Genomic DNA, 144179 nt, shown 5'->3' with positions numbered 1-144179 from the left:
CCAAAGGAAACGAGATGTTTAGTTTTGACTTCAAACTAAGAGGTTTCAGAATGTGCAAAGTGAGCTCTGCCTTTCTTAAGTTATCCTATTTTTCATTTTCTTATTCTCACACTAACAGAGAATGCAATTACTACCACCCTTTTTTGACTAGCTAGCTGGCTCTTTCTTATGAAAATATGAACCATAAGTTGAAGAGGCTACTTGGCAGGTCTGTTTATAGTGAGCTCTTCCATGCCATAGGTCACTAAAATGTCCTTCGGAGGATCTCCTTGTAGTATTTCTATTGTATTTTTCTCAGAAGCCACAATCTATTCAATTGCTTCTACCGGACTACATAACATAATTCATTCCAGGAGATTTTCTTTTTAATAGTTTTCACTTCAACCCATCTTATTTCTACTAGTTATATTCGAATGTGTACACATTACAACTCACTGTTGATTCCCAGCAGCCAAACAGTCTCAGACGTACCACAACCAAATACATTTATCCATCCATATGTATACATACATATAGATCTGGTAAGGTTAGTGCCGTCAATCATTTGGCATCAACGCTCTCTGCTTTGAGGAATTCAGAATGATATTTGTAGAATGTATTCATAAATGCAAACAGATAACAGTTATTCTGTAGAATACAAGATATTATCTCTATATTAACTGGCAGAACAATATAGATGCTAATAAATACAGTTCACTAAAATTCAGCATTATTGGTGTTCTTTTTATTTTCTTTGTTCAGTTTCTTCCTCAAATTAAAATGCTTGCTAAATATGGTCTTGTTTATCAAATTATTTCTCAATCATTTAGAATGTGGGTGTACATATTCCTATTTCCTATGTACTGAATTCAATCACAGGTATTTAAACATGTATAGAAGCTAAGAGAAAAGATAATACCTCTTAGTATTATCTTATCTTCAAACACATTGTCCTTTTAAAACCCGTTTTATCACTAAATAATATGTAGAGCTTTGTGGGACAGAAAGCTCACTCCTCATTATAGAGAAAATTAGTCACAAAGAACTCAAGTTGATACGAAGTCACTGATTAGTTAACCAATGGAACTCAAAAGTCCTATTACTATCATGTGTTTTTTTCCATATGCAGACAGATGGAAAGCTGTAGCAAATTTGGGTCAAAAATGTCAACTCTCAGGGAGAATACAGTCGGCCCTCTGCATCCACAGTTTCCACATCCAGATTCAACCAACCAAAAATAAAAAATATTCGGGGAAAAAAACCCAGAAAGTTCCAGAAAGCAAAACTTTTGCTACACCAGCAACTATTTACATAGAATTTACATTGTATTTACAACAGTTTACATAGCACTCACACCATATTAGGTACTATAAGCAATCTAGAGATGAGTTTAAGTATACGGGAGGATGTGTGTAGGTTATATGTAAATAATATGCCATCTTTTATAAGGAACTTGAGCATCCATGGGGGCTCCTAGAACCAATCCCCCATGGCTACCAACAGACACAACTGTAATTTTTAAAATATAAAAGCCTATACCTGATATTTTCTTCAATATACTACTATGCTTAATGCTAAAAAGAAACAAAATGTTCCTTCATGTAAATATATCCCATATCATTGTAAATAATTCATGTTCCTTAACACAAGCAGGCAAAAATCTAACTTTCCTTATGAAGTACACAGTTTTCCAAAGCAAGTTGGGAACTGGCTTTGTGAAGCCATAACAGCTTCTGGAAGATTTCCTCTGTGACACCTGTATGCTATGCTTAGCCATATGGCAGTATACCATTGCCAGTGAAGATGTCTGGGTAAGTAATCCCTCCACGGGCTCACAAGCTCTGCCCTGCATAACGAACCTCTGCTGGACCACTAGTGAGAAGAGAATAGATGATGTCAGAATTCTGAAAGAAATCACAGAATCTCTAGGTTGTAAGAGACCTTAAATTTCATCCAGTCCCACCACATCGAAGTAACCTGCAAGCATCCTTGAAAAGCATTTTAAAGTAAGATAATATTACAAATTCAGGAAGGATAATGGCAGATAAACCACCATAGCAACCACAGGTAAAATGCTTTAAGAACACCAAAGAGAATGCTCTTGGAACTCAGAAAAAGCACACCAAAAAGTTCTTGTTCCTCTTTGAAAGTTGAGTGGTAACAATCCCTTCAACATTTTCCAGTATTTCTGTAATTCAAGGGCAGGTGTTACAGATTTTGAATTGCTTCTTTCTCACTCATTTATTCAATAATATTTACATAGTGCCTACCATGTGAAAGATAATCTATCAAAGTGAAGATTAACATTTACGACCACTACAAAAGTCATTTCTGTTCCCAGAAAAATCTCCACTCAAATTTTTTTTACCATGTTCCACATACATGGCCACAGATCATACACACCTCCACTTTTCTGAAGAGGAAAATATTCCATAATAACAAAGATTAAAGGAAAATCTCATGAAAATGATAAAAATTTTAGAAATCCTTACTAACTCACTAGTTACTGTTACTAGAATAAACAGGTACCAAAATCTAATAGATACCTGAACCCAGATATAAAACACCAGAGTATTGGTTAGTATGAGTAAAGAGGAGAGAATTAAGAGCATGAGGAAATGAAATCATGTCAAAATGTTAAAGTAGGTGGTGCGGAAATTTTCATTTAATGGCCTATAGGAAGATTATGAAAGGGCAAAGAGTAGAGAGAGGGAATTTTGCGAGGAGGTTTTCTCGGACAAAAGCTGAGCTGTGAGGCCCTATCACCCTCTGCTTCCCCAGATAAAGGAGTTGCTGACACTTCTCTCCAGGACTAGAGCTGGGGGCTTCAACAGGTCCTCTCAGAGATGTCAGGTCCTTGAATATAGAAGGCTTAGTAGACTGGAACCAGACTCATCTGATAAACTTCAAGCAGCCTATAGCAGCACAGAGAGGGCTACAGCTGGGATATAAATACACTACTGCCCAGCATTGGGTCAAACAACATGTCCCAGGGACCCAGTGTAGAGCCCGTGATAGGAATGCCAGACTCGGAGCATGTGAAATGGAATTCTGTCTAAGAGAGCAGACTGCCAAGGTGAAGGGAGCACAGGAGTAAGAGGCTGAGCACAGAACATGGGGGTGCGGGGTATCATGAGTGTCCTTGGCAAGTCTATGTACCCTGAGTCTTAGATCTTTAGCATTAATTCTCCATGACTCTAACTTGCAGACATTAGAGCCAAGACCATCCTGTCAGGTTGGCACCTCCACAGACTATGGGATGTAGCAGTAATAAGCAGATCACTAAGATTGTCAAGTCAATATGGCAGACTAAAGTGACGGAGAAGGACTCTCCTTTATGAAAAAATTAAACAAAAGACAAAATTTGGTTACACAGTCAAATTTCAAATTCAGAGTGTGAAATCTCTGAGCATGAAAAAAGGAGCCAAAGTCAGAGAATTGAATAGGAGCTTAAACCAAAGCAGCTCATAGTTTATACCCTTAACGGATATAGAACTTAATAGGGGCTGGGGCTTTAGAATCGTCACAAGCAGAGGGGTTCAAAATGTCATTCCATGAGTGCATAGAGAAAACATAGACGGACAGGAGATGTCTCACTGGTGACAAGAGCTGCTGGAGTGCAATGAAGTAGTAATATTTTCAAAGTGGTAAAGGAAAATTACTATCTATCAATTAAACTCTGTCAAATGAAGAGAAATAAATATAAAGACTGAAAGAGTTTATTACCCATAGAAGCTTACTGAAAAAAATTGCTAAATAACATTCAGCAAGAATAATAGTAACTCTAGAAGAAAAGAGTGGATGCAGGAAATAATGATGAGGAAAAGAAGCTGGTAAACATGTTTGTAAATCTAAATTAACTTCAGATACAAAATACAAAACAATGATAATATTAACTAACATGGTGGCTTTGATGCAAGAAAAAACTAAAATACTAGATGATAATTTGGAATATATTGTTCAAGAGGAAATAGAGTATTTGGATAAATTTACATTAGTTAAGTCAGGTATACATGTTAAGAACTTAAGGAATATTACTAAAAAGAATAAAAGCCAAATGTGTAATTACCAAATGAGTTGAGAGGAAGTAAAAGGAATAAAGATGATTTGGTCAATTAAATAAAAATTAAGAAAAGAGAAAAAACACAAAAACATAAAACCAGATAGCGCAAATAGGCACTAATACATTAATAATCACAATAGACACAAGAAGATTAAAATCATCTCAAAATGGATTTTATACAAAGATAATAACATCCAGAAAATTTTTAAGAGATATAAGCAAACTGTAATGATACAGGAAGAGATGAACAAATATTCACCAAGTAAACATTAATGAAAAGATAGCTAGTGTGAAAGAAAGACCAGAAACCATAAAACTCTTAGAAGAAAACATAGGCAGAATACTCTTTGACATAAATTGTAGCAATATTTTTTTGGATCTGTCCCCTAAGGCAGGAGTCCCTAACCCCTGGGCCGCGGACCATGGCCTGTTAGGAACCGGGCCGCACAGCAGGAGGTGAGAAGCAGGCAAGCAAGGAAGCTTCATCTGCTGCTCCCCATTGCTCATATTACCACTTGAACCATACCCCCCATCACTAGCATTACTGCCTGAATCATCACTCGCATTACTGCTTGAACCATTCCCCTCCCCCACTCCCTTTCTGTGGAAAAATTGTCTTCCACAAAACAGGTCCCTGGTGTCAAAAAGGTTGGGGACCGCTGTCCTAAGGCAAAGGAAACAAAAGCAAAAATAAACACCCAGGACTTAATCAAACTTAAAGGCTTTTGCACAGCAAAGGAAACCACAGACAAAACAAAAAGACAACCTACTGAATTGGAGAACGTATTTGCAAATGATATGATCAATAAGGGGTTAACGTTCAAAATACATAAAAAGCTCATACAATTCAACATCAAAAACAAACAAAAAGAAACCAAACAGCCTGCTTAAAAAATGGGCACTCAGAAAGAGAAAAACAAATACCGTATGCTAACACATATATATGGAATCTAAAAAAAAAGAAAAAAAGAAAAAAAAATGGTCAGAAGAACCTAGGGGCAAGACGGGAATAAAGATGCAGACTTACTAGAGAATGGACTTGAGGATACGGGGTGGAGGAAGGGTAAACTGGGACAAAGTGAGAGAGTGGCATGGACATATATACACTACCAAATGTAAAATAGATAGCTAGTGGGAAGCAGCCGCATAGCACAGGGAGATCAGCCTGGTGCTTTATGACCACCTAGAGGGGTGGAATAGGGAGGGTGGGAGGGAGGGAGATGCAAGAGGGAAGAGATATGGGGACATATGTATATGTATAACTGATTCACTTTGTTACAAAGCAGAAACTAACACACCATTGTAAAGCAATTATACTCCAATAAAGATGTTAAAGAAAAAAAAAAAAAAATGGGCAGAAGACCTGAATAGACATTTTTCCAAAAAAGACATATAGATGGCCAAGAGGCATATGAAAGGATGCTCAACAACATTAATCATCAGGGAAATGCAAATCAAAACCACAATCACCTTACACCTATCAGAATGGCTGTCATCAAAAATAACACATGTAACAAATGTTGGCAAGGATGTGGAAAAAAGGGAACCCTTGGGTACTGTTGGTAGGAATGTAAATTGGTATAGCCACTGTGGAAAACAGTATGCAGCTTCCTGAAAAAACTAAAAAAAAACTACCACATAATCCAGAATTCCACTCTGGGGTACATAGCCAAAGAAAATGAAAGCATTAATTTGAGAAGATACATGCACCCCAATGTTCATAGCAGCATTATTTACAATAGCCAAGATATGGAAGCAACCTAACTTTCCATCATCAGAAGAATGAATAAAGAAGATGTGATACACACACACACACACACACACACACACACACACACACACACACACAGTAGAATACTACTCAGCAATAAAAAAAGAATGAAATGTTACCATTTGCAACAACATGGATCAACTTGGAGGGTATTATGCTTAGTGAAATAAGTCAGACAGAGAAACACAAATACTGTATGATGTCACTTAAATGTGAAATCTAAATAATAAAACAAATGAATGAATATAACTAAACCAAAACAGACTCACAGATATAGAGAACAAACTAATGGTTTCCAGTGGGGAGAAGGACGGGGGAAGGGGCAAGATAGGGGTATGGGATTAAGAGGTACAAAATTCTGTGATTAAAATAAGTAAGCTACAAGGATATATTGTACAGTACAGAATATACCCAATATTTTATAATAAGTATAAATGGAGTATAACCTTTAAAAAAAGTATAGTTGGTGTTGCAATATTCAAATCAAACAGCATAGAGTTTTAAGCCAAGAGGCATTGATAGAAACGTAGATTCATAAGATGAAAAGAACAACTCAACAAGAAAATTAAAGTCATGAAATTGTATGCACTTAGCAACATAGCAGTGAAATACATAAAGTAAAAAAAAATGACAAAATTATAAGGAGGAATTGACAAATCTACAATCATAGTGGGAGATTTTCACATACCTCTCTCAGAAACTGATAGATCAGGCAGACAAAAAAAGTACTAAGGATTTTAAAATATCTGAACAACCCAAAGAGCTAATATAAAAGACTTAACTCTATGTAGAAACCTGCACATAGTGAATAGAAAATGGAAAATACACATTCTTTTCAAGCACAAATGGAACTATAGGAAGAACTGACCACACAGCAGGTCACAAAGGAAATTTCAAGAAATACCAAAGAACCCATACCACATCTCTGTATCATAAAATAACCTAGTAGTCAGAGAGGAAACCACATGAGAATACTATTTAAAAATTTAAACTATACAGTAATAAAAGTGCTATATGCCAAAATTGGGAGATATTTCTAAAGCAATATTTTAGCCTTAAATGAATTTACTTAAAAACACAAAAGACTGAACGTAAATGAGCTAGAGTTTCCATTGACAGTTAGGGGGTAGAAAGAATAAGCCCAAAGAAAGTAGAAGAAAGGATGCAATGAAGATAAGAGCATAAATTAATGAAATTCAAAACAAAACCAATGGAGATAGTGCGGCCATCAAAATATTCCATCTGGCTCCTAAAGAGTCCCTGAGAGTCCATGATGAAGGATGAAGCTGTCTCATTCCTCAGCTGCCTCTGGTGTGGACTATCTACCAGCACTGCTGTCAGAAATACAATGTGAGCCACATATGCAATTTAAATTTTATGGTAGCCATATTCTAAAAGTAAGGAGAAACAGATGAATTAAACAATATATTTTATTTAAGACAATATATCAAAAATATTATTCCAAAGCATAATCAATATTAAAAAATTATTGAGCTATTTTACATACTAAGTCTTTAAATCTGGTTTATATTTGTAATTGCAGCACATCTCAATTTCGAGTAACCACATTTCAATTGCTCAGTAGCCACATGCTACTGTCTACTGGGTATCAAATTGGACAGAACAAACCTGTACTCAAATAGCGTGCCCTATAATTTCAGAATTCTTCCTTCATAGGCACCGTTTTATCATATTTGTTTCTTAAGTTTTTGGACACGGTAAAGATTTGTATAAGCATCGTCATTTTGTCTGCATTCTAGGTCTTGCAAGTTGGCGGCAAAGCGTCACTTACCTTGCTGCCAATGTCTGGGTCTTTTCTGGCCAGAGGTATTGGTATCACTTTAGCAGCCAAAGTTCTGATAGCCAAGTAGCTGATGGCCTCTCAAAGAGTCACCTACTTACTTTTCATATTAGTGTTTGCACAGTAGAGAATCTCTACAGTCATCTCTATTCCCCAAGAGTTTCATGTTGAAATAACAAAATGGCCTAGAACCACCTGAAGATAAATTGCTTTAATTATTAGGCAGATTGTGAAGCTCACTGTTTCAAATATCAGGTCAGTGCAGTGCCCAGCATCAGCAATGGTTTCGCTGTGATATTTCTCCAGGTGCTACTGTTGAGCCTTAATATCAATGAAATGCCTCCCTTTAGGACAAGCTTTATCTGCGGGATTTGTTCGCTTCTTCAATAGAAAAAAAACTGATCTCAGTAATAGGGGGAGGAGACTCTTATTTTCCAATGTTGCAATATTTTCTATCTGACATTTTAGTCTAATTGTCAGCATTGTTGCTAATATCTATGGAAATCTCACAGGATAATTTTTTTTTTTTAGATCTTAGAATGAAGCTATATAGATACTTACCAACTTTTGTATTTTTAACACTTTATGTGAGGTCATAGAAGAGAATAGAGTGGTTAAGACCGACAGCCCATAGACTGAAGTTGGACTACCTGGGTTTGAATCCCATTTACTGCTTACCAATTGTGTGTCTGAATTTCAGCTTCCTCTGCTTCAAAATGGGAAAATGTTAAAGCTGCAAAGAGGATCACACAAAGCAACATATAAGGTGCTTAACACACTGCCCAGCAGAAGTACCAGAAGTATTTGATAAACATTAGCTAGCCCATTTGTAGGTTCCTAATTCAGGCAAATTTGGGAGCATTAAAAAAGTGACCATCTGAGAGCATTTCTAAAGCACTGAAGACAATTCTTTCCAAAAGAAATTCCAATTGACATGCTTCTCTCTAAATTGGAAAGTTTTCCCTAAGTGATGGACTTCCTTTCTAATTATTTATTATGCAACTATGCTAACGTTTTGGTTTGGAAACTCCCCCACTCAGATTCTATTATCAAGAACCAAGCCAGATTAAAGTTCTCTAAACATAATTGGCATCAGGTAGTGAAGTTTTGATATGTCACTTTCGCTAATTTTACGCTGAATCAGGAGAAGACATTGTAAGGCCAACGATTTTTAAATTTTCTTTTTCCTAACTCCATTATTTTTTATAACACATTTGCTCAGGGTAAGGGGAGGCCAAGTCTGAACGGAATAAATGGAATAATAGGATTCGCGTAAGCAAGGTACTCAGATGGGAGTTTCATCCCAAGGCATTTCTTCCTCTTTCCTTTACTGTGAGGATAAAGTTCACTTTTAGACACTCACCTACCTGGGTGGGCAATTCTCTCCCCTGTTTTGCTATGTACACTTATATCTCCTCTCTTTGAGGTTCATATTCATTAAAACTATAAATTTCATGCCCACACTACCCATCTGTTGAAGTTTTAGTGTTCTGGAGCTAAAATTGCACTTGCAGAGAATTTTTTATCGATTAATTGATAATGTGGTGTAAAACTAGACAAGTTTTTGCAATTTTTCCAGGAAATCTGTTTTAATGCTAAAATATTTTCTTTTGAAAATACTGGTTAATAGTTACTATAATGATTAGTGTGTGCCAGTCACCATTCTATTTTGTTTTACATGAAAAATGCTATTAATCCTCACAATAGCCCTATAAGGGAGATGTTAATTATCATTATTCCAACTTTATAGATGAGAAATGTAAGGGATAAAGAGGTGAAAAACTCTTCTAAGGTCTCATAGTCACCAAGTGGTAAAATCAGTATTTGAATGCAGCATACATTTCAGAACCTAAGCTTTTAACCATAATGACATATTCTGCCTCTCACAAAAAGTATTAGTAGCATATTAAAATGAAAAAGAAGACTTTGTGCATTAAAAAGCAAGTTTGTCTCATTTTAACATATCTTTGGAATCCAAAATCAATAACCCGTTCTTAAGTTATACATGTCTCAGAAACCATATGTCTTATAAGCCACCAGGGACACAGACAAGGATACCAAATAATTATGAAAATTAACCAAAAGGTCAGTGGAGTTTCCACCACGGTACTTTGGTGCTCTTCGTTACAAAACCGGTGCTCTTCCTCTACCCACGTTCCGAAGTTGTTAAAAGGTAGAGAAAAGACCTTGTGCTTTGGATGATGTTTACCTTTTTTTTTTTTTAAGTCCCGCAGGAAATCATTATCCAAGCCCAGACACAAATATGTGCTACAAAACAATTTATCTACCAAGAGTCCATGGGCAGCTGGATTGGGAAAAAGCAGATTAATTATCATTCAAGTGGAAATGCCCCCATAGACATAGCATTTAATTAACAGAGAGGCCAGTATTGGATGAATAATTTGAGGAAAGGCAGAAAGATGCGTGAGATAAACCCTTAGGTGACTTAAGGTTATTATCTGCGGATAAACATTTTAAAAAATACATGAAATACAGCTCTACCTTATAAATGCCTTAAAAAATAAAAAGGCACCTTAGAGAAAAGATCCTTTCAAGCCTTTTCCTTGCCTGGATTAAAAGTCATCATCTGTGAACAGGAGCAGAAAGCTAGTTGGGGTCTGCAGGAACATCAATTCCTTTAGAAGCTGGAAGATTCCACCCCCCACCCCCCCCCCGTGAATCCGAACTCTGAAAACAGGAGAGCTAAAATCACTTCGTGGAGCAGAATCCCTCTGTCTCCGAAAACCCTTGAAATCTGTAGCTCGGCCAAGATTATAAATAGAAGTGATATGGCAGCAGCGGATTGATCTTTCTGCTTAAACGTGCTCATCCCGTTTGGGATAGTTTTACGAAGCACGGCGGCAGCTGGGGCAGTGGTGGCTGCCGCCGCCGCTGCTCATGCTACAGCTGCAAAAATGCCTTTCCATTTTTTATTTCTTTACTGAGAAAAGCCAGAAGAGATTTTCCTACAGCATAAAAAAGTAAAATAAAATTAATAGCCTACAGGCTGTTTTCTGGAGCAGTCTGAGAGGCAAAGAGTCTGAAATGAAATCACACCGATTGACTCCCTGCAAATAAGCCAAAAATCAAAATTCTGGGACCCAGGTTGGCATCATTTTGTCAGTTTTGTGTTACGATTCTTGAAAATATCGCCCTTAATAAGATAAGCCAAATGCCATATCCAGCTGGGATGGAAGGTAGGTTTTCATTTCTGACCTTGGTATTTCCTTGAAACCATCTGTAAAGAGAGACAAGTTCATCTTCAATGATCTTTCTCTTTTTTGTATTCTCCCCTTGACTTCAGCTTCTCTTTTCTTTAACAGCCCCAAGGTTCTTAATTTAATTCAATTTGAGAAGTATTTATTGAGCACCTACTGAGTGCCCAGTACTGTACTAGATACTCGGAGAATAGAATGTACTTGAAAAAAAAAAAAAAAGCATCTTCATAATAAACTCCCATAGCGTTGGAATAAGAAATGGGGGTGCAGAGGAGGGTGGCGAGAAGGAGATTCATGACTCTATTTCTGCCCCCCTCCCAGGTTTTACCTTCCCTGTGGAGGCCTTGCCCTCTGGGTTTTCTCCATCTCCCCCATAGTCATCTCTGAGAGTGACCTTATTGTGAGCAAAAACTATTCCAATACCCCAGCTGAGATACTGTCAACGAAGGTTTTCAAAATTCCAAGAATTAACAAAGGAAAGAAACATTGAGAATGCAGTAATCAAAATAATCTAGACTACAAGGAAAACTGGCTTTCTCCCTTAATATTTTTTTTCTGCAGGAAAACCTGTATTTCAAACATAATCTTATACAAAGCCTTAACAGAAAAAGCAGAAAACCCCAGAGCTGCTCTAGTAAGTGCTGTGGAGGACACTCTTCCAGGCTCTTACTCACTACTTATCTGTACCCCAAGGGAGACCCAGGAGGCTCTTCTGTGGATCCCTAGGAAATCTCTGAGCATCATTCAAAAACAACCTTAAGTAGAGACCTCCATGTGGCAGATACTATCTTTAACACACTTCACACACTTCATGACCACAACACACACACATCTCTGACATCCCTCCTTTAAAGTCAAGACCAAAGCAATACTCCACTCTTCTCTCCTATACCATCAGTGCTGATCTAATACATATGTTCCCTCCCCAAGTGACAAATATTAGACTAAACCTTATTTTTCAGCTGCACTTGGGTCCCTGCTATGGGTGTGACCTGTCCTAAATATATGCCTGTCCCATAATATAACATCATCTTAATATAAAATAATAACCTAGCATTCACATCCTAATGAATTCATATAGAGGAAGCAGTTTCATCACAAACTGAAGTGGTTACCATTTCCTATAAGATAATGTTTTAGAGGAAACAAAAAATGTCTACACATGAAGCAATCTGACTTGAAACAGAAAATAAAACAAGGCAGTGTGAAAGAGATTTCTAAACTGAAAGTGAACAAATTCTTAAACGTGTTTAAGTCCTGGGGTGGTAAGAAAGGGGAGGGGTCCATGTTGGCTGGAGTGATCAGTGAATATTTGAAAGTAGTTTAGACGTAAGATCGACCCTTTAGGAGGAATAGAGAGAGGAGAGATGGAAAGAAAGGAAAGGCGTTACTGGCAAGCATCTGGCAAACTAAGGCGTATTCTCCAGGAAGTGTTTACATTCTAGGGAATGAATGCCCAAATAGAGCTAAGCTTTACTCATAAAAATAAACTTCTAAGAAGAAATTTAAGTTACACTTGATCCTTGATAGAGGAGGCATTGTCCCACTGAGGGTGTAGGTGGAGCTTCTCAAATAACTTTTGGCAACCCAGAGCTATCTCTAATTTGTGTGTGATGAGATCGCTGCTCAAGGCATTTTAGGAAGAAATATGAATAACCCAGGAGTTTGCATTTTAGTGTGTTGCTGTAATTTTGAGACACTAACCGATATATTTCTCTTCCTACTTAACCTCTGTTTGCCTCCCATCCCAGCTGTTCTAAGCTCATCTCTTGAGAAAGAGAATATGATCGCAGAAAAGTAGAAAAAAAGGAGACATTTTCTGGCTTTTGACTTTCAAAAGCCTAGATGAAAGATTCAGAAGAAAATAGGATGATTCCTAGGAAGTTGTCCTCATCCATACCTCCACCTCCCATCTCTCCATCCTCTCAAAGCTAGAAAAGAATTCCCCAGGCTTGGAGAAGGAGTGGATAACAGATGGGAGGGAAGTGATGTGAGAGAAAGGGCCTGGAAGAAGGCACTGGACCCAATAAGACCTCAAGAACAAGAGTTGACCAAGTTCAACAGCCAGCCCAGCCTTAGGACTGACCTCCTGGTCCTTCCCGGGCAACTAGTGAGACCTTCTCTTCCACAGCATTCAGCACCTTGGCCATTGACTCACTTGACCTCCATCTCGTTTTTACAAATTACATGTAGATATCTACATAGTCTAGCAGTTTTCAAACACTCATGTGCATCAGAATCACCTGGAAGCCTTGTTAAAACACAAATGGTCAGGTTCAACTCCCAGGGTTTCTGATGCAGTAGGTCTGGGGCAGGGCCTGAGAATTTTCGTTTCTGACAAGTTCTCAAGGGAGGATGCTGATGCTGCAGGTTTAGGGCTGACACATTGAGAATGACAGCCCTAGGCAAACTTGTAAGACATTCATAAGCGCACAGAAGGAAAATGGGATGCTATATATCTAGATTTTCTGTGTGTGTGTGTGTGTCTTTTTTTATACAGCAGGTTCTTATTAGTTATCTCTTTTATACACATTAATGTATATATGTCAATCCCAATCTCCCAATTCATCCCACCACCACCTCTGCTTTCGCCCCTTGGCATCCATACGTTTGTTCTCTACATTTGTGTCTCTATTTCTGCCTTGCAAACTGGTTCATCTGTACCATTTTTCTAGATTCCACATATATGCATTAATATACGATATTTGTTTTTCTCTTTCTGACTTACTTCACTCTGTATGACAGTCTCTAGGTCCATCCACATCTCTACAAATGACCCAATTTTGTTTCTTTTTATGCCTGAGTAATATTCCATTGTATATATGTACCACATCTTCTTTATCCATTCATCTGTTGATGGACATTTAGGTTGCTTCCATGACCTGGCTATTGTAAATAGTGCTGCAATGAACATTGGGGTGCATATGTCTTTTTGAAATATGGTTTTCTCTAGGTATATGCCTAGTAGTGGGATTGCTGGGTCATATGGTAATTCTGTGTTTAGTTTTTTAAGGAACCTCCATACAGTTCTCCATAGTGGCTGTATCAATTTACATTCCCACCAACAGTGCAAGAGGGTTCCCTTTCCTCCACACCCTCTCCAGCATTTGTTGTTTGCAGATTTTCTGATGATGCCCATTCTAACTGGTGTGAGGTGATACCTCATTGTAGTTTTGATTTGCATTTCTCTAAATATTAGTGATATTGAGCAGCTTTTCATGTGCCTCTTCGCCATGTGTATGTCTTCTTTGGAGAAATATCTATTTAGATCTTCTGCCAATTTTTTGATTGGGTTTTTTTTTTTTAACATTGAGCTACATGAGCTGTTTATATATTTTGGAGATTAATCCTTTGTCTGTTGCTTCATTTGCAAATATTTTCTCCCATTCTGAGGGTTGTCTTTTCGTCTTGTTTATGGTTTCCTTTGCTGTGCAAAAGCTTTTAAGTTTCATTAGGTCCCATTTGTTTATTTTTGTTTTTATTCCCATTACTCTAGGAGGTGGGTCAAAAAAGATCTTGCTGTGATTTATGTCAAAGAGTATTCTTCCTATGTTTTCCTCTAAGAGTTTTATAGTGTCCAGTCTTACATTGAGGTCTTTAATCCATTCTGAGTTTATTCTTGTGTATGGTGTTAGGGAGTGTCCTAAAATGATTCTTTTACATGTAGCTGTCCATTTTTCCCAGCACCACTTATTGAAGAGGCTATCTTTTCTCCATTGTATATCCTTGCCTCCTTTCTCATAGATTAGTTGACCATAGGTGCGTGGGTTTATCTCTGGGCTTTCTATCCTGTTTCACTGAGCTATATTTCTGTTTTTGTGCCAGTAGCATATTGTCTTGATTACTGTAGCTTTGTAGTATAGTCTGAAGTCAGGGAGTCTGATTCCTCTAGCTCTGTTTTTTTCCCTCAAGATTGCTTTAGCTATTCAGGGTCTTTTTTGTCTCCATACAAATTTTAAGATTTTTTTGTTCTAGTTCTGTAAAAAATGCCATTGGTAATTTGATAGGGATTGCATTGAATCTGTAGATTGCTTTGGGTAGTATAGTCATTTTCACAATATTGATTCTTCCAATCTAAGAATATGGTATATCTCTCCATATGTTTGTGTCACCTTTGATTTCTTTCATCAGTGTCTTATAGTTTTCTGAGTACAGGTCTTTTACCTCCTTAGGTAGGTTTATATCTAGATATTTTATTCTTTTTGTTGCAGTGGTGAATGGGATTGTTTCCTTAGTTTCTCTTTCTAATCTTTCATTGTTAGTGTATAGGAATGTAAGAGATTTCTGTGCATTAATTTTATATCCTGCAACTTTACCAGATTCATTGATTAGCTCTAATAGTTTTCTGGTGGCCTCTTTAGGATTCTCTGTGTATAGTATCATGTCATCTGCAATGACAGTTTTACTTCTTCTCCAATTTGTATTCCTTTTATTTCTTTTTATTCTCTGATTGCTGTGGCTAGGACTTCCATAACTTTGTTGAATAATAGTGGTGAGCGTGGACATCCTTGTCTTGTTCCTGATCTTAGAGGAAAGGCTTTCAGTTTTTCATCATTGAAAATGATGTTTGCTGTGGGTTTGTTGTATATGGCCTTTATTATGTTGAGGTAGGTTCCCTCTATACCCACTTTCTGAAGAGTTTTTATCATAAATGGGTGTTGAACTTTGTCAAAAGCTTTTTCTGCATCTATTGAGATGATCATAGCATTTTTATTCTTCAATTTTTTAATATGGTTGTCACATTGATTGATTTGCATATATTAAAGAATCCTTGCATCCCTGGGATAAATCCCACTTAATCATGGTGTATGATCCTTTTAATGTGTTGTTGGATTCTGTTTGCTAGTCTTTTGTTGAGGATTTTTGCATCTATATTCATCAGTGATATTGGTCTGTAATTTTCTTTTTTTGTAGTATCTTTGTCCAGGTTTTCATATCAGGGTGATGGTGGCCTCATAGAATGAGTTTGGAAGTGTTCCTTCCTCTGCAATTTTTTGGAAGAGTTTGAGGAGGATGGGCGTTAGCTCTTCTCTAAATGTTTGATAGAATTCACCTGTGAAGCCATCTGGTCCTGGACTTTTGTTTGTTGGAAGATTTTAAATCACAGTTTCAATTTCATTACTTGTGATTGGTCTGTTTATATTTTCTAATTCTTCCTGGTTCAGTCTCGGAAGGTTATTCCTTTCTGAGAATTTGTCCATTTCTTCCAGGTTGGCCATTTTATTGGCATAGTATTGCTTGTAGTAGTCTCTTATGATACTTTGTGTTTCTGCAGTTCTTTGTAACTTCTCCTTTTTTATTTCTAATTTTATTGATTTGAATCCTCTCCCTCTTTTTCTTGATGAGTCTGGCTAAAGGTTTATCAATTTTGTTTATCTTCTCAAAGAACCAGATTTATTTTTATTGATCTTTGCTATTGTTTTCTTTTTTTCTAGTTTCATTTATTTCTGCTCTGACCTTTATGATTTCTTTCCTTCTACTAACTTTTGGTTTTGTTTGTTCTTCTTTCTCTCATTCCTTTAGGTGTAAGGTTAGATTGTTTATTTGAGACTTTTCTTGTTTCTAGAGGTAGGATTGTATTGTTATAAACTTCCCTCTTAGAACTGCTTTTGCTGCATCCCATATGTTTTGGATCGTCGTGTTTTCATTGTCATTTGTCTCTAGGTATTTTTTGATTTCCTCTTTGATTTCTTCAGCGATCTCTTGGTTATTTAGTAATGTATTGTTTAGCCTCAATGTGTTTGTGTTTTTTACGTTTTTTTCCCTGTAATTGATTTCTAATCTCATAGCGTTGTGGTCAGAGAAGATGCTTGATATGATTTCAATTTTCTTAAATTTACCAAGTCTTGATTTGTGACCCAAGATGTGATGTATCCTGGAGAATGTTCTGTGTGCATTTGAGAAGAAAGTGTAATCTGCTGTTTTTGGATGGAATGTCCTATAAATATCAACTAAATCTATCTGGTCTATTGTGTCATTTAAAGCTTGTGTTTCCTTATTAATTTTCTGTCTGGATGATCTGTCCATTGGTTAAGTGAGGTGTTAAAGCCCCCCACTATTATTGTGTTACTGTTGATTCCCTCTTTTATACTGTTTGCAGTTGCCTTATGTATTGAGGTGCTCCTATGTTGGGTGCATATATATTTATAATTGTTATATCTTCTTCTTGGATTGATCCCTTGATCAGTATGTAGTGCCCTTCCTTGTCTCTTGTAAATTCTTTATTTTAAAGTCTATTTTATCTGATATGAGTATTGCTACTGCAGCTTTCTTTTGATTTCCATTTGCATGGAATATCTTTTTCCATTCCCTCACTTTCAGTCTGTATGTGTCCCTAGGTATGAAATGGGTTTCTTGTAGGCAGCCTATATATGGGTCTTGCTTTTGTATCTATTCAGTGAGCCTGTGTCTTTTGGTTGGAGCATTTAATCCATTCACATTTAAGGTGATTATCAATATGTATGTTCCTATTACCATTTTCTTAATTGTTTTGGGTTTGTTTTTGTAGGTCCTTTTCTTGTCTTGTGTTTCCCACTTAGAGAAGTTCCTTTAGCATTTGTTGTAGAGCTGGTTGGTTTGGTGGTGCTGAATTCTCTTAGCTTTTGCTTGTCTGTAAAGCTTTTAAATATTTTTGTTTATTTATTTATTTGTTTGTTTAATTTTGGCTGTGTTGGGTCTTTTTTGCGGTGCTCGGGTTTCTCATTGCAGTGGCTTCTCTTGCTGCGGAGTATGGGCCCTAGGCGTGCAGGCTTCAGTATTTGTGGCTCGCGGGCTCTAGAGCGCAGGCTTAGTAGTTGTGATGCACAGGCTTAGTTGCTCTGTGGCATGGAGGATCTTCCCAGACCAGGGATCAAACCCATGTCTCCTACATTGGCAGGGAGATTCTTAACCACTGTGCCACCAGGGAAGCCCCTGTAAAGCTTTTGATTTCTCTGTTGGATCTGAGTGAGATCCTTGCTGGGTAGAGTAACCTTGGTTTTACGTTCTTCCCTTTCATCACTTTAAATATATCGTGCCACTCCCTTCTGGCTTGTAGAGTTTCTGCTGAGAAGTCAGCTGTTAACCTTATGGGAGTTCCCTTGTATGTCATTTGTCATTTTTCCCTTGTTGCTTTTAATAATTTTTCTTTGTCTTTAATTTTTGTCAATTTGATTACTATGTCTCGGCATGTTTCTCCTTGGGTTTATCATACCTGGGATTCTCTGCACTTATTGGACTTGGGTGGCTATTTCCTTTCCCATGTTAGGGAAGTTTTTGACTATAATCTCTTCAAATATTTTCTCAGGTCCTTTCTCTCTCTCTTCTCCTTCTGGGACCCCTATAATGTGAATGTTAGTGCGTTTAATGTTGTCCCAGAGGTCTCTTAGGCTGTCTTCATTTCTTTTCATTCTTTTTTCTTTATTCTGTTCCATGGCAGTGAATTCCACCATTCTGTCTTCCAGGTCACTTATCTATTCTTCTGCCTCAGTTATTCTGCTATTGATTCCTTCTAGTGTATTTTTCATTTCAGTTATTGTACTGTTCATCTCTGTTTGTTTGTTCTTTAATTCTTCTAGGTGTTTGTTTTTTAAATCTTCTAGGTCTTTGTTAAACATTTCTTGCATCTTCTCGATCTTTGCCTCCATTCTTTTTCCGAGGTTCTGAATCATCTTCACTATCGTTATTCTGAATTCTTTTTCTGGAAGGTTGCCTATCTCCACTTCATTTAGTTGTTTTTCTGGGGTTTTATCTTGTTCCTTCATCTGGTACATAGTCCTCTGCCTTTTCATTTTGTCTATCTTTCTGTGAATGTGGTTTTCGTTCCACAGGATTGTAGTTCTTCTTGCTTCTGCTGATAAAGTATTTTATTGCTGCTGGTGTTGGAGGGTCTCCTACAGAGGTGGGGGGTAGCTGTGGCTCACCACAGGGACAAGGACACTGGCAGCAGAAGTTCTGGGAAGTACTGCTTGGCATGAGCCCTCTCAGAGTCCGCCATTAGCCCCACCAAAGAGCCCGTAACTATACATCTAGATTTTAATGACAAAGATGAAAGAGAAGTCCCTACATTTGAACTGAGAGAGGATTAAACAGAACCAGTTTGAGATGTCCTCTGGGCTTGTGAGATGGTACAAAATACTGGGAAAAAACAGTTTGAAAATGATGCTGTGTTTTATCCTTGTGTATCTAAAACTACAGTCCCAACTGGGTATCCTTGGTCTCCCTAGTTTTACTAGCAAATCTTTGCCCCAGAAATTCTTTGAATAGATCACAATGGGAAAAGTTATCTTGGGTCATTTCATTGTGCTGTTGCACCTTGGGGAAGGATTTCCACGTGGCACTTCCCCACCCAAATGACAGACATATTCACTGAGGCCTGGCTTCTTTACAACTATGTCACATTTAGCAGAAGGAAAATGCTACTGGGATCTAGGTCTCCCTTTCTCTGGCATTCTTAAATGGATACCAAATATGTCTGATTCTAACTTGAAAGCTTGATGTCTATGCTATGTCATCATCTCTGAATCAAAATACAAGGCAGCAATTGATTGCACAGGCTCTGGGGTTAGGAGAATTGACTTGAATCTCAGCAATTCTGCTTACAAGTTGTGTGAACTGAGCCACATTTCCTAACCTCTCTGTCCCTCAGTTTCCTTATGTTTAAAAAAAAAAAAAAGGGTATAGTACCTGCCTCATACAGTTCTGGTGAAGATTCAATGAAAAGTTGCTAAAGCATTTATGGCACACAAATATTGCTGGCTATTCTTTATAACAGCACTTAATATAATGCCTTTCACATAATTAAGCCTTCAATAAATGTTTTCTGGTTAGTTGAATTGTCACCAAATTTTGAAAGTCTCAAAAGTAAGTTGGATATATCTATACACTTCCATCCTCCTCTGTTTTTGTGCCCACACCTTAACGATGACAGGACCCAGAAATTTATACTGCCTAGGGCTTGAGCATGTGCCCCTCCAAATCCATGTTCCAGACCCTGCTAATGAAATTTAAAGAATGTCAGAAGGCAGGCCTCTGTTGTTGAGGAGAGGAAACCAGGAGAGGCAAGCTCCCAGAGTTGTGGTCCCAGTAGGAATTCAAAACCTCCTGTATTCTCAGCTCCCACTTATCTTGGGTTGAGCCTTAGTTAGGATTAAAAAAAAAAAAAAAAAAAACAGTGAAAACCAGCTTCTCAGTAAACTGTATAGGCACTTCCTGGTTATCCATGATATGAGAATAACATTTAAGCTATTTCCATTTCTGATCCCAGCTAGAAACAGGAAACGCATGGGGTAGAGCTTTACACAAAAACAAAAGGACCAAAAAAATAAACCAAATTGTCCCAGGGTTCAGAAGAGGTTTACGCTAATTGTTAGGAGATTCAGATTTAGTGAATCCTCCCTGGTTTGTACCATTCCAGAAATTCCTTTTGAGGGGTGGGGAAGTGAAGGGTTGTACTAAATTGCACAGCACTGCCATCTTCAGGGCTAGTGAGGAAAATTTCTCAGGGTCGGTCAGATAAATCATCTTCCTAAACACTTCATTTAAATATAATCAGATGGTTAAAAATTTGACAGCAGACAGACTGGAACAGATTTTTCTACTGTTTCCAATGTTCGAAAAGTCAGTAGACACAGCTTTCTTGTGTGATGTATGCACATTTAAAAAAATATTTGCTGATCGAAAAGCCATTTACAATAAATAGGAAAGTTTAAATAGCTCATACTGCATTGCCAAATGATGGGAGTAACACAAACATATTGTTCTGGAAAAAAAAATTCCTTAAAAAGAAAAGTATGAATCAAATGATTTCGAAGTGCTGTTTGAACAGATGGTGTGATTAACAACTAACAATGTTAGCCATCTCAGGAGCTTACAGAGAAGTAAACAAATGCAAGGGGGAAAAAATCACTTTATTCCCCCAAAAGAGTGTTTAGTTCATTTCATTAGAAAACTTTGAAAGTCTGCAATTTGAAAGTGGGATATATCTAGGGGATACGAGGAATAAGGAGTGAAGGGAGACTTTTTGGAGAAAGAACATATCAAGACAAATGCTGGTTCTCCATGCATGGCTGAAGATGAGATAGGAAGAAGTTTAGGCAGTCGCTTTCATCCAAAATGCCAGAGGCAGGTGGTGGAGTGCAGAACACACTGGCTTTGAAGTCAGAGGGCTAGGTTCTCATCCTGGCTCCAGCACCAGCTGCCGCTGGCCTCGGGGCCATCCATGATCTCTCCAGACCTCAGTTTCTTTGTTTGGAAAATAAGAATGAGAACCAGATGAGCTGTACAGCTGTGCTTGAAAACGCTAATGTGCACCTGGGGATCTCATTAAAATGCAGATTCTCACTCATAGGCCCAGGGTAGGGTCTGAGAGTCTGAATTTTTTACAGGCTCCCAGGTAATGCGGATGCTGCTGGTCCACAGACTACATGTTACTACCAGGGCTCTAAAATCCCTTCCAGTGATTATAATCTCATCTTCTGATATACTAGGTGTGGCTCAGAGCAAGATGAAAAAGACCACCTGTCTACCTTCCAGGTAGAATGACTCAGAAATATGTATGAATGAAAGTGCATAATGAACATGTCAAATGTTGAATTGATTTTAAAAGCAACTGAAGTATATATTTATATTACATAGTAAATAGTTTGAACTAACTTTTTGAGCAAGTGATGTGAGAGGAGAGTACTGGGAATTGGATGTGGAGACCAGATATATGGGGATGAGATGAGGGGGAGTTTGGGAGATTGAGTATCAACCAGCTTCCACATGGAGTATTCAAGACCGATCCTGAGACTTCATCAGATTTAAAAACTTTTGCTCTATGAAAGACACTGTTAAGAGAATGGAAAGATAATCTACAAACTGGGAGAAAGTATCCACAAATCACATATTCAACAAAGGACTTGTATCCAGAATATACAAAAGATTCTCAAAACTCAAAAGCTAGAAAACAACTCAATTTTTTAAATGGGCAAAAGACTTGAATAGATACTTGGCCAGAGAGGAGATATGGATGGCAAATAAGCAAATGAAAAGATGTCCAACATTATTAGCCACTAGGGAAATTCAAATTAAACCCATGATGAGATAGCACCATACACCTATTAAAATGGCTAAAATAAAAAATATTGACAATAACAAATGCTGACAAGGATGTGAAGAAACTGAATCACATATATATTGCTGGTATAAATATAAAAATAACACAGACACTCTGGAAAACATTTTTGGCAGTTTCTTATGAAGTTGAACATAAATTTAGCACATGATCCAGAAATCCCACTTTTACATAATTTACCCTAGAGAAATAAAAACTTATATTCGCGTAGTAACCGGCACAAAAGTGTTTACAGCAATTCTACTCATAATCACTGAAAACTAGAAATGAACCAAACGTCTTTCAATAAGTGAGTAGATAAACAAACTGTGGTACACCCATACAATGGAATATTACTCAGAAATAAAAAGGAGCAAACGGAGCAAACTGTTGATACATACAACTTGGATGAATCTCAAGGGCATTACGCAGAGTGAAAGAAGCCAGTCTCAAAATTTTCATACTGAATGATTGCATTTATATGACACTCTCAAAAAAGCAAAACTAAAGTGACAGAAAACAGATCAGTGGTGGCCAGGGGTTAGAGGTGGGAGGAGAGGTGAGCACAAAGCGTTAGCACAAGGGAGTTTCCTGGGAAATGTAACTGTTCCCCATCCTGATTGTGGTGGTAGTTACACAAATCTTCCCATGTGTTAAAATTCATGGAAAAACATGGCCAAAAAATGTCTGTATGCTAAATTAGTTTTTAACTAATCCAAAGATCATTAGTTTTTTTCTTTTTAAACTTTGAGCAAAAGTGTGCAGCCACTATGGAAAACAGTATGGAGGCTCCTTGAAAAACAAAAGAATAAAGCTGCCAAATGATCCAGCAATCCCACTCCTGGGTACATATCTGAAAAAAACAAAAACTCTAATTTGAAAAGATACATGCAGTCCAATGTTCATAACAGCACTATTTGCAATAGCCAAGACATGGAAATAACCCAAGTGCCCAGCAACAGATGACTGGTTTAAGAAGATGTTTTATATATGCATATATATATATATATATATATATATATATATATATATATATACACACACACACACAAACACACATATATATATACACATATATATGTATATATATAAAATACCATTATATATAATATATTATATAATATAATAATAATAAATATAATGGAATATTACTCAGCCATAAAAAGAAATGAAATATTGCCACTTGCAACAACGTGGATGGACCTAAAGAATATTATACTTAATGAAGTAAGTCAAACAGACAAATACTATATGATATCACATGTAGAATCTTAAAAATAATACAAATGAATCTACATGCAAAACAGAAAGACTCACAGACATAGAAAACAAACTTATGGTTACCAAAGGGGAGAAGGATGTGGGGAGAGACAAATTAGGAGTATGAGATTAACAGGTAAAAACTACTACACGTAAAATAGGTAAGGAACAAGGATTTACTATACAGCACAGGGAACTATATTCAATGTCTTATAATAACCTATAATGGAATATAATAAAAAAAACTGAATCACTCTGCTCTACACCTGAAACCAACACAATATTGTAAATCTACTATACTGCAATTTAAAAAAAAACAAAACTTTGAGTAAAAGTGAAAAGTTTTTGAAAGTCTAATTAATAAGGTAAATATTTCCCAGCCGCCACTGTGAGACTTACAGTGAGCTGCCAGTCTTCTATCTCTTCACACAGCCTTGAAAGATATTCCTGTACTCAATGTCCAACAATTTATCATTTTAAGTCTCTAGTACCCTTCCCTTTTCAGATAATTCATGTCAAACAAGCCGTTCCCTACAAATTACAGCCCAATCCTTAACATAAGTCAGCAGTGAGTCCAGAAGACCAGTTCATAACCAACAAGTCCTTGCCCTCCAAGAAACATAGTATCTCTCTAAAAATAAACTGTCAGTTGATTCTCCCATTGTTTTCACCATGTAATACCCCCTCAGAAATTTCACAGAAAGAATATATACCAACAATTTCTTGAAAAAAAAAAAGACATATAGCTATAAGAAGATAATCAACTTTATTAGTAATTTAAGAACTGCAAATTAGGGTAGGATGCCATTTTTTAATGTATTAGCTTTGTAAACGTTAAATAGAATAATGCTCTCCTACATTGAGGAAGGTGTGGGGAAATGGGGCATGGGGGTAAACTGATTCACCTTTCAAGAGGTCTATTTAGCAGTCTGTATCAAAAGGCATAAAATGTGCAACCCCTGTGGGACTGAAATTTAACTTCTAGGAATTCATCCTAAGAGATAACCAAGCAAGGATATTCTGCTTAGCATTGTTTTAATGGTAAAATATTGAATGCCAAAGTTCTAAAATCCCTTGCAGCTAATGGATTTAAATACTCTATCATTCACTGTTGGCGGGACTGTATTTAAATTAGGGCAGCCACTGTGGAAAACAGTGTGGAGGTTCTTCAAAAAATTAAAACTAGAACTACCTAATGATCCAGCAATTCCACTTCTGAGAATATATTCAAAGGAAACAAAAACACTAAACTGAAAAGAGATTTGCACCCCCATGTTCATAGCAGCATTATTTACAATAACCAAGACATGGAAACAACCTAAGTGTCCATTGATGGATGAATGGATAAAGTTGTGGTATATATACAATGGGATATTATTCAGCCATAAAAAATGAGGAAATCCAGCCATTTGCAACAGCAGAGATGGACCTTGAAGGCATTATGCTAAGTGAAATAATTCAGACAAAGACAGATAGTGTGTGATCTTGCTTATATGTGGAATCTAAAATTAAAAAAAAAAAAAGTCACATAAAGAAAGAGATCAGACTTGTGATTACAAATTTCCAGTTATAAGATAAATAATTACTAGGTCTGCAATGTATAACATGATGACTATAGCTAACACCACTATATGATATGTAGGAAAGTTAAGTAAATCCTAAGAGTTCTCATCACAAGGAAAATTTTTTTTCCTTTTCTCTTCTTTCTTTTTTTTTTTTTAATTATATCTATATGAGAAGGTAGATGTTAGCTGAACATATTGTGGTAATCATTTCACAATATATGTAAATCAAACCATCATGCTGCATGCCTTAAACTTATACAGTGGTGTATGTTTCTCAAAAAAATGGAAAAAAGATACTCTATCATCTCTGGTGTGCTAGACGCTACACAGAGCATAATATTATAGGCTGAGAATATACTATGATTCAGAAATCTGTATCGATTAATACACAAAAGAATATACTGAGAGCCAAATTTTGAACTGGTTTTTAAAAGTAAATTAAATATTTATTTAAATTATGTGACCTAACATAATCTAATTATCAAAAAGGTAGATTAGTTAAACTACCTAATATCCAAACATTAAAAATGATACGTATCTATATTTATTGACATGGATAGATTTACATTTCATGTTTCTAAGTGAAAACTACAGACTACAAAATAGTACTATCTCATTTTTATACAAAATGTACAGAAAGACAGAGAACATATATATGGGGGAAAATCTGTAAGAATATACTTTAAAATTTTTACTACGGTTATTGCTGCATAGTGGGATGATAGTTGATTTCTATTTTCTTCTTTATACTTTTCTGTTTTTCCCAGTTTTTTTTTCCAATGAGAGTATATTACTTTCATGATTGAAAAAGAATCCCATAAAACTATTTCTAGAAACATCTAGCAGATTCGTCCCAGACAGTTTTCTTTATATTAACATTGTTGCCTTTCTCCCCAAGAAGGGTATGGTTCTTCCTGTCTTTCAGGACAGATTCCACAGACTTATCAGGAGGTTCAACCATGGCTGCAGAGCATTTAGAGTCACATGGGCAACCCTCCAACTACTGGCACAGTGGCTCAGTTAACAGCTGGGAATATGTACTGAATATACCTAAAGTCCATTCAAAGATCTTGGGTGGGAATCAGCCACTCCCAGTGATCTTAACTTCATCCTGACTTTTTCTTAGTAGCTCACAACTGTCTGCTTCCGAAGTTAACTTGGAAGTGGAATGCAGCCTTAACATCTTTCCATAACATCTTCCTTTGGGGAAAAAAAAAAAAAAAAAAAGGCTATGAAACTTTCAAACAGTTTTCCTTAAAATTGGGTTTCATTAAAAATTTGGAGTGTTTCTAATTTTTTCAGGTAATAAAGAGCAAAGGGAGAAAATCTGTCTTTCCTGAATTAATTCTTTTTTCTTTTTAGGTGCTGTTCACATTTCTAGTCAAGAAAAAGAAAAGAATAAATGAATTAATTGGATTACATTATTTCTTTTCCATACATGCACATAACTTTTTCATAGTTATGTAGCTTGCTGATTTGATGTATCTAAAAACAATCTTGGTATTACTAATTTCAGAAAAGTTTGCCATGTGCTTCTAGAATTATTTAGTCACTTAATTTCTAGTTCACCCCTAATACCTGGACATTTTATCTTTGGCAAATAATTTTCATGTGTTTATAATCATGTTTTTAGTCAGCCTTTAGGGGTTTTTTTTAATGTTGCCTTAAAATCTATTTACCAAGTTTTCTAATTAGTGCTTGAATTTTATGTAAAAGGGTGATTTTGGCTTTACCCTACCTGCTAAAATGTTGAATTGATTCTGCTATCATTACATAAAGGATCACTCATAACCACCTGACTAAACCAGTTCCTCTTCATTACGCAAACACTCTATGTTGTGCAGGGTTATTTGACTTTGTTAGAATTAGTCATTTGTCTCATCCTAAAATCTCATCTCTGCATTTCAGTCTGAATTAGGAAGGCTGACAACTGATGGGTAGATAATTGAAGTTTTTAATTTCTTACCTGACCTAACTTTCCAGCTTCCCCAATTTCATTGGGAAACTGATTTTCAGCACTGGTCAAGCACTTTTTTTCTATTTTTATTGTTTTTAATTTTTTTATAATTATGAAATTCATGCCGGCAGAGATTTCAGAGAGAATACTTGCTTAGAAAAAATTCTGATGTCATTTCTAATGGTATTTTTCAATGGTAATTTCACAAAGAATGATACAACTCCCTGAACTCTAGCCTAGATATACCATTTGTTACCCATCTTTCTCCAATTATATCAAGACCACTTATTTCACACCAACCCTCCCTCACATACCACCAAGCATTCCATTTCATCCACTTAATGGTTTCCGCATTTTTATATTTTGACCTGACTTTTCTCCCATTTCCCACAAATGTCAAATAGCTTTCTACTGATGAACTGGACACCATTTTCCTCAAATAAATCATTGACTTCCCTCCAGTGACGCTAACTACTTATCGTGTGCTTTTCTTAACTTGTTGGTTTCTCTGTAATTTAGAAACTACTCTTATCACCTTATAATTTTTTTAAACCAGCTTCCTGATATTCTTCCTTCCTAATTTATGCCCCATGGCTCCAAAAGTCCCCTAGTTAACAATAATAGCTACTATTTATTATCTACAAGGTACCAACCACTTTTGAGACATTATATCTTATCCTCATAAGGGCACTGTGAAGAAAACATTGTTATTCCAGTTTCACAAACGAGGAAACTGAGGGTCAGGAGTTTAAGTAACTTGCCCAGGCAAGCTCAGCTAGTAAGTGACCACTGGGATTCAGAGTCAGGTCTCTCTGATGCCAAAGCAACTTCTCTCTTTATGCCACCGTTTCTTCTGTGAATCTAACACTCCCACTCAGACACCCATGTCTGATCATCTTGTCTGGCTCATGGACCACTGCTCCAGTATCGCAGTGAACTCTTAGCTTCCTGCCTGCAATAATAACCTATGCCAAATGAGACCGGCATGGAACTAATCAGATGTAAGTTTCTAATTTTATTATGCGGTCTTCTCTTTGGTCCCTAAAGACCCTCCCAAATGCATTATTTTTTCCTTTCAAAAGCTTAATTCCCTTTTTAAAGTCTTATGTGGTTCCTTAAGCTAACACTACTTTTCCCTGCTTTCTCAACAAAGCTGATTATTGATTTATTACTTTCAGTGTGGCAGTAAATCAATAGATCAGGAAGCGGTTTGTCAAATGATCCAAAGAATGTAGAACAATTATTTTCTTAGGGAAATGAACACCCGGGGTTTCTGTTTGGGAATCATGGTTGATCCCATCTTCCCAACACTTCTCTTGTACTGAAGCAGAAAAAGCTGGTCTGGTGATTACTCACATTTCCAGCTTTGCCATTCCCTTGGGCACTAACTTATTTTCTGGCATTTGGAAAGATTACTCCCCCAGGGTTTAATTGCAATTAGAGGAACAGGTTGGAGAGAACATCAAATTGTGTTCTGGGAAAAAAAATTTTTTTTTTTTTTTTTTACTGTGGAGGAAAGGAGCTAGATGGTAAGAAGAAAAAAAAGTTATTAATTTCCAAAATACATTTTACAGAAGCACAAAGCTAATAAGTTATACCTGGTGTTCATTCTATTTTTGCTATTTGGCTCGACAGGCAATTTTATTTACCACTTTCTAAATTAATCACGAAATCAAATTGCAGCACTGCATATCCGCTCACTCCCTAAATCATCTTTGCGTCCCCTGGCTGACAGTTCTGACATGCGCAGATAGCCCCGAATGAAATGCTGACCTATGTTAATGAGACACATCGTCTCTCCATCCCTTTAGGGCTTGGGTTACCCCTTCCGCAGAGAAAATCAGTGCTGTCTTAGCCAACTAAACTTCCCGTGGGGTCCCTTCAGTTTTGGGGCTTCCTGTGTTTTGAAGAAATAGCTTTTAAAAAATCACTATTCTTTTTAAGGCCCTTTGACTGAGGAACCTTTTGTGTGTTTGGTAAAATATAAAGGAACTCTCAACATATTGAATATAGTTCCCTGTGCTATAGAGTAGGACCTTGTTGTTCATCTATTTTATACATAGTAGCTTGCATCTGCCAATCCCAAAATCCTAATTTATCTCTCCCCCACCACCTTTCCCCTTTGGTAACCATAAGTTTGTTTTCTGTGTCTGTGAGTCTGTTTCTGTTTTGTAAATAAGTTCATTTGTATCATATATGAGATTCCACATATGTGATATCATGTGATATTTGTCTTTCTCTGTCTGACTTACTTCACTTAGTATGATAATCTCTAGGTCCAACCACATTGCTGCAAATGGCATTATTTCATTCTTTTTTATGGCTGAGTAATATTACATTGTATATATGTACCACATCTTCTTTATCCATTCATCTGTTGATGGACACTTAGGTTGCTTCCATGTCTTGGCTATTGTAAATAGTGCTGTTATGAACATTGGGGTGCATTTATCTTTTCGAATTAGAGTTTTCTCCAAATATATGCCCAGGAGTGGGGTTGTTAGATCATACGGTAGCTCTATTTTTAGTTTTTTAAGAACTCTTCATACCGCTTTCCATAGTGGCTGCACCAATTTACATTAAAGAAACCCTTTTAAACATAGCAAACTTGAGGTCAAATTCATTAATCAAACACCTTAAAATTAGATCAAATCACAAGCTGAGTCTTTTCTTACCCTTCAGAACTCTAAATTATCTACCCCTGCCTGCTGCAGTCCCAGATACTTGGAGTGACCCCCCTCCACTCCCTGTGTGTCTCGTATTTAATACTTATTTTTTAAGAATTTTATTCTACTATATTTTTTATATCAGTAAGTCATTTAAAATTCTCTTTGGAACAAAAGAGGGTATACATAAATAAATTAATGTCTGGAAAGGATCCTAGACCAGAAATTAAGATTTGCTATTAATTAGCTGTGAGACCTGGAACATGTCATTTAAATTTTCTGGGTCTCCGTTTCCTCATCTGCAAAATTATAAAGTTAGAATAAAATAATCTCTAAGGGTTTTTATTTTTTCTTTCTTATTCTGATTTTGGTGTAATAGAACTGCCAGTCAAAGGAACAGATAAAAATAGAGGGAATATCTCAACTACCAAGGCTGAATGTACTCAATTAGCACTTCACATTCTTCCCACTTCCTTCCTGTGTGTATTTCTTTACTGCAGAGGCTGCAAAGCTGAAAAGTACATTCCCCGGTTTTGCAGCTAGGGTCCTGGATGTGAATAAATTTCCACAACTAGATGCACTTGCATGAGATTTTGAAGGTGGAAATGAAGCACGAACTATTATACCTCGGTGCCTTTTGTTGCTGTTGGGAAACAGTGTCATGGAAATGCCAGTGTCCAGTATCCAGCTTCATGGGGCAGGAGGAGCTATAAGGGTGGTGGATGTCAAACTCCGTGTTCCAGGCCCAATCACTACACTTTATTGGGGGCTGTCAAGAAGCATTTTTGATAGCAATATTTGTGTCTTCCTAATCCTGGCTTTCTTAACCCCTATTTTATATTTTGTGATTGAGAGTGCAGTACCCCATAAGGGTCCTATCCTTTGTGTTCCGGAAGTCATTACTTGTCCCCCTCTAGAGCCTGCTCTTCTGTTCTGCTAATGGTTTTGTGAGCATCTAATTCTCTGTATTAAATTCCATTTTCCTTAAAGTACTGAAGGGGATCAGAATATTCCACCCCAAAATATGCTACTTTGATGTAAGGATTATTTTGAGCTGAAGGAAATTGGGAAATAACAGATGCAGAAAAAACTCTCTACTCTCCCCCCTTTATGCCTTAAAGACAGGGTATAAATCTCCCTTTGTGAAGGTGTCCCCTCTCTCCTCTCCAATACCTGGAAGAGGAGGCAACTCATCACTGGGGACAGCACTGACTTGAATCTGCATAAATAAAGCTTACTGAAATAACCCTTATCTTCCATTAGTTCTCCCCCTGCCACATATTCATTTTCCCACAATTTATCACTCCTAGAAGCCCAAATACTTTTCCTTCATCTTGTCACTTGTCCGCAAATGCATCACTTTTTGTTAAAATGGTATATAAGCTCTCAAGCGTAACCTTGTCTTTGGGTTTTCACTTCCTTTTCTGTGAGAACCCCATATACACCTAAAAATTAAAATATTAACATCAAATAAAATTTGTATGACTTTTCTCCTGTTAATCTGTCTTTTGTCAGTTTAATTTGCAGGAGCTCAGTTCCTGAACATAAGAAGGTAGAGGAAAAAGTTTTTTCTTAAACTATGATACCTAGAGTAGGTTTTGATCCCTTTCCTCTAGCATATATTTATTTTTGAGGTCTAGTTTCTTCTTCCTTGGTTCTTGCTAATTTGTTGTTGTCATTGTTCAGTTATATTTTGTTTGCATGATGCCAAACCTGGTCCTGTGAGAGCTTGTTTTAACACCCATTCCAACCCAATCTCTTTTTTTCCTTCAAATCAAGCCAAATGTTCTTTCAGACTTGTTCAGTTCTCAATGTGATTCTATCCTGACTGCTCTTTTGTGCAACGGCAAGCATGATCCCAGGATTTTCTTGGAAACTACGTATATTGTTTCTCTTTGTACTTCTTTGCCTCTGGTTTGAGCTGCTATTTTGAATTTAAGCTTTTACCCTTCAAATATCTGAATTAAAATATATATAAGATCCTGAATTACATTATTTATTATATTTTTTAACTTTTTACTTTGAAATAATTGTAGATTCACTGGAAGTAGGAAAAAGTAGTACCAAGAGGTCCAGTGTACCCTATATCTTAACAAATATTTTTATCATCAATAAAATTTTAGTCACTAACCCTCTAACTTTTCTAACACACATCATGCCACAGTATTTCCCTCCTCAAAAACCTGAAGTAGAAAATAACATCACTGAAAATGGCAAAGTGGAAAATTCCAGAGCTCCACCTCTTCATAAAAGCAATAGATACTGATGGTGGCACAACACTGTGAATGCAATCAATGCCACTGAATTGTGCACTAAAAACTTGTTTAAATAGCAAGCTTTATTTATATATGTTTTACCAAAATGAAAAAAAAAATTTTAATACATGAGAGAAAAAGAAGCAACTAAGAAGCTGGCACAAACTGTAAGAATCAAGTTTTGCAAAACACTGGAATCTAGTCAAATGTTCACAACAACTAGGAAAAACTTAATGATAAAAGAAGCTGCTGCACCGTGTAAGAGCACTGTGACATTTTGTATTGCCCACCTACCATCCCTCATTCCCCAGAGCAGCCATGAAGATGGTAGCATGCACTCCTGATATAAGCTGTTTGTGGCAGAGGAAGCAATACAGACATTAGTCTGGAAGAATTGTGGTTGTGTGTTTCAGCTTCTTTGGTGGCTCCTTAAAGGACCAGTGCAAGAGCATGCCTTTGTTTTGGTCTACTCAGAGCATTCCAAAGGTTGGAGTGACTTCCCCAGGTGGCATTTGCCAAAAGCATTTAAAAGCAAAAGCATTTAAAAGCAAAAGCATTGACCACAGGAGCCTGAGGCAAGGGATAGCAGTCAGGACAAACAACAGACAAACTGAAAAGCCTGGGGAAAGAAGAGATAAGGAAAGGAGATACAGGGGAGGATAGGGAATTTAGAGGCTCCTACCTATACTGGGGAATTGAAAAGACCACACACATTCCCAGAGCTGAATGAATGCTCAGAAAAGTCCTGAGAAGACCCTAAGCTTTCACCTCTGACTGACCTTCAAACTCAGAACAAACAGGAAAAGACAGAGTTGTAAATAGCATGGCTAACTCTTTAAGTACCCCCCAACCAGAGCCAATCTGCAAAGACTGGAAGAGTTTTTTGTTAGTTTGTTTGTTTCTTTTTTGCCTCCAGGCATTTAAGGAAATTATCAAAACACTGGGTGACCACCAAGCTGATAGAACACAAACTTCAGTAGCTACACATGACAAAGAATACAAACTTTATAAAAATAGTTTAGAAATCCACTAAATAAGCAAACAACAATAACCCAAAACAAGCAGCATCAACAAAGCCCAGAGAGGGGAGAGAGTATGATTTTCAGAGTTGCCACATTATAATACTTAAAATGTCCAGTTTTCAACTAAAAAGTATGAGGCAGAAAGTATGACCATTCACTGGGAGGAAAAAAGAGAAAAATTAATAGACACTGTCCCCAAGGAAGCACAAACATTGGACTTACTAGACAAAGACTTTCAATCTACTATCTTAAATATACTGAAAGAGATTAAGGACATCATGGACAAAGAATTAATTAAAGGAAACCTGGAGAAAAATGTGTCACAAAATTGATGTACAGTTTCAATGCAATCCTTATCAAAATCCCAACAGCATTTTTTGCAGACATGAAAAAACTGACCTTAAAATGTATATGGAATTGCAATAGCTAAAATCATCTGGAAAAAAGGAAGTGAAGTTGAAGGACTCATATTTCCCACTTTCAAAACTACCACAAAGGCAGCAATAATCAAAACAGTGTGGTATTGATGTAAGGATAGTCATATGATCAATGGACTAGAATTGAGAGTGAAGAATAAACACATAAATATATATGGTGGGGGCTTCCCTGATGGCGCAGTGGTTAAAAGTCTGCCTGCCGGTGCAGGGGACACGGGTTCGAGCCCTGGTCTGGGAGGATCCCACATGCCACGGAGAAACTGGGTCTGTGAGCCACAACTGCTGAGCCTGCGCGTCTGGAGCCTGTGCTCCGCAACGGGAGAGGCCACGACAGTGAGAGGCCCGCGCACCATGATGAAGAGTGGCCCCCACTCGCCACAACTGGAGGGAGCCCTCGCACAGAGGCGAAGACCCAGCACACCCAAAAATAAATAAATAAATTTAAAAAAAAAAAAATATATATATATATATATGGTGAACTGATTTCTGACAAGGGTGGAAAGACCATTCAATGGGAAAAAAAGAGTCTCTTCAAAATATGATACATCATGATAGAGCTGGAAATCCACATGTAAAACAGTGATGTTGGACATACACTTCACACCATATACAAAAATTAAAATGGATCAAAGACCTAAATGTAAGAGCTGAAACTATAAAATTCTTAGAAGAAACCATAGGAAAAATTCGTAATGACCTTGGATTTGGCAATAGATCTTACATATGGCACAAAAAGCCCAAAGAACAACAACAATAACAAAAGTAATTGGACTTCATACAAATTTAAAGAGTTTGTACCTAAAAGACACTATCAAGAGATGGTGAAGAGAGCAAGACAGTGAAAAGATAACACACAGAATGGGAGAAAATATTTGCAAATCTCATCTCTAATAAGAATCTAGGAGAGACATTCAAGATGGCAGAGGAGTAAGAAGTGGAGATCACCTTCCTCCCAACAAATACATCAGAAATACATCTACATGTGGAATAACTCCTACAGAACACCTACTGAAGGCTGGCAGAAGACCTCAGACTTCCCAAAAGGCAAGAAACTCCCCATGTACCTGGGTAGGTAGGGCAAAAGAAAAAAGAAAAAACAGAGACAAAAGAATAGGGACAGGATCTGCACTTCTGGGAGGGAGGTGTGAAGGAGGAATAGTTTCCACACACTAGGAAGCCCTTTCACTGCAGGAGACAGGGGGGTGGGGGGGCAAGCTTCGGAGCCACGGAGGAGAGCACAGCAACAGGGGTGCAGAGGGCAAAGCAGAGAGATTCCCGCACAGAGGATCAGTGCCCACCAGCACTCACCAGCCCGAGAGGCTTGTCTGCTCACCCGCCGGGACGGGGAGGGGCTGGGAGCTGAGGCTTGGGCTTCAGAGGTCAGATCCCAGGGGTTGGCTGCATGAACACAGCCTGAAGGGGACTAGTGCGCCACAGCTAGCTGGGAAGGAGTCCGGGAAAAAGTCTGGACCTGCCTAAGAGGCAAGAGACCATTGTTTCGGGGTGCACAGGAGAGGGGCACCACCTAAATGAGCTCCAGAGACGGGCATGAGCCGCGGCTATCAGCGCAGACACCAGAGACAGGCATGAAATGCTAAAGCTGCTACTGCAGCCACCAAGAAGCCTGTGTGCAAGCACAGGTCACTATCCACACCTCTCCTCCTGGGAGCCTGTGCAACCCCCCACTGCCAGGGTCCTGTGATCCAGGGACAACTTCCCCCGGAGAACACATGGCGCTCCTCAGGCTATTGCAACATCACGCCGGCCTCAGCCACCGCAGTCTCACCCCACATTCCGTACCCCTCCCTCCCCACGGCCTGAGTGAGCCAGAGCCCCCAAATCAGCTGCTCCTTTAACCCCGTCCTGTCTGAGCTAAAAACAGACACCTGGGCTTCCCTGGTGGCGGAGTGGTTGAGAATCTGCCTGCCAATGCAGGGGACACAGGTTCGAGCCCTGGTCTGGGAAGATCCCACATGCCACGGAGCAACTGGGCCCGTGAGCCACAATTACTGAGACTGCACGTCTGGAGCCTGTGCTCCGCAACAAGAGAGGCCGCGATGGTGAGAGGCCCGCGCACCGTGATGAAGAGTGGTCCCCACTTGCCACAACTAGAGAAAGCCCTCGCACAGAAACGAAGACTCAACACAGTCATAAATAAATAAATAAATAAAAGAACGTGAATTTCTTTAAAAAAAAAAACAGACACCCTCAGGCGACCTACAAGCAGAGGCAGGTCCAAATCCAAAGCTGAACCCCAGGAGCTGTGTGAACAAAGGAGAGAAAGGGAAATTTCTGCCAGCACCAACAGGAGCAGCGGATTAAATCTCCACAATCAATTTGATGTACCCTGCATCTCTGGAATACCTGAATAGACAACAAATCATCCCAAAATTGAGGTGGTGGACTTTGGGAGCAACTGAAGACTTGGGGTTTGCTTTGTGAATCTAATTTGTTTCTGGTTTTATGTTTATCTTAGTTTAGTATTTAGAGTCTATTATCGTTGGTAGATTTGCTTATTGATTTGGTTGCTCTCTTCCTTTTTTTTTTTAATATAGATTTTTTTTTTCCTTTTTCTCTTTTTGTGAGTGTGTATGTGTATGCTTCTTTGTGTGATTTTGTCTGTATAGTTTTGCTTTTACCATTAGTCCTAGGGTTCTGTCTGTCCTTTTTTTTTTTTTTTTTAGTATAGTTTTTAACACTTGTTCTCATTGTTGGGTTTATTTCTTGGTTTGGTTGCTCTCTTCTTTCTTTCTTTTTTATTACTTTAAAATTTTTTTATTCTTAATAATTTTTCAATTTTTTATTTTAATAACTTTTTGTTTTATTTATTTTTTAATTTTATCATTCTTTCTTTTTTTCTCCCTTTTCTTCTGAGCTGTGTGGCTGACAGAGTCTTGGTGCTCTGGCCTGGTGTCAGGCCTGTGTCTCTCAGCTGGGAGAGCCGAGTTCATGACATGGGTCCACCAGAGACCTCCCGGCTCCATGTAATATCAAACGGCGAAAGCTCTCTCAGAGATCTCCATCTCAACACTGAGACCAAGCTCCACTTAACGACCATCAAGCTGCAGTGCTGGACACCCTATGCCAAACAACTAGCAAGACAGGAACACAACAACACTCATTAGCAGAGAGGTTGCCTAAAATCATAATAATGTCACAGACACCCCAAAACACAGCACCAGATGCAGTCCTGCCCACCAGAAAGACAAGATCCAGCCTCATCCACCAGAAAAGAGGCACTAGTCCCCTCCATCAGGAAGCCTACACAACCCACTGAACCAATCTTAGCCACTGGGGGCAGACACCAAAAACAATGGGAACTGTGAACCTGCAGCCTACAAAAAGGAGACCACAAACCCAGTAAGTTAAGCAAAATGAGAAGACAGAGAAACACAGCAGATGAAGGAGCAAGGTAAAAACCCACCAGACCAAACAAATGAAGAGGAAATAGGCGTTCTACCTGAAAAAGAATTTAGAGTAATGATAGTAAAGATGATCCAAAATCTTGGAAATAGAATGGAGAAAATACAACAAACGTTTAACAAGGACCTAGAAGAACTAAAGAGCAAACAAACAATGATGAACAACACAATACATGAAATTAAAAATACTCTAGCAGAATAATTGAGGCAGAAGAACGGATAAGTGACCTGGAAGATAAAATAGTGGAAATAACTACTGCAGAGCAGAATAAAGAAAAAAGAATGAAAAGAATTGAGGACAGTCTCACACACCTCTGGGACAACATTATATGCACCAACATTCTAATTATAGGGGTCCCAGAAGAAGAAGAGAAAAAGGAAGCAACTGAGAAAATATTTGAAGAGATTATAGTTGAAAACTTCCCTATTATGGGAAAGGAAATAGTCAATCAAGTCCAGGAAATGCAGAGAGTCCCATACAGGATAAATGCAAGGAGAAATATGCCAAGACACATATTAATCAAACTTTCAAAAATTAAATACAAAGAAAAATATTAAAAGCAGCAAGGGAAAAACAACAAATAACATACAAAGGAATCCCCATAAGGTTAACAGCTGATCTTTCAGCAGAAACTCTGCAAGCCAGAAGGGAAAGGCAGGACATACTTAAAGTGATGAAAGGGAAAAACCTACAACCAAGATTACTCTACCCATCAAGGATCTCATTCAGATTTGATGGAGGAATTTAAAACTTTACAGACAAGCAAAAGCTAAGAGAATTCAGCACCACCAAACCAGCTTTACAACAAATGCTAAAGGAACTTCTCCAGGCAGGAAACACAAGAGAAGGAAAAGACCTACAATAACAAACCCAAAACAATTAAGAAAATGGTAATAGGAACATACATAATGATAACTACCTTAAATGTAAATGGATTAAATGCTCCAACCAAAAGACATAGACTGGCTGAATGGATACAAAAACAAGACCCGTATATACGCTATCTACAAGAGACCCACTTCAGAATTAGGGACACATACAGACTGAAAGAGAGGGGATGGAAAAACATATTCCATGCAAATGGAAATCAAAAGAAAGCTGGAGTAGCAATTCCCATATCAGACAAAATAGACTTTAAAATAAAGACTATTACAAGAGATAAAGAAGGACACTACATAATGATCAAGGGATCAATCCAAGAAGATATAACAATAGTAAATATTTATGCACCCAACATAGGAGCACCTCAATACATAAGGCAAATGCTAACAGCCATAAAAGGGAAATCGACAGTAACACAATCATAGTAGGGGACTTTAACATCCCACTTGCACCAATGGACAGATCATCCAAAATGAAAATAAAAAAAGAAACACAAGCTTTAAATGATACATTAAAAAAGATGGACTTAATTTATATTTATAGGACATTGCATCCAAAAAAAACAGAATACACTTTCTTCTCAAGTGCTCATGGAACATTCTCCGGGATAGATCATACCTTGGGTCACAAATCAAGCCTTGGTAAATTTAAGAAATTTGAAATCGTAACAAGTATCTTTTCTGACCACAACACCATGAGAATAGATATCAATTACAGGGGAAAATCTTTTAAAAATACAAACACATGGAGGCTAAACAATACACTACTAAATAACCAAGAGATCACTGAAGAAATCAAAAAATACCTATAAACAAATGACAATGAAAACACGACAATCCAAAACTTATGGGATGCAGCAAAAGCAGTTTTAAGAGGGAAGTTTATAGCAATACAATCCTACCTCAAGAAACAAGAAACATCTCAAATAAACAACCTAACTTTACACCTAAAGCAATTAGAGAAAGAAGAACAAAAATTACCCTAAGTTAGCAGAAGGAAAGAAATCATAAAGAGCAGATCAGAAATAAATGAAAAAGAAATGAAGGAAATAATAGCAAAGATCAATAAAACTAAGACCCAGTTCTTTGAGAAGATAAACAAAATTGATAAAACATTAGCCAGACTCATCAAGGAAAAAAGGGAGAAGACTCAAATCAATAGGATTAGAAATGAAAAAGGAGAAGTAATAACTGACAATGCAGAAATACAAAGGATCATGAGAGATTACTATAAGCAACTATACGCCAATAAAAGGGGCAACCTGGAAGAAATGGACAAATTCTTAAAAAAGCATAACCTTCCAAGACTGAACTAGGAAGAAATAGAAAATATAAACAGACCAATCACAAGCACTGAAATTGAAACTGTGATTAAAAATCTTCCAACAAACAAAAGCCCAGGACCGGAAGGCTTCACAGTCGACTTCTATCAAACATTTAGAGAAGAGCTAACACCTATCCTTCTCAAACTCTTCCAAAATATAGCAGAGGGAGGAACACTCCCAAACCATTCTACAAGGCCACCATCACCCTGATACCAAAACCAGACAAAGGTGTCACAAAGAAAGAAAATTACAGGCCAATATCACTGATGAACATACATGCAAAAATCCTCAACAAAATACTAGCAAACAGAATCCAGCAGCACATTAAAAGGATTATACACTATGATCAAGTGGGGTTTATCCCAGGAATGCAAGGATTCGTCAGTATATGCAAATCAATCAATGTGATACACTATATTAACAATTTGAAGGGTAAAAACCATATGATCATCTCAATAGATGCAGAAAAAGCTTTCATCAAAATTCAGAACACATTTTTGATAAAAACCCTCCAGAAAGTAGGCATAGAGGGAAATTACGTCAACATAATAAAGGCCATATATGACAAACTCACAGCCAACATTGTTCTCAATGGTGAATAACTGAAAGCATTTCCTCTAAGATCAGGAACAAGACAAGGTTTTCCACTCTCACCACTATTATTCAACATAGTTTTGGAAGTTTTAGCCACAACAATCAGAGAAAAAAAAGAAAGAAAAGGAATCTAAATCAGAAAAGAAGAAGTAAAGCTGTCACTGTTTGCAGATGACATGATACTGTACATAGAGAATCCTAAAGATGCCACCAGAAAACTACTAGAGCTAATCAATGAATTTGGTAAAGTAACAGGATTACAAAATTAATCCACAGAAATCGCTTGCATTCCTATACACTAACGATTAAAAATATGAAAGAGAAATTAAGAAAGCACTCCAATTTACCACTGCAACAAAAAGAATAAAATACCTAGGAATAAACCTACCTAAGAAGACAAAAGACCTGTATGCAGAAAATTATAAGACACTGATGAAAGAAATTAAAGATGATATAAACAGATGGAGAGATATACCATGTTCTTGGATTGGAAGAATCAATATTGTGAAAATGACTATACTACCCAAAGCAATCTACAGACTCAATTCAATCCCTATCAAACTACCAATGGCATTTTTCACAGAACTAGAACAAAATATTTCACAATTTGCATGGAAACACAAAAGACCCCGAATAGCCAAAGCAATTTTGAGAAAGGAAAATGGAGCTGGAGGAATCAGGCTCCTGGACTTCAGACTATACTACAAAGCTATAGTAATCAAGACAGTATGGTAATGGCACAAAAACAGAAATATAGATCAATGCAACAGGATAGAAAGCCCAGAGATAAACCCACGCACATATGGTCACCTTATTTTTGATGAAGGAGGCAAGAATATAAAATGGAGAAAAGACAGCCTCTTCAATAAGTGGTGTTGGGAAAACTGGACAGCCACATGTAAAAGAATGAAATTAGAACACTCCCTAACACCATACACAAAAATAAAGTCAAAATGGATTAAAGACCTAAATGTAAGGCCAGACACTATAAAACTCTTAGAGGAAAACATAGGCAGAATACTCTATGACATAAATCACAGCAAGATCCTTTTTGACCCACCTCCTAGAGAAATGGAAATAAGAACAAAAATAAACAAATGGGACCTAATGAAACTTAAAAGCTTTTTCACAGCAAAGGAAACCATAAACAAGATGAAAAGACAACCCTCAGAATGGGAGAAAATGTTTGCAAATGAAGCAACTTACAAAGGATTAATCTCCAAAATTTACAAGCAGCTCATGCAGCTCAATATCAAAAAAACAAACAACCCAATCCAAAACTGGGCAGAAGACCTAAATAGACATTTCTCCAAAGAAGATATACAGATTGCCAACAAACACATGAAAGGATGCTCAACATCACTAATCGTTAGAGAAATGCAAATCAAAACTACAATCAGGTATCACCTCACACAGATCAGAATGGCCATCATCAAAAAATCTACAACCAATAAATGCTGGAGAGGGTGTGGAGAAAAGGGAACACTCTTGCACTGTTGGTGGGAATGTAAATCAATACAGCCACTATGGAGAATAGTATGTAGTTTCCTTAAAAAACTAAAAATAGAACTGCCATACAACCCAGCAATCCCACTACTGGGCATATACCCTGAGAAAACCATAATTGAAAAAGAGTCATGTACCACACTGGTCACTGCAGCTCTATTTCCAATAGCCAGGACATGGAAGCAACCTAAGTGTCCATCGACAGATGAATGGATAAAGAAGATGTGGCACATATATATGATGGAATATTATTCAGTCATAAAAGATACAAAATTGAGTTATTTGTAGTGAGGTGGATGGACCTAGAGTCTGTCATACAGAGTGAAGTAAGTCAGAAAGTTAAAAACATATACAGTATGTTAACACAGTTTATATATGGAATCTAAAAAAAAAAAATGGTTCTGAAAAACCTAGGGGCAGGGCAGGAATAAAGACGCAGACGTAGAGAATGGACTTGAGGACACGGGGAGGGGGAAGGGTAAGCTGGGACGACGTGAGAGAGTGGCATGGACATATATACACTACCAAATGTAAAATAGATCGCTAGTGGGAAGCAGCTGCATAGCACAGGGAGATCAGCTTGGTGCTTTGTGACCACCTAGAGGGGTGGATAGGGAGGGTGGGAGGGAGACGCAAGAGGGAGGAGATATAGGGATATATGTGTATGTGTAGCTGATTCACTTTGTTATAGAGCAGAAACTAACACACCATTGTAAAGCAATTATACTCTAATAAAGATGTTAAAAAAAAAAAAAGTCTAACATCCAGAATATATACAGAACTCTGACAACTCAACAACAGGAAGGCAATCCAATTAAAATATAGGTAAAGGACTTGAATAGACAATCCTCCAAAGAAGATACACAAATAGTCAACAAGCCCATGAAAAGATGCTCAACATCACTAATCACTAGGGAAATACAAATCAAAACTGTAATAAGACACCACTTCACACCCAGTAGGATGGTTATAATATTTTTTTAAATGGAAAATAACAAGTGTTGGAGTGGCTGTGGAAAAAACTGGAACCTACTTACATTGCTGGTGGAATGTCAAATAGTGCAATCATTGTGGAAAACAGTTTGGCAATTCCTCAAAAATTAAGCATAGAATTACTGTATGACCCAGGGATTCCACTCTTAATTATATACTCAAAGAATTGAAAACAGGTATTCAAACAAAAACTTGTACGTAAGTGTTCATTTGCAGCACTATTCACAATAGCCCAAAGGTGGAAATAACCCAAACTTCCATGAAGTCATGAATGAATAAATATGTTGTGATATATCTGTACAATGGAATATTATTCATCCATAAAAAGAATGAGGTACTGATACTTAACTACAACATGGATAAGCCTCAAAAACATTATATTAAGTGGAAGAAGCTGGACACATAAGATCCCATAATAAATGATTTCATTTAAATCAAATATCCAGAATAGGTAGATCTTTAGAGACAGAAAATAGATTAGTGGTTGCCAGGGGCTGGGGGAAAGGCGAATAGAGAGCGACTGCTTAATGGGTACAGGGTTTCTTTTTTGGATGATGATATGTTTTGGAACCAAATAGAGGTGCCGGTGCACAACACTGTAAATGTACTAAATGCCACTGAATTGTACATACACTTTAAAATGGTTAGTTTTGTATTATGTGAATTTTGTCTCAATTAAAAACAAAACCTGAAATAGCTTTCCCTTGTCTGGTCTGCGGAATAAAGTACAAACTCCTTAGTTAGTCTGGTATTCACTACTTTTCATTATCTGGGCCTGTCTCTCTCCAGCCTCATCTCCTTCCACATCCCAAGCTCACCAGGGATGTACCAATTACCTGAATCTCCAACGCCCTCACTCACCTCCTTGTCTTTTTAGGTGAAATGTCCTTTCTTCCCCTTTCTTTTGCTTGATTAACTCCTACTTCTACTTCAAGATTCTGCTCAAGACTTACCTTCTCTGGGAAGCATTTCCTAATTCCCTCCCCCAGTCTTGTTCCTGAGCTCCAGCTGGAGTATGGATTTCTAACCGTGGGCTCCCATAACATCCTCTGCATACTGCATTTGTCACACTGTCTTCTAATTATCTCCCCTTCCAAACTGTGAGATTCTCAAGAGCAGAAATTGTGCCAGAAATAGCTCCTGGCAGTGGTCCTGGCACGCAGCACATGCTCAAAAGTGTTGAATTGTTAAACTGGATCACAACTTTCTCCAGCATGATTTTTGCTCATGTGCTTCTTTGTTTGGGCACCAGTCTTCCTCTGTTTCTTTACTTCAGACCACGGTCTAACATAGTCAGTGCCCTCACCCTTGTGGACCATTGGTTACCAGGAGCCCCAGGAGACTGTGCGACTGTGTTCTGACAAATACATAACCTCTGGAGCAATAGCTCAGCATTCACACCCTTTTTCTGGTGGATCAGAAATTCCATCTTTATTCAATGACATACAAGGGGAAGAACATGAGGGCCTTGGAGTCAAAAGAACAATGTTCAAGTTCCTACCGCACTATTCACTTGTGCAACCTTGGCCAAGTCACTTATGCCCTATGGGATTCATTTTCTTCATCTATAAAATGGGGATAAACATAACTGCCAGGATATATTACAAAACCTTTTGAGGATTAAAATGAAATCAAACAATGTATTCACATAGATTTTGTTTTTTAAATGGTACAGACCTCAAAGCTTTTCAAATCCATTCATAATAGAAATTTAGAGTCAACCAAAATTGATCACCTTCCCAGTCATGGCCAGCAATTTTTCACAGAATACATATAAGTAAATAAACATTCTGATGTGATATAGCAATGTGAGTGATTGTATATTCATCATTTCCCTAAAGCAGCATTATTGAGGTTTATTCTTAGAAAGGGTAATGTTATGGGGAGTCTCTATCCCACATACTTGAGTAACTGGGTCTATTGGAACAAGCTGGATTCTGGTTAATCATGATATACTGGTACCTGATCTATGACATCATTGTTAGGAAACAAGACGGTGTGGGGCACTCATGTCCATGTTCAGCACAATGGAAGCTGCTTAAACTCTTGCCCAGACTTGACCATATTTTATAAACGTCCCAATAAATAGCTCCCTGAATTGAGATTGGAATTAAAATTCTTTAGAAATGGAGTTGTTTTATTTTACCAAATTGGGGAAATATTGCTATATAATTTTCCAATGAGCTATATTTTCCAAATGTTATTCTTGCACTGAAATACCTTATGACCCCATTTTGTAACTTCCACTAGTGATGATTCAAGGGTCACTTTAACCTGTCCCTTCATCACAGAAACTTAGAGTCAACTAGAACTTATCACCTTTCCCAGCCATTGTTGGTAATTTTTTTCCTCCCTATTCATGGCTAGCCAATAACTATAGTAAAATGGATAAATAAGGACAATAATTAAGTAAGTACTTTAGGCTCCTTTTCTATTTGCTTGCTATGAAATAAAATTGAATCCAGTTTAAATAAAGTTATTCTTATCATACCTATCATAGAGCTTGAAATGGTCTAAGAAAAAGTTATAGGCCATGTGATTCACAAAAGCCTAATAAAGTGAAAAGGCTAAAAAATAGCAGAAATATTGCCTTCTACTTTCAGGTACAAAACAAAAATCTGAAAGTTGTACTCTTTTTCATCAAAATTATGAGCTGCTTATATAGCTTCCCTCTTCCCTCAGCCTGTCCCTATAGACAAAGCAAAGCGTAACCAGAGAGAGAAAAGTAAAAGCGACCTAGAGACAAACCTTTCCTGGGCAATAGCAGCTTACAATTTACAGGGAATATTCTGAAAAAAAGCAAACTTGCTTAAGTTCCAGCTTTGCTTGAATCTGTGCAATAGTAAATTGGAGACAGCAATAGCTTGAGCAAGGGAAAGATGATTCATGAAGGCTTAACTAAGTCTAATCTTAGATCCAAGTCTAAACATTGAGCAGTTACTGACTCTCTGCAAAATTAACACTAAATTCTTATGCAAACTGGCATGGAGCACAGAAGAATGATGGACTAGTATGACCAAAGAAGATGAAAGATGTTTATTTCCTAAATGAGAAGAGATTGGAGGTTAACATTAAAAATGCATTATGTATTATGTTTAAATTAAATGTTCAAGATACTCCAAAATAATGGCAGATAAGGAAGCCTTTTCCAACTAGTCCCAATTTCTTGGTCTCTGGCCTTCTCTCCTAGCACCCCATCCCAACCAATCACAGCCACACTAGCCCAAAACATGCCTTTACCCAGGCCCTTCCCTTAGCAAATCCCTACTCTTTTTCCATGACCCAGTTCATTTATCATCTCTTCTGTGAATCCTTCTTTGGTTCCCCAGGTGCTCCACTTCCTAATATCACAGGGCATTATTCAGTTCTCTATTAGAGCACTAATCGCATTAAGTTGCAGTTCCTTGGAGGACTTGTCTGTTTCCCTTGTCTTATATCTTTGTGTTCCTTGGACTTAGCAAACTGTCCAGCATTGAGCAGGGGTTCATGAATGTTTGTTGAACAGTTAGTGACTCTCTCATTCCTCTTCCAGCCAGCCAGCTATTTACCTCCACAGTAGCCTTGAAATCCCAGTTCCTATTTCCTACACAAAGTCCAAGATTATAATCCTCTCTGAGATACTAACATAAAGGACCAATGAATAAGTTTTGGTTGCAAGATCTTAGCATCGTTAACAGTGACTATAGAGTACGTGCTTATTGCCTAGCAAAGACCAGAATGGGCAGCTTTGCGGTCTTCGCTCGCAGTGAATTCATATCAAAGGAGACCAACAGGTAGACAGGGAGGTCTGAAAATGTGCTCATGCATGTCGTGCTCTGCTCACGTGTGGTAGAAGAAAGTAAAGCAACTGGAAGAGAAGTTCTACCCTGAGTGCTTTAGGATTCTTTGGCAGGGTTGTTAGTGAAGATGTATTATGAGGATTTATAGTGAAGAAAGGGAATAAATATCTGATTTAAGTTGCTTTTTTAAAAAAATAGCACATATACACTGTACTCTGCTGTCAGGGTTTGTTGTTCCAAAGTGTGAGAACAACAGTTAGTTTTTCCTCATCCCTGTTCTACCCTGTTCTCTGCTTTGCTCTCTGCCCTGGGAGGCTGACTTGGATTGACTGCATTATCAGCTGCTGGCCCACTGGCTTCCAGGGGGTTCTGACCCATAGGAGTCACCGGCTGGGCTCAGAGGGCAGGGATAGAGACTGATGTCTATTCCCCTGCCCCTCTCCCCACTCAGGGCTCTGGCAGTGGCTTCATTCGTGGCAGCCCCTCTCCCATGCCTACAGCTCTCCCCAGACTCATAATCCTGTTCCCAGCTGAGGGTGCCTTCTGTTTCCTGGGAGGAGACTGACTGACACAATAGTCACCCGCCCACAACTGAAAAAAATATGTGAATAAAAGAAATGCTGCTTGGGTGTCTCCATTGCTTGCTCTTGTGTGTGTTCCACTGAGCAATTCCTCTACTAAGACTTGTAATAGTGAGGGAAGAGTGTAAGGTTTGAGAAGGGCAATGCTAAAATTTCAGTTATAATCTCACTGATTTTCGCCCATTTCAGAAAGATCACAAGCTTCCGTGGAACAATAGATGCTTCCTCCCGGTGACTGTTTTGCACACTGACAACTAGACTTCACCGGGAACAAACATCTGAAGCTGCCCCTCTCCTTACTCCTACAAATGACCTCCTTGGAAAAGAGCTGTGCAGCCATGGCTCACTTCCATTCAATTCAATAAACTTGTTTTAAGCATCTTCAATGGTTCATTGGTGTCATTTTTCTTAAAAAAAGTGAATTTCTAGGGAGGCTTGTATGGCCATGTGCTATGTGTTATCTGTGTAAGGTTTTACTTGTGTTCTTTTGTTTAAAAACCCTCTGGATTCCCTTGAGATGATAACTGATGCAGAACCGCATTTTCAAAAAGATTCTTTAATTCTTGGCAGTAAAAGTAGCTCAGCTGATCTTTGCACATTTTTCAAAATGGTTTGAGTTTCCTGATTACTTGCACCACCTCATCCTTCCCTTTCCAGTTGCTGAATGCTCCTAGCAGATCCCACAGGCCTGAGGATGATGTCGTCTGTCACTTCTAAGTGACAATTCTAAGTGCCTTTCTCTAGAAAGGCAGATTCTTCTGGGAGTTAAAGGTAATGAATGCCAAAAATTGTTTTTCAGATGTTCAGGGTTTAATAAAACACAGGATGTGCACTGCCAGGTAGCACCAATGTTCATTTTTTAAGCTGTCCTTATGTTATCATATATTTGCCTAAAACACTGCCGTATGTTACTTTGCCTTTCTGTTTGGCTACATTTCTGTGCAGAATTCCTAGGACTCCAGACTTTTTAAGGCCCATTTTAAAAATAGCCACCAACAAAAGAAGGATCTAAAAAATTTTTTAAAGTCCTCAGGCAATTGCATTCAGGTAGGAGCAAAGAATTTCATTTGAGGTTCAGAAGTAATGAGGTTTATAGGAATTTCAAACATGGCCCAGTACTACATGCTTGAGAATTTTTTTGTATAAATGTCCCTCATGTCCTTCTCATTTGATTAAAATAGCATTTTGAAGAGAAATGGGTGAACTGTTTTGGGTTTTGTTTTTTTAGTTTAAATAAATTGAATTAAAAAAAAAAAAAAAAGCAGAGGAGCCTGTAGCCTTAGCTCCGCATCATTGTGCTGGCCTGGGAGACATCCGCCCAAGTGTGGGCCTTGGTGGTGGGTGCTCCATGTAGCTCAAGGATATTCCTACAGGGCTTCCCTGGTGGCGCAGTGGTTGAGAGTCTGCCTGCCGATGCAGGGGACACGGGTTCGAGCCCTGGTCTGGGAAGATCCCACATGCCACGGAGCAACTGGGCCCGTGAGCCACAACTACTGAGCCTGCGCGTCTGGAGCCTGTGCTCCGCAACAAGAGAGGCCGCGACAGTGAGAGGCCCGCGCACCGCGATGAAGAGTGGCCCCCGCTTGCCACAACTAGAGAAAGCCCTCGCACAGAAACGAAGACCAAACATAGCCATAAATAAATATAAATTAATTAATTAATTAAAAAAAAAAAAGAATATTCTTACAAAGAGGCCTCTACCACAGGAGGACACTGGGTAGAGAGGAATATGGGTGACAAAAAAAGGGGCTCATTTGACAGTGACTCTAAAAAATAAAAACACTTTGAGATATAAATAATCTCTATAATATCAGTTGTATCCAGAGCCACAAACACTGGTGTTATGGAAGTGAATATCTGGTCTCATCTCTGGGCCCTGAAAACCTGATTTTTGGAGGCTGATGGCTTTGAGTCAGCAGATGCTCTCTGGGTTTCTGCACTAACCAGGGAGGCCATTGTCCCCCATCTGCCTCAGGGGGTCAGAAGACAACATTTCCTCAGCCCTTGCTCTGTCTTGAGTTCGCCATTAACGTTGCCGACAGTGTAACAAGAGGGAAGGAAGAGGCACCACCGCTGCCCTTGGGAACATCCAAGAAGTCAGGAACAATCCAAACAAAGTGAGCCCACAAAAACTAGGTCCATATAAAAAGAATGTTTGCCAACACTATTAGAATGGCCAGCGATGCAGCCTAAACGAGTTTGTTTTCACCCTCTGTATTGTGTGTGTCTAGGAGAGGAGTGTAATAAAAATGATTTTGAGTTCACTCTACCACAAAGCCCTTCTCCATGGCCATGCCTAGAAGCATGTTACTTACAGTCATGAAATCCATGTTATTGCCTTTCAACTGTAGTATAGTGTAAGTTAATTTAGCAGTTAGTGAGCCTATAAAACTTCTCAACTGAGCACTCTACCAGGTATCTAGGTGGAGGAATACAGATAAATAATCAAGGATGGTTCCTTACCTCAAGTTTGGCACCTGGCTGAGAAAAGCAATCATAATCAGATAATATGGTTGGAGGAAATAAATAAGTTCATGTCCCAAAATACAAGATAACACAGTACATGTCAACTTTATTGGAGCCAAGATAGGCAGCCATGGTAGTAACGAGAATGGGATTGAGGTCACCAAAATGCCTGTCATCTAATCTTTTGGTGATATGACTTGTGTCTCTCAAGCAAAACCTCCTACCAGACCCTTCCAGAGAGCTGCAGTTTTATTCCTCTCTTTCATTCCTCTTCTAAACTAACTGGAATGCTTAGTTTATATAAACAGTGTACTGAGGTTTAAGATATAAACAATTTCTTTTTTTTTTTTAATAATTTTACTTTAGTCCGGACCCAATGTCTTTCAGACCTGATACAAGTTCATCCAAAAGTCAAGAAATAGTTTTCAAAGTGTGCTTTAAGGGCCTCCTACATCAAAATCAACTGGGTGCCTGTTAAAATTCAGTTTTCCGGGCATAGTAAGCCTAAAACAACTAAAATACCTGGTGGGACAGTCCAAGAATCTTTATTTTAATAAGCATCCAGATTATTCTTCTCCCTCAACCACCAACAGTTTGAGAACCACGGGTTAAGGGCACGTACTGATTTTTTTGCCATCTTCCTAACCCTATTCTTACTGATGAAATCTGTATTAAGAATCATCCCTTCCAGTTATATTCTTCTGTATATTGCAGGAATTCTCAGCCCCCTGCCCTCCCACCCCCACCCAGGGCTCATGGATTTCTATGGAATCCCTAGATGGGCTTTAAGACAGGCTTAAAAGCCTCCGAATGTGTAGGCAATATGGTGGGCAGGTATATGCTTTTTTCTGGGGTAAGAATCCATAGATATCTTCAGATGATCCAAGAGGCTCCAGAACATAAAATGATTGACCCACTGCTTTATAGGAATGATTATATGTAAACTCTAGGTCCCCATTACTGAAATTAGTCTTCCCTCTGACACGCATGGATACTAAGCATGTATCAGGATTATCAAGCTAAGTAATAAGATGAATAGGCATTTATTGAGCATCCTGGGGGATGATGAGGTAGTAAATACATATGCATTCCTCACACAGCTCTATAGCTCTTGTTTGTTTTTTAACATCTTTATCGGAGTAAAATTGCTTTACAATATTGTGTTAGTTTCTGCTGTATAACAAAGTGAATCAGCTATACATATACATATATCCCCATGTCCCCTCCCTCTTGCATCTCCCTCCCACCATCCCTATCCCACCCCTCTAGGTGGTCACAAAGCACCGAGCTGATCTCCCTGTGCTATGCGGCTGCTTCCCACTAGCTATCTATTTTACATTTGGTAGTGTATATATGTCCATGCCACTCTCTCACATCGTCCCAGCTTACCCTTCCCCCTCCCCGTGTCCTCAAGTCCACTCTCTATGTCTGAATAGCTCTTTAGGGTGGAAAGTAGCGTTATCTCCATCCAGGTTTCTAGTAACAATGACAATACTTTATTGAGCCCTTACTATTTGCCAAGTACTATTCTAAGCACTTCACATGTAGTAGCTTATTTAAATCTTACAACACCTCTATAAAGTGGGTTCTACTGTCACCCCCATTTTACAGCTGGGGAAACTGACACTTTTCATGAAGTCCTCTTCCCTCATCTCTGCATCCTAATAACAATAATACAACATCAATAATAATAATAGCTAACTTTCATTGAAACTCATTACATGCCGGGCACTATTCTAAGCACTCATTTTATAGAAAAAGAACCTGAGGCGCAAAGAAGTTAAGTAACCTTCCCAAAGTCATCCAGCCAGTAGTAGACAGAGCTAGGATTCAAACTCTGGTCTGGCTAGAGAGCCCACACCCGTCATGCTCTCTAACTGCCACAAGTTCTAGCCTCCAGCTTACTGAAAAATTACCGATTCTGTGGGCCTTAGTTTCTGTGGATGCCCACCTCTAATCTAATGAATTCCTTTTCTTTTCTCGTCTTAAAGCTCCATTTCCAACACAGGCTTCTGGGAGTGGCCCCCAAGTTTCCACGAGCATCCCTAAGGCCAGCTTATGCTGCCTGAGGGTCCTGGGTGACAGTGTGCCTGGCCACCCTAGCTCTGTCCCGGTTCCCAGACCACACAAGGTCACACCAGTTGCTCAGGGGTGTCAGGGCTCTCAGATGCCTTTACAATCACAGACACAATAGGACCCGCAGCTCTGCTGGCTGCAGAGGAACTGGGCAGTATCACATTTCAAGTATCGCCTCTGCGTAATGCTGAGACCATTCAGAACCCGGTTAAAAAAACACAGTCACGACTCTCCTCGGGACCTGGGCTGTTGATTTTGTTAGGTGAGATCACTTGAGGAATATAAAACGCAAGAGAAAGAGTGGCGAAGAGGAAAAACAATAGGTGGGTAGAAAGGGTCATATAAAAGTCACGAAGTGGTGGAGCAGTAGCGTGGCCGCAGCGTTCCGCTCGGTTTAAACCTGGGGTTCAAGAGGTGAAGGAATAATCAATCCTTGTTTCAATTCCTTCCCAACTGTAAAATGTTTACTTGCACAGTGGCTTTTAATTCAGTGTGCGTGTGCGCGTGTGTGTGTATCTATAAAAGAGGCTAAACTATGACCCTCTTAAAACTCCTGACAGCTGCCAATGCTCAGCACACACACAGCAAAGGTTTTGTGTTCAAAGCACACACTGTCCATACAGCTAAGCATCTATTGATGCTGGGCTTTTAATGTTATGCAAGACTTTTTCCTTCCTTTACTTGCCACTGAGTGACTGTGCTGATTCAATATTTTATAGACGCATAAATTTCCCTTTAGAGGCTGTACCCAGAACGTGTGCCTCCCTGGTCCAGTTCCTTACTGCAATCAGACGATGCAGAAAGTATCCTCTTGCATTTCAGTGAGAGGCTGCCCCCTAGTGAAAAATTTCAGCTACACATGCAACTGACACATTTATTGTTGAAAATACTGCAAAGGTTTCTTGACACAAAGGAGAAACGTCCTTCAGTTGCCAAGGAAGTGACAGCATTGTGTAATTTAACCATCAATCAGATGTTTCTTTCCTTTCAACTTCCCCCCAGCCTATTTTTGGTATGTTTCGGTGTTCTGTAAAGTTTTCTTTGATAATTCAAGATGTATCTGATTTTTAAATATACACACAAGATATATTCTTTTCTCAGCCAATAAAAATATTTTCAGGGAACTAAGGGTAAGATGCTGATGACCAGACGCCATTCCTTGTTGTTTTGACATTGAATTGTATGTGTATTTCCACTTCCACTTATTTTATTTGACTATTTTTTGGTATTTTTTCCTATCTAGGATTACTACCCAAAGTAAACAATTTTTGGTTCTAGAAGGTGAGTGTATGAGTATTCTAAATACTTTTTAGTGTTGAATGCCTCGATTTTAAATTAATGTCTAATATTTATTCTCATGCAGATCTAAGAGATAATTCAGATGAAGCGTTTTGAATAGTGCCTTACATGATAAGCCTTAAAAGTAGTTCATTACTACTATTATTACAGAATTATCCATTTTAGACAAAAATTATTTTGAACGTTAAACAAGAATACAGTTAGTATTTTGTCTACAAGTTTTTTCTCCATTGTCGTACAGAAGTGAAATAGTTACCTTGACAAAGATAAACAGTCTCTCCATTGAAAGCTGGTATTTAGAAACTTGAAAATAGTGGCAAATTTGTGCTTCTTTGCTATTTTATTTCTCCATCTCCCACCCCTCCCATCCATCTAACATCACTAGAAGGTATAGTATGTTGTCTGAATTAACCTTTTCGAAACTTGTAAGACTTAAAGGTGAAAATTCAATGACTGTGAAAAATTGTTATAACATCTGGGTGTTTGGAAACTGACTTCTCTCTGCTCTTCTTCTCATTTTGTAGAGATGTCATCCGAGATTAGAATGAAAGAGTGCTCTTCATTTTATTCTGGTGATTCATCCACGGATTTCAAATTCTCTAGAATCAAAGTTCTTTTCATTTCTCCTACTCGTGAAAACCAATAAGTACCCTCCATTTTGCAGGTAGCTGAGAACTAATCTGTGTGAGACTAACGACAACGCTGTGAGAGAGGTAGTAGTATATTCTCGTTAGGGATTTGGCTCAGAGAAGTTGTGTCACTTTTCCAAGGATACACAGCTTGTTATTGGCCTCCAAATTCAAACCTTAGCCAACTTAGGCCAAGCCCTGTGCTCTTTCTCATCAAGGTTGTTCCACATCCTGCCCTTGGCTTGTTGTTTATTAAATCTTAAAGACACGGGCCATGTTGTCCCCATTTTAAGAGAGAAAATTACATCAAGAAAGAATCAAAAGCCAGGAAGTACATATAAACGTCAGCATTTCTCCACTAAATCTATTCAGATGTTCTAAATTAAGGAGAGCTACTCTCATTGATCCTTGGGAAGAATGAACGAGAGCTGTCCCTAAGGAAGTGAGAACGACTGGTAATGCTGCTTTGCAGTGATTCTCACCAAGGTTGGACCCTTATCCCAGCCATGAATAAGTTATGAAGGTGAAATTTCTCTACTTACACAAAGATGCTGCCATAATGGGAAAGAAGGGGACTTTAGGTAGACATTGCTAAGAGCAGATGGTATGATCTGGAATGACAAACAAACAAACTGCCCCTTGTGGGATTACCGCACCATGAGAGCTCAAGAAAGCTGGTTGACAACAATATCCATAAACTGTGAGTCAGAATTGGATTTGAAATTTCATGGCTGAGGGAACATTGGCAATATTTTTTCCTTCAGTTATTAAACTGAGTTTGTTTTTTTTCCTTTTTTTTTTTTGTTCCATTTTGGGTTTTTTTTTTTCTTTGTTTCGGTTTGGTTTGGGGTTTTTGGGGGTTTTTTTTGGTCTATTATCTACACTCTTAGGATGAACAACAACAAAGAATTCTTCCTTCTGGAGGTTTTGGAATCTTACTAGGATGCTTAATCTGCCTTTTTTAAAATGATAGCAAGGTGATCTGTAGTTATTTTTCTTTTTTAAAAAATATGAATTCACTTATAAGAAGGGGCAGTTTGGGGTCAATTAAGTAATTGTTAAGCAAATATTCACTTGCTTTCTTTGGGAGGATATATATATTTACTACCCTTCCCCATTGTTGTTGACCTTGACCATGTGGTTTGCTGTGGCCAATGGAGGGTGGGTGGAAGTAAGAATATGTCAGGGCCACGCCTAAGCCATAAGAGGCATCCTGCATCTATGTTCATCCCTCTTGTCCTCTTATCTTTGGGTTCAAATAGCTCCTGGACCAAGAAGAAATATTAGGGGAGTCCTGTATCCAATCCAGAGTTTTGAACCAAGCCCAACTAAACCCACCTGGATTAACAAAGCTCCAGCTGACCTGCAAACAAAGAAAAACAAATGCCTATTGTTGTGTGTCACTTAGTTGTGGGATGGTTTGTTATGCAGTATTATTGTGGCAATAGTTGACTAATACAAAGCCTAATAACATCCTACTGAACTCTATATTGTATAAACAATATATTTACCTACCTCTCACGTGTCAGGTAATCATTAACTGGTCAACTTGGTCATCTAGACCACAAGTAAAGAATGGGAAAAATGCAAAGCTGGCCCCTAACTTAAAAAAAGAGGTGCCCCATAGTCTGTGCACCAACACCTGCACACTTTATTCACAGGAGAGACTTTCACTAAAACACTATTTAGTATTATTCTAACAAACTCTGTTGTCTAATTTCCCAGCACTTTGCAGTAGGCTGGGAGAAATTCCTGGAAGCCCACTTTCTGGTAACAAGAAAAAGGTAACTGATGCATCAGGGAATAAGGAGACAGAAATACCATTAAAAAGCAAGGATAAATTAATAGAAGAACAATATCCCTAAATGTGTCATTTTCCCAAGAGGTAGCAAATAAAATAGGAAAGTTAGATCAATTTGAAAAATTTTACTTCAAGAATTGCTTAAAACAGTAGTTCCTAGGGTTTTTTGGATTACAGTCCATTTTGGGGTTTTTTTTGGTGTTGTCTGTTTGTTTTCATTTCGCTATTTTATTAGCAAACCAGTATTACAACAAAACATTACACTCAGAATATCACACTTCAATTTTCCTAGCTGTGAAAAGACTTTGCTAAAAGAAAACTTTGTGAAAAGATTATCTTCAAATAGTGGCTGTATACAAAAGCTGGGGAAGGGGGTGTTTCTTTCTTATCAGTTTTGAAGAACTTGTAAAAATTATGGATTCTCTCTTCAGAAAAATGCATGTGAGGGAAAAAAACCACAAAATCTTCTATATAATTTCAGGCAGTTCAAAAACTCCCTAGAACTGATTTATGAACCCTGGGTTATAAACCACTATTTTAAAATAAAAAATAGTCTTACTTCCAGGCGGGGTATAATTTAATTATCTGAAATTTTTTATTTCTGTGAAACAGCTTATTCCTGTGAAACATAATTCCAGATAAATGGGGTGTCCTGGAATTCATAAACCTATAAGAGGGCTTTGCCAATCACCACCCTATTACTGGCAAGACTGGCCTTGGAAGAGATGAATGATCTTTACATCTCCTAAGACCCCATAATATCCTTTAGAGATACATTTCCTCATCTCTATTTTGTTTTATGAACTTGAAGTTTACAAGAGCTTAGTAATTAGATCATTGTTCTATATTCTTGCAATCCTAGCCTTCATGTCACTGGTCCACTGCTTGTTAGAAAAACAGAAAACCATCGGATCCATTTTATTCTTTTTAGTGATTCAGTAAGGGATTTTTTCTATATCTGCCCCTTCACTTTAATTCCTTCTGTGAAATATGAGGCATCCATCTTGCCTTTGCTTATAGAAAGTACCACTGTATGAGTAGTTATCAAGTTTTCCATCTCAGGTTCCTGAACGTTTATTTCTACAACCCCTTATTCTCTCTTTCAAGAAAAAAAAGGAGCCCCAAACTGGCAGTTATTGTTATAGATACCAAAACAGTTCAGGGTTCTGCAGCTACAACTGGTAGCTCTTAGGATCAAATTTACAGACTTCAAAAACCAAGGTGGAAGTCCAGCAATGATTCTTAAAATTATTGATGTCGTGGTGCTGTTATGACTAATAATACCTTATTATTGTCATATTTTCAGAACACATTTATATCCTGAGAGAAATTATGAGCAATTATGACATTTTCCAAAAAGGGAAGAGAAATAACATTTATTATATGCCTACTATGTGCTTAATTTGATTCTTTAAACACATATATCATTAAATTCCCCAAACACCTTATGAGGTAAGAATTATTATCCTTATATTACTCAGCCATAAAAAAGAATGAAATAATGCCATTTGCAGCAACATGGATGGATGTAAAGATTGTCATACTGAGTGAAGCAAGTCAGGCAGAGAAAGACAAATATCATATGATATCGCTCATATGTGGAATTTTTTTAAATGGTACAAATGAACCTATTTACAAAACAGAAATAGAGTCACAGATATAGAAAACAAACTTATGGTTACCAAGGGGGAAAGGGGGGGAGGGATAAATTGGGAGATTGAGATTGACATATACACACTACTATATATAAAATAGATAACTAATAAGAACTTGCTGTATAGCACAGGGAACTCTACTCAATACTCTGTAATGACCTATATGGGAATAGACTCTAAAAAAGAGTAGATATATGTATATGTATAACTGATTCACTTTGCTGTACAGCAGAGACTAACAGAACACTGTAAATCAACTATACTCCAATAAAAATTAATTTTAAAAAAAGAATTATTATCTTATTTTACAGATGATTAACCTGAAATCAAAGAAATGAAGTGACTTGCCCAAGGTCACAATGCAAACACTTACACCCAAGTCTGTCTCATTCCTATCATATCATGTTTTTGGAGAATAGAAATGACAGAGAGGTTTTGATACACCTTTTGAAAAGGACTTTTATGTAGAAAAGTCCTTCTACATAAAGGACTTTTATGTAGAAAAGAAAATGGGATTGTTCTTTTTAAATCTGAAAGATGGGATTGATACCAATGTGTGACTATAGTAAGAAGTAGATTTGGGTTCAGTATTAGAATATTGATGAGTGTCCCTGAGAGGGTATAGGATGCCCACCAAGTACTGAAATTGATTAAAAAAAAACCAAACAGGGCTTCCCTGGTGGCGCAGTGGTTGAGAATCTGCCTGCCAATGCAGGGGACACGGGTTCGAGCCCTGGTCTGGGAAGATCCCACATGCCGCGGAGCAACTGGGCCCGTGAGCCACAGCTACTGAGCCTGCGCGTCTGGAGCCTGTGCTCCACAACAAGAGAGGCCGCGATAGTGAAGAGGCCCGCGCACTGCGATGATGAGTGGCCCCCGCTTGCCGCAACTGGAGAAAGCCCTCGCACAGAAACGAAGACCCAACACAGCCAAAAAAAATAAATATAAAAATAAATAAATAAATAAATAAGACCTGGTGCAACCAAATAAATATTTAAAAAAAACAAACAAACAAACAAACCAAAAAATGCACTCATACACAAAGCTGGGGATCTGAGAGTTGGTAAGACTGCCTTCTGATGACCTATCTACACAGCGTTCCTGCACCTACAACAGCAACAAAGGAACAGACACTGTACCAGGAGGAGCCTGATTCCTAGTGTCCCCGTCAAAACATGGGGTACAAACCAACACCTTCCCCCGAGGCCGAGCATTTGAACACAGCTCAGGAGGCTGAAAAACCTATGGGAGCCTCAGTAAGAATGAAGAGAACTCTGTGTCTAGGCCAGTAGCTATCAAAGTGTAGTCCACAGATTCCCGGAGGTCACCGAGACCCTTTCAGGGCATCCGTGAGGTTAAGACTATTTTCATAATAATTCTAAGATATTGTTTGCCTTTTTAACTGTGTTGACATTAGCACTAATGATGCAAAAGCTATAGTGAGTTAAATTCCTGGTGCCTTAGCACGAGTCGTGGCAGTGGCATCAAATGGTACTAGCTGTCTTTGTAGTCTTCATCACCGCACACTTGTATTTTTTAATGCCAATTTCACTGAAGAATGTCCTCGATGAGACAGCACAAGTTGTTAATTTTATCAAATCTAGTCCCTTGAGTATAAGTATTTTTAATATCCCATGTAGTAAAATGGAAATTATGCATAAAGCCCCTCTGCTGCATTTCAAAGTGCAATGGTTGTGTCAGGAACAGCATAGGTGCAACTGAGTTGCCAGCTGAACTAGCTGCCTTTTTCATGGAACATTGTTTCTATTTCCTTGAAAGACTGAAAGATAAATTATGATTATTCAGACTTGAGCATTTAACAGACTTGAGTATTTTCTTGGAAATGAACCAAGTGAGCCTGGTACTTCAAAAAGAAAAATTAACAGAATGTGTTGCCCACCATACAATTCAAGAAAAAATTAGAATTTTGGAAAACTTGTATCTACCACTGTGAGCTTGACGGCTTTCCAGGAATTTGAGTTTTCTTATTAAATAAGTCATGATATCATTGAATCTGAGTTTTTGATGTTGTATATTAAAATATATCAACATTTAGAAGATCTGATTAACTCAGTTGATCAGTTTTTCAAATGACCAATGCATGATGTTATGAAGTCATACAGAGGTAGAAGATCCATTCAGAGTGCAAATAGAACAATGGATTTTAATGTGGAAGAATATGAAAAGCTCATTGCTATGGTTTCAGATTCCACATGGCAACTAACCTTTGAGAAACTACCACTTGTTGAGTTTTGGTATAGTACTAAAAAGAATATGGAGGGTTATCTGAAAAAGCTGTTAGATACTCCTCTCTTTATCAACTACATATATCTGAATGAGGCCAGATTTTCTTTACATGGTTCAACCAAAATAGCATATCACAATAGATTGAATGCAGTAAGAGATGAAAATCCAGCTCTCTTCTATGAAGCCAGATATTAAAGAGATTTGCAGAAATGTTTTTAAAAGCTACTCTTCTCACTATTTTTTTATTTTGCAAAATGTGGTTATTTTCATAAACAGTATGTCATTTAGGTTAATATGGAATGACTTCTAGTTTTTGAATGAAGAAATAAATACTTCCAAATTTTCAGTATAAATATTGATAGACATAACCCACAAGAACAAAATTATTTGGGGTTTCAATCATTTTTAAGAATATAAATGGCTTCTGAGACCAGAAAGTTTGAGAACCACTGGTCCAGGTTGATGACCTGAGATAAATGGGGACTCGGATTTGTAGTGGGTACCAATGTGAAAAGAGGCTCCGCCCAAGAAGCAGGCAGGATTGTATATTGCAACGGATGCCAACACAGTGCATCCTCCAGAACAAGACGCTTCTCAGATGTCTTGATATTATGGCGTTAAAGCCTGCCACCAGAGAGATGAATTTGACTGAAATGCTGAGTTTAAAACCTGAAATGACTAAGACCCTGCAATTAACTAGGTTAATTTTTCTGTCACTAGGTAGAATGGGGACTTGAAATACCCTCCTGTTCAATCATTGAGAAACAAACAAAAAAAAACTTACATTGTTTGCAGACCTAACTTGATGGCTTTGAAACAGCTTGGCCACTGGGACCACTAGCAGCCCCTCAGGAGAAGCCAAATTACTACCGGGCAGAGATGATGTAAGGGGCTTTCAGCTTGCGGGAAACTTAGGACTACATACAAGTGCTCAAAGTCCTTTCCCAAATCTTCAGAATTCTACGTGTTCTCATATTTGATGTTACAAAAAAGCCTGTTAAATAGAGAAGGTGTGATTATTCCCTACAGAAAGAGAGACCAAGACCCAGGAGGCACAAGGGTACCAGAGGTAGCCAAGGTAGGAATCCATCAAAGGTCCTATTAACTAAAGAGAAAATGTGTGATCAGCTGGGGGACCGTAAAGTCTGTGAAATAACTTAATTCCCTCTCACTTCAACTGAACAGATGTTCACTCTGCACCTATGAAGAACAGAGGGAATATTAAGATGAACCAGGATGGCCTCTACACCCCCAGGGACTCTCAGTTGAGGCTGGATGGAGAGCGTGTTCCACTAAAAGTAGAATAATGTGTTACAGGAACGTGGAGCAAAGAGGAATTAATTCTGACATTAAGAGTTAATGTCAAGACCTCCAACCCTCAGTTCTAGGTCAAGTAGAAACATTCGATCACGTCTCCTTAAGTCTCCTCCCAGAGGGGAGGCTGGCCACTGAGTTGGTTTGAAGATGCACACCAGTTTTGATGGAATCTAGCAGAACACAGATCTTTCCACTCTGTGTCCCAGGGTGGTGGTGGTGGGGTGCTCCACAGGACTTCACTGCCACCCATCATTCACAGCCCACAATGACATTGGTGCCCAAAGTTATTGGGCAAGTGGTTATTTTTCTTTACATGCTCATGAGATTTGGCAGCAAGGCCATGTATTTTGCATGAGGAAATAACAAGTTTATTAAACCAAATTGCCCCAGCAGTAGTCTGTTTTCCAGGAGGACTCCTGGCTTTGTGACCTTGGCTGGTGAGTGGAGTGTATTCTTTTCCTGGGATAAGTTGTTTCTCAGATCCATCTCTCTACACACACCAAGGGTAACCGGTGGCTTTGTGTTCTGAAAACACGCCTCCCAACTGCTCTGTTCCACCCGAAGGTTGCTATTCTGCTGCTTTTCCAAGTGCAATTAATATTAAAGCCATGAGTGCTATAGATGACTGATTATGCTAAGCTTTATGTTTGGGTCCTAGACACAATAAATAAATCATGAATTTTTCTTTTGTTCACTCAGGCATAATTTGTGTTAGGAACTTCAGGCAGTCATCTAAAACACATATATATTTTGCAACAGCTGTTATATTTTATATATTGATTGTCCCCACCAATCCAGCCCTCCCCTCCCTTGGAAGAAAAATAAAACCCTGAGTGTCAGCAACGTAGTAAAATGAAAAACATATGTCCATGGTTAATAGTATACCAAAAGAAAACTATGTACATCTGTAAAGAAAAGAAATAAAAAAGAGAACACAAGCCTTAGTATTTGGCTTTAAATGAATATTTGATTCCCCAAAAGTGTGAACTATGGTTTAACAAATGGAAAGAAAGCACTTCTGGGAATGGTGCCCTCTTTCTCCTTCAGATGTGTGAGAACCTAAATGGTTCATTTATACACAGTGCTATGTATTGATTACATTATGTTAAATATTACGTGATACAGTAACAATTAAATGCATTCTGATTTCTCCGGTTCTGTATGGTTTTAAAATAACCTCATTTTTCAGATTGTGATGAAGTAATGCTATCAAAATTGAATTATACAGTTGAGCTATAATTGAATATTTGGTTCCAACCCAGAAAGAAGTAGTCTAGAAAGACTGTGGTAAATGACAGTTGTGTGTGAGAGAAGAGAAACCGGGGGTCTTATTCGTCTAGGCTGAGGTGCTACCACTCTAACACCCTCTCAGGGTATCACTGGGCAAAACGTCAGAAATAGAGAACTCCCTTGAGAGGTTCTGGAAGTACTACTTCAGTTAGGGAGAGTGGGAGCTCTAGGAAGGTGGACACCATGATTGTACTGTTCATCATTTTAACCCCAGAGCCTAACACAATAGTTTATAAGAGTTTCTCTATAACTGTCTGTTGAGTGAATGAATGAAAGGAACAATTTAAATGATGGGGCAACAAACTCTAGCAGATCATTGACTCCGACGGTTCTGGGAGAGTGGCAGGTAAGGCAGGCAAGGTGCAGATGAGCTCTGAACAAAGGAGGCACACCAGTGGCATCCTGGAGTTGGCTCCCACCAACTCTCAAGCCTCAGATGTGTGTATTTTTTCCCAACTCCACATTCAGTGACTTTAAGCTGGTAGCTTGAAATTGGCCATGGTGGAAGGGAAATCAGCAAACACCACAAATCAGGCTTTTTTCCCCTTTTTGAAGAGAACCAGTTTACCAGCACACTGCTGGCATAGCTACTAAACTTGTGTTAGCTCAGAATTCTAACACAGAAAGTCCTCTAATTCCTGACCAAAACAGGGAGTGGAAGAAGGAAGCTTAGCCAGAGGGGATAATGTATCTTCCTTACAAGGTTGTGGTTGTCTTCTGATTTATAATTAGAGAAGTTAGAATCATCTGAGAAGTTCTCAAATACCTCAAGGAATCCTGTTTTCCTTTTCCTTCCAGTCTGTGAAATCTCATAATCTCAGATGTCAAATTGGGACCCCAGCTCCTCTTCCAGCCTAAATTCAATGACTTATTCATTAATTGAACAAATACTTGTTGAGTACTCACCAAGTGCCAGGCATAAGGATAAAATCTATGGTTGCAAAATAGCCCAGATTCGGGCTTCCCTGGTGGCGCAGTGGTTGAGAATCTGCCTGCCAATGCAGGGGACACGGGTTCGAGCCCTGGTCTGGGAAGATCCCACATGCCGCGGAGCAACTGGGCCCGTGAGCCACAACTGCTGAGCCTGCGCGTCTGGAGCCTGTGCTCCGCAACAAGAGAGGCCGCGATAGTGAGAGGCCCGCGCACCGCGATGAAGAGTGGCCCCCGCTCTCTGCAACTAGAGAAAGCCCTCGCACAGAAACGAAGACCCAACACAGCTAAGAATAAATAAATAAATTAAAAAAAAAAAAATAGCCCAGATTCTCCACTCCCTCTATATCCATACCCCTTGTACTTTGACTTTTCAGTCTCCATCAAACGATAGTTCATTTCCCCACCCCTTGAGTCTGAGCTGGCCTTGAAATTTGCTTTGACCAACTGAATGCAGAGGAAATGAATGTGCTAATTCTGAGCTTAGGTCTCAAGAGGTCTTGCTCCCCTCACCTCTGTCTCTGCCTTGAGAATAAGCCCAGGGTAACCTGATGAAGAATGAGAGACCACATGGAGCACAGCCAAGTCATCCAAGCCAAAGTCAAGAGATCATCCAATCCCCAATCGACTCCCCAACTAACTGAAGACACACCCATGAGCCCATCTGAAATCAGTGAGCCTCATCCAGATTAATAGAACTGAGTCTAGCCGACCATGCAGATTCTTGTGAAATAATAAATGATTAATGTTGTTTTTTAAAATAATTTTTTGAGGTGAAATTCACATAACATAAAAGTAACCATTTCAAAGTGAACAATTCAGTAGTATTTAGAATATTCACGATGCTGTGCAACCACCACCTCTATCTAGTTCTAAAACATTTTTGTCACCCCAAAAGGAAACTCTGTACCCATTAAGGAATTTCTACCCCAATTTCCCCCTTCCTGCAGCCCCTGGCAACCACCAATCTGCATTCTGTCTCTATGGATTTACCTATTCTAGATATTTCACATAAATGGAATCATATAATAAGTGCCATTTTTGTGTCTGGCTTCTTTCACTCAGTCTGATGTTTTCAAGTTCATCCTTAATCAGTAGTATTCATCAGTACTTCATTCCCCTTTGTGGCTGAGTATTATTCCATTGTATGTATATACCACAGTGTGTTTACCCATTTATCTGTTGATGGACATTTGAGCTGTTTCCACCTTTTGACTGCTGTGAATGCTGTGAACATGTGTGTACATGTACTTGTACAGCTCTTTTGTGTATATTCCTAGGTGTGGAATTGTAGGGTTATATATATTATATGCTTAACTTTTTGAGAAAACATCAAACTGTTTTCCACAGTGGTTGAACCATTTTACATTTCCACAATCAATGTACAAAGGTTCCAACTTCTCTACTAGAAGTTGACGCCTGGGTTTCTACTGCTTGCCAACACCTATTTTCCATTTTTTTAAATTATAGTCATGTTAATGTGTGTAAAGTGGTATCTCATTGTGATCTTGATTTTCATCTCCCAAATGGCTAGTGATGTTGAGCATTTTTTCATGCAATGATTAAATGTTGGAGTGGTTTATTATGTAGCATTACCTAATTGATGAACAACAACAAAAAAAGTAAGCAGTGTCAGATTGCCCTGCCCTCATGGGGCAAACAGTCTAGTAGAAGTGACAGACTATAATCTAATAATTGTACAAATAAAGGTAAAGTTAGAACTGCAGTTAGTGCTGTAAAGGAGGGGTCCTTAGCACTATGAGAGCACACAGGAGACCTAGGATGGAAAGTCATAGAAGGCTCCCCTGAAGAAATGACCACTAGAATAAGATCTAAAAAATGAGTGGAACTTAACAATATCAAGGAGGGAGTGAAAGGAGCACATAAAAATGCCTATACTGGGAGGAAGCATAGCAAAAGGAAGGGTTGAATGAGGGCCAGTATGACCTAAAAAAGAAAAAGCTAGAGAAACCAAAAGATGCAGGTACAGATAAGGTAGGAAATACAGGTAGAGGCCAGACCATGTAAGGTCTTTAGGTTAAGTTAACCGTTGTCCAAGAGCAATGGTATGTCATTAAAGGCTTTTAAACAGAGTTCTTACACAAAACAAATTTATGTTTTGAAAAGATCACTATCATTACAGGGTGGAAAAAAGATTGGAGGGGGAAAGGAGTGTAAGCTGGGAAATTATTTAGGAGACCCTTTTAGTAGGGGAAAAAGTAAATATGGGTAGATGAGAAGATTCAAACACTATTCCTATAAATTCAACTGGATTGAATATCAGGGAGAACAAGATATCAAAGATGACACCTGGGTTTCTAGCTTGAATAAATGGATGTACTATGGCACTCCTCATCGAGACTGGGAACACAGATTGAGGACTAAGTTTGAGACAGAAGAACTAGAGTTTGGTTTTAGCCATGTTGAGTTTGAAGTGTCATCTAAGTAGAGCTATTAAGTAACAATTATACATACAAGTCTGATGCTTAAGTGAAAAGTTAGGTTAGCGACACAAATTCACAAGACACGTACTTGGTGGGAAAAAATGAAGCCTTGGATGTGGATGAGATCTTGTAGGTAGAAAATGGAAAATATCAACAGAGGGAGGTCAGGACTGAGGCTTGAGTGTCCAATTGTCTGTGTAAAGGGATATGAACCTGAAAAAGAGTCTGAAACAAGGCACCTGGAAAAGTAAATGTAAAGCTGGGAGTCACAGAAGACAAGATTGTTTGAGATAGGCAGCAGTAGTCAGCATTGCAAATGCTGATGAGAATGCAAGTCAAACGAAGACCAAAATATGTCTATGGATTTGTGGCAATCATGTATTGATGAACTCAGCAACAGCTGTTTGTGTGGAGGTGGAAGGGGCCAGTGGGAGTGGATTGAAAATGAGTGGGAGGTGAATACCTCTCTAGAAGTACTGTGTTCATCATAACATTATCTTCCTGAACTCATCAAATCCAACCACTCCCAAGCCAACTGGTCAAGGTCCACTCTGAGATTTCCTGCCAGCAACTCACTCTGAGTCCGTCCTAGCTTAAACCCGTCTGGAGGCTAATGCGGACTCCCACACCCAGACTTACTGGGCAGAAAACTATGTCCTGGGGAGGAAGTAATTTTAATATAATAGAGTATTAGGGCATCTGGATATTTGAAAGGGCATTTGCTCTAGATGGTATCTGGACTAGAGAAAATTTCAGCCAAGTACGAGCTGTATCTATTTATTCAACAAGCATTTATTGCATCTCCTAAGAAGTAGGGATGCACAGTAAAATAAGATATAGTCCCTTTCCCTAGGAAATCTTGAACCGAAAAAGGAAGACAGAAATAGACCAGTGGTTACAGTGTGGAGTGATAAGTGTTCTGAGAGAGCAAACACTGGGAAGGAGCAACTAGATCAGACTGGGATTTCAGAAGAGGCTCCTGAGAAGATACCGTTCTCCAGTGGTATTTTGAATGGTGAATAGAATGAGATAAGAGGATGAAGAAGAAGAGTAGGACAGTGAAAGTCATTCTAGGTAGAGAGTACAGCCCAGACCATAAAGCACTTTGTATGTTAGTGTGTTAGTCAAGAATCTTCTTACGTCATAGAAAAACAATTCAAAAAGCTTAAATAACAAAATTTGGAATAGAGTGACTCCAGTTACTAGGAAGTTCAAAAGGCAATTGAGTTTGCCAGCATGGCTAGTTACAGGTCTTAGCTGATGTCATCATCTTGTCATCAATGAAGGAATTTCTCTTCAGCTCTCCTTGGCTTGGATCCTATGTCCATCCCTAAACCAGTCTCTACAATTTCTGATTAGCCAGGCCTGGGTCATGTACCCACTCTTAGTTCCGTGTAATTTAGTCAAGTCCACCCAAGTTATGTGGAATGAGAGTGAGGCAGGAAAAAATAGTAGATGTCTACCCCACCACGCAGAGGGTTTTAAACTTTATCCTAAGGACAAGGGAGGTCACTGAAGGATTGTAAGTAGGGCTCTGTAATAATCAGATTTTCATTTCAGAAAAAATTTATATAGCGGCTGTAAAGGAAACGGGTTAGAGGAGTTCAAACTCGAGGCAATTAGAACTCCTGTAGCTGTCCAGAGAATGGTGGTTAGGCATGAGCAATGGCCCTGAGGACAGGAAATCATCTTCTCTTCGTGGGATCATTAAGTAGCCCATCAGCCAGCCACAATGACGTGGGTTTTTTTCCACTTTCCACCTACGTTTTAGTCAGCAGGAGTCTAAGAAATCAGTGACACAAATCAGAAATGGTTCTCCTTTGCTGGCAGTCACTTCCAAAGGAATAGAACAGATCTTAAGTCCTGTGGATCCCTTGACACTATATGACTCTATGTGTATCCGGGACAATTCAACCACACACACTTAGGCTTCATGTTACCAGTGTGAGGATCCTTGATATATAAGACTACGCTGTGTTTCTCTACACACAGTGTTGGAAGTGTGAGCTTCCAATTTATTCAATTGGAGATAGAAATTGGAATAACTGAAAGTTGTTGCCTGTCCCACACTATGCCCACCAACTTCCTATTTAGGGCATCAGCCCACGCAATGCCGCCTTAGATTTATGGAAAAAGCCCACAGATGATGGTCTTAATTATGTACCGCATCTTCAGCTTACAAAAGCCCTTTCTTATGTGTTAATTCATTGAATACTTCCAACAACTCTATGAGATAGGCAGTAGCACCTCCATTTTATACATAAAAAATCAGAGGCTCAGAGAGGGAAAGTGAGTTGCCCAAGGTTACATTCTAGTTAAGTAGCTGGGAGAGGGGGGCAGATCTTTGGTCTAGAATCCTATATCTTCCGTGAAACCTACTTTTGAGTAATGGTTGTGAGCAAAAACTCTGGAGCCAGATTCCCAAGTTTGAAATCTTGGCTTGCTACTGATTAGCTAAGTGCTTTAAACAACATGTTACTGTATGTAACAGTTTTCTCAACTGTAAATATAAAAAAAATTTTTAATCTACTTCAGAGTGTTAGTGTGAAGATTAAATAGTAAATACAAATAAAGAAGGTAACCTTATAATTTGTTTAAAAAAATATATTTCTGGAAGTGAAAAGGAGCCCTAAAAGTAAGTAAAATATCTATTATTTTTGAAATATTTATTTACTGATCAACATATTTTTAAATTTATTGGTGGATCTATAAAATAGTTCTATTCAAAACCTATTTCAGAAATCATTTTTTCCACAAAAATAAAATAATACAATTCAGTGTACATTAAAGCCAAAAAATTTTTTGAACCTTTTTATATTGGTTTCCCAAACATTTGAAAAAAACAATATAAGCATAATAATCATTCTTGGTATCTATTCACATACTTTAATCAGTTTCTTACCCGTATTTCTCCCCAAAGGCTGTCTTGCAGGCTGTGTCTCACAGGCCTCGGCACATCTGGCTGGTCATGAAGCAGCCAGCAGGGACAGCAAATGGACTCCTCTTCCTAACTCCACCCAGCCTGGAAGGAGTTAGCTGTCCCACGTTGCTCCTGCCCAGGGGCACTTCTTTCTAACAGCATTCTGAATGCAGATCATGAAAAGTAAGTGTTACTTACATCGTATCTTGAAGGGATTGCAAAACAGAAATGGGTTATCATGGTTGATTCTATCGTAGGGTGGGCAAAGCAATAAGAGAAACTTACTCCGACTTATTTTAATGCAACTATTAATAAAATTCTGCTAAAAAAAGAAAAATTGAAGATCAAGGTTAAACGAACAGGATACCCCAGCGTTCTTCTGGGCCAACTGGCCATATAGTCACCCTAAGAATAAAGCACCAGAATATAGTCTGGCTCACAGAAAGCACTAGCTATTTTTATTGCTGTAGTCTTCCTTGTTGTTATTACTATGATACCACTTTTGTACATTTACTATAAACAATACACTGTGCTTTATAAACATCATCTCATATAATTTTCTCCAAACTCCCACCTGCGGCATTCATTTACTTTACAGGCACGGCCCTTAAAGTCATCTGAATTGGGACTTTCCAAATCTAATCTGAAGCCTAAATCATTACATTAGACTTTCTCTTCCTATTCTCTATTCCTATAGTATTTTAAGTATAAAGCACAAGGTAGTGGACATAATCTGAGGCATTATCTTATATATTCCAGATGTTTCACCTGTGTTAGTCACCTCGGACCCAACAAAGACTATAAATTCCTGAGGGCATGGGCCAATGAATCCATGGTGGTTTTCAGATGCAAGCATAGAAACCAACTCTGGCTAATGAAAGCAGAAAAATAATTTATTCGAATGTATTATGGGGCTCACAGAATCTCCAGGAGGGCTGGAAAACTAGGCTCAGTGGCTCTGCAGGCAAGATCAAGGCCCTGTTCACACCACAGAACTGGTTGGTCCTGTGAAGACAAACTGGCAGCATCACTGAACCTAGACCTCCCAACTTACACCTCCAACAGCCCCACAGCTGGACACTGAACACTGCAAATAGAACTGTTGCCAGAACCACTGCAGAGACCCCTGCATACCTGCTGCTGTGACCACCATCCCCCTTAGGATAAAACGGGAGTATTCTTGAGTTTCTTTGTTTCATCAGTTTCTCAGAAAGGGGTGAGTGCACCCAGCTGGTAGGTATCTATGTCTGCTTAGGCTGCTATAAGAAAATACCATGGACAGGGTAGCTTAAACATCAACATTTATTTCTTACCGTTTGGAAGTTGGGGAATCCAAAACCAAACTGCTGGCAGATCTGGTCTCTGTTGAGCGCTTTCTTCCTGGCTTACAAACAGCTGTCTTCTTGCCGTGACTTCACAAGGTAGAGAGGGAGAGAGAACAAGCTCTCTGGTCTCTTCTTATAAGGGCGCTTATAAGATCCCATCATGAGAACCTCACCCTCAGGACCTCATCTAAACCTAATTACCGAGAGGGGCAAGATGGCGGAAGAGTAAGACGCGGAGATCACCTTCCTTCCCACAGATACAGTAGAAATACATCTACACGTGGAACTGCTCCTACAGAACACCCACTGAACGCTGGCAGAAGATGTCAGACCTCCCAAAAGGCAAGAAAATCCCCACGTACTTGGGTAGGGCAAAAGAAAAAAGAAATAACAGAGACAAAAGAATAGGGATGGGACCTGCACCAGTGGGAGGGAGCTGTGAAGCAGGAAAGGTTTCCACACACTAGGAAGCCCCTTCGTGGGCAGAGACTGCGGGTGGCAGAGGGGGGAAGCTTCGGAGCCATGGAGGAAAACACAGCAACAGGGGTGCGGAGGGCAAAGCGGAGAGATTCCCGCACGGAGGCTCGGCGCCGAGCAGCACTCACCAGCCCGAGAGGCTTGTCTGCTCACCCGCCGGGGCGGGCGGGGCTGGGAGCTGAGGCTCGGGCTTCGGTGCTAGCCGGGAGGGAGTTCGGGAAAAAGTCTGCAGCTGCCGAAGAGGCAAGAGACTTTTTCTTTGTTTCGCGGGTGGCAAGGAGAGGGGATTCAGAGCACCGCCTAAACGAACTCCAGAAAAGGGCGCGAGCCGCGGCTAACAGTGCGGACCCCAGAGACAGGCGCGAGCCGCGGCAATCAGCGCGGACCCCAGAGACGGGCAGGAGACGCTAAGGCTGCTGCTGCCGCCACCAAGAAGCCTGTGTGCGAGCACAGGTCACTATCCACACCGCCCCTCCCGGGAGCCTGTGCAGCCCGCCACTGCCAGGGTCCCGTGATCCAGGGACAACTTCGCTGGGAGAACGCACGGCGCGCCTCAGGCTGCTGCAACGTCACGACGCCTCTGACGCGCAGGCTCGCCCCGCCTCCTCCGTACCGCTCCCTCCCCGCGGCCTGGGTGAGCCAGAGCCCCCGAAGCAGCTGCTCCTTTAACCCTGTTCTGTCTGGGTGGGGAACAGACGCCCTCAGGCGACCTACATGCAGAGGCGGGTCCAAATCCAAAGCTGAACCCCGGGAGCTGTACGAACAAAGAAGAGAAAGGGAAATCTCTCCCAACAGCCTCAGAAGCAGCAGATTAAAGCTCCACAAACAACTTGATGTGCCCGCATCTGTTCAATACCTGAATAGACAACGAATCATCCCAAATTCAAGAGGTGGACTTTGGGAGCAGGATATATTAATTTTTCCCCTTTTCCTTTTTTTGTGAGTGTATAGGTGTATGCTTCTGGGTGAGATTTTGTCTGTATAGCTTTGCTTTCACCATTAGTCCTAGGGTTAGGTCCGTCTGTGTTTTTTTTGTTTGTTTTTTTTTTAACTTAAAAAAATTTTTTTTCCTAATAAATGTTTTCTTAATAATTTTTTCCTTATTTTCTATTTTTAGAAATTAAAAAAATTTTTTAATAAGTTTTTTCATATTTTTTATTTTAAAAAATTAAAAATTTTTTTTCTTAATAAATTTTTTTCTTAATTTTTTTTCTTATTTTTTACTATAAAAAATTAATAAATTTATTTTTAAAAATTAAAAAAAAATTTTTTTAATTTTTTTCTGAATACATTTATTCTTAATAATTTTTTTCTTATTTTTCATTATAATAGCTTTATTTTATTTTACTTTATCCTCTTTCTTTCTTTCTTTCTATTTTTTTTTCTCCCTTTTATTCTGAGCCGTGTGGATGAAAGGCTCTTGGTGCTCCAGCCAGGCATCAGGGCTGTGCCTCTGAGGTGGGAGAGCCAACTTCAGGACACTGGTCCACAAGAGACCTCCCAGCTCCACATAATACCAAACGGCGAAAATCTCTCAGAGATCTCCATCTCAACATCAAGACCCAGCTTCACTCAATGACCAGCAAGCTACAGTGCTGGACACCCTATGCCAAACAACTAGCAAGACAGTTGGGGCCATCCATTAGCAGAGAGGCTGCCTAAAATCATAATAAGGCCACAGACACCCCAAAACACACCACCAGACGTGGATGTGCCCACCAGAAAGACAAGATCCAGCCTCATCCACCAGAACACAGGCACTAGTCCCCTCCACCAGGAAGCCTACACAACCCACTGAACCAAACTTAGCCACTGGGGACAGATACCAAAAACAACGGGAACTACGAACCTGCAGCCTGTGAAAAAGAGACCCCAAACACAGTAAGATAAGCAAAATGAGAAGACAAAAAACCACACAGCAGGTGAAGGAGCAGGGTCAAAACACACCAGACCTAACAAATGAAGAGGAAATAGGCAGTCTACCTGAAAAAGAATTCAGAATACTGATAGTAAAGATGATCCAAAATCTTGGAAATAGAATAGACAAAATGCAAGAAACATTTAACAAGGATGTAGAAGAACTAAACAGGAACCAAGCAACGATGAAAAACACAATAAATGAAATTAAAAATACTCTAGATGGGATCAATAGCAGAATAACTGAGGCAGAAGAACGGATAAGTGACCTGGAAGATAAAATAGTGGAAATAACTACTGCAGAGCAGGATAAAGAAAAAAGAATGAAAAGAACTGAGGACAGTCTCAGAGACCTCTGGGACAACATTAAACGCACCAACATTCGAATTATAGGGGTCCCAGAAGAAGAAGAGAAAAAGAAAGGGACTGAGAAAATATTTGAAGAGATTATAGTTGAAAACTTCCCTAATATGGGAAAGGAAATAGTTAATCAAGTCCTGGAAGCACAGAGAGTCCCATACAGGATAAATCCAAGGAGAAACACACCAAGACACATATTAATCAAACTATCAAAAATTAAATATAAAGAAAACATATTAAAAGCAGCAAGGGAAAAACAACAAATAACACACAAGGGAATCCCCATAAGGTTAACAGCTGATCTTTCAGCAGAAACTCTGCAAGCCAGAAGGGAGTGGCAAGATATACTTAAAGTCATGAAGGAGAAAAATCTACAACTAAGGTTACTCTACCCAGCAAGGATCTCATTCAGATGTGATGGAGAAATTAAAAACTTTACAGACAAGCAAAAGCTGAGAGAGTTCAGCACCACCAAACCAGCTTTACAACAAATGCTAAAGGAACTTCTCTAGGCAAGAAACACAAGAGAAGGAAAACACCTACAATAACAGACACAAAATATCTAAGAAAATGGGAATAGGAACATACATAACGATAATTACCTTAAATGTAAATGGATTAAATGCTCCCACCAAAAGACACAGACTGGCTGAATGGATACAAAAGCAAGATCCATATATATGCTGTCTACAAGAGACCCACTTTAGACCTAGAGACACATACAGACTGAAAGTGAGGGGATGGAAAAAGATATTCCATGCAAATGGAAATCAAAAGAAAGCTGGAGTAGCAATTCTCATATCAGACAAAATAGACTTTAAAATAAAGACTATTACAAGAGACAAAGAAGGACACTATATAATGATCAAGGGATCGATCCAAGAGGAAAGTATAACAATTGTAAATATTTCTGCACCCAACATAGGAGCACCTCAATACATAAGGCAAATACTAACAGCCATAAAAGGGGAAATCGACAGTAACACAATCATAGTAGGGGACTTTAACACCCCACTTTCACCAATGGACAGATCATCCAAAATGAAAATAAATAAGGAAACACAAGCTTTAAATGATACATTAAACAAGATGGACTTAATTGATATTTATAGGACATTCCACCCCAAAACAACAGAATACACATTTTTCTCAAGTGCTCATGGAACATTCTCCAGGATAGATCATATCTTGGGTCACAAATCAAGCCTTGGTAAATTTAAGAAAATTGAAATCATATCAAGTATCTTTTCCGACCACAACGCTATGAGACTAGATATCAATTACAGGAAAAGATCTGTAAAAAATACAAACACATGGAGGCTACACAATACACTACTTAATAACAAAGTGATCACTGAAGAAATCAAAGGGGAAATCAAAAAATACCTAGAAACAAATGACAATGGAGACACGACGACCCAAAACCTATGGGATGCAGCAAAAGCAGTGCTAAGAGGGAAGTTTATAGCAATACAAGCCTACCTCAAGAAACAGGAAACATCTCGAATAAACAACCTAACCTTGCACCTAAAGCAATTAGAGAAAGAAGAGCAAAAAAACCCCAAAGCTAGCAGAAGGAAAGAAATCATAAAGATCAGATCAGAAATAAATGAAAAAGAAATGAAGGAAACAATAGCAAAAATCAATGAAACTAAAAGCTGGTTCTTCGAGAAGATAAACAAAATTGATAAACCATTAGCCAGACTCATCAAAAGAAAAAGGGAGAAGACTCAAATCAATAGAATTAGAAATGAAAAAGGAGAAGTAACCACTGACACTGCAGAAATACAAAGGATCATGAGAGATTACTACAAGCAACTCTATGCCAATAAAATGGACAACCTGGAAGAAATGGACAGATTCTTAGAAATGCACAACCTGCCGAGACTGAACCAGGAAGAAATAGAAAATATGAACAGACCAATCACAAGCACTGAAATTGAAACTGTGATTAAAAATCTTCCAACAAACAAAAGCCCAGGACCAGATGGCTTCACAGGCGAATTCTATCAAACATTTAGAGAAGAGCTAACACCTATCCTTCTCAAACTCTTCCAAAATATTGCAGAGGGAGGAACACTCCCCAACTCATTCTACGAGGCCACCATCACCCTGATACCAAAACCAGACAAAGATGTCACAAAGAAAGAAAACTACAGGCCAATATCACTGATGAACATAGATGCAAAAATCCTCAACAAAATACTAACAAACAGAATCCAACAGCACATTAAAAGGATTATACACCATGATCAAGTGGGGTTTATTCCAGGAATGCAAGGATTCTTCAATATACGCAAATCAATCAACGTGATACATCATATTAACAAATTGAAGGAGAAAAACCATATGATCATCTCAATAGATGCAGAGAAAGCTTTCGACAAAATTCAACACCCATTTATGATAAAAGCCCTGCAGAAAGTAGGCATAGAGGGAACTTTCCTCAACATAATAAAGGCCATATATGACAAACCCACAGCCAACATTGTTCTCAATGGTGAAAAACTGAAACCATTTCCACTAAGATCAGGAACAAGACAAGGTTGCCCACTCTCACCACTATTATTCAACATAGTTTTGGAAGTGTTAGCCACAGCAATCAGAGAAGACAAAGAAATAAAAGGAATCCAAATCGGAAAAGAAGAAGTAAAGCTGTCACTGTTTGCAGATGACATGATACTATACATAGAAAATCCTAAAACTGCCACCAGAAAACTACTATGCTAATCAATGAATTTGGTAAAGTAGCAGGATACAAAATTAATGCACAGAAATCGCTTGCATTCCTATATACTAATGATGAAAAATCTGAAAGTGAAATTAAGAAAACACTCCCGTTTACCATTGCAACAAAAAGAATAAAATATCTAGGAATAAACCTACCTAAGGAGACAAAAGACCTGTATGCAGAAAATTATAGGACACTGATGAAAGAAATTAAAGATGATACAAATAGATGGAGAGATATACCATGTTCTTGGATTGGAAGAATCAACATTGTGAAAATGACTCTACTACCCAAAGCAATCTACAGATTCAATGCAATCCCTATCAAACTACCACTGGCATTTTTCACAGAACTAGAACAAAAAAATTCACAATTTGTATGGAGACACAAAAGACCCTGAATAGCCAAAGCAATCTTGAGAACGAAAAATGGAGCTGGAGGAATCAGGTTCCCTGACTTCAGACTATATTACAAAGCTACAGTAATCAAGACAGTTTGGTACTGGCACAAAAACAGAAATATAGATCAATGGAACAGGATAGAAAGCCCAGAGATAAACCCACGCACATATGGTCACCTTATCTTTGATAAAGGAGGCAAGAATATAAAATGGAGAAAAGACGGCCTCTTCAATAAGTGGTGCTGGGAAAATTGGACAGGTACATGTAAAAGTATGAAATTAGAACACTCCCTGACACCATACACAAAAATAAACTCAAAATGGATTAAAGACCTAAGTGTAAAGCCAGACACTATCAAACTCTTAGAGGAAAACATAGGCAGAACACTCTATGACATAAATCACAGCAAGATCCTTTTTGACCCAGCTCCTAGAGAAATGGAAATAAAAACACAAATAAACAAATGGGACCTAATGAAACTTAAAAGCTTTTGCACAGCAAAGGAAACCATAAACAAGATGAAAAGACAACCCTCAGAATGGGAGAAAATATTTGCAAATGAAGCAACTGACAAAGGACTAATCTCCAAGATTTACAAGCAGCTCACGCAGCTCAATAACAAAAAAACAAACAACACAATCCAAAAATGGGCAGAAGACCTAAATAGACATTTCTCCAAAGAAGATATACAGATGGCCAACAGACACATGAAAGAATGCTCAACATCATTAATCATTAGAGAAATGCAAATCAAAACTACAATGAGGTATCATCTCACACTGGTCAGAATGGCCATCATCAAAAAATCTACAAACAATAAATGCTGGAGAGGGTGTGGAGAAAAGGGAACACTCTTGCACTGTTGGTGGGAATGTAAATTGATACAGCCACTATGGAGAACAGTATGGAGGTTCCTTAAAAAACTAAAAATAGAACTACCAAATGACCCAGCAATCCAACTACTGGGCATATACCCTGAGAAAACCATAATTCAAAAAGAGTCATGTACCACAATGTTCATTGCAGCTCTATTTACAATAGCCAGGACATGGAAGCAACCTAAGTGTCCATCATCGGATGAATGGATAAAGAAGATGTGGCACATATATACAATGGAATATTACTCAGCCATAAATGAAATGGAGGTATTTGTAATGAGGTGGATGGAGTTAGAGTCTGTCATACAGAGTGAAGTAAGTCAGAAAGAGAAAAACAAATACAGTATGCTAACACATATATATGGAATCTAAGGAAAAAAAAAAAGGGTCATGAAGAACTTAGTGGCAAGACGGGAATAAAGACACAGACCTACTAAAGAATGGACTTGAGGATATGGGGAGGGGGAGGGGTGAGATGTGACAGGGTGAGAGAGTGGCATGGACATATACACACTACCAAATGTAAAATAGATAGCTAGTGGGAAGCAGCCGCATAGCACAGGGAGATCAGCTCAGTGCTTTGTGACTGCCTAGGGGGGTGGGATGGGGAGGGTGGGAGGGAGGGAGATGCAGGAGGGAGGAGATATGGGAACGTGTGTATATGTGTAGCTGATTCACTTTGTTATAAAGCAGAAACTAACACACCATTGTGAAGCAATTATACTTCAATAAAGATGTTTAAAAAAATAAAAAATAAAAAATAAAATAAAAAATAAAATAAACCTAATTACCTCCCAAAGACCCCACCTCCAAATACCATCACATTGGGAGTTAGGGCTTCAACATACGTTTTTGCGGGAGACACATTCAGTCCAAAGCACCATGTCACTTGCCCATGCTCTGCTGCAAGGAAGGCCAGGAAAGCAAATATTTGGCATTTTCACCTTCTTTGATAATAGAGACTTTACCTCGTAGGATGAAAATTCCCCCAAACATAGACACAGTGTCCAGGTATTGGGCAGTCAAAAATCATGACAAGTGTCTACTCCAGCCACAGCTTGCATTTCTTTAGTATCCTTCTCAAAGCTGAGCAGCATTGAACCCTGAGGTCTTGCTCCCCACTGATATCATCCATAGTCAAAGTGATGCCATGGGGACAAATTTAAACAGCAGGACTTCAGACAGTTGGGAGAATGAGAATGTGAATATTAGCATTCCAGAGCTCCTTCCACTTAAGGTCTCTTTAGCCATACAGGGGTTCAAAGTAGGCAACAAATTCACTGATAAACTTAGAACAAAAGGAGAGGACTGTACCTACTATAAATTGCTTTGGTCTCTTGACTTTAAAGCAGAGTAGGAAACAATAGAAGAGAAAATGTGTCTCTGTATCCATTAATCAAGTGATGGCTTCCCAGGAAAACACTTGACACCTTAATAGTCATTGTTCAGTTAAACCTCAAATCTTTCCTACCAAATCCCCCTAATTTCAAACCTGCTGAGTTTATAGCAGTCAGTGTATGGTACTTTAGTACCATAGTGCTGGGCAAAAAAATATGAGGAAAATGTTGATTAAAAAAAAAAAAATCCCAGGACCATAATCCAAGGAAAAGCTGAAGAACACAAAACATACAAGTTGACCCCGCACAACCTGAAATGAAAGATTTCATCTATTACTCATCAGACCACCCAAGGCTGCAATACTGACTGAGACATGTGACCTTAACAGAGAGCTGGGAATCATTCCCAGGCACCAGGCACTTGCCTTGATGGGGACAGTGTTGGCTTTTCGTGACCCCTACGCTGGACACTGAGAACCCACCAAGAATTTACGTGCCAGGCACTTTGCTTAGTATTTTGATGAAAAATCAAGGTGAAAAAAAATGCCATCTCTGATACCGCCAAGTTTATAATCTATAGGAAACTAGACAGCAAGAATTCAAATTGCTGTAAGGTAGAACGTGATAAACGTCCTGAGGGCGGTGTCAAGTGCATGAGGATTCCGCGGAGGGAGACAGCAGGGAACTCAAAAAAGGCAAAGGGCAGGAAAGAGTAAATGCAACGTCTAAAGCCTCCTTCATGACTGCAAGTCATTTTCACAGATTATTAAATATAGTTAAGGCTGCAACAGACCCTGCAGGTCGTCCAGAACAATCTGTTCTTTTTGTGCTTAAAGAAAATGAGGCTCTCAAGAAGGTGAGAAGCAGAGTCCGAATTAGAACCCAAGTTTCCTGACTCCGAAACCCATTTGATTCCTCTATAGTCATGAGAGATTTATGAAAAGAAAATTTTCCTATCCATTCTTGTGCCCTGAACACCGCTATGCCCTTATACCCTAAACATTGAGAGAGGCCATTTGATCTTGTCCCTTGGTGGTGTGTCACTGAGGTGCACATGTCTGGGGAGGAGGGCGCTCACAGGGACCCAGCAGAGACGCCTACTTAGCTTAGCTGAGGCGCTGATAGACCCACCATTCTATGAAAGCCCTTCCGCACATAGCCTCCTGGAGACAACTGGGAGAGGCACAGAGATTGCCAATATCTGATCCAGGGGACTGAGGCTCTGAAGGGACAAGTGAAAATTCAATCTAGATTGAGCCGGTTTGGCTGTAGTCGTGTCTGAGCGGGTGTGAACTCAGGTGTCTCAGGTTCAGGATGTCATCAGGTGACACCTAAGGACACAGTACAGGGCACACTTGGCAGCAGCAGGGAAAAGAATGTGAACACCGCACAGCTTGTCCACAGCCAAGGATCAGAGCCAAGGGGGCCTAATTAACCTTTGAAATGATCGCTTCACAAAGAGGAGGTTGATTCCTCCTTGGTTCTGTCCCCTCCCCAACTCTGGCAAAAGATTCCACCCAGTAATTCGCTGGTAATATTCCACATCATTTCCTTTCCAGGAAGCTCCAGAGTTTCATATAGCCTTGATACGGCCACGCTGATTTTTCTTTTTCTCTATTTTCTGGGTTTCGTGCTTTTGTTCTTGTTTTGTTTTGTTTACTGTTTGGTTTTGGTCCCCAAAGGAGGCCTCATTATCTAATCTAGGGGATACCCCTCTTGATTTTCAGATATTTTCTTCCCTTTAATGTCAGGACCATGAACCAGCTATGAGCAAGTATCTTGACCACAGGCTGGAGTCTCTGGGTCTTCATGGAATGAAGTAGACATAGAAATGCTCATGATTGTCACCCTACTGGCACTGAGGCTTTCTTGTGGGAACTTATTTCCTGCAAACAATGGACCCTCTGGAGTTAGTTGTGACTGGTTTGGTCTCACTAGCATCTTTGCTGCCACCAAAAGCAAAACGATTCTCGGTACATTATAACCTGCTCCAATTACCCCACCTGCCAGCTCCCAAATCCTTAACTATTACAAACTTTGTGACGATGACTCTATAATAACCTCTGCCACGCGCTGAAGTCTGCATGGCATGTCTTTTCATGGAGGATTTCCTTAACTGGGCATCACAGGAAACTTTTCTCTCCTATTGACCAGATCAAGCGAGTTGCGGCTGGGTTCAGAATCAAGACGAGAATGATGAGAAGCTCTTCACCTCCCTCCGCCAGCCCTGCCAACAAACGTAGTTTATCTTGCTACCAAAAGAAAGTGCACCAACTAGGCTTCACTCTGCATGAGCTTTATGTTTTCAGCCCCGACATCTAAGCCTTGGGGAGGCAGCCTGATCAGCATAAGAATCAGTTTTTTTCACATTTTACAGAATAAATTAAAACAGGAAATATTTGGATTAGATAACAAGTTAGCGTAAGGAAGAATTTCCTAGTTGGGAGTTTGAACACTGAAACATTAATGGGATGTTCCTCTGGACTCCTTTCAGATTAAGGTTGCTAACATCCCGTCATGTGCAATGAAACTAGATAATAGAAGGAAGAGAAACTCACATTTCTTGCTTAGATATTCCTAATGGCTCATGTCACTTATACCCTCTGCACTGTGAGGGAGGTATTAAGGTACCTACATTTTACAGATGAAGAAACAGTAACTTTCTCAAATTCATACATTTTAAAACAGAAAGTCAAAGTTCTACCTAAAGCTGTCAGATATCAAAGTTCATAATTTTTCCAGTACAGCAATTCATCCAAAGAGGGCCACGTTATCATTTCATTATAGCCCTCTGATTCCGCAATTCCATTCTTTAAACCCCTTGTCTAGCACCATCAGACCTTTTAATTCTTTGTCAGTAAGCCAGTATTTGCCTGTAGAAAGACTTTGCCTTGGTGAAAAATATCAGATATTCTAAAATATCTTGGGAGATAGAAACACTTAAAAAAAAATAATAAAGTAAAATAACTGTAGATGTAAAATCCATGGTGTAATAACACCCTATGGCCTGACAAGGGCGACAGGACATGGCGGGGGGCAGGGAGCAACTTCCTGAAAACTGTCTCAGCCCCAGATGCCGGGTCTGTTTCATAAAAATGGGGAAGAAATGAGGAACTGAGCAAGATGTCGAAAGCCCTGATCAACTGGTAATTGTCCTCAGTTCTACACCCATAGTAAATGGTGACAAATTCATTCGAGAAATCCTGTCTTGTCAGCAGAGATCTTGGGAGGTCAGAAATCGAGTTCACATACCCTGGTGCAGAGAGTCTTCTGATCAGCTGGTCCGGCTATGGCTCTCTTGAGTTCTAGGATTTGGAATAAAGAGGTGTGGTTCAGTTTAAGAAGCCCCCAAGTCCACGTTGGTACAAACAGGACTTTCTCATTGTCATCTCAAAACAAAGGTACTCTTTTGAAAGTTCGGTAACCCAGTATTTAAGATCTCTGTGAAAGGACTGTTCCTCGTTGACTGCCCATCCCCCTCCAACTCCATCCTTGATTGGCTCCAGAGATGGCTGGTAGATAGGATTGTCCCCAGGGCAAAGGCGGGTCGCAGGATGCTACCTCCCACTCCCTTGCCCCTGGCACCCACCACTAATTGATTATAGTGCTCTTTCCTGCTGAGGCCAGCATAGCTCCAGGCAACCACTACCGATCATTTGGAGTTGGCACTCAAAAGGAAATCTATTTTGCTAAATTGCCCTAGGCACTTCTCAACAGTGTTTCAAAACCCCTTGTCAAATGTTGTGTGCCCATCCTCCCAGAATCTGAGCCATTGTTCAGAGGAACACCCAATAGGAGATGAAAGAAGAGTTTTGTTAATTACTACCTTAAAAAAAAAAAGACTTGAGAAAAATTTACTCAAGCATTTAACAACACCAAAATGTCTGCTTCTATGTTCTAGGCCCTGTACTATTCTTTACAGATACAAAGAAGAGTAAGACATATTTCTTATTCTCAAGATGCTCACAGTCTAGAAAGAGATAGAAACAAATAAATCCTGATGTGTTCTCTGATAGCTACACCTCAATCAGCAAGGCCAAAAGGAGGCACAACCCTTATCTACTTAAACACACACACACACACACACACACACACACACACACCCCACCACTCCTCACATTCACACCTAACTGCCTGAGGAAACTCATCCCTCTTTCTTGTTTCACAAGAACTATTATTCTTGCATCAGAAAGCTACTTGGGCAGACTGAAATATACAGAAGCTGGGGAATGTGTGCTCCTCTGATTAATTAACACATGATCTGGTAAAGAGTTCCACTTGGTTTTCAAGTTTCCAGATTTTTCTCCCAGACTTCTTGAAACTTCAATAAGAAAATTTTTTTTCTCAGCCCAAGTATTTTGGTTTCAGCATCACCAGCTGGGACTAATTACTTAAGCAGTCTTCTTTTTTTTTTTTTGGCTGTGTTGGGTCTTCGTTGCTGCATGCCGGCTTTCTCTAGTTGCGGCGAGTGAGGGCTACTCCTTGTTGCGGTGCGTGGGCTTCTCACTGCGGTGGCTTCTCTTGTTGTGGAGCACGGGCTCTAGGCATATGGGCTTCAGTAGTTGTGGCTCACGGGCTCTAGAGCACAGGCTCAGTAGTTGTGGCGCACGGGCTTAGTTGCTCCGTGGCATGTGTGATCGTCCCTGACAAGGGATCGAACCGTGTCCCCGGCATTGGCAGGAGGATTCTTAACCACTGAGCCACCAGGGAAGTCCCTTAAGCAGTCTTATCGATCTTTCAAGTGCCCGTGAATCACCGGGGATTTGTTAAAATGCAGATTTTTATTCACAAGGGCTAGGATTTATTCCTTGTCTCTTAACTTTTTTTCCATCTCTTTATCTCTTTGTGCTGTATTTTGAGAAATTTTGAGAGTTGGTATTATAGTGCAGTGATTAAATACAAGGGCTCTCCTTGAATTCAAGACTAGTTGTATGACTTTGGATAAATTACTTATCTTCTCTTTGTCTTGGTTTCCTAATCAGTAAAGTGGGGACATATAATTCTTGTAAGAATTAAATGAGATAATACATGGTAAATGCTTGAATAATACCTGGCACATAGTAAGCACTCAATATATATTAGATAATATTAGTTTTTCTTCAGCTCAATTTTATGCTTCACTAATTCACTCTTCAGTTATGTCCAGTCCATTATGTTTAGTTTTGTTCTTTCAACAACCTTATTTTTCACTAAATTGGTTCTTTTCCATAATATTCTATTCTGGATTCATAGAATCTTATTCTTACTTCATAAGCTCTTGCTCTTGTTTTATACATACTTTCACTCCTTTATCTCCTCAAGGTTATTAAATATATTTACAGTTTTTGCTACTTCTTCTTTACTTCCTCGGGTGTAAATTCTTTCTTTTATTATGCTTTCCCTTTATATCTGGAGGGTGTTAGCTATGGACTCATTACGGTCAGGAGATTTTTCAAGGCTCTCTGCTGGATTACCATTTCCACATACAAAGTTTGAGCAGGGCATAGCACCGATACACAAGCTTGCTCAGGTAGCTGTGGAAAGGACACCCTGCCAGGAGGTACGGTTCCAGACCTTGTTCCTGCAGGTGCAACACACTCTAGCGCTAACACAGGTGTTGCTATTCTGACTCCTGGCCTTGTGCTGGCTGTCCAGCTTCAGCTGGCTCCCATTGGCAGACTGGCAGGGCAGTTCCACCCCAGCAGCCTCCGGCCGCGTGCAGACCTACCTTCTTGGACCCTTTTCTTATGTCCTCCAGTTCAGCCATTTATTCATTCAACTGCTCTGAGCCTGACCTGGCATTTTTCTCTTTGGTTTCATTCTCAGGCTCCTCTCGTATGCCTTACCTCTTCCCACCCTCCCCTGTTCCAAGTTTTCCCCTTAACTCTGTCCTTAACATTATACTTTCATTTAACGAAACAAGATAGTCTTTATCAGAAATACTTAGGGACACATTTGTTTTCCCCTCCTGACCTCTCTAGCCCCAGGTTGCAGAGGCTTACAAACCTGTCATGCCATACGCTCAAAAACCTACAATCTCTCGAAGCCCCTCATTTCCCTCTACAGGAATCCTTGCAAGAGACACCAATACCAGAAGCTATTTGGGCTTTGGCACCACCAATCACTTGGCATGACAGCAAGTCCTGAATCCAGGAAGTGGGGGTGGGGGGCAATAGAAGTGCCAGGAAGTGAAGGAGATTACCATATTCATACAGATCTCAGCTCTCTTCAACCCCTCCCCTTGCTATATGGCTTTCTCTTCATATTTACTGAAGAATTCCCCTACAAGATATAGGTTAGATATAGCGCCACAGAGAACATTAACCATCATCACAACTTCATGGTAGACACATTTTTCCTCCCTCAATAGTATGGACTGGACTTAGAAACTTTTTCTTCCTCCAATCACATATATGTGAAAAAAGTTAACTTGTGTGTGTGCACATATGTGTGTATGTACACACACACACACACACACACAAGTCTCAAGATGAAATAAATTGTACGGTAATACTGGCTGCCTTCTTCCATGATTCATTTCCTCCTTTTCCATATGCTCTCTGCCTACATAAATACCTTTAGCCTGTTCATTAATTCCTTGGTAAATATATTCAATTCTTCCCTCTGTTCCTTTTCTCCAACACTCCAGTTGCTTTTTAGAGGTTTTAGCTCTAACCTTATGCTCTCTGTCTCTCTAACCCCACAGTGATTGTCACTATCTTTCTGTGTTTCTCTTTCCTCAAAGTCTTGTAAAATATAAAATACTGCAAAGCAGTGGTGTTCCTGGGATTTAGCATTTGGGGTGGCAGATGGGGTGGTAACGAATCTGCTCATGGGGGCTGGTACATCCCCCAGCAGTCTCAGCCCACTGCATACATTTTGAATTAAAAATATGAACGATAATGGAATTAGAAGCACATTAATGTGGCATTTAATCTATTGAGGAGTAGGTGTGAAAACAAACTCTTTACTAATACTTAATCCAACACAACTAACATATAGCTAAACATAATCTCCTTGATAGCAAACAGCTATGAAGATTTAGCTTCTCTGGTCTCACTACAACTTAGCCATCGGTGGAGAAGGCATTGGCAAAGGAGTAGCTCCAGCCCAGGAAGTTGAGGTTGGCTGCCAACCATGTTTCCTTTAGACTTTCTTCTTGAACCCTGGTTACCCCCTGCTCTTTCCACCCCAACTAGCCACAGACCCATTTTATGATAAGCCAGGACAGCTGTTGCTTATTCTTAACGTTATAATTATTCCTCTTTATATATCCCCCATCTAGATTTTGTAAACTCTTTTGATGACAAGGACTATGTTGATCTCCTGCCATGGGATGCATGGTGTGCATAGTAGGTGGAAAGTAAGCTATGTTTGTCGAGCAATACACTGTGCAAGCATTTCACTTACAGATTCTTGGGTATCCATCACAGCAACCTATGTCCATAGATGTCATCATGTCATAGATGTCATAAAGGTGAAGGAACTTTACTGAAATCACAGGGCTAGTAAGAGAGCCTGGATGCGAACTCCAATTTTCTTAACTCTAAAACATGTATTCTTTACACCACATTATGCCACAGAGTGCTGAACAAATGCATGCTGAATGATCAATGGATCCATCCATCCTGGATCCAAGGCACTTCAGTTCTGCCAGCTCAACTCTCTGATTGCAAAATAAAGGGTGGTCACTTAACCATGGATGTGAAACAACATGAGTGTTCTGTGAAAAGAACAACACTGGGTTCTAATTTAAATTGTCAGCATTTAGATATGGAAAAAACTGCACAGCAGCAATTCTCCCTATAAGGCTAGAAGGCATATCAGTTTTATTATCCCATCTGACAATTGACTGAATGGAAACAGAGAGACTTAGAGATGAGAGGCCTGGGTCAATGTCACATGGGCCGTTGTTGTCAATCTAGAATTAGAACCAAGAGCTTTTGCAAGCTGCATCCTCTGCTCAGTCACCCATAATTTTTCAAATACTAATGTACAATTATTCACCCCAAACACTAATGGAAACTGTGCACCAGGAGGAAACCTTTGTTATCAATTAACCAGTATTGAATCCCTATCTAGGACAGACACTGCGCAGGTGCTTTTGGGTTTTCTAGAGTAGAAAAACAGACCTCAGCCCCAGCCTCCTTTGTGATGTAACCATAGTGAAGCTAGAGAATTACATCAAGCACTGCAGATGGTATAGAATATCCTAATTACAATTCCAAATTGCACTAAATGCTTTTCTAAACAGCCAAAACCCCAGATAAATTAATTTGAAAGGACATATAAAATTGCAGTCATAGGGAGATAAAGCTTTCATTAGCAAATCTTTCCATTTTGCCTGACCACTTCCAAGTAACTTTTAGATCACTAAGGACACACACACACACACACACACACACACACACACAATTTTCTATGGCTTATAAAAAAAGAAAAAGCATTTCCATTATGTTCTGTTTCCTTTGAAGAATTCCCTGAGGAATTCTTCTAAAGTTGAGGCAAATCAGCATACACAGATACAGCCATTTACAATCTCCTTGGAAACTAGAATTCCTGGCCAATTCAGGCAGCAAGCAGCAAAATGTTTTCTCCAGGTTTACTTGAAGAGAGAAAAATATTGTGAAAAATGCAAAGGAAGGTGTATGTTGGGTTTCAGGGTCTGATGTGCTCTCCTCCAGGGGCCTACGTTTCCATGCACCAGGAAGACTGCACCAGGAAGTTTTATGCCAAGTCTACCTGCTGTGCCATCAAAATGAAATAAGCTAAAGAAAAATGATGATAATAAAAATGACTACCATTTATAGAGCCCTTAACAGATGCAGGCACTACACCGAGAAATTTATTTACATTCTCGCAACCACCCTAGGACGGAGGCATCATTTCCCTCATTTTACACACTAAGGAATGGAGGCCCAGTGATGTTAAGGAACTCACCTAAGGTCACACAGCTAATATGACTGGATGGCCATCAACCCAGGTCTATCTCTTCCCTGACTCAAAAGCCATGCAACAGTGCCCGTGCTCAGAACACACACTATATTCTCACAGGCACAACAGCGTTGTCAATAAGACCACCTTGACTGTCCCTCCACAGTTCAATGATGTAGTTAATGCCAAGCTTCAGGGGGGATTTTCCACTGAAAATGCTTAAAAGCAACCACGGGTTTTCAGTGCAGACACAGAACCGCTAAAGTAAAGAGAGAGGAACACCCCATTGTAAAGCAATTATACTCCAATAAAGATGTTAAAAAAAAAAAAAAAAGAAAGACAAAGGAGATGTTTCCCCAGATCGTATGGCCATCTACCTATTTACCTATACTTCATGACGCCCTTTGGCACAGATCTATACCATACGGGAAAATCCACAATAAGGAAAGCAACTTATTTGTGCTCTACCTCTAGATGGACACAAAGATTGAGGCGTAGTGACACACTCACGCACACACAAATGGAATACACAGATTTGTTTTGACAATCTATGATACTACAAAAATATTTATGAATGTAAGCTGCAGCAAAGTGCATCCATCTTCCAAAAGCACACACACCCCGCCAAAGACTGCTTAGATGTGGGGAAGGTGAGAATACCCCCTCAGAATCAACTGCCCTCGGGCTAAGAGGGTGCATAGGAGGGAAGCCTCCAGTTTTCTATGATCAGGATTTCTCATCATGGCGTTCTTTTCACAGAACACTTGTGTTCTTCACATCCACGGTTAAGTGACCACCCTTTATTTTGCAATCAGAGAGTCGAGCTGGCAGAACTGAAGTGGCTTGGCAGCTGCGGAGATGAAGCTCAACTGAACAAACAGATTCTTAAGTGATGCTTAGACGGGAGAACTTGGACACGGTTCAGATTTTTTTTTAATTCATTTAAATGTGTGATTGAATCCTACTCATTACCCTCTCGGCAGTATATTATATATTCAGCTCTTTATTGTATAATAATGCTGAGGGTGGAAAATAAGAAAGGTACAATATTACCAACTCTTCTTATTATAGAAAGAAGAGCAGCTTTGTTTATGTCATAAACAATAGTCAATAAATGCACATAACAAGTTAATTTTTCACAGCAATCCGTACCCAGAACTTGAAATATGCTATTTTGTTCTTTGGTCCAAATTTCTTGAGACAAATAAATCCTTCTGCACAGTAATCATACTGAAATCTTGGAGTAAACAGCATATAAGAGCGTACAGGCCCGGTTTAGAATGGTGCTTAGTGCAGACGGGTGACAGATGACTTTACCACCGCACCGCTCACACCTCTCTGACCTCCTTTCTCAGCACCCTCCTCTACTCACTCTTGCTGCCGCAGCCACGCGGACCCACCTGCTTCCCGCGAGTGGCCCAAATACGCTCCCTCTGCTTGGCCTCAGGGTCACTGCACTTGCCCTTTCCTCTGCCTGAGACCTTCCTGCCCCAGGTAGCCACGTTAAGCCCTCACTTCTTTCAAGTGTCTGCTCAAATGCCACCTTACATCTTCCTCCAGCATTCTCTCTCCTCCTAACCTACTAGTTACTTTCTGTATATTTTCTGATATATATTCATTTGATTCTTGACTCTCTTCTCCTACTCGAAGATAAGCTGGGGGCACAAGGGACTTTGTTCACTGCTGTAACCTCAGCACCTGGAATGGTACTCGCACAAGGTAAGTGCTCGGGAGGGAATAAATGAATGGATGGCACCAGAGCCAGTTTAGGGCTAGGGGTACAACAGGGGTGGCTGCCTCAGGTGTCAGCCGATAACAGGTGGCACAGACACCCCTGGAAAAGTAACGAGACGGAGAGTATTTATCTTAGAGCTCTCAAGAAAAATCTTGTAAATTTTTTTCCTTCCACATTTCTTTAATTGAAGTATAGTTGATTTACAATGTTGTGTTAGTTGCAGGTGTACAGCAAAGTGATTCAGTTACACATATACATATATCAAATGAAGAATTGGATTCACCACATGGGGCTGGGGGAGAATGAGCCTCCCCCAACGGAAGTGTTAGATAAACTACCCTCTAAGGAGGGTGAGTACAATTAGCTCTAAGGGCTTTTCTTTTACGGAGTGGAGTTCACAAGTTTGGGTCAGAGCAGAATTGCCTGTGTCTAACTAAGAGAGACCAAAAACAGCCACCAGTGGTTCTTCTTCCCCTCCCTTCCCCACGTTCTGCTCAGCCCCTCCTCTAAATTAATGCTGCATGAAGAGTTAAATAATACTGGTTTGAAGGAGTGCCATGTCATCTGCCTGCCCTGTGTACCCACGTACCTCTCCTCTGTTTCAGGACCTATAGTACTTTTCAGTTACCTTTTGGATCCCATTCAAACTCCTCAGCTTTGGCACTCAATTCCTGGAACCCGACTGTATTCCTTTACATGGCACAAGAGACTTTGCATATAGAATTAAGATTACTGACCGTAGGGAGATTAACCAAGATGGCGGAGTAGAAGGACGTGCTCTCACTCCCTCTTGCGAGAGCACCAGAATCACAACTGGCTCCTGGAAAATCATTGACAGGAAGACCCTGGACTTCACCAAGGAGGATACCCCACGTCCACGGACAGAGGAGAAGCCACAGTGAGACGGTAGGAGGGGCGCAATCAGAGTAAAATCAAATCCCATAACTGCTGGGTGGGTGACTCACAGACTGGCGAACACTTATACCACAGAAGTCCACCCACTGGAGTGAAGGTTCTGAGCCCCACGTCAGGCTTCCCAACCTGGGGGTCCGGCAACGGGAGGAGGAATTCCTAGAGAATCAGACTTTGAAGCCTAGTGGGAATTGATTGCAGGACTTTGACAGGACTGGGGGAAACAGAGACCCCACTCTTGGAGGGCACACACAAAGTAATGTGTGCATCGGGACCCAGGGGAAGGAGCAGTGACCCTGGGGGAGACTGAACCAGACCTACCTGCTGGTGTTGGGGGGTCTCCTGCAGAGGCGAGTGGTGGCTCTGTTCCACCGTGGGGATAAGGACACTCGCAGCAGAGGTTCTGGGAAGTTCTCCTTGGCGTGAGCCCTCCCAGAGTCGGCCATTAACCCCACCAAAGAGCACGGGTCGGCTCCAGTGTTGGGTTGCCTCAGGCAAAACAACCAACAGGGAGGGAACCCAGCCCCACCCATCAACAGTCAAGTGGATTAAGGTTTTACTGAGCTCTGACCGCCACAGCAACAGGGAGGGAACCCAGCCCCACCCATCAACAGTCAAGTGGATTAAGGTTTTACTGAGCTCTGACCGCCACAACAACAGTCAGCTCTACCCACCACCAGAGCCTCCCATCAAGCCTCTTAGATAGCCTCAACCACCAGAGGGCAGACAACAGAAGCAAGAAAAACTATAATCCTGCAGCCTGTGGACCAAAAACCACAGTTACAGAAAGATAGAGAAAATGAAAAGGCAGAGGGCTATGTACCAGATGAAAGAACAAGAAAAAACCCCAGAAAAACAACTAAATGAAGTGGAGATAGGCAACCTTCCAGAAAAAGAATTCAGAATAATGATAGTGAAGATGATCCAGGACCTCGGAATAAGAATGGAGGCAAAGATTGAGAAGATGCAAGAAATGATTAACAAAGACCTAGAAGAATTAAAGAACAAACAAACAGAGATGACCAATACAATAACTGAAATGAAAACTACACTAGAAGGAATCAATAGCTGAATAACTGAGGCAGAAGAACGGATAAGTGACCTGGAAGACAGAATGGTGGAATTCACTGCTGCAGAACAGACTAAAGAAAAAAGAATGAAAAGAAATGAAGACAGCCTAAGAGACCTCTGGGACAACATTAAACGCAACAACATTCGCATTATAGGGGTCCCAGAAGGAGAAGAGAGAGAGAAAGGACCAGAGAAAGTATTTGAAGAGATTATAGTCGAAAACTTCCCTAACATGGGAAAGGAAATAGCCACCCAAGTCCAGGAAGCGCAGAGAGTCCCATACAGAATAAATCCAAGGAGAAACACGCCGAGACACATAGTAATCAAAGTGGCAAAAATTAAAGACAAAGAAAAATTATTGAAAGCAGCAAGGGAAAAACGACAACATACAAGGGAACTCCCATAAGGTTAACAGCTGATTTCTCAGCAGAAACTCTGCAAGCCAGAAGGGAGTGGCACGATATACTTAAAGTGATGAAAGGGAAGAACCTACAACCAGGATTACTCTACCCGGCAAGGATCTCATTTAGATTTGTTGGAGAAATCAAAAGCTTTACAGACAAGCAAAAGCTAAGAGAATTCAGCACCACTAAACCAGCTCTACAACAAATGCTAAAGGAACTTCTCTAAGTGGGAAACACAAGAGAAGAAAAGGACCTACAAAAACAAACCCAAAACAATTAAGAAAATGGTCATAGGAACATACATATCGATAATTACCTTAAACGTGAATGGATTAAATGCCCCAACCAAAAGACATAGACTGGCTGAATGGATACAAAAACAAGACCCATATATATGCTGTCTACAAGAGACCCACTTGAGACCTAGGGACACATACAGACTGAAAGTGAGGGGATGGAAAAAGATATTCCATGCAAATGGAAATCAAAAGAAAGCTGGAGTAGCTATACTCATATCAGATAAAATAGACTTTAAAATAAAGAATGTTAAAAGAGACAAGGAAGGACACTACATAATGATCCAGGGATCAATCCATGAAGAAGATATAACAATTATAAATATATATGCACCCAACATAGGAGCACCTCAATACATAAGGCAACTGCTAACAGCTATAAAAGAGGAAATCGACAGTAACACAATAATAGTGGGGGACTTCACTTACACCAATGGACAGATCATCCAAAATGAAAATAAATAAGGAAACAGAAGCTTTAAATGACACAACAGACCAGAGAGATTTAATTGATATATATAGGACATTCCATCCAAAAACAGCAGATTACACGTTCTTCTCAAGTGCGCACGGAACATTCTCCAGGATAGATCACATCTTGGGTCACAAATCAAGCCTCAGTAAATTTAAGAAAATTGAAATCATATCAAGCATCTTTTCTGACCACAACGCTCTGAGATTAGAAATGAATTACAGGGAAAAAAACATAAAAAGGACAAACACATGGAGGCTAAACAATACGTTACTAAATAACCAAGAGATCACTGAAGAAATCAAAGAGGAAATAAAAAAATACCTAGAGACAAATGACAATGAAAACACGACGACCCAAAACCTATGGGATGCAGCAAAAGCGGTTCTAAGAGGGAAGTTTATAGCTATACAAGCCTACCTAAAGAAACAAGAAAAATCTCAAGTAAACAATCTAACCTTACACCTAAAGAAACTAGAGAAAGAAGAACAAACAAAACCCAAAGTTAGCAGAAGGAAAGAAATCATAAAGATCAGAGCAGAAATAAATGACATAGAAACAAAGAAAACAATAGCAAAGATCAATAAAACTAAAAGTTGGTTCTTTGAGAAGGTAAACAAAATTGATAAGCCATTAGCCAGACTCATCAAGAAAAAGAGGGAGAGGACTCAAATCAATAAAATCAGAAATGAAAAAGGAGAAGTTACAACAGACAGCGCAGAAATACAAAGCATCCTAAGAGACTACTACAAGCAACTTTATGCCAATAAAATGGACAACCTGGAAGAAATGGACAAATTCTTAGAAAGGTATAACCTTCCAAGACTGAATCAGGAAGAAACAGAAAATATGAACAGACCAATCACAAGTAATGAAATTGAAACTGTGATTAAAAATCTTCCAACAAACAAAAGTCCAGGACCAGATGGCTTCACAGGTGAATTCTATCAAACATTTAGAGAAGAGCTAACACCCATCCTTCTCAAACTCTTCCAAAAAATTGCAGAGGAAGGAACACTCCCAAACTCATTCTATGAGGCCACCATCACCCTGATACCAAAACCAGACAAAGACACTACAAAAAAAGAAAATTACAGACCAATATCACTGATGAATATAGATGCAAAAATCCTCAACAAAATACTAGCAAACAGAATCCAACAACACATTAAAAGGATCATACACCACAATCAAGTGGGATTTATCCCAGGGATGCAAGGATTCTTCAATATACGCAAATCAATCAATGTGATACACCATATTAACAAATTGAAGAATAAAAACCATATGATCATCTCAATAGATGCAGAAAAAGCTTTTGATAAAATTCAACACCCATTTCTGATAAAAACTCTCCAGAAAGTGGGCATAGAGGGAACCTACCTCAACATAATAAAGGCCATATACGACAAACCCACAGCAAACATCATTCTCAATGGTGAAAAACTGAAAGCATTTCCTCTAAGATCAGGAACGAGACAAGGATGTCCACTCTCACCACTATTATTCAACATAGTTCTGGAAGTCCTAGCCACGGCAATCAGAGAAGAAAAAGAAATAAAAGGAATACAAATTGGAAAGGAAGAAGTAAAACTGTCACCGTTTGCGGATGACATGATACTATACATAGAGAATCCTAAAACTGCCACCAGAAAACTGCTAGAGCTAATTAATGAATATGGTAAAGTTGCAGGATACAAAATTAATGCACAGAAATCTCTTGCATTCCTATACACTAATGATGAAAAATCTGAAAGAGAAATTATGGAAACACTCCCATTTACCATTGCAACAAAAAGAATAAAATACCTAGGAATAAACCTACCTAGGGAGACAAAAGACCTGTATGCAGAAAACTATAAGTCACTGATGAAAGAAATGAAAGATGATACCAACAGATGGAGAGATATACCATGTTCTTGGATTGGAAGAATCAACATTGTGAAAATGAGTATACTACCCAAAGCAATCTACAGATTCAATGCAATCCCTATCAAATTACCAATGGCATTTTTTATGGAGCTAGAACAAGTCATCTTAAAATTTGTATGGAGACACAAAAGACCCCGAATAGCCAAAGCAGTCTTGAGGCAAAAAAATGGAGCTGTAGGAATCAGACTCCCTGACTTCAGACTATACTACAAAGCTACAGTAATTAAGACAATATGGTACTGGCACAAAAACAGAAACATAGATCAATGGAATAAGATAGAAAGCCCAGAGATTAACCCACGCACCTATGGTCAACTAATCTATGATAAAGGAGGCAAAGATATACAATGGAGAAAAGACAGTCTCTTCAATAAGTGGTGCTGGGAAAACTGGACAGCTACATGTAAAAGAATGAAATTAGAATACTCCCTAACACCATACACAAAAATAAACTCAAAATGGATTAGAGACCTAAATATAAGCATGGACACTATCAAACTCTTAGAGGAAAACATAGGAAGAACACTCTTTGACATAAATCACAGCAAGATCTTTTTTGATCCACCTCCTAGAGTAATGGAAATAAAAACAAAAATAAACAAGTGGGACCTAATGAAACTTCAAAGCTTTTGCACAGCAAAGGAAACCATAAACAAGACGAAAAGACAACCCTCAGAATGGGAGAAAATATTTGCAAATGAATCAACGGATAAAGGATTAATCTCCAAAATATATAAACAGCTCATTCAGCTCAATATCAAAGAAACAAACAACCCAATCCAAAAATGGGCAGAAGACCTAAATAGACATTTCTCCAAAGAAGATATACAGACGGCCACGAAGCACATGAAAAGATGCTCAACATCACTAATTATTAGAGAAATGCAAATCAAAACTACAATGAGGTATCACCTCACTCCTGTTAGAATGGGCATCATCAGAAAATCTACAAACAACAAATGCTGGAGAGGGTGTGGAGAAAAGGGAAACCTCTTGCACTGTTGGTGGGAATGTAAATTGATACAGCCACTATGGAGAACAATATGGAGGTTCCTTAAAAAACTAAAAATAGAATTACCATATGACCCAGCAATCCCACTACTGGGCATATACCCAGAGAAAACCGTAATTCAAAAAGACACATGCACCCGAATGTTCATTGCAGCACTATTTACAATAGCCAGGTCATGGAAGCAACCTAAATGCCCATCAACAGACGAATGGATAAAGAAGTTGTGGTACATATATACAATGGAATATTACTCAGCCATAAAAAGGAACGAAATTGAGTCATTTGTTGAGACGTGGATGGATCTAGAGACTGTCATACAGAGTGAAGTAAGTCAGAAAGAGAAAAACAAATATCGTATATTAATGCATGTATGCGGAACCTAGAAAAATGGTACAGATGAGCCAGTTTGCAGGGCAGAAGCTGAGACACAGATGTAGAGAATGGACATATGGACACCAAGGGGGGAAAACTGCGGTGAGGTGGGATGGTGGTGTGCTGAATTGGGCGATTGGGATTGACATGTATACACTGATGTGTATAAAACTGATGCCTAATAAGAACCTGCAGTATAAAAAAACAAACAAAACAACTAATACTAAACTTTCATTGGGTTATTTGTATGGAAATATGTTAATATAAATGTTTCAGACATTACATGAAATTTCTAAAAATCAAAAAAAAAAAGATTACTGACCGTAAAATAGGGAGTTTAGGAGATTATCTGATTAGGCCCAATGTAATCAATCATATGGGCCTTTAAAAGAGGAACAGGAAAGCAGAAGAATCAGAGAGACGTAGCAGAAGAGGGAGGCAGAGGGGTGATTCAAGGTGTGAGAAAGACTCAAACTGCCACTGTCGGCTTTGAAGATGGAGGAAAGGGACCACAAGCAAAGAATGTAGGTGGCCTCTAGAAGCTGAGAACAGCTTCCCACCAACAGCCAGCAAGGAGAGCGATACCTCAGTCCTAGAACCACAGCAGGTTAACTCTGCTAACAACCTGAGTGAGCCTGGAAGTGGGCTCTCCCCCAGAGTCCAGCCACGCCAGACCTTCACCTTGGCCATATGAGCTCAAAACGGAGAAACCAGTTGAGCTCACTGGACTTCTGACCTACAAAACCACAAGATGATAACTTTGTGTTCACATAAAACTGCTAAATTTGTGACAGTTTGTTATGACAGCAATAGAAAAATAATTCAAGACCTTTAGCAAACTGGATCCAACTTATACACCCAAAACATCCCATTGCTCTGAAACCTGTATCCACTGCTCTCGCCAACCTGTCTGCCTTCAGTCCATAACACGCTCATTTGTCATTAATCCGATACTGCCCCTCCACTCAAGATTTCTCTTGCCACACCAACTCAAAGCCAGTCCTCCAAGGCTGAGTCAGACCCAGGTCCCACCTCTTTCATCTTTTAATCTGGTTGTCTAACAGGATTTTCCACTTAGGGACTTCCAAATGTCACACTATGCTTCATGTAATTATGTATTTTTGTCAAATATCTTATCATTTTCTTTCCCAACAAAACTCTGAGCCCTTCATAAGCTGAAATCGTGTTGTCTTTGTGTCTGGCAAAGCACAAAACAGTGGATACATAGTGAACGATTCCCAGGAACGTACTCACTTCACTTCAAAATGACCACTGGGAGATGTTTTCCATGTAGAATATTTCTAATCTACTCATGTGACAGGATTAGCAAATTTTTTGTGTGTGTGACGGTAGTTGATTTCAGCTAGTATCAGAGATCAGATATGCAGATTTGATACAGTAATAGTAAGCACTTAATTTCATTTATTTCTATCTTGCCAGCACAGCGATCTCACCTGATGCCTACTTTTCCACTCCATCCTGATTCCATGGAATTTGGTACTAACAGCATGTAAGTCACAATCATACCACGTGGGGAGAGCTCATCTACCTTAGTTAGAGCAGTACCGCGTCTCATTGCCTAAACAACGTCTCCATCTTTCATTGCAGTAAATAGACCAGATAAACAATGACACCTGCTTTCTCTCAAGAATAAGTGCTCACAATAAAGAAAATTTGAAGTTTTTGTCTTGTTACTAAGAGGTTTTGAATCAGTACACACACAGTGAACAAACTTGCTCTATGGACCTCATAACAGCAATCTGAAGGTAGCAAGTTGTAAAATATTCCTTGTTCTGTCCTATGCTTAAAAACATGTATCTGTACATTTTATTTACCTCATATTTATCCTCACCACATTCTCACACATGATAACCAGCAGGTTCAGACAATGATTCAGTAAAAAAAAAAAAAAAAAGTATATTTTTCATGGTAATGTTAATAGCTTTCATTATAAATTGTGTCCATTTTAATATAAAGTCATTCAGGGAACAGCTCCTAAGTACCACCTATATGGTTAAAACCTCCTATCCACTCTGTATGATTTAACTAAGATTAAAACTGTTGGTTTCTCCCCTTCATCTTAGCATATGAAGCCCTCTTTCATCTGGCTTCTCCCGAACTTTCCAGCTTTGGTTCCCACCTACCTCTGACCCCACTGTTTCCAACAGCTCTGTAGTTTCTCACACGTGGACACGTAACATGAAGTATGGCCTCTGTGACCCGGCTCAAATGGTTTTCTTTGCCTAAAGTTTTTATCTCTTAACCCCCCAGCCTAGTTAACCCCAATTCAACTTTCAGAACTCAGTTTAAATGTCACTTCCTCCAAGAAGACTTTTTTACCCCTCTCCCCACTTAGACTTCCTTACCTCCTTAAAATCTATGACTTTCTTGAGGACAGGAATGAGATCTGAATTGTTTTCATAGCCTTGGGATTAAAAACAGTACCTGACACCCAATAGTCTCAATAAATAACTGTTGAATGAAAACGTTTCAAGTACAGTGGTTGTTAACAACTCCTCAAGTAGCTCATAAGAAAACCAAAACATGGATGCAAATATTAAACATTGGTATAAGATGTATCACAGGATGGGATAAGTATATTAGCTTCCTATATCTGCCATAAAAATTAGCACAAATGTGGTGTCTTGAAACAGAAATTTATTCTCTCACAGTTCTGGTAACCAGAAGTCCAAAATCAAGGTGCAGCCCACACTCACTCCAGGGCCTCTGGAGGAGAATTCTTTGCCTGCCTCTCTCCTAGCTTCTGATAGCTGCTGGCAATCCTAAGTGTTCCTAGCTTTTAACTACATCACCCCAATCTCTTCCTCCATCATCACATTGACTTCACCTCCGAATGTCTTCTTCTCTGTGTGTCTGTCTTACAAGGATATATGTGATTGAATTTAGTATCCACCAGGCTAACTCAAGGTAAACATCTCTCTCAAGATCCTTAACTTAATCATATTCTTTACCTTATAAGATAACATTTACTCTTTTACCATATAGTGTAATATTCACAGGTTCCAGGGATGAGGATGTGGACCTGTGTTTTCAGAGGTACCATTCAAGTACAACAGGTGTCGGTTAGTGGGGTATCCAAGAAGATCCAAGAAAAGTCATGGAAATTCAGAGGAAGGAGGACAAAGGGTTGGAGTGATGTCCACGGAGCCTTAACACTTCAAAGTGTCAAGGTAATTTGCTATCATGCATATGAACCCTTCTGTTTTGGTAATGGCCCCTTTGAGGTAGCACAGTGATGCTGATCTCGTTGAAGAAACTAAGGAATGGAAGGAACATGTGCATGTTACAGAAACACTAGTGATGGGGTTGCCATCGAAATTTAACTCTCCTCTCCTCTATCCTTTTTTTTTTTAACATCTTTATTGGAGTATAATTGCTTTACAATGGTGTGTTAGTTTCTGCTGTATAACAAAGTGAATCAGCTATACATATACATATATCCCCATATCTCCTCCCTCTTGCGTCTCCCTCCCACCCTCCCCATCCCACCCCTCTAGGTGGTCACAAAGCACCGAGCTGATCTCCCTGTGCTATGCAACTGCTTCCCACTAGCTATCTATTTCACACTGAGTAGTGTATATATGTCCATGCTACTCTCTTATTTCGTCCCAGCTTACCTTTCCTCCTCCCTGTGTCCGCAGGTCCATTCTCTACATCTGCGTCTTTATTCCTGTCCTGCCCCAAGGTACTTCAGACACTTTTTTTTTTTTTAGATTCCATATATATATATGTGTTAGCATATGGTATATGTTTTCCTCTTTCTGACTTACTTCACTCTGTATGACAGACTCTAGGTTCATCCACCTCACTACAAATACCTCAATTTCGTTTCTTTTTATGGCTGAGTAATATTCCATTGTATATATGTGCCACATCTTCTTTATCCATTCATCTGTCGATGAACACTTAGGTTGTTTCCATGTCCTGGCTATGCTTTATTATCTATACTTCGTTATCTTCCAAAATGAATTTGAGAGATTAAATGACAGACACAGCACAGAGCTTCTTCCCATTATTTAAGTAACAGTTTTTCATTTCTTCTTTCACTCCTGCTGAAGTTCTCTAGTGCAGATGCTAATTGCTACACACTGGACAAAAGGAACAGAGTAAGAAAAGCTGGGTGCTGCCCATAATCAACAAATATTGACGCAGCATCTGCCCTTTGCAAAATATTTTGAGGAATATGAAGATGAATTAGACATGCATTCATACTCAGGGAGCTAGCATCTCGTAGATGATGCAATCAGGTGACAAATTCAAGGCAGTGTGTCTTTAATGGTCCTCCAGAGAAGATGCTGTGGGGAGTTAGAGCAAGAGAAAGCATTCCTGGCTAAAGGCATCAGGAAAGAATTCATGGAGCAGTTGGCATTTGAACGGGGCATTGAAACGAAAGTTCTTTACTAAGTAGAGCTGGAGGTGGAGAAGAGGGGGAACATGGGCAAAGGTAATGTAAGCAGAAAGGAGAATATATACAAAAGTGCGGAGGGAAAAGACTATGAATTGTATTGGGAAACAACAAGAGATTCAGGGTATATGCAAGAGAACAGTGGAAGATAAAAATGAAAAGGAAAATTGTGATATGTGGTCCTCGACTATCAAGGAAATGATAAGGAATTTATTAAATAGGCATGGAGCTGTTGTTAAAGATATTTTGAATAAAGAAAAGACATAATCAGAGTTGTTTGGGAAGATTACTCCGGCAGGAGTGTGAAAGATGTATTAGATGGCGGGGGAGGCTAGATGCTGAAAGATCACTGCAATAGTACAGCCAAGAGCTAAATAGGGGTCTTGATTAGGAAAGCAGCCATGTGAAAGCCATGTGAAAGGAACAGAAGAAGTGAGAGCAATTTCAAAGGGAAACTCAATAGGACATAATGACTTACTGGGTATAGGGGACTGGAGATATAGGAGGAGTCAGAGATGAGTTTAAGAAACGATAATGTGATCCAGTGATGTCAGTGGAAGAATTTGGAAAGTCAGAAGGGGGAACAAGTTTAACAGCAAAAATGATTAACTTCGTTCGCAGGTGTTAAATTTCAAGAACCAGCAGGACATAAAATAAAGATGCCAAGAAAAGACATGATTGGAATATAAATGCAAGAAACATTCCATGGAGAAAATAACTGAAGTCGTAGAGATTTATGACGTCACAAAGGGAGAGAGAGAGTATATCCTAAAGCTTAAGGAACATCCATAATTAATGAGTGGTGGAAGGGTAGAAGCTAGCCAAGAAGACCGGGACCAAGAAGTGATTTCACCAAAGAAGTAAGAAGAGTCCAAATGCTGAAAAAGAACAGAATTCAAGGCAGAAGGGGATTTCATGGAAGGGTCATCAATATCAAATATTGCAAATTTCAAAAATGTATTATCAAGGCACAGATTGCATCTGTGTTTAGGAGGTCGTTTTTTTTCAATGGACACAGGGGCCAAATTGCAAGGGGTTAAAGACTAATTGGTAATGAATAAGGCTTGTAGATAAATGATTCAAGAAGTTTAAGGGTAAAACACCAGAAGCCAATATCCGAGGAGGAATGGAGTCAAAAGAACGTTGATGTGTTTAGGTGTTTATTGCTATTTTTTTTTCTTTTTAGAACAAATGGTTATATATACTCCAATCAGTGTTTAGTATCTAGTGCCTACCTTGTGCCCTTGTGCTCGTTGGTGAAATCCACAGATGATTAGAACTTGATCCTATGCTCAAGCAGTAAACAATTTAGTGGATAAACTAGAAATTTACATATGTTGCTCAACACAGTGTGGTAAGGACGGGATCAAGGTAAGTGGGAAGCTGTGGGAGCACCGGGGAGGGGCTTAGCCTGGTCTGAGACAAGGGAGGCAATGGTGCCAAAGGACCCCCTGGACAGGGGCTGCCACGTGAGTCTTGAAGGACTAGGAGTTAGACTGGCCTGTTTCAATAAAAGAGTGGGAAAGAGAATACTTCATATGTTTTCTGCAAAGACAAAGAACTTTAACAGGAAAGAAAAGCAGAAGCTGACGAGAGAGTAAATAAAGGCAGTTGAGTTCTGAGATGGGAAAGGATGAGATCAAGCAGGCCAGTAAAGGAATTTGCCTTTCCTGGGAAAAGACAACAGGGAAGGAGACAGAAATTGATGAAGAAATGGGGTGACGTTCAAGCAGTAAAGAAAGAGGCAGGGGAGCCAGGGATTCTGCCTCGTTCCTCTTTGAACAATGGAAGGTCAACCATCTCCTGAGAGCAGGGTGGGGTCTGGGGAGGGCAGAGAAGTGATGATTACTAGATTAATAGTCTTTCATTCTTTTTAAATAAAAGCATTTATTTAAATCAAAGGTGGTGCGGGGCTCAGTCTCTTCCTAGTGCATATAGGGTGAGAAACAATTCAGCCAGAAGGTGCGGAGCTTGGGGTCTGAAGCCAGAGTACCTGGGTTGTCTTGTCTGTTCCTCATATTAGCAGCAGATGTGCAAGGCTTTATGATATAAATAATCTCTCTGTCTCTAGGTTTGCTCATCTAGAAATAGGACAAATAATAGTACTTAACTCACAGGTCTGTGATGAGGTGTCAAAGAATGAATACCTCTAAGGTGCTGAGAACAGTGTCTGGCACATAACACATACTCAAAAATGTTAATTCTTATTAATATTAGACCAGTGCTATTTACTAGAACTTTCTGAAGTGGTGGAAATGTCCACTGTGCCCTCCCACACGGTAGCCACTAGCCACAGGTGGCCACTGAGCTCTGGAACTGTGGCTAGGGTAACTGAAATATTAATTTTTACTCATTTCAATTAAAAAGCCACCTGTGGCCCTGCAGAAGAAGAGCAACCATTTTAAACAGGGTTTTATGGGTATGAAAAAAGACACTGAAGTCCATCCTCCAAGGACCCTAGTCCTCAAATAGAGTAGAACAGACCCAACCAAATAAAGATACGGTTGTAACTCCTAGGACTCAGCCTTATTTTGCTGGTGCTGATGATCTAAGATAGTACGGAGAGAAGATGTGCTCATGGCCCCTGTAATTCCAAAGGAGGTTTTAGTATCTGGTAGGATATTTGTTAGATAAACAAGAGGCAAGTGGCATATCCCCAGGTGAACAGAACAGAGGTTCAGCCAGCTTTCTGCTGAAGTGTGTCAGTTGAGAGCCATTTAGAAGGTCGACTGGAGCTCAAAAAGAAACCGAGAGCTGCTGCCAGATGTAGTCTTGAGCCCCGTTAATATCTGATGACAATGGAGTCATTTCACATCAGAGCCACTAAAAGAGCCAGTATCATACTCTGTGCGACAACATAAAACTCCAGTAGTCTGCAGTATTGATAAAACACAAAAGGAGAGAGGAGAAAGGTTATCAATGAATAATGCATTTCCTTTTGTGGAAGCAGGGGGAGAAGAAACAAACAGATCATTAATGGACTAAATGCGATTAGGGTCCACGGTAGAAGGGGGGCCAGCACCGGCTCCTGCCAGCAAGGTCACCAGCAAAGGAGGCTGCTTTGAAGTGGAAGAGGGGGCGGGGCAGTTTGTGATGGAGCTCTTTTTGAGCTGCTGCTTTTACTTTCCAGTATTTTCAAAACCTCTTCTGGAAGCCAAGATTGGTTGTGTTATCTCTCTGTTTCTAGAATAAAATAGCATAGTGGTGAAAACAGTGGATTCCTAAGAATTTATGAAAAGGTATGATCATATATGAAAAGCTTAATTAAGATGGTCGTGTGGGGAAATGAAGGATAAAGCAACTCAAATAAAACGACTGGAAGTAATTAAATAAAGAAAAAACATTCTTGAGCGTTGTCAAGAAGACAGACATGCAAAAGTTGCAAGTTGCCATTTGCTTTGTGCAATAAGGCACTTTCCTGTAGAGTGGCATACCTTGATCCTTTCAAAATGAAATGTTTGAAATTCACTAATAGATTTCACTGTTTAGGGGAATTCTGTGTGTTTCATGTATATGTACATTAAAACAACAACAGCAACAAAACAAAAAAATCCCTCTTTCTGGTATAAATACTGCTACCAAATCAAGGTCTCATTACAGGAACTTCTCTTCCTGTTCCGTAGAGCAGTTACAGGCTTTGGAGGCCAGCAGACCTGGATTCAAACCAAGCTCCACTTCTTATTGCCTATGTGATCTTGGGTGAGTTATTTTACCTCACTGAGCTTCAATTTCCCTAGCAGTAAAATGGTGGTAATAATACATATTCACGCAATGTTGTAGAATTGAATTCGATGAAGCAGCCTATACAAAATACCTAAGTGTGCCTGCCTCCTAGTACGGGCTTAATAAATGCTAGTTGCTCCTTCAGGAAGGGGTCAGGGCGTGCATTCCCCTGAGAGGCATCAGACTCCAAGGAAGCATGACACAGCAAAGAGCTGATTTGACTCCCATTTAGACACAGAAACTAAGAACTCTAAGATTCCTTCTCCCAGGAACCACACTTGTCCTGGAGGTTCTTTTAGGCCTTCAGGATAAGCCAGAGACTGGGAATAAAAGTCTCCTTCTGCCTCAGGCTCCAGATAAAGCCCTAAGTCCTAGGAACTTCCCCTGAGGCTATTAGGACACTTGCTCAAGGTGGCTAATGTTAGCGTTGAACTGTGACCCACTCTGACCCCACCTGCCATCCCAACCTCCAGCGTCAGGCTACTGGTTCACACCTTGGATTCTCAGCTGCTCAGCTAAGCTTATTGTTCCCGCCTAGAACAAGGAGCCCTGCCTAGGCCATCAGATTTTAGGCTTTGATTTTCAAATGTCATCTTTCCTGACATTGAACAAGATGTGTGTGTACCATAGCAAAAGAAATAGCAGCATGTTTAAGGGAAGCAAACTGCTAGCAAACAGCCTGAGGCAGGCAATGGGGTTAGAGAGGAATTGAAGCTGGTTAAGGGTGGCACAGGGGTCTGGCATAAGCCAGAGGAGGTTGGACATAGTTTGAGATGAGTAGTTGCCCTGGAGTTAGTCCAGCCAGGTAGGACATGGGTTGCAGTTTCCTGACCTCAGACCACACAGAGGCCGGAGCTCAGACACTGGCCACCAAGCAGGGAAAGCTCCAGGCTCTGTTCTTGTTCTAGGTTTTTGTTAGAGAAGGTGACCTGGAAGATTCATTAGCTCAGATTCCTCCTGGAACTCTCTAGGTCTTAAAGGAACCACCATCTTTGTACCTATGATGTTGGAAAGCATCCCCATGCCCCCATGAATCTCTGGTTCCCCCCAGGAGGGAGAACAATCTTCTAGCCTGACAAAAGCCCCCAAAGAAGAATTGTATCATCATGGAAATATATTCGCATCATCCTTAGAAATTTTGTGAGAACTCAAATTTTCCAGTCTTTCCTCTTCCTGGGGCAGAAACTTAGCATCAGGCTAGAATTCCAAAATATTTAGAAAATAGGTGGTGGAAGGATGCTAAAAACTGGCTTATCAATGCAAAGCAATTGCCAGGATTAATCCGGGGAATGCTGGAAAAGATACAGAAAGTGAAGCCCCCCTGAATATACACAAGGTCTCTCTGCAGAGCAGCCATCAACATGCATGTGTGGCTGTGATGCTGTAATGGCACAATGGCATGTCCTGATTTTAGGATCTGACCCTCAATGACAAGCACAGTCTCGGTGATACAGATCCATGGGGAGAAATTCCACTGGCCTGACTCTTGAGGATGAAACCTGGGGTTCTCATAAGAGTTCTATTAGGTATCTCTCTTCCAGAATAGGACTCACTTTTAGGCCTTGGAATTCAGTTAGAGATGCAAAGATACACTTCCAGTCATCTAGGGCCTCTGTTCCATTTCTATCCTGTGCCTGCACGCATTCTTCATAAGCATCCAAGAGGATCATCACCTCCCCAGCAGAGAGAATGAACAAGATGCTAAAGTCTAAGCTGCCTCCCACTCCCCACCTCCCGTCTAGAAAATTAATAAGAATCTGAGCCTTATGGGGATCCCACCACGAGTTATATGAGCGGGAAGAACACACCCATTTCCCTTTTTCTCCAAGTCCTCTTGGAAAAATGCATATAACGTCACAGCTGGCTTATCCTCATCAAGAAGACCTAGAATTTCGAACACTCTTGAGTTCCTTGTAAGAAAGTCCACATTCCTGTGAAATACAAATAACGACAGAGAAATGCCCTGAACTAAAACTTGTTTCCATTTGAAGGGAACTAGAACAAAAGGTCACTTTGAAATGTAACAGCAAGATAAGAAAAACAAAGAGCAGTCCAGATGTTCTATTTCCCTCTCAGTGATGAACGCTTACAGCACTTACAGCAGGTCTGCCTGGACCTGACTGCAGGCCAGGGCTGAATCACAATAACAGAAAGCACCTGTTGATTCAAACCACCTGTACTCTAACTCGCTAGCCCTCTGGCCCCAGCTGGGCCTTTATCCCAGAAGCACTGCCTCTTCCCCTTTGCTAATAGGATAGCATCATGAACAGCTGTGGTCAGAGTGATCTCCCGAAAAAGGATTAAAATGAAAGCCTCCGGACTCTTCCAAGGGTGTCTTGCTGTCACCCCACCGTCTCTGTACCCTAATAAACGCTCCTTGCCACTTCTTCCAATCCTCATCTCCTTTCCCTTGCTCTGCTCTAGGAATTACAGTGGGACTTGTAGGGAGAGGGAAGCCACAGCTCATATTCCAAGGAGTCTGAGCTGGAAGAAGACACCAGCTGCGTCCCACCCACTTTCCCCCAACAGAAATCGTCTCTTTCCTCTACATCTCCGTATTTATTGCAATTAATATCTGTGACGCACTTCATAAGCTCTATGTAGTAGAGTTCCCTAAGAACTATCCCCTTGAATTCATTGTTTTAAATACACATTTACAGAGATTTATTATGCCACATCAGTGTATTAAAATATTTCCCTCCACGTGTAGTTTTCTAGAACATATGCACAGAATCTGCAAAACCTGTTCTCTGAATATTACTCATCTCTGGGCTCTAAGAACTCAAAACAGCCCCAAGGGCGATTGACAATTTCTTACACACAGCTCACCTGCAAAATCATTTTGTTTTAGAAATGAAACAGGGCAGTCTAGCCAGCGATTAGCTCAGAAGTGAATTATGTGCCTCTTGCCAAAGCTTGGCCCAATATCCCCCTTCTTACATTTCTTGGCGTTGTGTTTTTGCTGTTTTCTTTTCTTCTTGAAAATTATAGACATGGTAATTCACTTGCAATGCGCTGAGAATCTTAATCTGGCACCAGCGTTCCCGGTAAATTGCTTCCTTTTAGCGTGAGATAGGGCAGCTCGCACTTGCTGTGATGGATCAAACAGCCATTTTCATGCCTCTCCACAGTAACAAGCGGGAGCTCGAATTTTCTAACAGAACAACCATATTTCTGTCTCAGAGTAACAATTGAAAAGCACAATGGCTTATTTGGGAGCTGGAGGAGACAGAATCCCAACAAACCACCAAAGAATCCCAACAAATGACTCCAGTTAGCTTGGATATTTGTGTGGATAGGGGGAAAGGGAAGTACACAAAAGAAATCGTCACCTGTTTATTCTCTCTCGATCAAATTCTACCAATTCACTAGCTGTATGCAAGAGCCCTGAATTCTAATTGACCTCAGATGCTGGGCAGTGAAGGCTGGCCAGGATTGCCATCAGTCAGGACATCAGAAGAAGATGCCATAACTTGTATTAATTCTCTCTCTTTTTCCTGTTTCTTAGTTTTTCTAATAAGAATGAGGCTAGTTGAGCAACTTCTTTAGGGTCACTTGATGTTCTCATGTAGGGGGTTTGGCTGTTGCGATGTTTGTCTACTGGGGATGTGATTGTAAGACCCAACCAGTCCTAGTAGACAGGACTCCCCTTGGTCTGCACCCACTTGCCATGTGTTATTTCCCAAGGAAATGAGCAGCCTCTATCTCTCTCATTTAGAGCAAACTTCCTGAGCCAAACAAAGGACAAGCCTCTTGTTAATCAAGGGCTCCACAGTCTGAACAGCTGTGCTGATAAAAAAGAAAACACTTTTTGCATCATACGCCTAGTGTAAGGGCCTATGTGACATCCGTGCAAAGGGGCCTCTTTCCAGTGTGTCCTGTATTTTCAGCAAGGCAATGAGAATCTCAGACAGGACAGGCTGTGCAACAGGCCAGCGCAGTGTACCTCTTACGTCATCCTGAGCTTTTTCCAAGCAGCGGCTATTTCTAATGTGTGAGAGATAAGCCTTTGACCCTTTCTGCTTGTCATTTTTGATGTTTTGATTCTGGTTACCAAATTAGCAATTAGGCCACCTTAGGAGGACCTGCTATTGCTGTGGTCCCCGACTTTTTTTGGCTTGCCTGTTCTCATTATTCTCTAGGTTGCCAGATAGAAAACTGCTGGGGTTTCCTCTGAGCTAGACAATGACCTAACGTGTAGTCACTGCCCACCCTTGTTCCCTCTCCCATGCAATGTTTATTGCTGCCCTGTTGGCACACCCCCAGCCTGCCTCTACTATTACTTATTCTGAAAGCCAGTCAGAATCTTCACATTTCCGAGAGAAATGCCCCCTCTTGTGGTGGCTGCTGAATACTGCAGTTCTAGCTTCCAGCAGGAGCGCGTAAAATATCAGACAACCTCCTGCACATAGACCTGTGAGGATACTAGGAACTCTAGTCAGCCGAGAGTGTAGAAAGTTGTGACATCTTGCTGTGGGAGCTAAATCTTCTCTAACTGCATCAGGCTTTCAGATATATTTTGAACCACATGAAATTGCCGATAGTCAAGCTTTTTTATTCTATAAAACGGCAATTTCATACAGCTGAATGTAATACATAAAGATAAGCCAGGCAGGGAAACTTCTGCCAGCTTCTATGGTTTTAACTGAGCCCTATGAATACCAGCCAAGAATGGAAATCCTTTCTATTCTAGTAACTACAGTGAGAATTTTTAAACACAATAAATAAATACTTTTCAAGCCCTGAATGCTAGATATTTTGCCAAGCTCTGAACATAACCTTCTCATGTTTCTTGGTCATTTGGCAGTGATTATAAAAAGCAGGCATCCCTAGATCTGTCATTTATTTGTTAAGGAGCATTTGCCAAATAAATGACAAAACTACCTCTACCCCAGCACAAGTAGCTGGTATTCTGAACAGGCTTCTTTACCTGAGGCAGAGCAAATACGGTAATGCTAAATGGAGTGCCACATCTTTCTCATAGATGTGATTATTTTTGTAAGTGCATGATTTATTTAGGCACTTTATTTAGGCTTTTTAATATGAGAAATTAAATGGTGTGTGATGAATTATGTTAAGCAATCTTTTTCATCATGCTAACAAAATCTTAAAATAAAATTTTATGTTTAATTATTCAATATTCAAAATCACTGTTGTCAGTGGAGCATCTGTAACCTCATATCAGACAGTCTTTACAATAAATAAAGAGCTTCTAGAAATTAATGAGAAAAAAAGACCAAAAACTCAGTATGGCAAAGAAAATGATCAGACAATTCACGCGTTTTTTAAAAAATGGCTATAACACATGAAAAAAAGCTCAACGTTACTCAAACTTAGAGCAATGAAAATTAAACCTACGTTGAGATATCATTTCCGCTTCTCAGAATGGCAAAAATTAAAAACTTTGTTGACACACTCTTGGCAAAGTTATGAAGAAACAGGCACTCATAACATTTCTGGTATAAGTATAATTTGGGGTACACTTCCTAGAAAAGTCAAGTAAGCAAAAACTATCAACTGCATAAATATATATACACTCCAGGCCCTGACAACTTTCATGTCTGGTAGATATAGTCTACAGATAGGCTTGCACAAATATAATATGTATAAAAATGATATTATTTGCAGATTACATATAATAGCACAAAATTTCAAACAACATAAAGTCAGGAAGAATACAGTTACATCACTAATCATCAGGGGAAAGCAAATCAAAACCACATTGAGATATCTCACATCTATTAGGATGGCTAATATCAAAAAGACAAGAAATAACAAGTGTTGGTGAGGATGTGGAGAAAAGGGAACACCTGTGTACTGTTGGTGACAATGTAAATTGGTGCAGCCATTGTGGAAACAGTCTGAAGCTTCCTCAAAATATTAAAAACAGAACTACCAGCAATTTAGAACTAATCAGCAAAATAGATTTAGAACTGATCCAGCAATTCCACTTCTCTGACAAATGAACGGATAAAGAAAATGTGCTATAAATATATGCAATGGAATATTATTCAGCCATAAAAAATGAAATCTTGCCATTTGTGACAACATGAATAGACCTTGAGGGCATTATGTTAAGTGAAATAAGTCAGAGAAAGACAAATACAGGCATACCTCATTTTATTGAGCTTCATTGTGCTTTGCAGGTATTGTGGGGGGATTTTTTTGTTTTTTCTTTTCTACAGATTGAAGGTTTGTGGCAACCCTGCGTCGAGCAAGTCTATCCGTGCCATTTTTCCGGCAGCATTTGCTCACTTCATGTCTCTGTGTCATTTTGGTAATTCTTGCAAATTTCAAGCATTTTCATTATTATCATATTTGTTATGGTGATCTGTGATCAGTGAAATTTGATGTTCCTATTGCAAAAAGATTACAACTCTCTGAAGGCAAAAATGTTGGTTAGCATATTTTTTGCCGTAAAGTATTTTTAAATTAAGGTATATACATTGGTTTTTTTAGACATAATGCTATGTCACACTTAATAGACTACAGTATAGCGTAAACATAACTTTTATATGCACTGGGAAACCAAAAAATTTGTGTGACTCCCTTTATTGCAATATTCACTTTATTGTTGTGGTCTGGAATCAAACCCACAATATCTCCAAGGTATGCCTGTATATACAAATATCAAATCATTATGTTGTATACCTGAAACTAATATAATATGTCAGTTATACCTCAATTTTTTAAATCTCTTAAAAAAAAGAATACAGTTAAATTAAAGTACCTCCATATAATGGAATATTATGCAGCTAAGAAAAAAATAGAAAGCTCTCCACGTAGAGCCATCTCCAAGATAAATTACTTGAAAAAATCAAAAACAAGGTAAAAAAATGTGCATAAAATGCCACTTTATAGGTACAGAATTTTTTTTTTTTTTTGCTTTATAAACATAAATAAACTCTAGAAGGATACCCAAAAAAGTAATAACATTGGTTAATGACAAAGGCAGATTGTGGGAAGAAAACATTTCACTACACTCTTATGGGGAAAGGAGGAATATATGAAAGCATCACATATACAAACATTAAATGTAATAAATCATTTCTGCCAGCAGGTTCAAAAAGAATCCCTTCTTTTATCTTCAACAAATGTAATGAATTGTGTGTTGATGTGTAGGAAGAGTGTAAGTTAAACTGTTTAAAAGCTGCATTAATACTTATTCCTTACTGCCAAACCCCTTGTCTGAGCCCAACAAGCTAAGGGTGTTGCCTTCCCACACACTGACAATAACAGAATTTGAGATGAAGTAGAGGCCCTGACCCCGAGATAAGAGCTCTGCTGAGTGCCTGGCTTTTCTTCAAGACCTCGAGCCACGTTTAGCATGAGCCGATGTCCAGCAGCAGGCTAATGAGTCAGCGTTGCTTCTTTCCGTGTGAAATGAGTTTAACTAATACTTAAATAATTTAAAAGACACACAGTACTCAGTCTTGCTGAGCCTTTTTCTTCCTTTACTGCCAATATCCACACATTCATTCATAATTATGAGTACCTACTGCTAGGTGCTATTCTGGGGGTGTCGGAATAGACAGTCCATGAGTACCCCAAAAACACAGTAGCTTGAACGATGTACATTCTAGGGTCCAGACTTACCCCTGGGGCCAGCTCACTCCTTGTTGACCACCAAGAAGTTGAAATTTAGTTATTTATTGCTTCAGGGTGAGATGGCATAAATAAGCCCACCTACAAACACAGAACGGAATCAAGTCAAAGGGAAGGACATCATAAGGGGATTGTTGAGCTTGGCAGTGTAATAAGTCGTTCTTGGACCTTTTTGTTCCTAAGAACGGTGGATTTTTAAAACTAAACACCTGCACGTACATCACCGACTAGCTGTGTGACGGGGCAGCTGTTTTCACTCTCTGACTTCCCTTATCTGTCCTCTGAAAAATGAGGGAGCTTGAGTTATAGCAGCGTTTCTCAACCTTTTTTCATTATCACCTCCCCACACCCCCCCCCCAAGAAGCCTCTTTAGACTCTTTTTTTCTCCAATCACCTTCCACCATAAAATGTTGACACCACACGTATACTGCATATAGTGTATGTACCATATGTATATCTGTGCATTACATGTAAAAAGTCCCTTTTTGCCCCCTGTGATGATTAGTTTTAATGTGGGAACTTGACTGGGCTAAGGATGCCCAGATAGCTGGTGAAACATTATTTGGGGGTGTATCTGTGAGGGTGTTTCTGCAAAAGGTTAGTACTTGAATCCTTAGGCTGAGTAAAGAAGGTCTCCTCACCAATGCAGGTGGGCGTCCTCCAACTCGCTGAGGGCCCGGATAGAACAAAAAAGGCAGAGGAAGAATGAATGTGTTCCCTTTACTTGAGCTGGGACGTCATCTTCTCCTGCCTCATATGTTTACGCTCCTGGTTCTCAGGCCTTCAGACTAAGACTAAGTTACATCACTAGCTTTCCTGTTTCTCCAGTTTTCAGACAGTAGATGGTGGGACTTCTTGACCTCCATAATCACGTAAAGCAACTCTTGTAATAAATCTCCCTTTATAATTATCTATCTACCTATCTATCTACCTACCTCTCTTTCTATCTATCCATTTGTTCTGTTTCTCTGGAGCACCCTGATTAATACAACCCCTAAGAACCAAATTTTGCCCAGATTGAAAATGCATGAATTATATCCCCAAGAAGGATCCTCAAGATTTCTTCTAATTGTAAAACTGAGGAAGCGGTGCAATGCAGTGGGGAAATGTGTGTACCTAGGCACCAGATCCTGACTCTACCACATCTTATCACATGACCTTAAATAAGTTATGTCACTTATCCTCACTTGTTAAACAAGTGTAATGATATGTCTCATGGGGTATCTCACTGGCTACAGCAAAGTGGGTAAAACCCCTAGCACTGGACCTGATACACTGGAAGCAACCAATAATTGGCACCTTTTCATTTGTTTGATTAAAACAAATCTAAACAGGACATCTGTATATCTAAAAGACGAAACACTGATCACAGTAACACATGCAATACTTGTAATCAATGAGTCAAAAACCTATAACATGCTTTCGCATGTGCCAGGAATGTAGCCTTACCCAAAATGCTAGCCTTACCATGACTTCAAAATTCTTTCCGACTTTCAAGACCAACATCAAATGTCACCTACTTCAATGAAACTTTCCCCAGTTTTACCAAATGTAAATCTCCCCATTGTTTCAATTCCTATAGTGTACTCTGTTCACAGCACAATTAAGGTGTTGAAAACATTCTGCTTTGTAGTTTATATAGATTTTAAGTATCTTAAGCATGGGAACTCTGTTTTATTCCTCTGTGTTACACACACACACTCACACACACACTCAACATAATAGATTTTCAGTATTTGTTCAATAAATGAACTAATGCTGCAAAGTTGGATCCCAAAGATCAAATGTAACAGTAGCACGTACAGACAAAAGGAAATTAATCGAATTAATATCTATGTTAACATGATGACCTAGAAAAGGAACTAAAATATAGATAGAATTGAGTTTGGTTTTATCATTATTTATCCCTAAAATCCTAAACATGAATCGCAAGTAAGAGCTCATCTTTTCAAATTGCAGAAATTAGTGAAAAGTCTTTCTGCTAATAGTCAATTTATGAGACATATAAATTAAAACAGGCTATTCCAGGGAGGGTTAGGCTGCTTCTTAATATGTATCGAACTTGATTCCTACTAAAATTGCACAGAGTATCTGTGTAACATGCAGACAGTTTTCTGGATCTCCTATTCTATTACTATTACTAATGGTCATTTTTGATCACACTCCTGCTTCAGGTGGAGGAAATTCTGTGATAAAAGAAGCACATACGTCAAATGTAATAGCAGAAAGCAAAGAGAAGCCAGAAAGAGAGAGTGACTAGGTGAAGCATTTGTTTTTTAGACCCTATGATGTTTTAAGCATATACCTAATGCTTTTTACACATGCCGAATAACCAGGCTAATTAAAAAGCCCATACAGCTCTTGTTAAAATCTGTTCAAATTTTTTGGAGCACCTGTTACAACAGAATGCCCACAGACTTGATAGTTTAGAGCCAAGACACCTGCTACCTTATGTCTCACAGTATGTTCAGTTTTATACTGTTAGCAAAAAATAAACACTTTTTGACATTAGCAATCTCATACAAATGATATGAAATAGTCAGGAAAGAGTGATAGTTTAACCCTTCCGGTGCTGCTCTGGGAAACCCTACCCTTTCTCCTGTAGGAAATGGATTGCGATGGTTTGCCCATGAAACTTTTAAAATCATCCCTAATCATGCAAGGTTTTCTAAAGAGTCCAGTATCTTCTTGGACATATGGAACAGTGGAGCAGGGAATTTTCTAGTTAAAAGAAGTTCTCAGTGAAACCCCCTAAAAAAGCATATCACTGTTTTGACTTTGTAAAATTCCAAGGCAGGTTTTACTATTATTATTCCTGGTGAGAGTTTTACTAGAACATTATTTGAAAATGCATTTCATTTTGAAGGAGAAATATTATAATAATTTTCCACAGTTAAGGAATTTTCTTTTTTGTTCTTTTTAATTTATTTATTTTATTTATTTATTTTTGGCTGTGTTGGGTCTTCGTTGCTGCATGCGGGCTTTCTCTAGTTGCGGCGAGTGGGGGCTACTCTTTGTTGCAGTGTGCGGGCTTCTCATTGCGGTGGCCTCTCTTTGTTGTGGAGCACGGGCTTGTGGCTTGCAGGCTCTAGAGTGCAGGCTCAGTAGTTGTGGTGCATGGGCTTAGCTGTTCTGAGGCATGTGGGATCTTCCCAGACCAGGGCTCGAACCCGTGTCCCCTGCATTGGCAGGCGGATTCTTAACCACTGCACCACCAGGGAAGCCCTAAGGAATTTTCATTGTCCAGACATGTGCATAGGAACATTTAAATATCTCTTTTAGATTCAATTTTATCATTTATAAACAAATCTTATAAGGATAATGTAAGAACGGTTTTCAAGATTCATAATTTCCAAATGCCTGCCATTTCATCTAAAGTATTTAAGTCCCTTGAGGTCCAGAACCGTGTCTCATTTGACTGCTAGCCCAGAGTTGCACAATAGAGTGGACAAATATTTCACCTTGATAGAAAACTTTTTCAATTTTATGCTGTCACAGTTTAGAATTTAATTCACGTTAATTACATTTCCATTAAGAAAATCTGCCTTTGATCTGGCAATGCCACTTCTAGAATTACGTCCTACAGTAAAATCACACATATATAGAAAGACTTAAATACAAGAATATTATTTCCAGGACTGTCCATAAAACAAAAGATTTGAAACAACGTGAACACCCATTGATAGAGAACCAGGTAAATAAATTATGATAGATCAATACAATAGAATACTATGTAGTTGGTTAGTGAATAAAGCAGATCTGTATATAATGATTTGAAACAATCTCCAAGATATACTGTTAAGTGAAAAACAAAGTGTAAAAGCAGACAAATACACTCACAAAAACACATTTGAAAATTCATAGCAATATGGACTATCTTTGGAAGGAAACACAATAAACTGACAAAGGTGGTTATCTCTGGGGGGAGGAATTCAAGGATTAGGGAACAAGGATGGGAGGAACACTTTTCACGAAAAAATCCTTTTGTAACTTTAGCTATTTGTATTACATATACATCTTACCTATTCAAAATATGTTAAGATTAAAATAATCCGTTAAATTTGGGAGAAAAAATGTGATACATCACAGGCATACTTTACTATAACATAATACCCTGAAGTATCAATACATCTAAATTTCCAGACCGTTACGTAGTTAACTCCAAATCAGTATTTAACAATATAAATCACAATTTAATGTCTAATTATCATGACGAAAACAGCTTTTGAATCTTGAACGTGTATAGCTGTGTTCAAATACAGGCTGTTTTGACTTTTAACCAACGTACCAGAACTGGGAGTGATTTTGTTGCATAATTAGAAAACAACCTAGAATATATTTTTCTAAGATGTTTTTAAAGATAACAGGAAGCATTTTTAAATGTTCAAGAGAAGAGATGTTTTAGTTCCTGGACATCTATCAGAAGAGAAAAGCAGAATTCTGTTTGTACCTGGGCACCATAGTTCAGCACGCACCTTGTCGTTGTGTGCTGGAAGCATCCCAAACCAGGGACTCCTGGGGCCTGTTTCCTAAAATGGGCAGGAATGGATCCTGTGACTTCTCCAAGGCTTGCAACTGCAAAGCCATACGTGGTGCAGAGCCCTGTAAATCCCCATACCCATAGTCAGGACCCGCTCTGGGCAATATATTGAAGCAGATGACTTACCTTCAGCCATCTTTCTTCCCTTCATAGAAAGGGGTTTCAGTCTTTCAAAAACAACTTTTCCACCCTCAAGAGCCCTGCAACAACCAGCTCTCCAAAACCATCAGCTGAACACGTTAAAATTATTGTATACTTAATGTTTCTTTACATTTGAAAAGAGAAGATAACATTATTTGGAATTAGCATAAGAAGTAGATTCTGATGAAGAAATGTCAGGCTTTAGTCAGACAGTTTGAGGAGGATGAATGAGGAAGGACAATCGCACCAAGTCAGCCACCCAGCCTTCTTGGTCAACGAAGGATTGACTTGAAGAATTCACATTACCCTCTCATGCAAGTAGCAATGCCACGCTAGACATCAGTAGTGCTTACCGGATAGTTTCTCTTACCTAGGTGTTTCCACTTTTTAAATTACCCCCCGGACTATGAGTAGTGTGTATCTCCAACATTAATAGTGATTCAACCTATACACCTGCGTGCCATTCAAACAGTTGAGTTTTGTCTTGAGAACATCCAGGACATTTAGAGAAGCGCTCCTTTGGAGCCTGGATGGTGTTAGTCATGAGAATGATTGTTTAGCATCAGCAAGTGATAGAGGCACCCATGTGCTCTTTAATGACTTTATTTTATGTGTAATACAAGGGGCCCTCTACAGCGTGGAACCTGCGCAGAGGCCAGTTTTGCCTGGGCTAAGAGCTGTGCTGCTGAAGGCCCGTTGCAGTGATGCTGAGATACATTCCAAGAGGGATTAAGCCACTTCTAGAAATTCTTCAGGAGGCATTTTTGCCAACCCCCTTTTCACTTTACCTGTTCATCATCAATTATTTATATTGTAAATATAATAAGGTAAACAAAAGAAAATAGTAATAGTACTATTTAGCACATATATTCTCAAGCTTTGATACAAGTATTTTACATGCATTAGCATATTTAATCCTGACAACAACCAATGAGGTAATCTTACTAGACCCCCTATTATAAATGAGAAAATTGAACAACAAGGTCCTACTGTATAGCACAAGAAACTATATTCAATATCCTGTGATAAGCCATAGCGGAGGCCTTCCCTGGCACAGTGGTTAAGAATCCGCCTGCCAATGCGGGGGACATGGGTTTGATCCCTGGTCCGGGAAGATCCCACATGCCGCAGAGCAACTAAGCCCGTGCACCAAGACTACCAAGCCCCGCAATGAGAAGCCCGCGCACCGCCACGAAGATCCAATGCAGCCAAAAATAAATAAATAAAACAAATAAAATTTTTTTTAAAAGTTATTTAAAAAAAACCATAATGGAAAAGAATGTTAAAAAGAATGCACATATATGTATAACTGAATCACTTTGCTGTACAGCAGAAATTAACACAACATTGTAAATCAACTATCCTTCAATAAAAAAGAAAATCGAGACACACGAAGGTTAAGTAACTTGCTTCAGGTCACAGAGCTGATAAGGTGGAGCCAGTACTTAAAATGAGGAAGTACTAGAGCATTCACTCACAGGACATAAATTAGTCACGATCTTTTCATTTTACGACATTCTCCTTCTTCAGTTCTCAATTTTGATTTGCTTTTTGATCACTTATAAAATAATTTTTTAAAGTAAATTTTGAGGAGCATGTAGAGAATGTTGAAAGTGCTTGGGTTCAAATCCTAGCTCCACCACTTACCAACCGCATGACCTTGGAAAGCTCACTCTGTAAAGCAGAGAGAGTCATAGTACGGCTCTTATAGTGTTAGGATAAGGAATAAATGAGTTATTCATGTAAAGCACTCCTAATAGTAAGTGCCATGTAAATATTTGCTTTTGTTGATATTGTTGTTAGGTACGGTTTATTTTCTGAGCTCTCCAATAGGATAAAAATAGTACCTTCCTCAGAGGTTTACTGAGTACTAGATGAGTTGAAATATGGAAGGCATTGAGCACGATGCCTGACACCAAGTAAATTCTGTTTGCTATTATATCATCACCGTTATTTATTATTCTTATTCTTATTACCTGTGGTGTATTTTCTGAGCCTCCCAACACAGGAGAAAAATCCTTTCATTTCTTTCACTCGCGAATAAAAATTCAGCTGAGTATGAACAGTTGGGTTACTGCTTTGAATGCTTCAAAATTTTTACAAACAAGTGGGGTTGGTCCCGACGTTTTGCTTTTGTTTTGCCCCAGCATGCTGAGGCATGAGGCACACCCCCAGGAGTAGCAGCAGGGCCTATTGTTATATTTGAGACTATGTATGGTGAACAGAAAGAACAAATAGGGGAGAGAGGGGAGAGAGAGTTAAACACGAAAGAGAAATAAAGAAGGATGAAAAGAGTGAGGTTTGGACGAACTGTGAGGAATGAAATTCCTAGCAGCTGTTAAGGAATTAACTTTAGCAAGGAAGAGGAGCACATCTTCCTCTGTAAAATGAGGTAAGAAAGTGCTGAGAATGTTGGGAAGTTGGCAGGTTTGCTGATGGAATGTGCGGAAATTTCTCTCCCGTGACCTCAACTTCCCCTACAAAATAGGAAGTGAAGTCATCTGCTGGTAGTGAGGGTGGAAGTGGGGAAGTCTGGGTTTTGAAGAAGAGAAGAGAGGAAGTTTGAAATAGTGGTTGTGGGGAAGGAGAGAGACGATGGGCAGTGCTGAGGGCCTATATGACTTTACTGTGGCTCAGCAGACACGGTGTGGTTGTGTGGTTTCCTTCAGCCGTGCTCAGAAATGCTGTATGGGCACGGCCAAGACAGCTGGGTGGGGATTTTGCAAGGCTGTTGCAATGGAAGGAAAATAGAAGTTTGAAGATATTGACAAGACATAGGATGAGGTGATAAACCATCTAGATTAAGCGGAGGAGGAGGAAGATGGAAGGGAAATGGAGGGAAGGAAGTGGGGTTTATCTGGGAATTTCAGTGTGATTAAAGAATGGATTAGGTGGGAATAGCCTAGCACGAAGTTGCAAGGCCATGTAATTACAGTCAGAGATTAGTAAACAGTACAGTACAGGTTTGAATATAATATTTCAGAAGTTAGCTGTTCTGGATGATGACAACATCGGGGTGCTGACCTGGGGGTTTGCGAAGGAGTGTTGATGAGGAGCAAAAGTGAAGGTTCCTGGAGATGAAAAAATTTTAAAAACCAAGAGTCCAGGCAACTGGATGATGTATTAGTTTACTAAAGCTGCCATTACAAAGCACTAAGACTGGGTGGCTTAAACAGCAGAAATTTATTTCCTCATAGTTCTAGAGGCTAGAAATCCGAGAACACGGTGTCAGTAGGGTTGGTTTCTTCTGAGGCCTCTCTCCTCAACTTTTATGTGGCTGTTTTTCTCCCAATGCTCTCACATCGTCTTTCTTCTGTGCCTGTCTATGTCCTAATCTCCTCTTCTTGTAAGGACACCAGTCATACTGGATTAGGGCCCATCTCAATGATCTGTATTCACCTTAATTACTCATTAAAGACCCCATCGTCAAATACAATCATATTCTGACATACCAGAAGTTTGGACTTCAACATATGAATTTTGGGAGGACACAGTTCAGCCCATAACAGATGGGCCACTCACAAAAGGCTGAAGGCACTCAAAATGATGGTACACTGCAAGGTAGAGATGAAGAGGGTGAACGAGGTACTAAACTCTTTAGCGATTAAGGGATTGGCTAATGGGTTCTGCTGTTTCATAGAGGCCATGTCTTCTTACGTATTACTTAGGCTTCCAAACCTTTTTCTTCTTGCAGTATTTTTTTCATAGACCCAAAACCCATGTTAATTTTTTTGTTGTAGTGTTCATGCTTGTCTTTTGCCAGAAGACAAGCTGTGTGGCTTGCACAGTCCTATCCACTTGGGCATCGGTATGATCCCCTCATTGACTATGTAGCTAGAGATGTGGCTGATGTGAAGAGTGCCTGGCCATGGCCGATGTCTGACAGATATTCAACTTGTGTGACGGTGCTAGACTGAGCGAGAACCGCTCTCATCCCACGGCTAGACTCTCTGACACACTGAACATAGAGGGGGCATAAAACAAAGCCAAATCTACAATGCACACACACATTCACACTTGCTAGAACTGTTCCAACTTTCCCATTTTCTGCCCTTCTTGGTCATAATAAAAATAATATCTACCTTCTATTGAACAAAGCATCATACCAGGCCCTGTGCTTTGAGCTCTACATTCATTATCTCATTTAATACATATAGCAACCCCAAATGAGGAAATTGAGTAAAGACAGGTTAAATAACCTGCCCAAAGTCACCCAGCTGGTAAGTGGCAAGTCTGTCTTGCCCTTAGGTACCTTACACAACTACCTTGCTTTACGTGTGAGGGCCGGACCTCCCTAGATGCAATGACGTACCACCAATCCGATTTCCTGCCAGGATGTTTATGAACTGATGTAGCAAGTGGGAATGAAGGGAAAATGTATGCCTCAAAAAGCACTTATGCTGTCCTTTTTTTTTTTTAAATACTTTGCTTCCAGCATTTCTTTTTTTTTTTTAAAGGAATTCCTTTATTTTTATTATTTATTTATTTATTCATTTATTTTTGGCTGTGTTGGGTCTTCGTTTCTGTGCAAGGGCTTTCTCTAGTTGCGGCAAGCAGGGGCCACTCTTCATCGTGGTGCGCGGGCCTCTCACTATCGCGGCCTCTCTTGTTGCGGAGCACAAGCTCCAGACGCTCAGGCTCAGTAGTTGTGGCTCATGGGCCCAGCTGCTCCGCAGCGTGTGGGATTCCCCCCAGACCAGGGCTCGAACCCGTGTCCCCTGCATTGGCAGGCAGATTCTCAACCACTGCGCCACCAGGGAAGCCCTATGCTGTCCATTTTTTCCCAGTTGTTCTAAACCCCAGATCAATCACTGACCTGAGGGCAGTGGAGAAATACATTGCTTTTTACCTTCTTTCAGCTTAGCTGTAATATTCTACTGCAGGAGGCAAAGATTAGTTAGGTCACAAATTGGTTTTTTCAATTTATTTGGCTTGTGATAATGGGTAAATTCTTCACAGGTTTTAGCAATAGATTATCTGTCAGTTTTAGGTTTTTTGCATGAGGTAATGTGAGGTATTGTCTTTTTGTCAATGTTTCATAGACATTTTAGTGTGAGATTGACAGAAACTGAATCTGGGGCTAATATTTGCATGCCATTTTGTCATAGAGTTTATACCCCCCTTTTTAAACTCTTTCTTTATTAAACTTTCTACAATCTCCAAAAATCATTGAGTCATTGGCAATTCAGTATTTGAAGATGCTAAGCTAAGGCTGGGAGGGACATTTCTGTTAAATTATAATGAGAATCCACCTACCCATTAATTAAGTAGGTTTTTCCTCTCTGCAGACACTTTGGACTTTAGGGATTGGGGATGAAAGGATTCAGGCAGAATACAGAGGATAATTTCTTGCTCTGGTAATTTGCCGTTTCAACACTCACTCTGTTTGACTTGGGTTCAAATTTAAAAATTCATGAGACACAGAAGACTTCACCCATTTCCAAATTTACTTTGTTTTAAGAAAGCATCAGGGGCTTCCCTGGTGGAGCAGTGGTGGAGAGTCTGCCTGCCAATGCAGGGAACACGGGTTCGAGCCCTGGTCTGGGAAGATCCCACATGCCGCGGAGCAACTGGGCCCGTGAGCCACAATTACTGAGCCTGCGCGTCTGGAGCCTGTGCTCCGCAACAAGAGAGGCCACGATAGTGAGAGGCCCGCACACCGCAATGAAGAGTGGCCCCCGCTTGCCGCAACTAGAGAAAGCCCTCGCACAGAAACGAAGACCCTACACAGCCATAAATAAATAAATAAATAAATAAATAAATAAATAAATAAATAAAAAGAAAGTCTTTCTTAAAAAAAAAAGGAAAGCATCAGAACAAGTAACAGCACAGTATACAAATAACATGTAGCAGAGTTCTCATGGCTCCTGGGGTCAGCTCCCAATGTCCCCGTCCCTAGATACTTGGGACAGGCATGGTCACGGTGACAGATGAAGTTGAGTAGACACTGACTCACCCTCTCAGCTCAAGGAAGCCATCAGTTCTGAGGTGGCTTCAGCGTTTATGCCTAGCTAATTATGCAGCCCTCTCAGGGGCTCGGAACTCATGCCCATTCCCCAGTACAACTGCATCTCATCAATACAGGATACCCGCTACTTGAACAATCTCAACCACGAGGTGCAGGTGCCCGGTTTGGTATGTAACAGGATTCTCGTTTACTTGGGATCTGGCAGATGGAAACTCCTAACAGTTTCTTGAGTCGCGTTGCAAGAAGGATAAGACCAAGGGTCCAAACCACAGGCATCCTGAAGTTAATGAGCAAGAACTTTATGTGAACCCTTTCCCCAAGCCTGCAGAGCCAACTATAAAAACAAGTTCCCATTATCCAGAAGTTAACTTACTTTACAGGAAGCACTTTTCATTTTTCAAAAGACAAATACACCTCTTAAAAAAACAGAGGGAGAGGAGAATTTCAATTCCTGAAATTCATTTTCCTTTTTTAAAATAAATAAATATTGGCTCTCTAACCCAAGACACATTTTATTCTAACTAGCGTTCTCCCTATCAAATGAACATCCAGAAACATTGTAATTGGGATACAGTTTGAGGGAATCTAATTGATCAGAAAAACCTATGAAAAACCAGACACATACATTCATTGACAACTCATTTCTGCTGTTTTGCTAATCTTATATCAAGGAAGATATTGCCCATGATATAGATACTTTTATTTCTATATGCATGTACATGTGGGTATGGGCAAGGAACATTATATTGTTTAATCTATAAAGCATATAATAGCTTTCTTTTATAACCTCTTGTTCTCAACCATCTGTTACAATTATTTATCCTGAAAATAATGTAATAATTATATATAACCTAAATTTTAAAAAAATTCTTGGGGAAAACTTTATTATACCTTAAAATTCTTATTATTTTGACACATTTCATTGCTAAATAAAACTTTTAGTTTAAGCTAAGAAAACTAATTGGTATCAGATACTAAAAGTTCTTGTAAGTTGTTGAAAGTGTTAGTTCTGGGAGTAGCATTTTTATATTTTTTGTATTGATTTGCCTTTGAGACAAACTGCAACAAGAAAGCAGGTGATAAGCCTTTGTTAATGCCTCTGGGAGAAAATGCTGTACCTACAGACTACTGTTGATAAACAGATTTTGAATTAATTAGTTCTGCATAATTATGTGAGCCATCAAGTCTCTAAAAGCAAATGTAACTGGTCTTATATTGCTTTATATAGAAAGAAGAAAAGAAAAAAATTCTGTTGCTTTATAATTTACCTTTTTTATAGTGTAGTTCTAATTTTTTTAAAGGAATAATTAAAATTTTAAATGGCATGTGTTCCAGGCATATTATATATTTATAAACTCAGAATTATAAAATGAGATAAGAAGGGATTCACTTTTTATATATTGTTACCATTAGTGGTAGAACTGGGACTCAGAGCATGCTCTGAGTCCTCTCTCATACTTAGTAGAAGTTACATTTTGTTACCAGAAAATACCAAAGTGAACATCTCAGGAAAAATAGCCTGTGGAATTCCCTGGCAGCCCAGTGGTTAGGACTCCGCGCTTTCACTGTCAAGGGCCCGGGTTCAACCCCTGGTCGGGGAACTAAGATCCCACAAATTGTGCAGTGTGGCCAAAAGAAAAGAGAAAGAAAAATAGCCTGACAATAAAATGGAAGAGCTTTCAGTAAGATACTTTTAAGGATTTTGTCCACAGATCTACAATTGCAACAAAAAAAATTTTAAAGAAAATCATTTGAAGAAAAATACTTAAAGAGTAATAAGCAGGGGAAAACTGCAGATATTTCTGAGAGACAAAAAAAGAAGCCTCAATAAATGTAGAGATGTATGAGGAAATGAGATAAGAAGATTCAATATTGTGGAGATGTTAATTATCACCAAGTCAATATATAGGTTTAATACAATTTAATCAAAAGTCCAATAAGATTTTTTGGAATTTTGGCCAATTTTTTAAAAATTATCTAGAAGAAAAAACATGGGAATAAGAAATATACTTAGAAGATTTCTGTGGGGTAACTTGCTCTATTAGAAACTGACATACATTATAAAATAAAATAATTTTTTTGAAGTGATCCTGACTAATGTAAGAGTATGAAGAAAATCAGTGAAACAGAATAGATGGCCCAAAGACAGACCAGTATAAATTAAAATTTACCCTAAAGACATAATCCAACATTTGTACCCAAATTATTGGCTTTCACATTTTCTTAAAAATCTTAAGAAACACTTGAAATAGCCAACCAAAGAGAGTGATGCCAACAAATGATGGCATGTCTGTCTAGGTGATAGAGTATTATATAACCATTTAAAAACATAATTTTGACAAATAAATAATTGCATGAAAAAAAGTTCATAAAATATATTAAGTGAAATATTAATGTTCATGATTCAACTCTATGTATATGCTCATATATGTTTTCATATATGAGTATATATAAAGAATAAATATATATTCATTTATATTTACATACTTGATTTTTAAAAGATTTGAAGGAATACATCAAAGAATAAAATTAGTTAGCTCTGTATAATAAATTTATATGCTACTTTTTACTTTCTTTTTTACATTTGTTGGTATTTTCCAATTTTCCTACAATTGTTGGCATCTAGGAGACTTTCTGGCTACCTCTACCTCAATAAAACAATGAGATACTAAAATATTTTAAAAGCTGCTTTTCAAATTAAATTAAATTTAATTTTTATAGTCAGGTTATGACTTATCCAACTCTGTTAAGACTGACTTCAGCAACTTAAAATTCAAAGTCTGGTTTCTCTGTCACTTCAAATTCCCCAAACTCAAATGTCATGTTTTCCTTTGGGTACTACATAAACCACCAATCAACCTGACAAGAGCATGTAAATAAGATATATGCCAAATTATCAACAACAATAATAATAATTTCCCTTTAATAATAATTTGCCATTCCAGATCTGACAATTGTACAATTGTACAATTATACAATTGTACAATTATATTAAGTTCAGTGTTATACTTCTGAATAGAGCAAAGCTTATTTTTTTATACCAGCATAATAATTCTTAGTGGGAAGAGGCCTATTTATAATTCATCTTTGAATCATTTCTTGTATACTTGGCTACAAATAACAGGGATCCCCAACTCAAATTTATTTGAACAATGAGGAAATTTATTGTCCCACGTAAGAAGTCTGGAGCTTGGGGGGCTCCAAGTAGTATGATCAATGGCTCAGTTATGCCAAAAGAAGCTCAAATCCTTCTACTTCTCATGCAGGCATTGCTATGCATCAGCTTTGTTCCCAGACTGGTTCCTTTCATGGGAACATGAGGGCTACAGCGGTTTTAGTCATAAAAATATCAAGAAGAATAAAATGAATCATCTCTTACTGGTCTCTTTCTAAGAAGCAAGGAAACTTTCACAGAAGCTCTCATCAGACTACTCCTCAAACCTCCTTGACCAGAACTGGGTCATGTGGCCATTCTTAAATCAATGGCAAGGAGAAGGAGATTAACATAATTATCATAGACAAATCAGGCATGGAGTTGCTTCCCCTGAAACACTTAGAGGATGGCTATGTGGACACAATCTGGGTTCTGCTGTGATAAAAGGAGATTAGGAGTGGAGACAGGGCAGGGATGAGGGTAAGAGTGGGGTGTGCGGCATGAATGTTGGGTAGGCAATCTTCTCTGCTCCAATTCCCATGTTGTTAATGACATGAGAAGAGGGAGGATTCTTTTTTAATTGAAGATAGTAACAGACACTGTGATCGATGCTGAGGATATAATAGTGGACAGGACCTAACCTCTCTTCTCCAGGAACTTACAGTATTAAGAGAGAAGAAACACAAGTAAACAGGCAATTAAACATAGAGTGTTACGTCATGGTGCCAGGGAAGCTCCTTGGATGGGGCACCCAACCAGCCTTGAGTCCCAAAAAAGGCAACATCGAGCTGGGTCCTAAAAGATGAGAAGGAGCCAGTCCTGTGGCAATTGAGAGCATGGCATGTCTGAGGAACTAGAAAGCATTGAGGCTAAAGATGTAAGCAGAAGAGAAATCAGGTAGAGTCTTGAAGGCCAAGCTTACATTTGGACCTGAAGACAACGGGACTCCAAAAAAGCTTATAAACAAGAAATAACATAATCTGATTTCCTTTTCAGAGCATTCGCTTCATCTGCAGAGTGGAGAATGGATCAGAGGTGGTCAAGCCTAGATTTAGAGAGACCATTTAGATACTTTTAGAGTAATCCAGGCCAGAAACCCAGAAATTAGAGGATAAATTCATGGTTTAGGTAACTAAATAGATACTGGTAGAGAGATGGAGAACTCAGAGGGTATAAACGATAATGGGGAAGATTATGACTTTAGTTTGGGACATTGTAATTTTGAAGTGCTTATGGGACATCTAAGGGGAAATGTGCAGTAGATAGTGCTATTTGGTTAGGCTGCTTATGATTATAAATAGCATTATTAATTCGCTATTAAATATTCCCATGAAAACCTCATCGAATAATATTAGTAATTGCCAGATTATATCAGGCTTTTATTTTTCTTTCTAGCTCTGACATGATTTGAGTGATATGATGAGAAAAAGTCATAGCAAATGTTTTACATGCTGACAATTTAAACTAATAGATATTTTTAGATGTTGTGTAAGAAAAGAGCTCTGGGCTAAAAATGATGCTGACATTTAAAGGTCCTCTATAAACTTCAGAAATGTGTAGCCTTAGACACCAAGGCTAGTAGTTTAGAAATAATGCTTAGCATCTAAACTTAATGCTTTTCCAACTTGGTTTTCTGTCTTGGGCTCAGACGTTCCCACCCCTATGCACTTTTAAGATGTTTACTCTTCTATGTTGTGACCTAAGAGCCTCACTTATATTGGGTAAGGGCATTTCCATCAGGTCTGTCCAAGGTGCTTTGTCCCTCTTTTCAAGTCCCTCTGGAGGACAGAAAGTCTTGGTATTTTTCCCTGTTTGAGACAAATGTTCCTCTGTCTAAAGAATGTGGCTATAAATTCTTTTAAAGGTCCATCCAAACTATATTTTCAATAAAATTTTTGTTTTGCACATTTATGTTATATAAGTTCATGGTAGAAATTTGGAAAATACAGAAAAGTGTAAAGAAAGTAAAATTGGATCATAATGGTACTACCCAGAAATAACAATGGTTAACATTTCTCTACCTTTATAATCTTCTTTCTATGTCTGCAAATAACAATGGCTAACATTTCTCTATCTTTATAATCTTCTTTCTATGTCTGTATATAGTTTTCTTACAAATTGGGATTATATCATACATAATATTCTGCAGATCTGATTTCTTTTTGTTTACCATTTATCATGATGCTCTTTCAATATCTTTAAGTATGCTTCAAGAACATGATTTTTTTAATGACTGGATTATATTCCATCATATTATATGATGGAAACAGTATTTTACCAAGCAGTCCCAGCTTCTGTGGACATTTAGGCAATTTCCAATTTTTTATAATACAAATAAATGCTGGGTGAACATCCATAACCATGTCTTTGTGACATTCTCTGATTATTAGGAAAATTTCCAAAAGTTGACTTACTGGGTCAAAAGCTGTGAATACTTTTAAAGCTTTTGGTGCATATTGCCAAATGTTTATTTCCAGGAAGTCTAGACAAATCTGCACTCTCACCACTGGTTTATTATACCATCTAGTTCAGAGTAAATGGCCTGTGCTTTTCCCTCTCTAATAAATTCCAAAAGAACAAGTCTTTTTAATATTTTCATAGTTCCTAATCAGCTTTCTTAAGCTGTGCGATTGACCAGTGAGGTTCTCCAATTTATTCTGAAACTACAGCCCTCTGGGAGAAGGAAAGAGCCGTGGATCTGGGGCTAGAGAACCAGGTTCTAGTCTCAGCTTTTTTACAAACTCACAGTTTGATTTTGGCAACTTAACTTCCTTAGGTCTTGGTTATCTCTGCCCAAATGACAAGATGGTACAAAAGGTGTCTATAGTCTCCTTCACTAAGTAGAACAATAACAATAGCAACAAAATGTTTACAAGTAGAGCGAGAATTTGGCAAATACACCAATGGTCTCAGTAAATAATGTTGTAGAATCTGATCTAAGAACATGCCATGATGGTCTTCTCCAAGTAAATTTTCCTTTCTTTGACAAGCTAGTCTCCTTCCTCTGGAAGCAGATTCTGAGGCTTAGGCAGGGCTGAACTTAGAACTAGTGGGGTGGTCAGCCACTCAGGTGATGTGATAGGGAGAGACCCCATAATCTCCAACTCGCTTCATTTATTTTACCTTTACAGCTTAATCCTTACATATTTAGTGAAAATAATCCTAGGAAGAAATTCATAACCATGGCCTTCAAGAGGCTAGGCCTCTACTGGGAGTAGGAACCCCGGGTCCATTTAAACTAGCTGGTAGTGAGAGCCAATGATATAAAAAACACCACCAGGGATTTCCTTGGTGGTCCAGTGGTTAAGACTCTGCCCTTCCACTTCTGGGGGCGTGGGTTCGATCCCTGGTCGGGGAACTAAGATCACACATGCGGCGCGGCAGGCCAAAAATAAATAAATAAAAATAAAAAAGAACACTAAAGTCCCTTAGAAATCACCACAAGATAATGTCTATAAACATTCAAGAGGATTTGATAGCACAACTAAAAGTCACTAGATTCCATTTCTTCTACTTTTTTCCTCTATCACCCAAGGGCAATCGAAAGTGTTTTCCAGCCATTTTTCATCTTGCCAGATTTTTGAAGCCTTGAGCTCATCCATATTTAAATCCTAAGAGGCAATATATATGTTGAGCACAATATTTCAGATATGTTTGGTTGACAGATTTTGAACAAAACCTTATTTTTCTGGAAAAGGAAAGGCAAAGCATTAACAACACAAAAAACTTCAAATGATTCAGTGAAGTACCAAATTATCTAATAGATAATAGGGTACCATAGCTATCTTTGGTTCCTAAGAACACTTGCTTTGCCCACTATTTCCTCATCATAAGCAAGCAGATATGCAATTGCCAAGTGTCTTGTGACTCCAGTGAGAGAACATAGGATTACAGCAAGGGTTTGAGGTGAGAGGCAGGCAAGCATCTTCATGCCAAGGCTACCCAGACTGGATCCCAAAGGAACCTGACCCTGGTTTGTTACTACATTTCAAACGTGTGTGACTCAACTCTTAAACCTCGGTAGCTATTGAACCCCAAAATATTAGTGCCAATTAACTTTGATTAAATCAATTTGTTTTACCTTCTTAGAGAAAATGAATTTTAACTTTTTTACCTAAATAGACTAATGAAGGTGCTTTTCAACTTTGGCCGTCCATTAGAATCACCTGGAGAATGTTTAAAACCCCCCCCAATCCTGTGCTGCACCCCTAAACAAGTAAATCAATATTCCTAACAGTAGGCCCCAGGCAACAGTGTTTTTTAAGTTTCCCCAGGTGATTCCAAAATGTAGCCAAAGCTGAGACCCACTAATATAAGATTTACCTCAAGTAATTATGATATACACTTGAGTTTATTGTGCTTACTTGACCAATATAGAGCCAAAAATTATGGGAACAATTAATGAAGAGAGTTCCCCCCTGAGCTCCCCAGCCCTAGGAGATCCAACTACTTTTGGCTCTTACCTTCTTCATAGGGTACCAGCTGTGGTGTTTATCATATCCCAGCCTGAATCCGCAGTCTCCTGCTTGGGAATCCTAAGGTTATCCCAGGAGCTCTGACACACCTTATAACACCTTTCGTCTTCTTCTCAGCCTACTCCCAAACCACTTAGCTCAGAACTCCTGAGAGGTCCCAGAACCACCTCTCCCCTTGAAATGCTAAAGTCAGCTAAGGTGGATGGATGTAAATTGGTATGACTCTTCTCGGTTCTTTTAGTTCTCTGAAGAAAAGTCTAGGACACGGCAGCTTCAAGAAATGATTGGGGGAGAGGGAGGAATGAGGGAGAATCTCTAGACCCTCCTCAGCCTTCACCTCCTCTGTTACCTCTATTCTTTGTGATATGAACAATTCACATTTTCTCTATGTCTCATATAGCTTATATAAGGTGAAGTAAGAACACAGCTTCTAAGTACTAGAAGGATTCTCTTGTCAAAAGGACAAGCACCCACTCAACCCCTCTACTTAGTCACCTGTGCTCTATGCTTGGCTGTACACAGGTATCCCACTACCAAAAAAATGGTATATTTGAATTATCCTGTTAGGATTTTTACTCATAACCAATTTATAAATATTCAGTATGATTTCTGCATAGTCGGTCTTCCAAACTCGAGGCCAAAATTTTTAAATGTTGTGGGGTGGTTTTTTTTTAACTTAGATTGACTATATTTACACCTACACATTTAGGAAGTAGATAAATGCTGTTTGTGTGCTACAATTGTGATAAGCATATTGAATACAATGATTGTCAAGCAAAATTTCCATGTGCAATTTTAGACAACACTGTCCAAAATGGGACCATATATAACCACCCCTTTCCTACTGAGTTATGACAAATCATGTAGTTAAAAATCATGGTTAGTCCTGTCTCAGACTAAATATAAGAATCTTCTTAGCAAAAATCTGTTTTGCTTAAAGAACAACTTCAGTTTCCTCGGAGAGTCACTGAACCCAAATTTGTGGTTCAAACACAGCAGCTCCCTACTTCTATCGGGCCTTTCATTTTTCCTAGCTTTGTTTGCAGCCTGAGGTTGCTGCAATTAGGTCTCCTCACTTCATCCTATAGTTCTATACATAGTATGTACTCTGAATCATCTGGTAATATAAGACCCGGTTAGTCCAGTTCCTGCCAATTTACCTATTTTGCCGGTGTGTTAAATTTCATTATCTCTGGGACTGCATTGTGCTTCCATGATTATGACTCAATAAAATACAGCTCAGTTCAAATCTCAACAACAGGAAAAGAGGTTTGCAGGGTTTGCTTACAAGTAAGAATGCCATATGCTCCTCGAAGAAAAAAATATGCTAATTACCAAGGAAGAAATCAGATAAGAAAAATACAGAATTGTTGCAGACCTACTACGTAAACAAGCAAGATACTTTCTGTGCAATGGGAATAAATGTGGTAAAGCCACCCCTCATGCTTTCTTGTTCAGCTGAATCTACACTGAATAGGATAAAGAGCAAGAAAAAGCCACTTTCTAGCAGTAATGTAGTATATATGTAGATTGACATATTTCATATTTTAAGTCCAAACTGTCTCACATTCCTTGTTTTGGTCCTGGTAAGGTTAAAGAAAATAAGATACTGAATCAAAATCTGTGGACAAGTAACCTGAACTGAGTAATTACAACTTACCAAATAAAAGCAGATTCTTTTCCTTTACTTTGTGTTTCTTGAACTTGCTGCCCTTCTCCAACTTCGTGTCTTCACCCTAGAACTTGTTGCTGGAAGGAAATGTTAAGTTCAGTCAATCATTTGTCTCCAAAATAACTGCTGGTGCTTGAATTCAACTCTTCAGGGTTTTTTCTTTCCTTCAGCTGGTTTGTGATTATAGTTAAAGCTTTGTTTAAGGGGAAAAAAAGAAAAAGAAGAAAGAAGGAAACCATACAGCTTTTCCATCCAAAAAACACATGGGCAGGACATTCTGGCACAGTGACCTATGCCTCAAAGCAGAGTTTTCATACCAAGGCACCTTCCTCCATGCCGAACACACTACCCAAGACTCTTCAAACACAAGCGTCCACACGGAATTTCCTCCAGAAGAAAACTGAGGCAATGTGTCTAATAACCACTTATAACTTGGTATTTCCAAAGGTTAGGATCTGTACTGGCAGTCTAGAACAAAGGCTAGCCCCCAGCAATTTTGTAAAATAGGCAATTAGGTTTGGTCTGTATTGCTGGCAGAAGTAAAATAAGAAAAATACAGGCAAGCTTTTAGCAAATGACCCCTTAATGAGGCAAAAACTTCGGGGGGCTAACTCCACTTCTCGTCAGGTTAGCCTAATATTACAAGAATTCCAAAGGGGTGAACACGTAACATTTAGCCATGCTGTTTCCCAGGACACAGGAAGATCCCCATCGCCTTAGTTATCAATATTTTATCCACCAAGGAGTCAGGAAGGTCATAACCACACGGGGAAATCAGATGAGTCTGGACAAAATATCACATCACAGCTAAGAGGTCACAACTGTTGAACAATCCACATGCCACATGCAGGTAACTTTCCATGCAAGACCCTCACAAGAGCTAGAATATGGAAACAGCCCAACACGGTCTCTCAGCACAGGCTATGGGCGGTGTCCTCTGGATGGCGACAGATTGTCTGCACTGGTAGACTCCCTCAGGGGTCCCCGCTGCCCGAGACTGGCAGTACTCAGCTGTCTGTAATGGTGACTGCTGCTCTCCATATGATTCCCACAAGTCCAGTCCCCTCACCTTAGGTCTCACCAGCATCTTTCAAAGTCCTTTTCCACCCAATTTTCTTCCATTTCTACCATCCCAAGTAAATCTCAGCTGCTCGTGTCCATTGCCTAATTCTCTATTGGGTTATTCATCTTTTTCTTATTGATTTATAATCATTCTTTGCATATTAAAGGAATTTGTTCCTTATTTCCACCTTTGCTGAAGTTATTTTTCCCCAGTACTTGTCTCTTAACTTTTTTAATAGTGTTTTTTTTTTCTTTTCAGAAGTCTTAAATTTTCACTAGTCCATCTTTTCCTTTATGATTTCTAGATTTTATGTCATGCTAGAAAAGAAAGTCTTCCCTGCTCCAATTTTTTTTATTACTCATGTTTTTGTCCAGCATTTCTTACAGTTTTATTTTTCACATTCAATATTTGATTGGTCTGCAACTTATTTCAGCTATGGAGTAAGTTAGTGATACAACTTTATATTTTTCAGATAGCTAGCTAGAACTCTGACATTTTTGCTGAATAATGGATATCTGTTCCTCTAATTTGAAATTCCAACATACTAAATTCCTTACACATTTGGGTCCATTTCTGGACTCTCATTTCTATTCCTTTGGTCTGTCTAGTTTCAAAGTTTTAAAATTGTTACAATCTTATTTATTTTTTTTTGGTGTGGCTGTTCTCCACTCCTAGCCCCGCCCCCACATTATTACTCTTTTATCTCATAATTTGCCTGGTTCTTTCCCTAACCCAACCCCTAAACTTTAGTATCATTTTGAATGATGCCTCACCTCAGGAATGCAGAAAGAATTGGAAAATGAGAGGCTAGTTCCTGCTAATGAGATATCATATAGACTATAGACCTTGACCCACAGACTCTAATTAGCTTCCTTCATTTTTATAACTTCTGTAGAACAGGAGGGCTAGGACTCACAATTGAACCTGGCCAATTATTCACCAGCCAGTCTAAGCATGTGATATAATTGCTCCTCCAATTGTTGGCAAACAAGATGGCCATATGAAACCAGCTCTTAGCCAGACTATGGGCAGCAGGGAAGTCCGGGTATATTGTTCCTGCCACTGCAACCCTGGTGGGCAACACAAGTGGATGTGAGAGGGAACAGGCAATGAAGATTACATTTGCAATTGAGAAAACATAGGGCTAAGAGAAACTACATTCCTGTCCTTATCTCCAAGGCAAAGAACCAAAGTCACTTCTTTGCTTCCTACATTAAAGGGCAAATAGATGGGCTATCCTATGAATTCAGAATGGTTTAAACCAACTTGGAGTGGAGGAAGTGGAGAATTTGTCTTGCATACTCCGAAGTAGGTCTGGTGTACATTTCCTAGGAAGTTATCTCCTTTCCTGCTATGAGGAACACTTACAGTCATTGGAATAATACAGTTTTACTAACCAAATCTTTTACTTAGAAAAAATAAAAATATGAAATTTGGGTTTTTTGTGAAGTGTGGTTGGAAAATCTCATTGTGAAATCCACCTCAAAGGTGATTCTGCAAATCGTAATCTAAAATAGGAAAAAATATAAGGAGTAGGAGCAAATGGCACATCTGTGCAATGGAAGCAGTAATGCCTTCCCCAGGCTATAGATTTCATCTGTGAAACTGAAGCCTCCAATGTCACTAACGTTGTTATGAGCTACCAGAACTAGGGCTGCTTCCCCCCATACTGAGCAAAGTTTTACTTAGGTTTTCTCATCACAGTGAAATGGAAGTTTTAAGCCAAATGCTTTTGCTCTCCCCTTATTCCCTAACACATACAGCACTAAACAATATTCAAATAATACCTCACAACTCCTAGGCATCTGTTGAAAGTGGGATACTTTGCATCTAAGACCCCCTCTGGACCGCTACTCTTGGTCTTAGGAATGGCTGTCCGGGAAGCATTTGACCTCAGACCACAGCCAAGCTCCAAGGTGGCAGGTGTGCAATTGCTTCCAATGGGAAAAAGATTATTTCCTCTTTTATTACCTCTACTGAAGCAGAAATTGAGAGATTGCAGGGGTCTTATGTCATTTAAGCCGAGATCTATGGTAATATCAATCTCAAATTTCTTGATTTGTTCAATGCACTGAAAAGCAAGTCCCACTCTGTTCTTTAATAGAAACATTAGAGAGTTAACAGGCATAATTTCTTGATAACAAGGGGCTTCTTGTGATCCTTGTACAAACATTACATGATCTCTTCCCTTGCTGCCATATGTATAATTTATCTTTTAGGAAGAGACTTACAGATCCATCCCTAGTACCTCACAGTTGTGGTCACAGTTTATTAACCCCCCAAATATGTTAAGAGTCTTTAAGATGCATATGCCCTTTAACTCAGTAATTCCAATTCTAGCATTTTATCCAAAATACAAAATTAGTAAGTTAAAGAAAACAAAAATTAAATATATCAAAAATTACTTCTAATAATAAAAATGGAAAACAACTAAAATGTCCAATAAATAACTGTTTATCTATATGGTTAATTATTACACAACTGTTAAAGGGTATATTTTCAAAGAATAATTAATGATACAGAGAGATATGTGCCAAAACTAATGTATTTATTAAAATATTTACAGATTATATATAAATGTATAGAGCATTCATAAAAATATTAATATATAAATCCAAATTTCCCCTAGGTCCCATCAGCTTATTTGTAGGAAAGGCCACTAAATCCAAGGGATCATTAGCTCTTTTTTTTTTTTAATATCCTTTATTTGGTTTAACAGATTGTTTACACCATAAATATTTTTCTTATCTTTTTTCAAATTGAAGTACAGTTGATTTACAATATTGTGTTACTGTCAGGCATACAGCAAAGTGATTCGGATATATATATATATATTCTCTTTTTTCGATTCTTTTCTATTATAGTTTATTACAAGATATTGAATATAGTTCCCTTTGGGGATCATTAGCTCTTAAGATCCAAGTTACAAACCCTCAGGCTTCCTTCTGCTGAATACCCCTTAGGAAGTCCCCAAAGGGCACATGGGTTCTCCAAGATGAAGACTGTGGGCAGAAACCAGGCTGGGGTGGATGCATGTGCCATTTCCCTCTTAGCCTGGAACTCCTGCTCCATCATAGCAATCAAGCCCTGTGAATGGGAAAAAAATGGAGGAACAGGGCTCCAGCAATCACCTTACAGAAAATGACCAGAAATTCCACATATGACTTCTGCACATGTCTCATTGATAAGAAGTTTGTCACGTGGCCACACCTAGCCTCAAGGGAACCTGGGAAATGTAGATTTTAGTTGGATGGCCATGTATCCAGGAAGAAAAGCAGAATGAATTTTGAGGTCAACCACTAGTCTACCACATCACATTATACACACTAAAAAAAAAAAAAAAAGTGCAAGAAGGAAATACACCCAGAAGTTCACAGTGGCCATTTATAGTGGGGTTTGGGGTAATTTTTCTCTTTCCACTTACTGAATTTTGTAAACTTCCTACAATGGCTATCTATTTCCTTCATAAGATGATGAGAAACATTATTAATTTAAAAGAAAAAAAGACTAGAAATAAATATTCTAAAATATTATCAGAAGTTGTCTTTGGAAGATGATGCTACATGTAATTTTTTCTTTATATTTTCTAAATTTTTTATAATCTATTTGGAGTCTTAGAAAGTAGTTCACCAAATGTCTTAGTTCCTGCAGGGGCAGGTAGAAATAGTGTTATGGCCTATATATGAGTTTCACACATGGTCACAATTACAGTGTGCTTCTGTCAGAGCCCTCTGTTTTCTTTGTTTTAAAATAGAAAGTAAGCCTGTTTGTATATCACTCTCTTTAAAATGATGAATGACATGAAATTCTTCAACCTGCCCCCCAAAGCAACCATTTTAAGTAACTCATCTGTTCAATTCTAGAATGGAAGCTATATTTAACTGCTAACTAGTTTTCTTCAAAGTAACTTACAACTCTCCCATCTACATAACAACTTCTTACCTCCCTGCTCAGCTTCCCTGCTGGAACATTGCTGTCCCTGCCATCCTCACACTTAGCCTATATTACATTCAAGCAGGTTTATCTCACTGAACTAAGTCCACCCTCACACACCCACCCTGGTTTCCACTGTCAGAAGCTCAAGATGTTATCTTATACAGTATAAAGAAATTTCAATGGGACATTTTTGAAGACCTGATGAAGTCAATTCTGAATAGTCAAACCATAGAGGCTGAAAGAGTAAGAAACTAAAATATTTGGGAAGAAATAGGATTCTCCCAGTAACAATTAAATCATATAAGAAAAGTAACACTTTACTCAAAGACAGCTCTGTTTAGGAATGTGTACAACAGAGAAAAATCAATTAAAGTAAACTTAAAAAAAAAAAAAGGAGACGTCAGTGTGCTGGAAATGTTACAAAATTGCAAAATACTTCTCCTATATTTTCCCCTTCTTGCTTATCTTCCTACCTCTGCAACACTCCATACCTGAACATCACACAGAATGCAAATATCATTGTAAAAAACAAGTACTAATAGAAACACCATCTCTCAGTATTTACAAGAACAAAAACTCTACCTTCACTTTTTTAGGGGACAACTGATATGGTTCATCATGTGGCATTTTACCCTGTGATTCCCACCAAATGATTTAGTTGAAATGGGAATATGTATTTACTTAAGCACATTTATCAAAACTCACTCTGCATAAGCGATATGACCTCCTGGATGATTGGTGTACACCTTCATGAGAAACCAGTCCCAGTTGACAGGTTTCACTGACCTTCTATGTGATGATTGGGTGGGGAGGACGGAAGCGAGGAGAGACAATGACAGACAGGAATACAGTTCTATTTCACTTCTTATCTTACATTAAGGTTCCAAAGTGTCTTCTTTCTTTCCCACCTCCCACTTCCAAAACTAACTGACTGCTCTACTCTAGCTCATTTATTTTCTCGTTCAATTGTTCTCCTGATACTACAGTTTTTTTAAACTTCACAGTAGTGTAATTTCTTAATCGTTTGCTCTGACATAGTCCTTATTTCCTTCAGTTTTTCTTCTTTCTCTCCTGAGAAACATAAATTACATTGATTCCTGACGGCTGTTCTGCATCTCTCTTTGTAAAGACTGAGACAAAGAATTAGCTAGGTCTGATACATTTGTCAGCCAAATTATCCTGGGATTTTGTATTTATAACTATTATTTCATTTATAATATAAAAAGACTAAGGCTTTATTTTTTTCCCTACTTCCAGGTTCCATTTTCCTCACCTAGACTATCATCTATGATATGCAATAGACGACTAAGACATAAATAGATAATTTACTTATTTTTAAAAAAGAAAGATGAAGAGGAGGAAGAGGGGAGACTTACTTGAAACATCCAGTAACTCAAGATTTTGTAGAATAATCTAAAGCTTATTGCTATCTCTGTAGACACAGCTTTTTATAATCCCTAACCCTTTACACTCTGCAGGTCTTAGAGTTTTTGGACTTCTGAATTAGGAATTGTAATGTTTGCATCCCTATCAGTAAATTCCCTTTAAAAAGTTGGTCCTAGTAACTGTGCTAGCTAAAGTCATCATTGTCTAGAAAGCATTTTAACAAGAGCCTTTTTTGCAGTCTATTTTTAGCATAAGCTGATATACCAGGTCACTGCCAATTTTTGACTGAACTAGGAATCCTTTCTTTCTAGCAAATGGGTCTTCCAGAAGAGAATAGCATATCCAGAATGAATATTTCTGGATATGCTATTCAGAAAAGAAAGAACGTAAAACAAAGAAATATATTTCTTTATTTTACTGGAGCTCACTTCCATTGTCTCCCCAAAAGGAGAACAGTCCCCACAGGTTTGGGGAAGCAGAAAAGCAGAGAGCTAAGACACAGAATAAGGCTAACTCATTTAAGTGGTAGCCTCCTTTCTAAAATGGAAAGCATCATTGCTATTTTTTTTTTTTTTGTAATAAGGAGGGAGCAAATTCTTGATATAAATTTTGCAAATCTGTAAACTGATAATAAATTATTAATCAGGGCTAAGAGTTTTTTTTAAGATAAGCTCTATGAAATTATGAATACAGAACATGTAGAGGAAATTAAGTTGCTATTGCCATCTGGAAGGCAAACTAGGAAGGTCAAAGACATCTAAGGCCTGGAGAAATGTAGATGAGGCGACAGGATGAATAGCTGCTCCTTTTGCGAAAGCTGTTGATCTTCTAGACAACTAGAAATTCTAGACTTTTTATTGGATGTTTTATTGATTATTGTTTATAGCAGAATATGATGAAAGAATATAAATATGCAGATGGGTTCTGAACAGTGAATTCAAGGGGAAAATGTCAAATTTTTAAAACAAATCTGCACAGGAAACATACATGGGATAATTCATTTTGACATTCAAAACTAATTACACATTATGAAATAAAATAAAATTCACATTGGTCTCTGTGTAATAAATGCTGCCTAGATTTGCATGGCCCTAATACAATAAGATTAAGAATATTCTATCACTGTTTATCCTTTGTGATCAGTTGTTTATCCCGTGTTAAACAAATATTGTGGGAAGAATAGATGGGAACAGGCTCCAAAACCATTCCTTGGATGCTCATCAACAGAAACACAGAGAGACAGCAGAGCTCAGAACTTGGACAGATAAAATCCAACAGGAAAACCAAAAGAAAACTGACTAGAATTTTAAATCTTTTAACAATGACTAGAGTCACGGTATTACTGGTATCAATGCAAACCTGATGCTGCAGAAAATAACTTTGGATTTTTGTTATTCCAAAAAAATAAATATATCAACTTGACTTCCCAAGGAGATCCTTAATGATACATGTGCCAAGGAAATATATGCATGTATATATATATATATATATATATATATATAAAATGTATTTTATATATAGTCTTTTTTGAAAAAAGCAAGAGAAAAAAAAAACATGAAGAACATATAACATATGGCATTCCCTATCGCCTCAGCTGGTGTTTGCCATTTCCTGCTTGTAACTTTCTTAATTTTACATCTTCTCCTCAATTTCAATATACTAGACATTTTAATCAGATTTGCAAGCTGGCCTTCCCGGTTTCCTCATTTGCTGCTCCAGCTCCTATTAATCTTTTCAGTTCTATGACTAGGCCTACTCAATTTGAAGAAAAACTAATACTTACAATGCCTAGGGTGTCTTCATGAATAATCAATAACGTGCTCATTGTGATGTAGCTGTCTGGGTAAGCTACGCTCAGATGCAAAAAGCAATAAAATAAAAATGTATTCTAATATTCTAATCAAATTTTATGGGATGAATATACGTGATGTTAGTGAGAGTAAAAACCAATGAGTGGCGTGTAGGCAGCCGTTGAAACAAAAAATATAACTGACTTCGAGCAGCTCAAGCATTGCCCCTCAGAGGTGGGTCTCAATTTTATTAACTTCTAGCTCCAGCCAAAGCTAGGCTACATAATGAAGCAGTTCTCCTTCAGAAAAACAGGAAAACAGAACTGGTTATTTACCTTCAGGCAAATGCGCTGAATGTCCACTGCCCAAAAGCAGCTAACAAGGAGCTCCAGGCCACTAGGCTGGCAAAACCTTCCTCACCAATTCCAAGGTCAAAAGTGAAAGCAAACCATGGGAATTCCCTGGCAGTCCACTGGTTCGGCCTCCGCGCTTTCACCGCCGAGGGCCCAGGTTGGAGCCCAGGTTCCAGGAAGTAAGATCCCGGCAAGCCTTGCGGTGCGGCTAAAAAAAAAAAAAAAAGTGAAAGTAAGCCAAAACAAGACAAAAAGTGAAAGCCATTCCACTGTAAAATAAATGCCAAGTTGTTCTCAACTAGAAATCAGAGTTACTGGGAAAGGTTAGCAATTCAGGGCGATGCCGCATTCCAAGCTTCTCACTGCAGTCCGAAGAACGCTCAGGGTTCCTTCAGCAGTTAACTCTGCGCCCCTAGACGCCCCAAAGAGTATTGCTGGCAACTGCACAGAGCAACCCACTCGAAACACATTCTTTCCCATGCTGGCAGCAGTGTCTAAGATGAGGCAATACCAGGTAAGGAATTAATGTGATCAGCCAGGGCTTGATGTTGATATCTCAGATGTTAAGGTTTCCTGAGGGAATCTGAGCTAATTTCCTAAAAGTATACACACGTAAGCAGGGATTCCCTCATATTTTCTCAGATTCACTAATCAAGGTGGTTATTAGAGAGTCTGGACTTCACTTTATCCTAAATGTCCCAGCACATGGGATTGCAAACTCACCCCAGCACCTTCCTGGTATGCCTCCTCACAAAATTGTCTAATGGAGGATATGATTGATTACCTCTTCACAGGTACTTCTCCCCATGGGGATGATCAGGTTTTAATGAAACTTTTACCAACACTACTAGAGGAATCTATAAAATTTGAGAACTGGGAGATAAGAGGGGAAAAAATACACTTTTTCTAGGCAACCAGTTTTGATGTAGTATTGTCAATAGTCGTTTTCAATTTATCATCTAGCTCTTGATATAAAAGTTCATACATCAAAGCATGAATCCACAAATGCAGAACCAGGACTCCATATATCAAACAGCATAGACATACTTCCTCAGTTATAGAAATTAAAACTCTTTTCTGGTCATAAACATCCTATTTAGAATTTTTAAAATTTACTCATAAAAAGAGCCTTCATTACATTATAACAATGTAAAATTAATTTCTCTACAAAACAAAATCAGCAGACAAATTCAAAATTAAAACATCTGAGAATCTCACATGGATCAGAGTTCCAAAACTGGTAGCTGTAATTAAGACTAGCGGTGTCAGAAAGCAATTTTAAGGCAAGAGAATCTTTAAATCTGAAAGCAATGCCTGAATAATGCTAGATATAAGAATTTACATTAGCAAAAGAAACAGGCACGAGGATAAAAATGACACAGTTAAGGAAGGCCAAAACTTAGCTTGTCCTCACATAAAATTGAACATATCCATTCCTTGCCCTAATGCCTTGCCCTAGCCTAGAGAATTCACAAGAGACTAAGACCTAAAGCAATTAGGTACAACCATCTGTAAATCACCCAGAAAATGATTGAAAGTGTAGTATCAAAAGACTGACAAGAAGGAAACTCTTATGATGAGAATTTACAGCATTCAAAAAAAAAAAAAAAAAAGCAGTGAAGCCAGATGTCAAAATATGTATTTAGTGACTCATAAAATTTCATTGCCCCAAAGTGAAAAAAATGAATACCACAGCTAGGCAACATTTTCAGCAGATGCCCCTAAAATACTTCTAACTTTAAAATAGTTCTTTAAATCTTCTTGAAGTGCTTGCTATTCATTTATATTTCTCTTAGTTTATTAACGTTTTCTTACCAGTGTCCTACAGAATTAGGGACTTGGATGCAGGAGCAAAAGAAATCTAGGTAAACTGAAGATCAAGCTCCCCATACTCTGCTTATCCAGATCTAAGTCATACTAGCTTCAAACATGTCATCAGATGGGATAAGCTGGGGGATAAAACGAGAGAAGGAAATGGATCCATTTTCATCATAGTCTTACCCTCCATCTTTATAAAACACAATCTACAGGATATACCTCTTACATTTAATGTTTTAACATTGTTTTAAAAACCTGAAAAAGAAAATAGTACTGACTGTTCCACACTGGAAAAGCTGAAGAAAACTCCAGGCATGAGAAGAATCTCCCCAACACCTCAACCCCCAGAAGACTTTATACTCAGGTAAAAGTGGAGACCGAAGGGCCAAATCTGTCCACAGATGTGTTTTGCTAACTGGAGTGCCTTTCCACAGAACATCACTCTTCAATATGCCACAACCCCACCGCTACACATTATATTTCACAGAAGCGCTTCACAATCCACTTTATCTATTACTGTCCGTATACATTTCAGATTTTGACCCCTTCAAATGAAGATTTATCTTCATACTTTCACGTAAGCTCAGCATTAGCACCAGCCTTAAAGTCCATCTCCGAGAACAGTCATCCATTAGGTAATTAGATTATCTAATACATTTCTGCCTAGTTTTTGGCACATCAGAAACATCAGAAGGACTTCTTACAAGTATAGATGCCTGAACGCCATCCCTGATCTACTGAATTTAATATCTAAGGGTAGAGGTGGGATGGGGGTTGGTGGGTGGAGATGGTCTAAACATCTACACAGGTGAATCTGATGAGCTGTGAGGTTACAAACCATTTCTTTATTATACCCAGTAATGAAGAACTCACTGCCTCCCAACAGTTTTTTGGATAACAATGTAAGAAAGTTCTTTCCTCAGGCAAATCTTAGTGTTCAGACTAGAGATGGAGAAGCGTTACCTGCCTCTCAGCCTGAGGTGGTTTGACAGTATATCAGAGAGCCTTGTCAAAACTCGCAGGAGTTTGTTACAGAAACTAGTCTTCACTTCTTCCACTTCCTGCCATATGTTTCATCCCCTGCTGGCTCCGTTCTGAGAACATGTTCCACCTCTATGTCCATATAAAGCTGAAGCTACCTATTCAGGTGCTGCAGCTGTCACCAACAATATCCTGGTGATGGGATGAAATAGATTTTGCTTCAGATACTATGAAAAGAAATCCGGTGTGCAGAAATGACACGTTATGAAATGATGAAGTACAACATCTGGTTCCAAAGTGAGTCATACAGGTGCCGTTAATGAGATAAACAGGAAGCTTCTTTATTAAATAGCAAAGTTAAATTTCCAGGCTATTTTGGACTTTCTCTACAGGGGTTGGGGAGATTCTTCTCATGCCTATTAATCAATTCAGTCAAAATAACATTACAATGGATTTGACCAGATGTTTGGCTGAATTAGGTGAAATAGCTGGTTATTATAATACAACAAAAATTCATCCATGTGATTTCCTACAGAAATTTGATAGACATATGTCAAAAATACATTATTATAGGGAACTTCTCTGGTGGTCCAGTGGGTAAGACTCCACCCTCCCAATGCAGGGGGCCCAGGTTCCATGCTGGAAGAAGTCCGCATGCTTCAATGAAAAGATCCCACATGCCGCAACAAAGATCCCGCATGCCCCAACTAAGACACAGCACAGCCAAAATAAATAATATATAAATAAATAGATACTTAAAATATATATATAATATTATAATATCAAGTCAAACTGTACAGCACTTTATACCTTTCAAAGCACATGCTCACAAATAATCTCTTCAAAACTTTAAAGAAATCCTTAAATCCATATGATAGATGAAGGAACAGAGACTTCTGTCAAATGATTTACCCAAATTTACTCAGTTAGGATTAGAGCCTGCCCAAATCCCAGATTCCCCACATCTAAGGACATGGTCAAGTTCTGGGGAAGTTCAGGTTCTTAGATTACAAAAGGAAGCTAAAAAAAAAAAAAAAAAAAAAGATACAAAACAATAACCAACATAAACCTAATCATGATTATGGAAAACACGTAACCGAACTGGGAAAAAATGCAGTAAAGAAAGAAAATGTTAGCATCTATCTCTGACTGCTTAGGTTACATGTCAGTTTTCAAACTTGAGCCCTAAGATGCTGCTGGTGGCATAAACATATGCAACCAATTCCCAGGCCCTTAAGGAGCCAGCTGTTAAAAGCACAGATGTAGGGCAGAGAACAGAAGAATGAGGCCACTTTATAGATGTGTAGCCCTTTAGACAGTCACAGAGAAGAGATGAGACATATTTCCCTGCCAGGTAAATACTGGCTGAAGAATATTGAGACACAGGAGCATTTGGGGAAAGAACATGTGGAGTGCAGCTGAAAGGGCTCTATGAATCTCAGCCACTACAATGCTGATGGTCAACCATGATGGGAGGTGGAAGTAAAGTCCAAGACAGGGGGCTTCCCTGGTGGCATAGTGGTTAAGAATCTGCCTGCCAATGCAAGGGACACGGATTCGAGCCCTGGTCCGGGAAGATCCCACATGCCGCGGGGCAACCAAACCCGCGAGCCACAACTACTGAGCCTGCACTCTAGAGCCCGTGAGCCACAACTACTGAAGCCCGCGCACCTACAGCCCGTGCTCCGTAACAAGAGAAGCCACCGTAATGAGAAGCTCGTGCACCACAACAAAGAACAAAAGCATCCAAAATAAATAGATAAAATAAATTTATATATATAAAAAAAAAGTCCAAGACAGATACTCGACTCGGTAAACATATAACTTTGAAAACATAGTACATAATGCATTATTTTATTCCACCATATTTGGGTCAGCATGCAAAGTTAAGTCATGGTAAAATGAGGAAGAATGTCTCTTAAATATCAAGATCTTAATGCCCTAAGTAATTAGGCCCCTGGATCATTAGTCTGAGACAAGGAAAAATTGACAGTGAAAACAGTGGCACCCACTCCATTAAAATATATGGGGATGAAATTAGATATGGAATAACTCCTTCTTCCTACATAATTCCTTGTTATTTAGGACATTTTACTAGAACCCTGCTATGAAATTGTCAGCAGATTGTAAATTTTTTACAGGTATGAACCACATAGTTCATTTTATTTTACTCTTCAAATTTTATTAATGTTCACTGTTGATTTTTAGGATCAGGAAACTTCCTCAAAATGTCCTGTATCCTTATACTAATACCATATATATATCTATCATATACATGTATAGATAGATATATTTCTCCTGGACCAGCTATAAGCCTCTCAGAGAAGCCCCACAGTCACATGGACCCTGAACAGTACAGGAGTGACTAAAACAAGGCGCCCGACCAGAAGGGCCTGGGAGAGCACTTTCTTCCCCAGGGCCAGCACGTGACTGGGTGGTCACAGAAGATTGTTCAGGGTGTTGGCTGTCCAGCTCATGGGCAGTTCAGTAAGATCGTGGGTGAACAGACTGTAGCAGAGCCACTGCTAAGCCAGGGATCGCAGCCAGACCCCAGACGGTTTGTCTCACTACAACGAAGGGGTGGGCCAATGTTTCTTAAATAAAAGGAGCTACTGTTCTCCCTATAGTTTTTCTTGTGAAGCATCGTGGTCTTGCCCACAGCCAAAGAGACGTGGACCTCCGACTAGGAATATTTTCCATCAGTGGGAGATGACTCGCAACTGCATATCCCAGGGAACTCTGCTGGAGTGCATCTAAGACTGACAGAACTTTATTACATATTTATCTCTTATCAGATTTACTGTTGCTTTTTGTCTAAATTTGTTATAATAGCAGTAGCTCAGATTTGACCAGCATACCAAAAATTCCATACCTAAACACACACCCAGAAAGAACTGAACTCAGGCTATGATAAACATACATTACCATCAAAACAATAAATTTGTCCTAGAGAAAGGTAGTTAAGAGACAGTCCTTTAAGTGTTTTCACCCAGGCAAAGGACATTTATTATGCATTTACAAAGAACACGTATTACTACGCATGCAACCATCATCCCCTTAAGCAGAGGATCTGATCTTTGCCCGCAATTAGCTTATGAACAATGCTGTTCAGGTCATTACATTACATCTGGGTCTGGGTCTGCATAGATCTAAACAACATAGCTGCTACAAAGATGTACCATAGTCACGGCATACGGTCCACATCCTCTAACTGCCCCGGCGAACAGCATGACCTTGTTTAAATCACTAACCCCCTGTGCCATGGTGTTTCTATTTGTAAGACATATAGAAAATAATTCCTGTCCCAGGTGCTCCTATAAGGAAGTTGTAAAAGATGAGATTAGTGATAGCAAAGCTCTTTGTTTGAAAGGTGCTATTT

The 144179-nt window shown here is 39.1% G+C and overlaps 1 long non-coding RNA gene across 1 annotated transcript; it reads right to left on the bottom strand.

Annotated features, from left to right (window-relative positions):
• Window positions 1–63498: 63498 nt before the first annotated feature.
• On the bottom strand, window positions 63499–141432 carry LOC309630287. The gene is made up of 4 exons (XR_014245568.1): window positions 129462–141432; window positions 76097–79955; window positions 68538–68742; window positions 63499–67387 (listed from the first exon to the last, which is right to left on the bottom strand). It is a non-coding gene; the product is annotated as an uncharacterized lncRNA (long non-coding RNA).
• Window positions 141433–144179: the final 2747 nt, after the last annotated feature.

The sequence above is a fragment of the Balaenoptera borealis genome, assembly GCF_965194805.1.
Source record: "Balaenoptera borealis genome assembly, chromosome: 6".
Classification (NCBI taxonomy): domain Eukaryota; kingdom Metazoa; phylum Chordata; class Mammalia; order Artiodactyla; family Balaenopteridae; genus Balaenoptera; species Balaenoptera borealis.
The sequence above is the reverse complement of the archived record's forward strand: the minus strand, read 5'-3'. Positions and strand labels throughout refer to the sequence as shown.